The sequence below is a fragment of the Chlorocebus sabaeus genome, chromosome 11, assembly GCF_047675955.1.
Source record: "Chlorocebus sabaeus isolate Y175 chromosome 11, mChlSab1.0.hap1, whole genome shotgun sequence".
In the NCBI taxonomy this organism is placed as follows: Eukaryota; Metazoa; Chordata; class Mammalia; order Primates; family Cercopithecidae; genus Chlorocebus; species Chlorocebus sabaeus.
In genome coordinates, this window is record NC_132914.1 from 22,108,714 (window position 1) to 22,226,880 (window position 118,167).

At 36.3% G+C, this 118,167-nt stretch overlaps 2 protein-coding genes across 4 annotated transcripts in view; one reads left to right on the top strand and one right to left on the bottom strand.

Moving 5' to 3' along the window:
* Positions 1 to 1,519: 1,519 nt before the first annotated feature.
* On the bottom strand, positions 1,520 to 66,635 carry SLCO1A2 (solute carrier organic anion transporter family member 1A2). Of its 3 annotated transcripts, XM_007967863.3 has the most exons (15): positions 66,548 to 66,635; positions 66,309 to 66,430; positions 49,886 to 50,027; positions 45,660 to 45,792; positions 38,085 to 38,191; positions 35,587 to 35,733; positions 32,326 to 32,424; positions 31,537 to 31,758; positions 28,593 to 28,757; positions 26,821 to 27,016; positions 25,201 to 25,366; positions 23,409 to 23,581; positions 12,426 to 12,490; positions 11,765 to 11,882; positions 1,520 to 6,692 (listed from the first exon to the last, which is right to left on the bottom strand). In XM_007967863.3, exons 2-15 carry the CDS (start codon positions 66,366 to 66,368, stop codon positions 6,473 to 6,475), a joined length of 2,013 nt encoding a protein of 670 aa, XP_007966054.3. In that variant the 5' UTR covers positions 66,369 to 66,430; positions 66,548 to 66,635; the 3' UTR covers positions 1,520 to 6,472. The 3 variants fall into 3 exon arrangements, with proteins under 3 accessions (XP_007966054.3, XP_007966056.3, XP_072876635.1); XM_007967865.3 differs by lacking the exons at positions 66,309 to 66,430; positions 66,548 to 66,635 and adding an exon at positions 56,006 to 56,305; XM_073020534.1 differs by lacking the exons at positions 38,085 to 38,191; positions 45,660 to 45,792; positions 49,886 to 50,027; positions 66,309 to 66,430; positions 66,548 to 66,635 and adding an exon at positions 56,006 to 56,305.
* Positions 66,636 to 117,746: 51,111 nt separating this feature from the next.
* IAPP (islet amyloid polypeptide) overlaps positions 117,747 to 118,167 on the top strand; it is a 6,957-nt gene continuing 6,536 nt past the window's right edge. The window contains exon 1 of the mRNA XM_007967862.3: positions 117,747 to 117,948. The gene's annotated coding sequence lies outside the window, so the exon portion shown is untranslated. The remainder of the gene's footprint in view (positions 117,949 to 118,167) is intronic.

The following is a 118,167-nucleotide window of genomic DNA, read 5'->3' on the forward strand; positions in this document are numbered from 1 at the left end:
TGAACCTGCCTTTAAATCCCTCTAGTAAAATTTTCATTCCAGATGTTGTATTTTCAGCTTCAGAAATGTTTCTTTTCAAGTATTCTATTTCTTTGTTGATATTTCCATTTTGTTTGCACATCATTTTCTTGACTTTCTCCACATCTTTCCTTAGCATATTTAAAAGAGTTGTTTTAAAGTCTTTGTCTGGTTGATGTACCATCAGGTCTTTTCTAGGAACAACTCCTGTTGATTTATTTTCTTCCTTTGAATAAGCTATGCATTTCTGTTTCTTTATATGCCTTGTGCCTTTTTTGTTGGAAACTGGACATTTGAATCCAAAATATATTCTAACTATAAATCAATTATTTCCCTTCCTTAGGGTTTGCTATTGTTGTTTTTAATACCTATATGCTGCCTGTGTGCCAGGGATCAGCATAAAGTGTAAACTTGACATCTCTGGTCTTTTTTGAACCTGTGTCTTTTCCTGGCCATTTGTAGTCCCTTTCTAATTTTCTCCATGTATACAGTTGCTGTTGAATATCTTAGTATTTAATGTCTGGCTCCCAAAGGGGGGAAAATAAAAAAATGAAAGGAGGCAAAGTAGTGCTGGCTCTTTAAGCCTTCTGGAAATCACTCCAATTGATGAGGGAGGAGATTGCAACAATGAGGGGAGGTCCAAAAACAATGGCTGCCCATTTATGTGTTTGCATCTTTGTAGTTAGAAGCAGCAACCAACATTCTGAGAACAGCTACCTGAAATTTGAAGAACAGGATGATTTTGCCCACCCTGGCCCCCACACACTGCATGCAAGCTGCTCCTGGAACAAGTGCCCAGCTGCCTGCCATGGAACTGGCAGTGGGGGATGGGTAGTTGCTACTCTGCTAAGGGCTGAAGTTCACCAAAATTAACCTCAATTTATGTTTAAACCTTCCCCTGGAAGTTGTAAGCCTTCAATTAGCTCCAGAGTTTCAAAATAGTTACAGAAGTCATAATCTACCAATAAATTTGTTGTCTAACTAGGAAGACAGATTTCTGGTGCTCCCTACTCTGCTATCCTCCCAGAATCCTCTGGGACAAATTACTTTTACATAGAAAATTATTTTTGGAAGCTTCGTCTGAGTCTAAGTTACAATGAAAAAGAGAAACAAAAGCTTGCATTTTAAAAATCTTCAAAGTACTTTATACCTCGTTTTATTTTCTCCTCTCCTTTCTTTCTTCCTATATTCTCTCCCTCCTCCATTCTGTTCTTCCTTCAAAACTAATTTAGTGCTTTTCCAGTTTGGGGGCCTTTTACATTTGGTGAATTAACCATTTAATTCCTCCAATTCTTTCTTCTTGTCAACCTTTGACCATTTTCCTGTTAACTCTTTCATTGGAAGAAACTGGATGATGAGATTAATTGCTGACTGAGGTTAGGTATTATCATTGGATTCATGTTTCCCATGTTCTCTCCAGCCTTTCTCCCCTTTGCAGAAGGGGAGACAACTGAAATAAGTGGAAGTGGAGTATATTTTTGTGACCTCGAGGGAAGAGGAGAAAGGAAGGGACATGGAAGAGAGAAGATATGATTAAGCCAATGTAGACATTGTTAAGAAATTTATTTGCAATTTTTTTGTTCATTTGTTAAGTAACATCATTCCTTAAATATAAAAGCAATCTTACAGGAATATGCAATAGTGTCTCACACAGAAATGACTCCAAAGCTCTCCTTGAAAGGTTGCCCCTTCTGGATTTCATGACCTCTCTTAAGGGTAAGAAGACACCACCAAAGAAGCCTCTGACCACAGGATCATTTGATCATTACTAACTACAGGAATATTTACAACAGTAAGACTGTGAAGTTGTGGAGTCAAGAGGGGAAGGGGCAGAAATGTGCAGAGGTGTGGGGAATGGTGACAGTGGAGGCACTGCCCATCTTCCCATGACTCTCTGAAACAGGCACAATGCAGATTGGTTTAGGGGCAGGAAGGTGGGTCTGAGCAGGAGGACATGAGGAGGAGGGATGGCGGAATTTTATCTGGAGGCTTTCACACGGAGGGAAGTTTTGTGTGGTAGCTCTGGTGTATTAAAATAAAACATCAATTGTATGAGCATAATAGACATTCTAGTTCTTCACCAGCTGGGGATCTGTCACCTTATTTCCTAATGAACTCATGTGTTTTTCCACAGGTGGTTTTCACCTGCTACCATTACAGACTGGTCCAGACCTCCTTATCCTTTTGTTTCCCACAGCCTGTTTCAGTGCAAGTCCTCATTTCCATGAGAGTCTGGGAGAACAGCATGCATTCTGGACAGGGTTGGACACAGTGATGGGATGGAATGTGGTCTGACTGGGAAGTCAAGGGATGGATTCCAGGTTTGAGGATGGATTACAGCTGGACGCATTGATGGCTTAAGGCCAGAAAGTAGAAGGTGCTCTCTGTGTTTTGGTCACAGGCAATGCCTTCTAAAGGAGCCCTCTGCACAGGACTGTGTTAACAAATCATCTGCCCTTGATGCTCAAGTTTCTTCCTCCAACCTAGAAACTTTTGAACATTGGTGTAATTTCTCCATGTTGGGAAGGCTTAGGGGTCAGGAACTTGGCAAAGGACCCAGTTACTCATCCTCTTTTATGCCCTTTGGGATTCTACAGAAAAGCATTCTCTGCTCTCTTCTCCTGGCTAAGGGCTCAAGAGAATTTCCTCAAGGGGGCCTGAAATCTGCACTCTCCAGTTCCTTGGCAGGCAAACAACGGCTTACCCTACTGCCTGCTTACCTCTTTTTCCTTTTCCTCTTGGTAATACATTTGAGGGATCTAAGAATGCCAGAACAGGAATTCTCCGGGCCCAGTAAGTAAGAACCATTCTGTCAATTTCTGCATTTTTTGATGTAGAAATCATACCCTTTTAACATCTACAACCTCTTCCACCAGGAGCTTTCTCTGATAATGACCTTGGTTCAAGCAGCATGAGTGATTTTTAGATGGTGTATGTTCAGTCAATGTATGATTTATGCCAGGAGAAGTGGGATAGTACCCTTTTTGGAAGGGCTGCAAAGTCAAATTACTTACATTCTCAAAATGGGGATGCATGAGAGGACCCACAAAGCGGAGGTTCACCTATGAATCAGCCCGTAGCTGATCTAACAGCTCTGGTTACATAACATTCTGGTTACATAACATTTAAAGCTTTTGGTTACAAAACATTTTGAGCTTTTGTTTAATTACTTAGTCTTTGTTTTGTCTTCCTTATTGTTAGTAGAGACATAAGAGAATTTCCATGGAAAATTCCAACTCGGACTCTACTCAATGTTGAATTGATTTGTTATTCTTAATATATTTATTCAGCTGCAATCCCTAGTGTCCTTCCAGAGACTGATTAAAAGGCTCTTCTAATATACCAGAAAGACTAAGGGTCCTTACCACTTCATGTGCTGTTACTCAAATTTCTTAAAGTCATCTGAGGAGAAGTTAATGATTTAAGGAGGAGTAGTATTTTTTCAGTGTGGATAAATAATATTTATTTCATAATAATAAATGATTCTGATGGCACTATTTCCACCCACGGAAGTCATTCTGGTTCTGTCTTCATGTCTGTCTACACAATGATCGCCCTTCTGGGAGGAGGAAAATTCCCTTATGTAGAGCTCAACCCCAGCCCTTGAACCTTAAGAGTGTGTGTATTCTGAGGTGTTCAAGCATCTCCCCAATAATGTGGAGATGTAGCAGAAACCCATTTACCTGATATAATGATATCGGACTCCACAAAGCAACATTTCATTGCTTTGAAATAAAAAAATTAATTAAAATAAAACCATAGGTGGATTCACAAAGAAACTGTGTAAGCATTTGTAAATATAGTAATAAATATATTATAATTTTTGAATTACAAGTAATGTATTAAACCACTATTTCTAGTTTCATTAACTTTATACTACCCACAATATTAAGTAAGAAAATTGCTGACTCTCAACTTCTCACTACCTATTCTCTTGTTTCTCTTCTCCGTATCTGTCTGCTATGCCATTATTTCTACCCTCATGAGACAGTACAAGTGCTCAGAATAAGAACTAAACTCCCAGGCTTCACGTATACCAACAACAGAGGTCACGAGGGATCCCAAAGCACTCCAACACCCACTTTCTCTGACCTGCTTTCTCCCACTAAGAAGTGTCAAAGGAGAATCCTATGCTTTCAGAGTAAAATGCCATCTCCTCCATGAGGGGATAAAAGTGAGGCCAAGGTACTAAGTCCATAGCCACGTCTCTCTGGGCCTATGATGCTCCATTGAGGGTGTTCAAGTGGTGAATTGTCCACAAAGTAAGACAGCTTTCTCAGATCACCTCAAATCTATCAATAGGGATAATGAATGGGCCTCAGGAGCTTGAGTAAGTTTTGCTTATTCAGTTTTCTTCCATGACAAGAGGTCACCAGGGAGCCCAGTCACCACCTTGACTAATTTTGACACTCATAGTTTCACCAACACTGTCTGCCTTGAATCCATAAGAACTAACCTCATTATGTGCTCTGCTCCCATTTATGTCAGTCACATAAATAGCCAGAATTCCACGCTATCTCTCATTCCCCTTCTTCTAATTTCCATAAGTCTAACTTCCATATACCTCCTATTCGCTTTTTATCTCAGATTCCAGTTCAGAAATGAGTATTCTCTTCCTCATCGCACACTCAGCAAAATCTGATTCCCCCAAAACCTTCTCATGCAGTGGCTGTTTACTTTTTCTTACTGCTCTGTGAATACAGGTAAGTCTTTTCTCCTTGTTTTAGGTTCCCGGTCATTCTTCTCACTTCCTCATACCACAAAGGAAATGGCTCCAAATTTCATGTCATCAGATCTTAATACGATATCTCACTGCTGCAGTCATACCTACATCAAAGTTAAACTCCCCCTTTCCAATGATTTTAGTTCCTCTCTCTTGTTTCAAGGCCAGTCTCAGCTTGAACCTTGGTTATTTTTAATATGCCCTGAGTTGAAGTCTCAAACTTCATGAAACTGAAACTTTTCATCCTTCCCCTTAAACCTGTTCTATACAGCCTTTCTCTTCTCAGTTGCTTTCTTTTTTGGGAAATCATATTAACCTGTAAAACATCTGTACACAGTCCTTCAGTTAACTGACCTGCTTTCTGTCCAGCTGCCAACTCACACTCTGAACTGGCAACTCAGTTTCACGCTTCCATTCTAGGCTCCTTCTAGGTGTATTCTGTATTTCAGCTTCCTCCACTCTGTTGTATCCCTGCAGACACTCTCCGTTTATGGCACTCATAAATAACCATAATGTATGGACACCCACTTCTCCCACCCTTCCTCACTCCATTATCTTCATCCATTAGGGATTTATGTCATTCTTAAATATTGAGTGTCATTTCAACAGGAAGGAGAATAAGGAGTAGACAAATAGGTATTTGTCTGTTCATTCTACCCTCTTTTACCAGAAGCCTGTATTAATCAGTAAGTCCTCTTCTATATCTAAAATCCTTCAATTTTTAATTTTATCCATAATTTACAAAATAATAATATAAGTAGATTTAGCTTTTAATATGCACCTTAGCCTTTATTAAACTCTGTTTCATAACAGAAGCTATTGTCTAAGATTATTTTTGGAAAATCAGTGTTTGTGTTCTACCTTAGGACACAATGGGTGATATAAACATTGGTCGAAAGAGTCCTGAGTCTGAGAAAGTGGTTCTTTGACAATATCTGACATTACAAACAGACTTTAAGAGCTGGAGTTTTTATGATATTGTCCTTTCATCCTTTGATTCAGACACTTGCTTTTAAGAAAGACTTTAGTCACCAGATGTGAATTGCTGGAAAAAAAAAAATCCAACAATCTTTGCCTCATGATTTTTTAATAACCTGCTTAAGTTTGTCAGTACGCTGTACAAATTGATCAAACATATGAGTAACAAAGACGAGAAAAAATTGAAAGCAGGAAGGTATATTTATGACTAATCTATTATGTAGGAGTCATGCCTAGAATAAACAGAAGAGTTAAAGAACGATTCCTAAATAGAATAAGAAGATGTAGGCTTCTCTCACATGGAAGTGATAAACTTGAATAAAATACTTAAATCTTCACATAACAGAATGAGAATTTAGGCCTCTGAATAATTCCAATATCAAAGCACAAATTTAGTGGAATTAAATAGGTTTTCATAACAGAAAATTTTTAGAACTATTAGTAGAAGGAGATGTAGGAAGTAGACCCTTACTTTGATGAATTAAGAGAAATTGCTGTTTCAACATAAAAATAAAGCTGGCTCTAAGAATCTTCTTTAGGGGGCCATTATAGATAACCCTCCTAGGAAAACTCAAGTGTTATTGATATCTTAGAAATATCATTAGTGAACATTTTATTATTTTGAGTTAAGAATTTTTTTTTCAGGTTCTTAAAGACAAGAAAAAGTTATCTATAGTACCTCTGTTGATTTTTAAAATAATTAAGTTGTACAGCATGTTCTCCAATTCTGAAAAAAGTAATATAATAGGGCAATTACAATTTAGTTTTCAATTCATCATCATTCAAAACCGTGGGCTTTTGGTACATATCTTTGCACTCATTTTTCTTCCCTTTGACTTTTGTCTCTATAAGCTCGGTTCCTGAAGAGGCATTTTCACCAGGTAGCTGACATTTCCTCAGAAGTATTAGGATGATTAAGGCTGGAACAAAGCTTGATCCTCTTAATGCTGCTGGCAATCCAAGGTAGATGTATCTATTTTTTTCAAAGTTAAAACATATTAAATATTACATAGACAGTGTGGTTAGTGCAAACTACATTTGTATATCTTTATATTTTATTCTGATAAAAACAGCAGCTGATAGTTTTGCATGCTGATCTTATATAAGCAACTTTACTAAACTCTCTTATTAATTTCAGTATTTGTTAAAATGTTTACGTTGGCCGGGCTCGATGGCTCACGCCTGTAATCCCAGCACTTTGGGAGGCCGAGGCGGGTGGATCACGAGGTCAGGAGATCGACGTCATCTTGGCGAACACGCTGAAACCCCGTCTCTACTAAAAATACAAAAAATTAGCCGGGCGCGGTGGCAGGCGCCTGCAGCCGCAGCTACTCGGGAGGCTGAAGCAGGAGAATGGCTTGAACCCGGGAGGTGGAGCTTGTAGTGAGCCGAGATTGCGCAACTGCACTCCAGCCTGGGCGACAAGAGCCAGACTCCGTCTCAAAAACAAAAACAACAAAAAAAAGTTTTATGTATTTTTTTAAATTTCCCATTGAGAAAATCCAAATTTATTTTCATCTTTTCTAATGTTTTGTTATTGTTATAACTAACTTTTCATTGAATAGGATCTTCACCTCAAAATTAATACTGATAGTGATAGCAGTGAATAGTATTTAGTAAGAATGCTTCCAAAGAATCATCATGAATTATAATATATACTCTTGTGAGAGTTTCTTTAGATGACCTTGATCAGATTAAGGAAGTTATTTTCTATTATGAGCTTGCTCAAAGTTTTAATCATGAACGTGCAAAATATAACCAAATAACTTTTCTGCTTGTAGTCGGAAGAGTATCCAAGGTTTTCTACCTTTATTGTGTTAATTAGCATCTATTACACCAATAGATTTTCTGATGTCGACCTATCCTTGCATGCTTAAAATAAACTGTATTTGTAATTTTTACACATTATTAGATTCAATTTATCAATTTTTATGTAGAATTTTTGCATGTATAAGATTAGCCTACAAATTTTTTTCTTGTACTGAACTTATCCAGTGTGATTATTAAGATTGTACTAGCTTTGTGAAATGAATTACAAAATTTTCCCTTTTTCTGTTTCTGAGAATAATTGCATAATTTACGAATGAATCATCAGTTCATTGTAGGTTTTATCAGACTCTCCTGAAAAGCATCTGAACTTAGTGCCTTTGGGAGATGAGCATTTTTGAAGGATTTACATTTTTAAGTAACTATAAAAATATTCATGTTTCTATAGATTTATAATAAAATCTAGTAATATATAATTGTCTAGAAAAATATCTATTTAATGTTTCTAAATTGTTATATCTAAAATCCCTATGTAAGTATTAGAATATCTGTACTTATATTACCTTTTTCATCCTTAATGATGTTTTATTTGTGCCTCCTCTCTTTCTTTATTTGCCATTCCACAGTATTGTTATTAGTAATACCTTTGCAACTTTACAGAAACATAGCTCTTTACTTTCTGATACCCTCTATGGTATATAGTCTATTTATTAATTTCTGCTTCTCATTTTTATATTTCTACTTCTAAAATTTGCTTTTATTATGAAACATTACTAGGAGTCAGAAAAAAATGGACACCAGTGATTGGATTTAAGGCCTACTGCAATCCAGTATAACCTCATTTTAATTTAACTAATTCCACTCGTAAATGCTGTATTTGCAAATAAGTTCACATTGTGAAGTTCTGAGTGAACATCAAATTTTGGGGAACACTAAACCCTGTACAAGGTGTTTTGCCTCATTAATTGGATTAAAGCATTGAATCTGGATTTAGTCTCTTGACTTAGAAGTACCTTATTCTTCTTTTGGAAGCTGATACCAGAAACCACTGCCCATTTTGAGACATAGAGCCTGTGAATTCAGCTTTGTTTACTCCTTTATGTTTCTGTTTAATTTCTGAAAAATCAGATGTTTAGGATGATGTTTTCATTGTCTTTTAACCAAGATATGTCCCTTTTGAATTTTAAAAATATATTGTATCATTTATTCTTATTTGAGATAGAAAATATATCAATACGTAAATTATTGAGGCATTTATCAGGTTGTTCTACATCATTTGTATATATTTTATTGTTCTTTTTCTAAATTCTAAGTTCATCAATTTTCAGCCTTTTATATGTAATTTGCATTTACATGTATTTACATGTAATCTGTATTTACATGTATTTACATGTAATATGTATTTACATGTATTTACATGTAATATGTATTTACATGTATTTACATGTAATATGTATTTACATACATATTGTATTTTATACATATGTGTATATAAACATAAACATATATACCTATGTGTATATACATATGTGAATATATATTGCGTATGTATATTTATATATGTAATACATCTATATATGTAAATACACATTATTTATATACATATATAAATAAATATGTATATATGTACTTATATGTATGTATTAATATACATATTTATATACATATATTTGTACATATGCAAACATATACATATGTGTATATATATTTATACATTTAAAGCTCTAAAAATCCCTTTGATTACTGGTTGGTTTGGCTTCATCCCACAAGTTTTCTTATTCAGTGCTTTCATTGACATAGCGTTCTAATTATTTAATCATGTTTATTGTAATTTATTCTTTTAACCATGAGTAATTTAAGACTGCATTTTTTTACTACTTTTCAAACATTTGAGGTTTGGGCATCTTTTATTATAGGCTTTCATCTCCATTGCATTGTGAACAGAAAACAGGATTTATGTGGTATCAATACTTTTTTTTAACTTTTTAGTGGCATAGGTGCTGGTATTTGGGTTAACAATTATCCATGTATTCATGTAGATATAGATACAGATGTATTATAGATTCATATAGATTATATATATTCATTTACATTTATCTGTATATTCGATTACTCTTGTACAATTTGAAGCTGAAATATACTGTATCCTCACTCATTTTCATCTGTGTTTAATATTCATTTGTGGCACAAGTATATTGAAATTTTCCATTCTGTAGAATTCTTCTTATAATTTTATAAATTTTTGTTTTGCATATTTGAGGTTATGTTGATAGATTTACATAGGTTCATAATTTTTCTATATTTTTTCATGTTTTCCTTTTATTATTAAGTAATATCCCTGTTTAACCCTATTAATTTTTTCCCTTTAACTTATACTTTGTTTAAATCATTAATATAACTACAGAAGTTGATTTAGTATATGTCTGGTATCTTTTTAAAACCTTATCTTCAATCATTTTATATTTTTGATCTGTCTCTTATAAACAACATATAGTTCAAATTTTGAAAAGTCCAGTATAAAAATTGCTATCTTTTAACAAGCAAGTTTAACCAATTTGCAAAATCACTTAGGCTTGTTTTTTAACTTATTTGTGTGGGATTTTTTCCTTAAGAATTACTACTATTGCATTTTCTCCCCTTCTATTGGTTGAAATAAATCAAATTAATCATTTTTACCTTTTTTGCAAAATGTAAAGGTAATCAGAAGTTTGTTCTCAAGAATCGTAAAAGAGTCTGAGATTTTACTTCATTTGTAAGTTAACAGGCTAGCCTGCCACAGTTTCAAGGATGCTAACAGAAGATACAAGACTCATAGGTCAGGGACAAAGGACTTTTTTTCACTCGCAACACAGCAGTCAGCACAAACTTCATTTTCAGGTTGGTTTTCCTTACCCTCCACGTCCCAAAATGGTGAGACAGAGGGAGAACCAGGTAAACGGTGTACACACGGTGGATTTGGGCCGCAGTTAGAAAGTCCTGAATTTAGGAAACCCCAGTCTTTTAAATGGGCTTCAAAAAAATCTGCCCAAACTTTGCCCCAGAGGGAGACATTTTCTTATCATCATGAACAACAAACTACCTGCCCTCTGTCCTTGAGAGAGACACTATTTATATCTTCTAAGGTCATTTACTGTTCCAACATCCTTGAAAATATAGTCCAGAAAAAATGCTCTCAGTGCCCCTGCTAACAAGAAAAGCAGAAATGTAATGTAGGGGTCCATGGAGAATTGTCTACCAACAATATTTACCCTTATTTCCAGAATATCTTGGCTTCTGGTAGATTTTCTCATGGATACACCATTTCATTGACCAGTCTAATTGGTCTGACTAACAGAGAATGGAACCAAGTCTGTTTAATGTGTCTCAAGCACCATTTGATTCAGGATACTATCAACAAGAATCCAAGCAGCAGATGAGGCCAACCCTCAATACTGATCCTTGGAGTTCCTCAACTGTGGTAGAAATCTACTGCATACATAGCATGTAGCTGAGCTTCCCTCAACATCGCTCCTGGGGAGCTCTGGGGGAAACGGGAATGGATGCAGAGATGAATCTCCTGCTCTCTGCTCTCCCCATACTTCTTGATATATGTCCTTTTGCTGATCACGACAAATATATTAGAATGCTATAAACAATGGTAAATTGTTTTATACTGAATAAAGTAGCTTTATTATTGCCCCCATCAAGAGAAGTTAATTCAAATTTAAACAAGACTCAAATTTCCTAATGAAAAAGAAGATGAAAATAGAAAGAACAAAGAGTTTTATTCAAAATTAGACTTGTATTTACCAAGGAGAAGGCATTAGGAGACATGAAGAAGATTGTTTCAGCAACATTTAAAGAGGGAGAAAAGATATGATTTTGGAGACCAGAGATGTGGTGAGAGGAAGTGAGGCTTCAGACTCGTGACATGATGAAATCATGCAGGATAAAACAAAGAGCCTTTAGAGATCCATATAAATTGGATAGGCATCCATGGTATATATACAACCATTACCTTCAATATTGTGTTGACTCTAAGAATTTAACAAACAACACTTTGAAAGCCAAGGTTAGGGAAGCCATGTATGCTTATATTTACCAAGCACTTGAGAAATAATGGGAAAATACAATTCTAGTATGCAAATAAGGAATGGAGATATAACATCAGTATCTCTTCTGGAAATAAACACAAAAGTATTCTTTTCACTTGACAAAAAAAAAAGTTAGGTATGAATGGTGCTGTGTTATGCATAGTCTATGCTTATAAAACAATTTTAAACCCATTATTATCTTTACCTGAAGGTGGTGGAATTATATATCCTGCATGCCCCTGACTCACCACATTTCAAAGTTCCCCAGTGTAAACATGTGGAATCCATTAAAGCGCCAAAATATATAGGTGCAGGAATGCCAGCTGCAATTAACAGGGAAAGAAAGATCTATCAACAAGAATTAAGATACTTGATTTATTTGGAAATATTTTGATTTTCTTTATTTGTACTGCAAAGTTTATCAAAACATAAATCTAATGGTCTCAATTTTATTTTTAGAAATGAGTTACTCTTACTGTAAAGTTTCTAAATTATTAATAAGTAATCTTAAAAGTAAAAGATTATGCAGCATAATTATTAGTAGGGTAAAACATTCAATTAAAGATTCTGAACTTCATATATTTTCTTAAATGTTTTGGGCCTATTATATGTACATTTTATTTGGGCAGAGCATTTTCTTTCATTTTATTTTCAAATCTTCAAAGAATAGTGTAATTAAGGTCAGACAGGGCCTTTTCAAGTAAAAGAGGTGCTCTATCTCTTTGTGTGCTGCATTCTCATATTTATAATGTGCTTTTTACATACAGAAGGGACACTTGCTAGACTGTTTTTCTGAAATAATTATCTTGTTTATCTAGTATTTAATATTGTTCCGATAGGATGTGGAAAAAAATAACTATTTTTACCAAATACTCTTGTGCAAAATGTATGTAATCCCACACCAAGGGACTTCTCTTCAGATTTCATACACCTGAAAAGTAAATAAGTTTGTAAATAAAAGAAAAATAAAGATTTAAAACTATCATACTGTCTTGAAAAGGCCGGTTGTAAGCTAGTCACACATAAGGAACATTCAAAATTTTACTTTCATGCTCACTTATTGGTTATTCAGGCCTTTATTATCCAGCTGGTAGCCTACACAGGAGCCCATTTCTGGTTACTGACACTTCACCTATCACTTTTTCTTATTAATACCTATTTTATTAGTCGGGCGCGGTGGCTCATGCCTGTAATCCCCCAGCACTTTGGGAGGCCAAGGCAGACAGATCACCTGAGGTCAGGAGTTCGAGAGCAGCCTGATCAACATGGTGAAACCCTGTCTCTACTAAAAATATGAAAAATTAGCTGGGTATGGTGGTGGGTGCCTGTAATCCCAGCTACCTGGGAGGCTGAGACAGGAGAATCACTTGAATCTGGGAGGCAGAGGTTGCAATGAGGTGAAATTGTGTCACTGCACTCCAGCCTGGGTGACAGAGCTACACTCCATCTCAAAAAAAAAAGAAATTGTTTTTAATAACACGGAAACTAGATACACTAAAAATCTACAGTAAGAATAATAATAAATTTTATACAGTTCTTATTAAAATTAGAAAAGAACAAGAATACTCACTATCACAACTATAGTTAAATAAATCTTGGAGGTTTTAATTTATGCTACAAGAGAATTTTAGAAGTCTAAGATGTGTAAGGTTTGGAAGTGAAAAGACAAAACTTGTCATATTTGCACATTGAAAAACTTACATAGAAAACCTAACAAAATCAACAAATTATTAGAACAAATAAGAAGGATGCTGGATGGCATCTCTGGACCTTTCTGGGGACTAGGAAAACTCACAGCTCTGAAGGGAAAGACAAAAACATGACTGGATTACCACTGGCTGATTGTAGGGTTGGGCCTTGAACAAACATAGGTGGTAGCCAGGTAGAGGTAACAGTGGGTCTTGGGTGAGATTAGTGCTGTGCTGGATTCCAGTCTAACCCAGCACAGTCCCAATGGTGGTGGCCACAGGGGTGCTTGCGTCACCCTACGCCCAGTTCCAGGCAGCTTAGCACAGAGAGACTCCATTTGTTTGGGAGAAACTAAGGCAAAAGAACAAGAATCTCTGCCTGGTAATCCAGAGAATTCTTTTGGATCTTGTCCAAGACCTCCAAAGTGGTAACTCTATGAGTCTACATGAACCACAGCATTACTGGGCTTGGGGGCCCAAGTCCTTTTGAATACCTGGAAAGCCTGCTCAAGAAGGATGGCACAAACAAACCCAGACTATGAAGACTCTGATAAATGCCTAATTCATCAATGCCCAGATATCAACAAACATTGACAAGCATAAGGAACATACAGGGAAACATGACCTCACCAAAGGAACTAAACAAGGCAGCAGGGACCAATCCTGGAGAAAGAGAGATATGTGACCTTTCAGATTGATAATTCAAAATGGCTATTTTGAGGAAACTCAAAGAAATTCAAGATGATAGAGATAAAAAATTCAGAACACTATCAGATGAATTTTACAAAGAGGTTGACATAAAAAAAAAGAATCAAGCAGAAATTCAACAGTTAAAAAATTGCAATGACATACTAAAGAATGCCTCAGAATCTCTTAATAGCAGAATTTATCAAGCAAAAGAAAGATATAGTGAGCTCGAAAATAGGCTATTTGAAAATACACAGTAAGGGATACAAAAGAAAAAAAAAATAAAAAAGAGTGAAGTGCACCTTAATGATCCACAAAATAGTCTCTAAAGGGCAAATCTAATAGTTATTTGTCTTAAAGAAAAGGTAGAGAAAGAGATAGGAGTAGAAAGATTATTCAAAGGGATGACAGCAGAGAACTTCCCAAACCAAGAGAAATGTATTGATATCCAAGTGCAAGAAGGTTATAGAACACCAAGCAGATTTAACCCAAAGAAGATCACCTCAAGGAATTCAATAAATCCCCCAAGGTCATGTATAAATAATTCTCAAAGCAGCAAGAGAAAAGAAGTGACTAACATACAATGGAACTCCAATACAACTGGCAGCGGACTTTTCGGCAGAAACCTTACAGGCCAGGAGAGAGTGGCATGACATATTTAAAGTGCTGAAGGAAAAAACTTTTACCTTTATATCTGGTGAAAATATCCTCCAAACAAAAAGAAGAAATAAAGATTTTCCCAGACAAGCAAACGCTGAGGGAGTTCATCAATACCAGCCCATGCTATAAGAAATGCTAAAAGGAGTACTTCAATCAGAAAGGAAGGGATGTTGATGAGCGATGAGAATTCATCTGAAGGTACAAAGATCACTGGAAATAGTAAGTAAGCAGAAAAATGCAGAATATTATAACACTGTGACTGTGATGTATAAACTACTCTTAACTAGAAAGACTAAAAGATGAACTAACCAAAAATATTAACAACTTTTCAAGACATAGACAGTACAATAAAATAGAAATAAAAATAACAAAATGTTAAAAATCAGGGGGACAAAGTTAAAATGTAGAGGTTTTTTTTAGTTTTCTTTTTGCTTGTTAGTTTCTTTATGCAAGCAGTTTTAATGTATTATCACCTAAAAAAATGGGTTATAAGATAGTATTTGTAAGCCCCATGGTAACCTCAAATCAAAAAACATACAATGGATACACAAAAAATAAAAAAGCAAGAAATTAAAGCATACCACTAGAGATAATCACCTTCACTGAAAGGAAGAAAAAAAGGAAGAAGAGAAAACCAGAAAACAAATAACAAAATGGCAGCAGTAAGACCTTTCTTATGAATAAGAATATTTAATGTAAATAGACTAAACTCTCCAATAAAATGACATAAAGTAGCTGAATGGATTTTAAAAAATACCCAATAATCTGTTGTCTACTAGAAACACATGTCACTCGTAAAGACAGAGACACAGAAAATAAAGGGATGAAAAAGATATTCCATGCTGATAGAAACCAAAAAAGAGCAGGAGTAGCATACTTATATCAGACAAAATAGATTTTAAGACAAAAACTGTAAGAAGAGACAAAGAAGATCATTATATAAGGATAAAAAGATTAAGCGAGAGGACATAAAAGTTATAAATATGTATTCACCGAACATTGAAGCACCAGATATATAAAGCAAAAGAGAGAGAGAGAGCCTAATACAATAATAGCTGACGATTTCAACACCTCACTTTCAGCATTGGACAGAACTTCCAGACCCCCCCAAAAAATCAACAAAGAAACATTGGATTTAATCCAAATTATAGACCAAAGGAACCTAATAAATATTTACAGAACATTTTATCCAATGGCTACAGAACACAAATATGAATCCAGCACATGGATCATTCTCAAGGAGAGACCATATGTTAGCTCCCAAAACAAGTCTTACAACATCCAAAAAAACTGAAACAGTATCAAGTATCTTCTCTGACCACAAACTACAAATCAATAACAAGAGGAATTTTGAAAACTATACAAACACATGGAAATTGAGCAATATGCTCCTGAATGACCAGTGGGTCGATGAAAAGCTTAAGAAGAAAATTTAAAATTTTCTTAAAAAATAATGGAAACACAACATACCAAAACTCATGGGATACAGTGAAAGTGGCACTAAGAAGGAAGTTTATAACTATAAATGCCTACATCAAAAAAGAAGAAAAACTTTAAATAAACAACCCAATGGGCCAGGTGTGGTGGCTCACACCTGTAATCCCAGCACTTTGGGAGGATGAAGTCGGTGGATCACAAGGTCAGGTGATCAAGACCATCTTGGCCAACATGGTGAAACCCTGTCTCTAATAAAAATACAAAAATTATCTGGGCGTGGTGGTGTGAGCCTGTAGTCCCAGCTTCTCAGGAGGCTGAGGCAGAAGAATCGCTTAAACCTGGGAGGCGAAGGTTGCAGTGAGCCGAGATCGCACCACTGCACTCCAACCTAAGCGACAGACTGAGACTCCGTCTCAAAAAAAAAGAAAGAAAGAGAAAATAATAATAATAATGCATATTAAAGAATTAGAAAAGTAAGAGCAAACCAAACACAAAATTAATAGAAGAAAAGAAATAATAAAGATCAGAGTAGAAATAAATGAAATTGAAATGAAGAAAACAATACAAAAGATCAACAAAACAAAAAAATAGTTATTTGAAAAGAAAAACAAAATTGATGAACCCTTAGCCAAAATAACTAGGAGAAAAGAGAGAAGACTCAAATAAATAAAATCATATATGAAAAAGAAGACATTACAACTGATACCACAGAAATCCAAAGGATTTTAAGACATAATTGTTAAGCTATGTTAAACTAAAGGCTATTATGAACAACTGTATTCCAATAAATTGGAAAACCTAGAAGAAATGGATGAAATCCTAGACACATACAACTTACCAAGATTGAACTATGAAGAAATCCAAAACCTGAACAGATCAATAACAAGTAATGAGATTGAAGCTGTAATAAAAAGTCTCCAGCAAAGAAAAGACCCAATGGCTTCACTGCCTAATTCTACCAAACATTTAGAAAGGAAATAATACCAATATACGCAAACTATTCTGAAAAACAGAAGAGGAGAGAAGCCTTCCAAACTCATTCTATGAGGTCAGTCTTATCCTGATACCAAAACCGGAAAAAGACACGTAGGGAAAAAAAGAAAAGAAAACTAAAGGCTAATGTCCTTGATGAATACTGATGCAAAAATCCTCAACAAAATTCTATCAAACCAAATTCAACAACACATTAAGAAGATCATTCATCATGACCAAGTGGGATTTATCCCAGAAATCCAAGAATAGTTCAAACATATGCAAATCAATCTATAGGATACATCATACCAAAAGAACAAACAAATAAAACCATATGATCATTTCAACTAATGTGGAAAAAATATTTGATAAGATTCAGCATCGCTTTATGGTAAAAAAAAAAAAAAAAAAAAGAAAAACCTCTCTAAAAACTGGGTATAAAAGGAACACGCCTCAACGTAATAACGGCCATATATGAGAGACCTATAGTGAGTATCATACTGAATGGGGAAAAACTGAAAGCCCTTCGTCTGTGATCCGGGACATGAAAAGGATGCCCACCTTCACCATTGTTACTCAAGATACTACTAGAAGTCTGAGCTAGAGCAAGCAGACAACAAATGTAAATAAAGAGCATCCAAACTTGAAATTAAGAAGTCAAATTATCATTGTTCGTAGATGATATAATATTCTATTTTGAAAAGCCTAAAGACTCCACCAAAAAGCTACTTGAAATGACAAACAAATTCAGTGAAGTTGCAGGATACAAAATCAATATAAAAAAATCAGTAGTGTTTGTATATGCCAACAGCAAACAATCTAAAAAAAAAAAAGTAATTCTAGTTACAATAGCTACAAATGCAATAAAATAACCAGGAATTAGCTTAAAGAAGTGAAAGATCTCTACGATAGAAACTGTAAAACATTGGTGCAAGAAATTGAACAAGATACAAATAAATGAAAATATATGCTCATAAATTGAAAGAAACAATATTGCTAAAAACAAAGGAATCTGCAATCTACAGATTTGATGCAATTTCTGTCAAAAAACCAATGACATTCCCCACAGAAATAGAAAAGGTAATCCTAATGTGGAACCACGAAAGATCCAGGATAGCCAAAGCTACCCAAAGCAAAAAGAACAAAACTGGAGGAATCACATTACTTGACTTCAATTTATATCACAAACCTATAGTAACCAAAACAGCATGGTACTGGCATAAAAACAGACACATAGATGAATGGAGCAGAATAGAGAACTCTGAAAAAAAAAATCCATACATCTACAGTGAACTCATTTTTGACAAAGATGCCAAGGATGTACATTGGGGAAAAGACAGTCTCTTCAATAAAAGGTGTGGGGAAAATGGAATATCCATAAGCAGAAGAGTGAAACTAGATGCATATTTTTTGCCATATTCAAAAATCAATCAAAATGGATGAAAGACTTAAATCTAAGACCTCAAACTATCAAACTGCTACAAGAAAACATTCGGGAAACTCTCCAGGACATTGGACTGAACAAAGATTTCTTGAGTAACACACCACAGGCACAGATAACTAATGAAAAAAAAAAGGATAAATGGGATCACATCAAGTTTAAAAGCTTCTGCACAGCAAAGGAAGCAATCAATGAGATGAAGAGACAACCCACAGAATGAGAGAAATTATTTGCAAGCTACTCATCTGACAAGGAATTAATAACCAGAATATGTAAGGAGCTCAAACAACTCTATAGAAAAAAATCTAATAATCCAATTAACAAATGAGCAAAATTTGAGACATTTCTCAAAATAATAAATACAAATGGCAATTATATGAAAAGGTGATCATCAGAGGAATGCAAATCAAAACTACAATGAGATGTCATCTCACCCCAGTTAAAATGACTTGTATACAAAAACAGTCAATAACAAATACTGGTGAGGATGTGGAGTAAAGGGAACCCTCCTACACTGTTGGTGGGAATGTAAATTAGTACAACCACTGTGGAGAACAGTTTGGAGGTTCCTCAAAAAACTCAAAAGAGAGCTACCATATGATCCAGCAATCCCACTTCTATGTATTAATATATACTAAAAAGAAAGGAAGTCAATGTATCAAAGAGATATCTGCACTGCCATGTTTATTGCAGCACTATTCACAATAGTCAAGACTTGGAAGCAACCTAAGTGTCCAGCAATAGACGAATGGATAAAGAAAATGTGGTACATATACATGATGGAGTAATATTCAGCCATAAAAAAAGAATGAGACCCTTTCATTTGCAACAACATGAATGGAACTAGAGGTCATTACGTTAAATAAAGTAGGGCAGGCACCAAAGGACAAACTTTACATGTCCTCACTTACTTGTGGGAGCTAAAACTGAGAACAGGCTGGGCCCAGGAGCTCATGCCTCTAATCCCAGCACTTTGGGAGGCCAAGGCGGGTGGATCACCTGAGATCAGGAGTTCAAGACCAGCGTGGCCAACATAATAAAACACTATTTCTACTAAAAATACAAAAATTAGCATGTGTGGTGGTGCATGCCTGTAGTCCCAGCTACTCAGGAGGCTGAAGCTGGAGGATTGCTTGAGCCAGGGAGGTGGAGGCTGCAGTGAGCCAAGATTACGCCACTGTACTCCAGCCTGGACAACAGAGTGGGACTCCATCTGAGAAAAAAAAGAAAAAATGAAAACAATTGAACTCATGGAGATAGAGAACAGAAGGGTTGTTACCAGAGGCTGGAAAGGGTAGCCTGGCTGTGGTGGGGAAGTAGAGATAGTTAATAGGTACAAAAAAATGGAAAAAATGAATTAAACCTACTATTTGATAGTGTATAGAGTGACTATAGTGGAAAATAATTTAATTGTACATTTTAAAATAACTAAAAGAGTACAAATGAATTGCTTGTAACACAAAGTATAAATGCTTGAGGGAATGGATACCCCATTTACCCTAATGTGGTTATTACACACTGCATGCTTGTATCAGAATATCTCATGTAACCCATAAATATATACACCTACTATATACCCATAAAAATTAAAAATTAAAACACTATATTTATATATGATTATATAATTTTGTAATCTAGTTTTTACTTCTGATTTATTTTATGTTTAATTTTAATCATATGCTATGTAATTATAATCTAGATATAAAATTTATATTTGTATATGGGGAAATGATACACATATATACATATACACACAAAATATGTAAAAACACATTGATAATCACAAATTATAAGCAATACAAATATAAATTTAAATATATTTAAAATCAATACAATATAAATCAGTTTAAAATCACAAATACACATATTCATATCTATATATATTTGCAATCACAAATATTTACATGTGTATGATATATATGTATATTGCATGTTTGTGATGGTAATGGCACCATTCTCTCTGTGTGTGTGTGTGTGTGTGTGTGTGTGTGTGTGTATGGCGTCACAAGAAATATATTTGGTCTTTGTCCCTAGCTCCTGGCACATGGGTCCTTGGAGTTCTTGGAATTCCCTTGGAGCGTCCTTAGTGGTAGGAATGTATTTTGTCATTCTTAAGGAGATTGTTTTGATCACACCTGAGTCTATACTAATGAGACGACAGGGTGGGCTCCCAGACTGAGGCTGGGACTGGTCACCAGAAAGACCAAGTTATTAGAAGACTGGAATTCTCAACCCCACACTCAGACCTCCCGGAGGATGGAGTGGGATGTGTGCACTGAAGATCAAGCTCACTAAAAGCTCTTGAACTAGGAGATTTGATGAGCTTCTGAGCTGGCAAACACATCCATATGCCAGGAGAGTGGCACACCCCAACCCTACCCTGGTTTCCATTTGTGTCTTTTATAATAACCTTCATAATAAACCAATAAATGTAAGTCAAGTGTTCCTTCCCTGAGTTCCGTGAGCCATTCTAGAAAATGGAGGAGTCAACCCTAATGCATAGCTTGTCAGTCAGAAGCCCAGGGTAGAACACAAAACAAAACAAAACAAAACAAAACAAAAGCCCAGGGTGTCTGGATTTGTGATTGACATCTAGATTGGGGGCAGTCTCATAGGACTGAGCCTTTTAATTTGTGCAATCTGATGCAAAGTCTATGTAGATAGTGTCAGGATTGCATAGAACTGTAGAACACCCAGCTGGTGCTGCAGAATTGGACAGTGTAGGAAAAAAATCCACACATCTGGCTATCAGAAGTGTTCTGTATGAATAGAGAAACCATTTGTTTTTCTCTCTGTGTGTGTGTGTGTGTGTGTGCGCGCGCGCATGTATGTATGTATCTATGTGGCTATATGTACATATATGTGTGTGCATATATAGACATGTATATGTATACATATGTGTGTATATAATTTATATATTTATATATAGTATTTAAGAAAATCTAATGGCACATCACCTTTATGAAAAATTTTCAGAACTTTAAGGATACAAAGGAACATTTAAGCAAATGCGAGGATATTACATGTTCAAAAATATTTGATGTCAGATTTTTCTCCAAGTAATCTGTGGAATCTACACTAACTCAATTGAAATTCTTATGAAGATATAAAGACCCATAGACAGCTAAATCAGTTTGAGAATAAAAGAATAAAGGAAAAGTGAAGATGACAGGGGGGTGAGGAAAAGTTACCATATGAAATACTAACATTTGCAAGGCCAAAGTAATTAAATCAAGGTGACACTGGTATGAGAACAGGCAAATAAATCTGTGGAACAGAACAAGGATGAAAAATAGATTCATGTTATATAAAAACTTGAGATGGTGGCACCACAAATCAAAGGAAAAAAGGATGTATTATATAGGCTATGATTTTGGAAAAAACTTTATTATTCGGAGAAAAATAACACTGGATATCTATGTCCCTTAAACCACATATAAAAATAGATTTGAGATGGCTTAAAAAGCTATGCAGAAAGTAAAGCTGGAAAGCTAGGGGGAAATAAAATTTAAAAGAATATTTTTATAAGTGACAAATGTGGAAGCAATTTTAAAAATGTGACTTATCTTCCAAATACACAAACACTAAGGCAAGAAAATTGTTAGATTTTAGTACAACAAAATTTAGGATTTCATTTCATAAATGGCACTGTAAAAGTTAAAAGAAAGAAGACAGACTAAGTGAAGATAATTGTATAACATAAACAGTATTACATTAATACCTGTAATTTACATCATAATCATCAAAATCATCAAGGAAAACATAGGAAATAGGAAATATAATGAGTAAAATGGGTAAAATAAATTGAATAAGCATCATCTATCAGAAGCCTAAATAGCTAAAAAAGTTGTTTGAAGAGATGCTTAAGCTCAGTATATCAGGAAATCACATATTGACACGTCAGTGAGCTATCATTAGTATTTTACACCCATTGGATTAGTCAACATCACAAAGTGAGATAATTCTAACTCCCATGCAGTGATGATATAAAAATTACTCTAAATAGGACTGGTGAATTTATCTATGCATCTACCTTATGAACCAGAACAAGACTTAATACCATACCACCATTGGTGTGAATATAAAAACACATACACACAAAAAAATTTAATATTTTACAAAGGAAATGCATATTTAATGACATTAATCTGTCATATTTAAGTGAGCAACTATGGTGACTGGAAATAGGGAATTGAATAGAAGTAAATAAATAAATGAAGTAAAATAAGAGAGAATCCTTGCTCTGGCCTGTGATGATAATGTGTTATGACGTGAGCATTGTGATTAACTTAACTCTACTTTTGATCTCCAAAACAAGAAGAAGAAAGAAAAAATACAAACTATGTTCAGGATTGTTTACTAGGCATGGAGAGTGGTGTAGGTGAAAGAAGATTTATTTAATATACCTAAATTTGAAAACTAGCTCTGCAGTTTCCTAGTTTTAGAAAGTCCTTCAGCACTGATGTCTCACAGTAGCCTTGTGAGAGAGCTGAGTATTTATTATTATGCCCATTATTATTAAAGAAAAATGGAGCTCAGAAAGATCCAGTGGCCTTGGTGAGATGGGGGCTTCTCAGAGCTTTGCGCTGCTGTCCTACTGTAGGTTGAACCTTAGGAAATGGCTGCTAGGCAGTCACTCTTTACCTATCAAAATGGCCATTTTCTGTGGCCTACCCTAAGATGTAAACGTGTCTCTTTTGTCACAAAATGAGAGGTCCACTCATTTAACTCTAAGAAATAAGGAAGAAAAATAGGGAGGAATAGGAGTGAAATGCCAGGAGATGAATATATGCATTGCTAACTTCAAAATTTTGTGAAATTCAAAAATGCTTAATACAAAACCCTTAATAAATGGTACGTTAGAGCACTGAGTTCTTAGATACTGAGTCCCGAGTGACTTTCTTAGAACAAGCTACCTTAATAAATGACCCAAAAAAATTTAAATAAGGAAAATAATTTTGTACCTCAAGAGAACCATATATCCAGGTATGGCAGCCAAAGAATAAATGAAACTGCTCATTGCTGATAAGATTAGGAAGTACTGGAGCATCATGGAACAGTCAGGTCCTTTGTCACACAGCCCAAGAACTGCAGATGAATTTCCTGATGTTTGAATACAGCTGCAATTTTGGAACACCTGTCAAAAAATAACATATTATACTAACTAAGAAAGAAATATCTTAAACACACATTTTAAACATTTTCTACACAGCCAGTTGGATCAAGATGGAGACTCCTTGTTCCTTTACTCCATCTCCATTATGATGTCTCTCAAGATTACAGCATATAACAAAACTGGAAGGGTGATTTCAGAAAAATGGTATATTTTCCTAAATATTGTAATAACTAATAAGCTACCCTAAAGACACACTTTTTAATTATTTTATTTATTTATTTATTTATTTGAAACAGAGACTCATGCTGTCGCCTAGGCTAGAGTGCAGTGGTATGAACTTGGCTCACTGCAACCTCTGCCTCCCAGGTTCAAGTGATTCTCCTGCCCCAGGCTCCAGGGTAGCTGGGACTACAGGTGCCCACCACTACACCCAGCTAAATTTTGTATTTTTAGCAGAGATGGATTTCATCATGTTGGCCGACTGGTCTTGAACTCCTGACCTCAGATGATCCACCCGTCTCTGCCTTCCAAAGTGCTGGGATTACAGGCGTGAGACACTGCGCCCAGCCAACACACTTTTTAAAATAGTGTTTTGATACAACACTACATTGGACAAACAAAATCTGTTTCAGAGTGCTCAGTTGAAATGTTTAGATGCTTACAAATAACCAAAGCTTTGCTTCTAAAGAAATAGTTTATTTCGGCAGGGCGCAATGGCTTACGCCTGTAATCCCACCACTTTGGGAGGCCAAGGCAGGCGAATCATGAGGTCAGGAGTTCGAGACCAGCCTGACCAACATGGTGAAACCCCGTCTCTACTAAAAATACAAAAATTACTCGGGTGTGGTGGCGTGTGGCTGTAATCCCAGCTACTCAAGAGGCTGAGGCAGGAGACTCGCTTGAACCCAGGAGGCGGAGGTTGCAGTGAGCCGAGATCGTGCCACTGCACTCCAGCCTGGGTGACAGAGTGAGACTCCGTCTCAAAAAAAGGAAAGGAGAGGAGAGGGAAGGGGAGGGGAGGGGAGGGGAGGGTTTATTTCAAAAACAGAATTGTCAACTTTTTTTGAATTGTTACATGTTTCCAGGTCTTAATAAGAATCAAAATTTATAGTTTACTTGGATCACCAACCAACATTATATTAGTATTAGTATTGTTGTTATATTAGATCTTGATATGTTAGAGGCAAGAGAACATTCCTAATTCTAAATTCTTAAAGAACTGTCAGAATGTGAAAAACACAGAAAGCACACCCATACATATACACAGAAAAAAAAAAATATATATATATATATATATGTATAGCAAAGCAATTAGCTGGACAATTGAGATCAAAACCACCAACTTTATTTCAATGATAAAATTTTTTTTAGTCCAGAGTATTTACAACCCAAATTATTTGAGTAATAATGTAAACTTCTCGGAAATTTCAGATCACTGTTCAGATGCTATGAAGGTTTTACATAAGATCTGGGAAATAAAAGGTAATCAAGTGACTGTCATAGAGTTATTTTTCCACATACAAAGAAACTAATTTGGTTTTGAGGAAACACTAATTTTACTTTTATTAAGTGTAGGCCCAGTTCATAGTTGGAAAGTAAAAATGCAACTCAAAAAAGTTCTGTCAAATAGGATGTCTTACCATGTTTATTCCCATTCCAATGGATGTCTCACAACCAGCAAGACAAGCTGACAGATATGACAAGCCATTGTTTCCACACACAGGATCCCATATTTTAGATGGACAGTTGCAATCCACATTGCAATTAGCAAAGACGTTATTTCCCATATATAAATCTTGTGGAATTCTGAAGTGATTTAAAATAATGCCATAGATATTAAAAGATGATTCAATCCTTTTTTTCTTCTTTTCATCTCAATTCCCAATTAGATTTCCTCTTCTCCCATGAATAGAAAGAGAAATCTTCCAATCATCAATGTGTGACCTGTTTACTATAGCTTTGGTATAAAAGAGACCTGTTTTGATGACCACATAGCCACGCTTTCAATGATTTATCTCAGAAGAATATACAGGTAATAAACAAGCATTGAGTGCCTACCTTGTGGGAGTCACGTTTTCACATACTATTAGATCTCAAAAATGAGGATGAACTAATCTCTGTGATGCATCCATTAGGTAGCAAATAGCAAGAAAGGACTAGCATGAAGACAAAAATCTGCAAGTTCCACTTGTAATATAGATAATACGTTTAGCTCCAGAAACATAGGTATTTGAATTAAAGAAATACAAGTGACCAGTGCTTGTAATACGATTGAAAGAGCACTTGCGTGGCAGTTTAGAGACTGAATTCAGACTAGATCACAGTGCAACTTTCGACACATTATGTCTGGGAATCAGCATCATTGGAGATGGAGACAATCTTTAAAATTTATTCCAATTTTAAAATCCATTTCTGTATTGATGTGGTTGAAGAGATTTGAAATGAACTCCCTTTATCATTAAATCTCTCTGAATCTGTAAGTGGAGGTAATAATGTTTATCTTAAATAAAGTTTATGAGTCTCAAATCAAATACCATATATAAAATTATATTATTATTTTACATTTGAAATTGTTTCAATCTAATAAACCTTGATAATTTTGAAAAAACATTTTAGGATGTTCTTTATTTCATTTTAATTGATAGCTTGATTATCAAAATGTGCCCTATAGGTGAATTCTTTTAGTGTACATCACTATGGAAAACCTTTCAATAAAACCCAGATAACCTTCAAAATACAAAATATGAAAGTATTCAATATTTTAGATATAGCAATACAAATGAAATATATGAATTATGTATTAATTAATTTACCATGTATTATGATTCAGTTATGCCAAACTTAAGCCCATTGTATAAACATATAAAGGCTATTTTGACTGTATAGTCTACTCTTAGTTTTACTCAGTTATGGGAGTATAAGACATATGGATAACATATTTTAATACAAACAAACTGTAGGTAGTTTCTTTCATAGGATAATGTCTACTCGGATATCACAAAGACAATCATGCACACACACCCACATGCACATGCAATCATAAATTCACTCACCCTGTGATATGTTCCCAATCTCGTTAATAAGCCTAGAGCTTGGATAGATTGGCTTTTGACTGACAGACGGAGAAAAGATACAGGAAGAGCATGGATTACTACCATTAACTCCAACAAGCAAACGATCTGATCATGCATTGCCGTTGTAAAAAATATAATAATAACCATTTGTTGAAAGATTCTGACATTCATTAGAAAACAACATACCCTTCATAAGAGGTATTTATTCCAACAACTGAAGAATTTTCACAAGTCACAAGAAAAGATAAAAAATGGAGAAGATACTCAAGTAAGGATAACCAGCATCCTATGTGGGCAGCTTGTTTGACAGTAATCTTGAACTTCTTCATAATTAAACCACCAATTATGTATCCAATACATATTGGAGGTAAGTTATAAATACCTATAAATGCAAATAAAATATTATTTACAAAATGACTTACCAAAGGAATAAATATGTTACCACTTTTATGTAATATGTCTTATATAAGAAACTATTTAGGTCCAACTCATAGTGAAGAAGAATGATTTAATTTTATCCCCACTTAGTTACACATGACCCACAGGGAGATTTTGAAATACCCCATAAATGGGGAAGTATATTTTGGGAGACTCTTGTTGTTATATTATCATTTGTTTAACTCTTTGCAGTAGCTTGTGAATTTCTTATAGGCAGAGATCATGACAAAAATCTCTCTTCTTCGGATCCAGGTAGATGTGGCAAGTCAAAATTGGCCAGTAATTTATTCATTTATTACCTTCTATTCTGTGTAATGAGAACATATATATACAATTTTTCAGTTACTTATGCCCACTTTGGTTGTGAAGAATTAGACTCCTCTCAAGGTGCTTTTCTTTTCTTTTATTAGAGACAGAATCTTACTCTATTGCCCAGACTGGAGTGCAGTGATATGATCATAGCTGACTGGAGCCTCAATCTCCTGGGCTTAAGGGCTGCTCCCACCTCAGCCTTCTAAGTAGCTGGGACTACAGGTACACGACACCACACTGACTAATTTAAAACCAAAAATTGCAGAGACAAAGCTTTGCTATGTCGTCCAGGCTGGTCTTGAACTCCTGGCCTCAAGTGATCTTCGCTCCTCAGCATCCCAAAGTGCTGGAATTAAAGGCATGAGCCACCACACCCAGTTCAGGGTACTTTAGAGAGTCACTTTGCTGAGCCTGTTGCTGTCAGGTGTATTTACATTTCATGTCTTGCTGCTACTGGCCAGCGCTCTTCCTCTCTCAACCCTTCCCAATAAGAGAAAAAAAAAAAGAATAGTAAAAGGAGAAGATAGCCCTAGGTTCCATCCATACAATGTGAACGTCTGTCTCCCTGAATCATATTATGGAGAGAACTTGTTAAAAATCCATTCCAGAGCCCCACGCCCTAGAGTCTGATTCAGTGTGTCTGAGGGGGAACCCCAGGTATTTGAAGCTTTCACAAGCACTTTAGGTAGTGTGGATACAAGTAGCTTGGGATATTGACTTTTCAAAACAGTGGAAAGATCCCAGGAAAAACCCAAGTTAGGCTAAAACCTCTGAGGTTAGTGTGGTTGCAGGAAAGGCCGAATGTGTGTGGCTGCAGAGACACCTAAAACCACTAGGGGGACCGAAAAATTAAATTAGGAGGACCACAGAATCCTTGAACTGGAACCAAGAGAGTAAAATTTGGTAGTAAAATGCAGAATCCTATCTCAAAATATGTAATTTTTGCACTCCCAATGATTTGCATTAATATTATGAATTCACATTCTGACTTCGGAGAGAAAATCAAGATATCTCTGACCTCTTCCCTTCCCTACCCTTTCTTGATTTTTTTTTTTTCTTTTTTTGGAGAGTAGAAGAAAGAAATCCACCAGAGACAAAAAATATGCTAAAAGACTTCAACTTAGGAGTTTGCTACACCCGCCATCACACTATTCACCATTTCGTGGGGGTAAAAATTGTGCTAGTAATGCAGAGAAAAACAAACATACCTATTAGAAAGATTGCATCTGAAGATGATTTTCCATATTGCTGTTCTATGTATTTAGGCATGAAGGAGATCATGTTAACGAATGCGTTGAACTGTATCACACTTATAAGTATGAAAAGCATATAAATTGGATTGCAGGAAAGACTTTTCATGAATGGTAGAAAATCTGAAATGAAAGAATGACAACAGTTTCAAATGAACTTGGCTTTGCATTTTGTGACTGGCTTTTCCTGAAACATCCACCTCCTCAACAAATTATGCTTTTTACTATTTTGTAATGTGTATGTGTTTGTTAATTCCTTTTTCCTCTTGAAAGCTGAAGTCATAGAAATGTTTTGGTGGCTTCCGGAAGTCAGTGATGTAGCTGACTGGGTAGGGATCAGAACACAATAGATTTGCCCTCAATAAGTCACTATTGAGTCTTAAAGATCAATAAGCAAAACTACAAAGTGACCAAAATATTGTCTACATCTACAGCATGTTATTTCTAATCTTTTGTTCTTCTATTAATATATTATTTTTTCTACAGCTCATTAGAATGAAAGATGCTTGTTCTGTTCTGTAATGTCTGGAGGAAAATCAAGTTGATAAAGAAGATTTCACATAAATATTTATTTTATCACTCCTTGAACATTTGAAATAAAGATATATGTGGGAATTAATGAGATATGAATGTTCTCAAGTATCCAGAATTTTTTTTTTTTGCTTCTTCAGAACAACAGTTTCAGTGGTTCTGTCAATGGTTCTCAACAAGATCTACCCAGAGATATTTTTTAAAATACCAACATCCAGGTCCCACCCTCAGCGATGCTGATTCATTTGGTACATTCTAAGGACTATGTAAATGATTTAATCAAAAATTATTCCTGTTAGAAAAAGCACAGAGCCAAATGTGTGGCCTGCCTCTAGTAATGTGTGGCCTGCCTCTAGTAATGTGTGGCCTGCCTCTAGTAATGTGTGGCCTGCCTCTTGTAAATGTTCTTGGTCACACTGCTGCCATTCAGGCTCAAGTTCTCACTTGTAATTTCCTTTCACTTTTCCTGTCCACATGTTCTCTGTCTTGACTTTCTTATTTTGCACAATCCTGGTTTGCTTAATAAACTGCTCACAATTCATTCTGGAATAAAATTTCAATAAATAAACAATTTAGAAGAGGAAGACACACAGATTAATGCAAACAGATGAGTTATAATTGTAAAATTTATATTTATGTATAGGGTACCTGACAGGAGAGAGAGTTATTGTCCGACTCTGAAGGTTTTTAAGTCACCCATGTTTGCTGACATCCCTGTCCTAATAGATGAGTTTCAGAAGCACAAGTTTGTTTTCTACGTCTTGCAACAAGCTAAGCTCTTTCCTGGTTTTGAAAATGGACCTGATCTTGCAGACCACAAGAGGTCTATCAGTCCATAACAATCCTTAGTCCCAGCTACTCGGGAGGCTGAGGCCGGAGAATGGCGTGAACCCAGGAGGCGGAGCTTGCAGTGAGCCGAGATCCGGCCACTGCACTCCAGCCTGGGCGAGACTCCGTCTCAAAAAAAAAAAAAAAAAAAAAATCCTTTAAGAAGAGTTTTTAATATCATCAGAATGATTCTGAGAATTTGCAAGATTCTGAGTTGGCTCCTAATGACCCAAGATGTATTAAATTATGCTCAATTGTGATTTAAGAGAATTTATAATTGTTAAGAAAATTTCCTTGCAAATTGACATTGTAACTTATGGGTGATGATAGAAACAGCAATGGCAACAATAAAAGTACTAACACTAGTATCAGTATTAATAATAATGTGTGCTAGAATGTCTTTTACCTTCACACCACAATAATTTATCCGCATTTGACAGAAAACTCAGCCCCTCCCCATCCATCAAATAAACATTTTAAAGTTCCAATACCCAGGCCACACATTCACACTAACTAAATCAGACCTTTTGGGAATACTACAGAACTTCCAGGCATCAATCAGTTTTAAAATTTCCTAGGTGATTCCAATGTGCAGCCAAGTTTGAGCATCAGTGCTCTTGAGTACTAAATACTGAGGCTTTTTTAGTTTAGTTTCCCACAGAAATGCTTTGAACTTTTATTGAGGCTCTGTACCAAAAAAAAAAATGTTACATGAAATTTACCCTTTCATTTGCTGGAAAACCACTTTGTGGCTCAAAATTACCTGTATCATACATCATATGATCATTTTTTATTTTTTTCTACAATTTCTTCCTTGGAGAACTGCTTCTTTTTATAAATTTTTATAAATAATTCTTTTCTTTTTTTATAATTTCTTTTTATAAATTATTTCTATTTCTTTTTATAAATTATTTATGATTATTCTTCCCTCTACCAAGTATAGAGAGGTGGGTCACTGATCATGTTTTTTATTTTTTTTTTCTTTCTGCTTTAACTTCCAGGAAGCTCATAATTAAACTAACACATTGTTACAAAACTATACTACCTATTAAGATTAGAGTATACACTTTCCTACTTTTGTTCTTAGTTTAAATTTGCTTGTTCATTTTGTTTCAATTCAACCTATGTTCTCTGAAAAATGGGTTTTTTGAGCAAATGAGACTATATATATATATATCTATATATATGAGACTATATACATATAGTCTCATTTGCTCAAAAAACCCATTTTACAGAGAACACAGATATAGATATAGATATAGATATAGATATAGATATAGATATCTGAGAGAGAGAGAGTGCCAAGACTGACATAAAAGTTTACATGAATGCTAATCTGAAATAATTCAACTTCCAAATTATATTATTTCTTTTCAAGTAGCACCATAGGCAGAAAAGGACTAGTTAGGAATTACTGACTGGTGACAGTTGATGACAAATTGTCTCAACACAGGATAGCATATCATGGTGTTAGACTAAAATACAGACATATCTATATGAAATAAAAGGTCAATTTCATAGTATTTAAAATATGCATATTTGCCTTTAGTGATTCCATATTTTTCTTTCTTGTCTTCTTCTCTTTGTTTGTCTTCATTTTCATTTTTAATGATGTCAGCATTATTCTCCAGTCCTTCCTTTGGAAGTGTTTTGGGCAAAAAGAAAAAAGGAATGGCAGTGAGCACATTAACTCCTGCACAAATCAGAAAGCCAAACCACCATGCGCCAACCCAACGAGTGTCAGTGGGAGTTATGGTCAGATCATCTGTAAAAAAATATACACACTTTTATTAGCTTAAGTCAGTATTTTCTGTATGAACTATAGAAAATTCTTAAAATTAGAATTATCAGGCCCTAACCAAGTATAAAATTGGCTTACAATTCAGACACTGATAAAATTTTTCTAATAATACGTGGTGTTATAATATTGTCTAGTAATAAATTAGGCTGGTTATCTGTCTATGGTGTAAGGGATTTAAAAGCAGGTATTAACTAAACAGCTACAAGTTCTATCTCATCATCAACAAATGATTGCCTAATTGAAATAAATTCAAACCTACATGCCTAAATTTTGTAAAACCAAGAAATACAGTTGAAGTGCAGTAGAAAGAGCATGTGATTCTGTGTCAGATTAGCATTTTATTTTGCTCTACTGTTTTCTGGTTTGGAATATTTGAAAAGTTATTTAAATTCCTCCACTAGAGTTTCTCACTTTTAAAGTGGAGATCATTTATCAAATTGAAGGTCAAGTAAGGCCATGATTACATGTGATAATATACCTGAGATGCTTTGTATACTCTAGACACTGTACAAATAGATTTTATTGAATTACCTGTGTTCACAGATCCAGTGTCAACATAAACATTTGCACAGAATGATGCCAACAAAAGTCCAATCAAAGGACCAATAATAGCTCCTGTTTCTATAAGCCCTAAAAATAAATAAAAGTATAAGGTTATAGTACAGTTATATGCCCACATAAAGAGTTCTAGGTCCATGAAAAGCCTGAAGATTAAATGTTTTTGCCTTGGATACTTTTGACTAGATGTACAATTTATATGAAAGTTAAGCTTGATGTACATATAAGTGACAGTTGTTTCTGCAAATGTTGAAAAGGAAGCCTCATAATTTAAAGCCACTTTCCCTGGCCTCCAAATTCTCTTTCATGTTGGGTCACAGGTAGAGATTTGCTGTAGCAGCACAGGCAGTCCCAGCTGGGATCATGCCATCGACTAGGTCATGATATAACCAAGGTCCTGTTAATTCATCCCCCAGGCATGTTTTGGGAGGAATTCTGAAGCAATACCATCTTATAATGGATCTCTCATGGCACATTCCTCAAAAAAGTTTCACTCTCAGATCTACAACTTGAAACTTCCTTCTGGCTATGTCCTCATTATTATTATATGATACACAACTCTTTGATTTTATCATGTTCTCCTTCCTTTTCTTCCACATTTTTATTTTCCATGTCCATCAGTCCTATCTGTCTTCATTTGAATTCTTATTGATTAAAATATCATCATCAGCTGTCTCATCACTTGTCTACAATTCAGAATCTATGCTGAACCCTCCCTGATCTCTGAAAATCCAGACACGAGCTTCTTCAACTTTCTTCCTGTTCACTTCAAAATTTGGCTTTGCCTATTATCTCTGCCTTCTCCATGGTTCTATAGAGAACCCACCCTACACACACCTAACTTCTTGGTTCCAACCCCTTCTATCTTCTCTAAGGTTTTGCTCTACCAAACACTCCCTCTCTTGTGCGTGTTCAATTTCCCCATAGCCAATGATTCTACAAAATCTCAAATCCACCCTTTCACTATACTCTCTGCCTCTACTTCTTCACCTCTCACTCACTTTACTCAAATCCTTTTACGTTCTCCCCCAAATACTCTCAGGTAGCCCCAGTGATCTCTTTGTCACTAATTTAGTGCCCTCTTTTGGTCTTCATCTTCCTAGCTTTCTAGGTTATTTGACATTGTTGGCCAATAATTTCTAGATTATTTTCACATTTCTTCCTAAGACTTTCATTAAACTAGACATGTATTGTTTCATTGTGTTCTTATGACTATTCCTTCTTTGATTTTCCTTTCTCCTATTCTATTTACTAAGTAGAAACCTTTCCCAGTATTTTATCCTAATATCTCTCAGTATATATACGGTCTTCCACAGCAACCTCATTTCTCCCTCTTGATTTCATTTATTACCTCTCTATAGATAATTCTTGAACTTTTTTTTTTTTTGAGATGGAGTTTCACCCTTGTTGCTCAGGCTGGAGTGCAGTGGCACGCTCTCAGCTCACTGCAACCTCCACCTCCCGGGTTCAAGTGATTCTCCTGTCTCAGTTTCCCGAGTAGCTGGGATTACAGGCACCCACCACACCTGGCTAATTTTTGTATTTTTAGTAGAGATGGGGTTTTATCATGTTGGACAGCTGGTCTCAAACTCCTGACTTCAGACGATCTGCCCGCCTTAGCCTCCTGAGTAACTGGGATTATAGGCACATGCCACCACACTCGGCTAATTTTTGTATTTTTAGTAGAGACGGGGTTTCATCATATTGATCAGGTGAGTCTTGAACTCCTGACCTCAGGTGATTTGTCCGTCTCGGCCTCCCAAAGTGCTGGGATTACAGGCATGAGTCAACACACCTGGTCGATTCTCCAACTTTTAACCTAGCTTTTGTGTTCTCTTCTAAACTCCAGAGCCATACGTGGAACTGTTTTCTTGGTATAGAGCTATTTGATTTATAGTTATTTGGTTATGGATACACACGTGAACACACACTATATATGTATATATGTATATATACACACACTATATATATAGTACTAATAATTATGTAGTTCTTTACTAACCTTATATGGACCATATCATCCTCATTTTCATATGTATTAGAGATCATCACAGCTATGTTTATATATAATACACCCTAGTATTTGTTGAATAAAGATATAGATATCATAGCAAGGTGTTTGTTAATTTATTGTTGGAGAGTATTTGCATTCTTTTAATATAAGTGTGTGAAGGAAGTTAAAAGGACTGAATAGAAAATCACTGGAAAAGATTATTGCAAAATTAGTGAGTTGCCAAAATGTGTCAAAAGTCACTTGGGTTAATGATTCCTCAATATTTTAATCCATCTTGATTATGTATAAATCATTTCCATCTTCTCTCACCCTCTTTGACTTTTCTAGTTTTTAACAGATATGCCTACAGACATTAATAGCAAAATGTCCCTATACTAAACGTTATGAGTTTATGACCAACTATTGATAGAATAACAAAACATATAAGCAAGTCATGCATAATAAATTAAGAATATTTCAGAGATTGGAAGGAAGCACAAGAAAGTGGGTCTTAAGTTGGCTATTGTGCCAGGTGACCTACATGGATTTTAAAATGATAATTTCAAGAAACATAAACAAAAAGATGAAGACGTATTTGTGAAAAATATCAAGAAGCCTGGAGAGATCATGATGAAGAGAAACTATATAGAAAACTAAGTAAGTGAATGTCATGCAGAGCCATGAGTAATAAGTGGAGAGATCAGATTTAATAAATGAGGAGCTTATATGTGTCATAAATATAGTAGAGAAGACATGATTAAAATAATGCTTGAGAAAAAATATATTGCAGGAATGTTTCTTAAAAACTGAGAAAAGAAAATACTGAAGAGAAAATAATTAATAAAGAGAACCTACAGACAAAGTAATGAGAACCTCAACAAAAACAGAGGTAGTGAAAATAGTGAGAAAGGTTTTGAATGCATGGAACATTTTAGAGAAAACATTGGTAAGTCTCTTAACACATTGGATATGGTGTGGTGCAAAGCAAATGAAAGGGTCACCTCCAGGAGCACTACATTTGTGGTATTTCCAATAGTAGAAAGTAGATTTATTAACAAAGTAGCTCATTGTCATTTAGCATATCTCATTTCCATTCAATAAACTTTTATGAAAGGCCAACTGTGCCAAGACACTCCACTCATCATTGTGGAAATCACTAAGACTACAAAAGTATAACTCATTTCTAACCTCAAGGAACTTATTGCCCTGAAAAGAAGCTAAGGTAGATTTTCAAAACTTACCAATATATAAAGGAGAATTTTCAGATTTGGCAAAATCTTCTATATAGGAAATACCCAAAGGCAGGATGGGAGTTTCGCCCATTCCACGTACAATATTGCCTACCAGGACGTACACCCACATTAATGATTTAACTTCCTTTGTACACTCTGCATTAAAAAAAAAAAAAGACATGACATTAGCACATTGACAATAAAGTGTCAGTAATATTAATTCTATGTTTTCTGTAGGCATTTTGCAGTTATATGACGATGGCCCCTTGTCAATGATTTATATTACTATTCCAGCAATGACTTCTTGGGGCACCGCTAGTGCATTTTCTGACAGTGGACTTGAGTATGGGCAAGTGTAAGTGATATGCTGGAACCAGTCCCTACTGAGTTGGGAGAGATGAATATACACACCTCCCGAGGTGTTCAGTGACACCTCATTGGTAGTTTCATAGCAGTGTTACACCACAGAAATTGGCAAACATTAAAAATCAAGGTTTTTTTATTCTCTACAGAGATTCAGTTTCTCAGCAACTCCCAAACTCATTCAGCTGCTATAAGTGCTTCCCCATTCCTATCCAACTTTGGGGAGACAAAAAACACAAAAATATCTTTCTCTAGAATTGGTACTATATTTATAAGATTTAAACAAAAGTTTGCTAAAGCGTGAATTCTCTACAGCTCTAATTATTTCATAGAAACTAAAAATATTTAACTGGGTATTCATCACAGGTTCTCTACAGAGCATGTTGTATACTGTAACAACCAAATAACTTTCAATACAGAAATCCACCCCAATCCGTGGAGACACAGCTACTTAGTACGGTAACCAAGACTAGACCAAAGGGAATAGAAAGTGAGAAAGATAGGGAGATCTCTGAAGAATTATGTCAATCTCTTTGCCATCTATGTTCTAGGCCGAAATAGCTGATAAGCTGGGAGGAAGCTCTGTGGAGTCCCGTTTTCAGGAAAGTGAAGGTCAATGCACTCTTCACCTCCTGTAAATTGGCCAGGTGAGACTGTGAGGTCCTGACCACAGCTGGGTCCAGGAATTTCTTGTGAGCGCTCTCTTTCTGTTATTTCCAGTCAGAAAATAATAGTCTCTGTTTCTGGGGATTCAGATTTTTTGTGTGATGCGCAAAGTGATTTGTGTCTACAGATCACAGGCAAACTCTAGGCCTAATCTAGGGCAAAACTGAAAGCATCAATCCACCTTCCTGGAGATGTGCCAGAATAGGAAGGTTTTGCTATATCTACAATGAAGCCGACTAGCACCTGGGTCAGTCTTTGGCAATAGCCAGCTCAGGAAGAGAACACAGACCACTGTTAATATCACTGTTTTCCTTTGTTTCCCCCAAGGGGGTTCTTTGGCTTCTTCTGAGACAGATATTTTTCAACTTTTTGAAACTGTTTTGGTTTCCTAATTCAATGATGGTCATGAAATTCCCACCCTTGTGGACTACCGCAACTTCCATGAACATGAATCCAGAATAAGAATGTCCCCATAAAAATGTTGAGTCATCAGAGTCATCTCCAGACCAAGTATAACCAGAAGATTATACAAGTCTCATAGCAGAAGGGACAGAAGGGGCAGAAGTCAATACATTGGTGCCTAGAGCTATCGGCAGCTGAAAGAAGTACTACTATTGTGTAGAATTTTAAAGCACTATCTCCAGTAGAGGAAAAAAAAAAAAAGCAGAAAGACAAGTTCCTAAGTCGATAGAAAGGAAATAGAGTAATTCAGAACTATAGTGTACTTGCCTGTTTCCCCTGCTATTAAAGATCAGTGATAGAATACAAATCTCTTGAACTTTCTGTCTCTAGTTCCTATTTACATAATCATATACACCAAATCATCAGCATAAATACGTCTTTCTAAGACATTTTCCTCTGTGGAATGAACTTGACAGTGATCCTTGGAAAGATGTCTTTGACTCTTTTTTTTTTTTTTTTTGGAGGAAAGTCTCACTCTGTTGCCCAGGCTGGAGTGCAATGGTGCAATCTTGGATCACTGCATCCTCCGCCTCCTGGGTTCAAGCGATTCTCCTGCCTCCAAGCAATTCTCCTGCCTCAGCCTCCTGAGTAGCTGGGATTACAGGTGCCCCCTGCCATGCCCGGCTAATTTTTGTATTTTTTAATAGAGTGAGGTTTCACCATGTTGGCCAGACTGGTCTCAAACTTCTGACCTCAGGTGATCCATCCATCTCAGTCTCCCAAAGTGCTGGGATTACTTTGGGAGTAAATGCACCCGGCCCTCTGACTGATTGTTAAGTAACCATGTTAATAAATCAACAAGGAACTCTTAATAAATACATTCAAATATAAGAAAAATAACATTCTTTATTATTAGCTATTCTTATTCCCCATTGTAACTCCTTTGGAAGTTCCTGGAGAGATAATATATCTTTGTTTAATTATCTAACTCAAGCAATATCTCATTCAGGCCCCTCAGCAGAAAGTGTCCAGTTATAAGTTCGCTGAACAAAAATCAATACAATGAGGTAGACAACCTGATGGATCCTGCGTTGGTCTTAAAATCTGGGTTCCATTTTCCATACACAAGAAACTGTTTGAGGACAAGTTGCCTGAAACTGAAACTGTAGATTCATATTCATATCTGCATAAACACAGGGAAAATATGTTTATTTTAAGGAAGTAATGAGGACAATGTGGGCAATGTACAGATTGTTACCTTCTGCTTCCCATACAACACAACATTCAAATCCAGCAAAAATGTCTTTTCATCGTTGGCATCCAAGTTATCACAAGTTAATATCATCAAAAAACTTGCCACTTTCTGTAAATGTACAATCTTTTTACACTTAGCTTTCAATAATCTGCCTGTGGATGATCTACCTTTAGATTATCAAATATAAACCTTCTTTGATTTTTAGGTTATCATTTCCTGGAAATAATTATTACAAGATAAGGAACACAAACTTTAAAAAATGTGAGATTTAATAATGTATAATTAAGAAGATAAATGCTTTGGAAGGAATAACACAGCAAAACAAGTCTTCAACTTGGCATTCTCTAAAGTTTGCTCAGAAGAAGCAAAACCTCCAGTTTCTGAGAAATCCTACAATAATTCCTCCATGCGTTTCATAAACCTCTAAGAAAAACAAAATATTTGTCCATCATAATGAGAGGCCTTAAGAGAATCTCAATCACCATGACACATAATGTAATGACTTTTTCTCTTCTCATAAGAACAAATGGATTAATAAACTATGACCATTTAATTTAAGCAAATTAGCACAAGATCCACATGCTTTTCCTCGGAAAGTAAATTACGTGGTGCAAGAATGGGAAAAAAAAAAAAAAGTATATTCAATGAAGTCTCTGTTAGAAATAATGCTGGATTGTTTTCTGTGTTTCTATCAGATAAGGTAGCCAGAAGAAAACTTGCCCTTCTGAGTTGCACAAAAGCTAGAGTGTTATGCTTGGATGCCACTGATAGTCTTAATTTCTGTGCTATAGGATATAATAAGAAGTCTCAAAATACCTTCCCCTTACAACAATTGTTCAGTGATGCCCAAAGAGTCTGACTGTGAACTATAGACAAAGGCTTTAATCCTATGAGACATGACAACCCCAAGGAAATAACACCTTTGGCAGGTGGTAGAAAGAAATGTAAATAGTAGCTGAATGTTACTTAACATTGTTTTGGATAGGCTAAGAAATAAAAGAAAAGGAAAGACTCTGCTTAGAAACTCTGATCCCTTCAAAAATACTTTAAAAGAGAAAATATATTTTGTTAATTTATCCACTAAAAATCCAATAACTCAAAGTCTATTCATTCCCAAAGCATCAGCAAAATGACAGTAAACAGATTTTCAAACAGAATAGAAAAAGGCATAATTCCACAAGGAAAAAAAAGTAGAGAATTTTACAATAAAAGAGAGCTCAACATGATTTTGAAAATGGAAAAGCAGGTAACTGAGTGGTCACTGAAATAGAAGATATGAGAAGTGCAACTGTAAGTGCCTGCAAGAAAACAATGCTGCAAAGCCCAGGAACATTCAGGCAAGATACTTAAATGCAAAAGTGAGTATGGTCCAAAACACAGAAGAGTGCAAACACTTTGGTTTAAAGTGTGTTTAAGAAACATTAAACTTCCAGAGACATTCCCTGCCACTCCAACTGAAAATGTCCATTGACTCGAGAGTCTGGAGAGGCACATTGAGCGTAGAAAGGCAATACAAAAAAATTGGGGGTATTAAGTTAAAAAAATCTACATATCTACATATTAAACAGTGAGATTCCCACTTGCATTTGGCTGGTAGCTAAGCTTCTACCCCCCAAGCAACAGACTGAAGAATCCCTGTCTAGGATAACACGTTATGTGCAATTCTGAGCCATCTGCAAAACAGCCAGTCCCTGCTCAATGACTACAAAGAAGTCCTCCTTTAACCAAGTCCTACACATGTATTCAGAACTTCCAGCTGGCTTCTTGTTGTTGTTATTCCTCCCCCTTAAGTGTGAATAGATAACAAAGAACCACCAGATATATGAAAGAAGTCTGTAACAGTAAAGACAGCTACAAACAAATTTTAAAAAAAAAACGGTACACTTGGAGGTGCCAGAGAACAAGAAGAAAAATGAACAAAATTTAGATGGGAAGAGAGAATGCATTCTTGAAAGAACAATAAGATGTTCCTTCAAAAGGAACATTCAAAGAACAAGATCCCTTGAAAATTAGAAATGTGGTAGCATAAGCTAGAAAGTCATTCAAAGGCATGGAAAATAAAGTTAAATCTCCCAGAAAGTAACAAGACAAGAGGACAAAAAATTAGGGATAAAAGATGAGAAAACATAAGATTAATACAGGATGTCCAATATTCAAGTAATAGAAGATCTAGAAAGAGAAAACAGTGTTATGAGAGAATGTAAAGGGGAGATATTATCAAAGAAATAACAAAAGTAACTTTTCCAAATGCCCAGATTGAAGGCTCCTGGCACAATGGAGGAGACAGATTTATACCAACACAATTATCATGAATTTTGGACTTCAAGCTTAAAAGAAAATTCCAATAGTTTCCACCAAAAGAAAGCTGATCAGAGAGATTAGAATGGCATAGGATTCTGAGTAATTCCTGTGTCAAGTGTTGATTACAAGTGTTAGATAGAGCTGGAAAACATTGGGAAAATATCTTCAAAATCCCTAGGGAAAATATTTCCAATCTAGAATTGTATCCTAGCCAAAGTAGCAATCAAATGTGGGAGTAAAATAGGAATATTTTCAGATGTACAAAGTCTTACATTTTATACTTCCCTTGTACACTTCCTTGGAAAGCTATTAGATTATTTTCTTCACAAAAACAAGTGAAGAGGAAAGAGGAAAGCAGGAGACAGGACATCCAGAAAATGAATAACTGAATGTATGAAACAGCAAAAAAGCAAAGTCTCAAGGATAATGATGAGGGAAAATTCCACGGAAACAGCAATGCAGCAGGTCTAGAGAATTCCAAGTTCAGATTGCAGATGGAGAATTGAAAGTGATATGTGAGGAATCTCCAAGACAAAAATCAAACTCTATGATATGAGATAAGAATATTGAGGAGACATTTGCCCTACCAGTGGAGAATTTGGTGATGAATCAGTGAACAATACAAAGAAAGCTAATCATATGATAAAATGAGGTAATTATTAAGTCTAGAGCAAATAAAAAGTCATATAAGTAAAGAATATGCGCATGGTTCAATAGTAAAAAAGATTTACATAATTATACAAATGTAAATAGTAAAAATGATTTTATGGTAGGAATTCAATACATATTGTGTAACACTAATGTATGGGCATACCTCAGAGACATTGCATGTTTGGTTCCAGATTGCCACAATAAAGTGAATACCACATGAATTTTTTAATTTTCTAATGCATATAAAAGTTATGTTTGCACTATATTGTAGCCTATTAAGTGTGCAACAGCATTGTGTCTGAAACACAATGTACACACATTAATTTAAAATGTTTTATTGCTAAAAGATGCTAACAATCATCTGAGCCTTCAGAAAGTCATAATCATTTTGCTGGTAGAGGCTTTAGCCTCCATGTTGATGGTTGCTGGCTGATCAGGCTACTGCAGGTTGTGGGGGGGCTGTGGAAATTTCTTAAAATAAGACAACGATGAAGTTTCCTGTGTCAATTGACCCTTTCACAAAAGTTTTTTCTGTAGCACACAATGCTGTTTTGTTGTTGTTGTTTGTTTGTGCGTTTTTGAGACGGAGTCTCGCTCTGTCGCCCAGGTTGGAGTGCAGTGGTGCAATCTCGGCTCACTACAAGCTCCGCCTCCTGGGTTCACCCCAGGTTCACACCATTCTCGTGCCTCAGCCTCCCGAGTAGCTGGGACTACAGGCACCCGCCACCACGCCCAGCTAATTTTTTTGTATTTTTAGTAGAGATGGGGTTTGACCGTGTTAGCCAGGATGTCCTGACCTCCTGACCTCGTGGTCCGCCCGCCTCGGCCTCCCAAAGTGCTGGGATTACAGGCGTGAGCCACTGCGCCCAGCAACACATAATGCTGTTTGATAGCATTTTACCCACAGTAGAACTTCTTCCAAAACTGGAGTCAATCCTTACAAGCCCTACCTACCAATCCTTACAAGCTTTATCACCTAACTTTGTGTAATCTTTTAAAACATTAGCTGTCATTTCAACAGTGTTCACAGCATCTTGATCAGTAGTAGATTCCATCACAGGAAACCACATTATTTGATTGGCCATAAACAAAAAAATCTTCATTTATTCAAGTTTTATTATGAGATTGAAGCAATTAAGTCACATCTTCAGGTTCCATTTTAAATTCTAGTTCTCTTGCTCTTTCCACCACATCTGCAGTGACTTTCTCCACTAAAGTCTTGTGACTTCCTTCACTAAAATCTTGAACCCCTCAGGGTTATCCAAGAGGCTTTGAGTCAACTTTGCAAAATTCCTGTTAATGTTGAGATTTTGCCCTCCTCTCCTGTTCCTATTGGAATGTGGAATAGTGAATTCTTTCGAGAAGGTTTTCAATTTATGTTACTTAGATCCATCAGAAGAATCACTATTTATAACAGCAATATGCTTCCAAACTGTGTGTATTAAATAGTAAGACTTCAAAGTCCAAATTACTCCTGATTCATGGGCCACAGAATGGATGTTGTGTTAGCAGGCATGAAGACAACATTCATCTCCATGTACATCTCCATCAGAGCTCCCAGAATGTCAATTAGCAGTAATATTTTGAAAAGACTTCTCCTCCCTATGTCTGAAAGTCCGAGGTGGCATCTTCTTTCAAAAGAAGGCTGTTTCCATTTTGTGAGGCCGAGGCAGGCAGATCACCTGAAGTCAGGAGTTTGGGACCAGCATGGCCAATGTGGTGAAATCCCGTCACTACAAAAAATACAAAAATTAGCCAGGTGTGGTGGTAGGCACCTGTAATCCCAGCTACTTGGGAGGCTGAGGCAGGAGAATCACTTGAACCCAGGAGGCAAAGGTTTCAGTGAGCTGAAATCATGCCACTGCATTCCAGCCTGAGCAACAGCATGAGGCGAAGAAGAAGAAGGAGAAGGAGGAGAAGGAGAAGGAGAAGGAGAGGGAGAAGGAGAAGGAGAGGAGGAGGAGGAGGAGGAGGAGGAGGAGAAGGAAGAAGGAGGCTGTTTCATCCACATTGCAAATCTGTTACTTAGTGTAGCCATGTTCATCAATTAACTTAGCTAGATCTTCTGGATAACTTGCTGTAGCTTCTCCATCAGCACTTGCTGCTTCACCTTGCACTTTTATGTTATGAAGACAGCTGAGATCTTTCCTTAAACCTCATGAACCCACCTCTGTTAGCTTAAAAATTTTCTTCTGCAGCTTCCTAATCTCTCTTAACTTTCTTAGAATAGAAGAGAGAGCCTTGCTCTTTTGGATTAAGGGAATATTGTGGCTGGCTTAATCTTCTGTTCAGACTATTCAAACTTTCTCCATCTCAGCAATAAGACTGTTTCACTTTCTAATCATGTGTGTCTTCCTTGAAATAGTACTTTTTCTTTGTTTTCACAGCTTGGTTAACTAGTTGGTGCAAGTGGCTTCACTTTGGGCCTCTCTTGGCTTTCAACTTGCCCTCCTCGCTGAGCTTAATCATTTCTAGCTTTTGATTTAAAGTGAGAGATGTGCAACTCTTCCTTTCACTTGAACACCTGGAGGCCACAATAGAGTTATTGTAATAATTGGCCTAATTTCAATATTTTTGTATCTAGGGGAATAAGCGGGCCCAAGGAGAGGGCAAAAAATGGGGCAATGGCTGGTCAGTGGAGCAGTCACAACACACGCAACATTTATTGATAACGTTCACCATCTCAAGACTGGCACAGTGGCTCACGCCTGTAATCCCAACATTTTGAGAGTCTGAGGCAGGCGGATTGCTTGAACCCGGGAGTTCAGGACCAGCCAGGGCAATATGGCAAAATCCTGTCTCTACCAAAAAAAAAAAGAAAATACAAAAATTAGCCAGGCATGGTGGCACGTGCCTGTAGTTTCAGCCACTCGAGAGGCTGAGGTGAGAGGATCACCTGAGCCTGTGGAGGTCGAAGCTACAGTGAGTGAGATCACATCACTACACCCCACCTTGGGTGACACCGTAGCTCTAAAAAAAAAATACATAAATAAATAAATCACCATCTTAAATGGGCATAAGTTAGTGGCACATCAAAACAATTACATTAGTAATATCAATGATCACTAGTCACAGATCACCATAACAGATACAATAATAATGAAAAAGTTTGAAATATTGCAAGAATTATCAAATGTGACCCAGACACCAAGTGAGCACATGCTATTGGAAAAATGATTCTAATCCTCAACATAGGGTTGCCATAAACCTTCAATTTGTGAAAAATGCAATATCTGCAAAGTGCAATAAAGTGAAATGCAATAAAGCAGAGTATGCCAGGATTCAAAACTAATAGAATAACATTTACTTAGAAATAAGGAGGCAAGGCTGGGCCAGGTGGCTCACGCCCATAATCTCTCATTTTGGGAGGCTGAGGTGGGCGGACTGCTTGAACCCAGGAATTCCAGACCAGCCTGGCCAATTTGGGGAAACCCCATCTTTACTAAAAATACAAAAATGAACTGAGTGTAGTGGCACACACCTATAATCCCAGCTACTCGGGAGGCTGAGGCAGGAGAATCACTTGAACCCGGGAGGCAGAGGTTGCAGTGAGCCGGGAGGTGGCACCACTGCACTCCAGCCTGGGCGACAGAGTGAGTGAGATTATCTCAACAAAAATAAAAACAGAGGCCGAGGAGGGCAGATCACGAGGTTAGGAGATCGAGACCTTCCTGGATAACACAGTGAAACCCCCATCTCTACTAAAAATACAAAAAATTAGCCAGGCATGGTGGCGCGTACGTGTAGTCCCAGCTACTCGGGAGGCTTGAGGCAGGAGAATTGCTTGAACCCTAGAGGCGGAGTTTGCAGTGACCCGAGAACGCGCCACTGCTCTCCAGCCTGGGTGACAGAGCGAGAGAGACTCTGTCTCAAAAAACTAAATAAATAATAAAAACAGAAAAACAGAAAAAAGGAAAAAAAGAAATTGGAAGCAAATAGAAGAAAGAGCTAAAAGTTGTAAGTGCTTGCCTCTGGAAAGCAGTAATAAGTGACAAGGGAGAACTTTTTGTCAATATAAGCCTTTTTGTATAGTTTCTATTTTTATGACTTTGTACATAGTTACTTTGGTAAAAATTAAAAGAAAAATCAACCTTCAGACTGGTCTGTCCCTTGGTGACCTGCAATTAAGCAGAACTTCATTATAATTAGAAGTATTTACATGGTCCTGAGAAGGGAATAATCCCAAGTTTTGGCCAGTCCTGAGAATCTTTTCACCAGACTCAACTCCACAAGAAAAGGTGTCAAATCCCTATTGTGTAAATTGACAAATTTAGTGAGGCAGCCAAAAGCACCAAATAGACAGATGGAACAGAATGTGCATCTTCCCCTTCCCATTACAGTGCTCTATGCTGTTGGAAAGCATTGCTCCTTGAGAGGATAGTGTGAGCTTCATTTCCCGCAAGTGAAATTTAACCACCCAAAATTATCAGACTGGAATACTTACTGGTTCATGAGGAAATGAGGTAGTGATTTTAAGAAACAGCCTAAGCCCATAACCACACATCCAATGCCAATCATTATAGGTCTATGCAGTTTGGTTCCAAAATAACTCACAAATATAATCAACAAAAGATTTCCTAGGAAAAATTGAGAATAATCATTTTTAAAAGTATGAACAAAGTCTTCATTAACCGCCTCACCCGATCATTTACATTCTAGCGTTTACTGCATAACAACTATCTTAAATACTGGGATTTGTGCTAGGGTTGTATTAAATAATAAACGAATATAACACAATCCCTGCCCCGAAGAAAGGTTCTGTTTTGCAATGAAGGCAGATACAGAAACAGATATCTCTGAAACACCAACATTTATAGAGGGGAGAAGAAGAGAAGCCAGTGAAAGGGACTAAAGAATGGTTATGGGAAATTTGAAAGGCTCTATTTGTGACTATCTAGACTTGGGAAATGAGGTGCAAAAGAAGGTGTCAGCCTGCATGTGACCTCTGGCCTCTCTCTCAGTGCCTACTCCATAGAACGTTATCATGTTTTGCTATGCCCAGAAAGAGAAGCAAAAGTCAAATTTAGATAACTGAGTGTTTTGTAACTCATTATTTTAAAATACCTTCATTTTGGTCAACATGACCAACACAAGGATCTTTTTTTTTTTTTTTCTACTTCTTTCCCTAGATCAGACAATGTAGTTAAGTAAAAATTAGTAGACCCCCCCCTTCTACTGGGTCTTCAGTGATTCTGGATTTGAGGAATAAAAATGGCAATGAAAAATGTATCCCTGTGTCTTAGGATAAAGAAACTAATGGGGGAAGGCCCATCTGATGGACAGATCCTTGAAGAGTGTGGAGTAAAGATTTGAAAAAAACAAATATATGAGTAAGTTTTTTGCCAACCATGCATTTTTTAATTCAGTAAATAATATTTACCTTGCTCCCACTATATATAAAGAATGCCTCTGCAATGACTCAAGATTATAAAAATTTCAAAAATTTTTTTCCTCAAGGAGTTAATAATCTTCTAAGTGGTGTATATTTTGAAAACTTTTCCTTCCATCTATATTTTTCTCTAGTCTGCCCTGTATGTAGAAGATACGTCCATTTGTACATCATTTTATATGGAGCGCGCCCCACCTCAATAACTGTATCAGCCACATTGACCTCTCTAGGTTTCTAAAATCTATCACCAAAGCCATAGGTATTGAAGGGAGTGTCTCCAGAGGCCACTGTTTGAAATTTGTATCTATTTTTTGAAAGGAGAAGAAAGGAAGAACATTCCTTCTTCATGTAAGAGTGAGTTCGTGTTTTAAACTGCCTTGCTCTGTCAGGAAATAATTGCAACAAGAAAGCAGGGGAAAAGGTAAGTAATTTTTTTCAAAGGTATGGAGAATGCTGCCTGTAAAACTGACTGGGGAAATGTAAGCTAAGTGATATGTTTATTGGCATTTATAAATTTCACACTATTTCTAATCTTCATCATTGTCCTCAAGCTATCTATCACCACCCACTAGTAGTAGAAATTGTTAATATTTTCTACGTTATCAAGAAATATGGGGCAATCGAACATGAAGGCATTTGAGTTTTCCACCTGAAGGCCTTACCACCTTCCTTCAGTTTGAGAGGTTGTGGTGCCCATCTTACCATCTGACACTAAACACATCACCAGGGCACTGCCATTTTCTTCAGCCACTTACTCTAGTAATTAAAATCTCTCATATATATTTTAAGCCTCTCTCTCAACTAGACTTTAGCCTACACATATTCTCCAGTTTCTCTCCAAACTTCCCAGAACATTCATCCATATTCATAGATTCCACTTTTCCCCCTCCCTAATCCCCTAACATCGCTCTACCTTCACTGCTCCCTAGCTTCTAAATTTGCTAGTGCCCTGGCAAAGACCATCAGTTATCTCCATATTATACAACCCAGGGAATCGTTCTTCATTCTTATCTAACTGGATACTTCTAATGCTTTTCACACTGCTAATGCTTTATTTTTTTCAAATTTCTACTCCTTTGTCTTTCATAATACTATTTTCTCCTGGTTTCCCCTCTTGTTTCTCTGACCATTCCTTCTCTTAATATTGTCATAGACTCCTTTTCTTCTACCTGTGCCTTAAATGTTGTGCAGCTCAGGATCTATTCTTTGTCCATTGTAATTATCACCCTATATCCTCTCCCTGAATAACTTCATAAATTCTCTCTCTAGTTTTAGCAAACGCCTACTTACTTACTAATCAATAGCTCCAGCCCAGATGGTTCCCCAGTGCTTCAGACTCATGTAACTGCAATGTGAACATTGTCACCAACGGTCAGCAATAGAAGCTACAGATATGTTCAGATGACAATATGGCCATTGCAAACAATTTAAAATATTGACCCAATAATTACTTTAAAATTAGTGACTTTTTAATTTAATGGGTTGATTAAAATATAAATATTACTATATAAAAATTTGTTTTAATATTTTGATAATTCTACTTCAATATAACTAGCTTCCTTTGCACCCATGTAGTTCTTTGTTGTGCAATTAAAATAATTATTCCAGGATCATACGGTGTTACAATGCTAAAAGAGTCCTTGGCACAGAAAGGTTAATAACCCCTTCCAACTCTCAGTGACACTCCCTCATCTAGAGGATTAAAAGGTAAATGCCACAGCAGGCACACAAAGCTCTCATTAACCCATTTCTCACCCCTGCCCATTTCTCCAGGCTCACATCCTAATCCTTTCCAATTTTATCTTGGCTAGTCAATGTTATCAAGCTGAATGTTGCTCCTCACATAGTGTATTACGCTGCGTCATTCTTAGGCTTCTTCTACTGGAATTTTCTTCACATTTGCTTAACCTCGTTTCTTCTCCTAGAAAACTTTTAGTCATCCTCTGAGAGTCTGTCTTCCCTAAATGAGTCTATGTTTCTTCTGTTCCTGTAAGACCTTGTATATATTTACGCTACCAAACTTACTTCATTCAATTAATGTTATCATTATCTGCATTTCTACCTTCCGTTAGATTATGAACTGAGTCAATTTGTGGGCTATACATGGAGTTAGTTCTAACTCACTGGGATCAGCACACAGGAGATACAGGGTAAGATCTAAGGGAGCTGAACACTAGTAGATAAGATCAAGAATCACATTTCAGTTTTGCTTCTCCTCAATCCTGATTTTTTAAATATGTTTATATTAAAGGCAATTATCACCTTGAAGAAAGTGGAAGCTATTATAAAACTAGAAAAGGGCGACACTCATATTTCTATAACTTTTTTCGTGGAAGAAATCCTTCTTTCCCTCATTCTCCCTCTCTGTGGTCACATATTCCCAGTCATCCACAAAAATCAGAATCTACGAGTAGACTTTATTCTTCCCTAGAGGCTGCCTCTGAAATAAATTCAGAGAGATATAAAAGCAATCTTTTCTTCTCTCTGTACTTGGAAAAAAAAAAACTGTTAACCTCCCAGACCAAATAGCAGAAAAATATTTGCATTTTCATTTGTAAGGCAATTTCCTTGGTCTCCAACAATATCTTCTACATCTTCTAGGTCTTCCACCTTTGTTTTTGTTGTTGTTGTTGTTTGTTTGTTTTGTTTTTGTCTGTCACCCAGACTGGGGTTCTATGGCAATCTCGGTTCACTGCAAGCTCTGCCTCCCAGGTTCACACCATTCTCCTGCCTCAGCCTCCCGAGCAGCTGGGACCACAGGTGCCCGCCACCATGTCCGGCTAATTTTTTGGTGTTTTTAGCAGAGACGGGGCTTCATCATGTTAGCCAGGATGGTCTTGATCTCCTGACCTCATGATTGCCCATCTCGGCCTCCCAAAGTGCTGGGATTACAGGCATGAGTCACCGTGCCTGGCGGTCTTCTACCTTTGTATCTTCTAAATACAAAGATGGAGCCCTTAGTTTCCTTTAGGGTTATCAAATGATAGATTTAAATATAAATACTGTAAATACTCTGCTACTCGTGCTACATAACTAAGAAACTATTAGAATAAAAAGAACAATGGTGGGATATGTGGCAATATTTAGGTGTTAATACTAGGTAATATTTAAATGAATTATTTCCAAGCATGTTCTGAGCTTAGCTAATCAATCAGTTTTAGAAAACATCCAACTCAGTCAGATTAAATGACCTAAAACAGCAAATAAGGAGAATAAAATTCAGACATGCTCCATAGATAAGACAAAATACAAAAAGAAGAAATGCAAAAATAATTCATTACCAATCTCAAAGCTTCCATTAATAAATCCAACTAGAGATGTTGGGATGTTGAATTGTCTCTCTATTTGTGTGAGCATGGAATTCATATAAGATCCAGATAGGGTTTTGGATACAAATGCACATGTTATTGCCAACAGAAACATCTAGGAAAAAAATATAAGATAACATAGAAAAATTTATTTTTAAATTGTATACTTGCCGTCTGTTGACAAAATGCCTTCCACCATAAGACTGATTGTCTCCAACTTAAGTAACCTTTGAATCTGCAAGAAACTGTAAAATGTAGTCTGTTCCCCTTGTCTGTCATACTGTGATTTATCTCTGAAAACTCAAAGTGAGACTAATTTTGTAGGCAGTTGCAGCCTCAATATTGTATAAGCATACTGGTACATGCATAGAAACAGTCATTCTAAGTAATACATAGCTGATGATTTAACCAGGTCTTCAGAACTACAATGATATCTAAAGTACAAAAGAACCCATATATATACTGTAATGAAAAGAAAGAATACAGAATTATACAAAGACATTATTTTGGTAGCAAATACACTTAAGTTCTCTCTGCAAAACAGTAGGGCCCCAAAAAAATGAGGGCCCCAGGGTCTCTCATCCTGGGAGACCATTTGACCTACTATCTAGCTAGATTACCTTGGCTTACCCCACTCTTTCCTATTCTTGCTTGCAATTCTTGGTCAGAAACATTCTGCATTCTCAGCAAGGAAGGAAATATCCAGAACAACCTGAGTTATGTCCTCATTCTTCCCATAGTAGGATGTTCTGCAACTCTTGAGCTCAGCAATCCCAGTTGTGTCTAAGGCATGTAAGCCCAAGACACAGTGTTTTCAGGGTTTCTCAGCTGCAGTGTAAATGGAGGACCACACAAAAATGAGACTCCATTTATTTTGGGAAGCTTTCCTGAACCTTGGAGAATCAGCTCACATGGACCCTTGGCTTCTGTTCATTCTTATTGCCTGCCTAATATGTATACTATAAATTTCCATATGTTTTATCAATCATACTTCCTATGAATTGGTATAGTTCCAGGAAACAGTGAGGTTGATGCAATCCATAACAACATCAGGGATGAGTTCACAGATAGAACCACTGTAATCACCAGGAGCTACTATGGTTTTACTAAAAATATGAATAGTTAATATTCTGATAGGTTTATTAAATTTAAGACAGGTTTTAAGACAGGAGCACTGTCTACTGGTAATATTATAGTTAGGTAGATTAATTACTACTTCAAAATGAACAAATTATAGATTTATGTCAACTTGAATGGTGGTCTTCAGTCACATGCCATAGGGATTTTTGCTTGGTCCTATTAAAGATATTTTCTGATGACATTTGCATCCTGGGAGACCATTTGACCTACTGTCTAGCTAGCATGCTCAAATTCTTAATATTCTCACACCTTCCACCTTCCACCTTCCACACCTCCAGTCTTAAGCCAATCACACAACTTATTTTCTATCTCACATATTCTTTTCAAGTTAACTCACAACCTTTTCTGTTTCTCAGTGTCCAACCCAGTCACATGCTCTTTCTTCATGACCAGTAAATGATATCAGCAACTTCACCTGCAAACTTACCTCTGTCCCTACCTTCTCTAATTTGCCTATGTCTTTAGAAAGATTGGTGTCCCTTTCCTGTACAATAAAATCCCTCCAATCTTGCTGTTGAATCCATTCTTCCCATTTCTGAGATTCTAATTCATCCATATTGCTCTTTTTTCTCACTTTTTATTTACTTATTTTTTAGTTTTTTGAGACAGTCTTACTCTGTCACCCTGGTTGGAGTGCAGTGGCATAATCTTGGCTGACTGCAACCTCCACCTCCCGGGTTCAAGCAATTTTCCCACCTCCCAAGTAGCTGGGGCTACAAGTGTGTGCCACCATGACCAGCTAGCTTTTGTTTTTTTAGTAGAGACAGGGTTTCACCATGTTGGCCAGGCTGATCTTGAACTCCTGACCTGAGGTGATCCACCCACCTCGGCCTCCCAAAGTACTGAAATTACAGGCAGGAGCCACTGCACCCAGCCTTTTCTCTCTATTTTCAACCTCACACTCTATTGCTTGATTGCTTCTTTCCCCACTAGCTTATTAAGATAGCCAAGATAATTCTTGTCTTTTGAGGAAGAAAAAAAAAAAGTTCACTCAGCCTTGATGGATACCACAAAGCTGTTTAGAAGAATAGTCTAGACTCATTGTCTGTACCATTTAACCTTCCATCCGCCCTATAGTCTGCTATAGCCTGGTATTTCTTGAAATTACCTCCATAAAAGGTCATAAACAACTTCCTTATTCCCATATATCCCAAATCCACAAACTATGTCTGATTATCAGCTTACTTCAAGACTCTCAGTCATTTGATACTGTTGATCTCTCTTTTCTTCCTGAAATTCCCTTCCCCATGCATACCTGTATCTCTGACTAACTGCTAGATTCTTTCTACTCAGTCTTCTCTTATTTGGTCAACACTTTCAGGCCTCTGTCTTGTATTCCCTACCCTTTTGCTATGCGTGATCTCTTTAGGATGTCTCATGCCCATCCATGCCTTTAACAACCACATATATGATGAAACCTCTCATATGTATGAACAGTTTAGCTCAGACAATTGAAATCCTATTTAGTCTCCTCTAGCCTTGTGTACCTCCAACCTCTCTTTCACATGCCACCTCCAATAATTTGGATCCTAATTTTTTTTTTGTTAAATGAATTAATAAAATACATAGTTAGCATGTGATTCTACTTCTTAAAACTTTTCAGTAATTCCCATAAACAAAAATCTCTGATTTTTAAGATAGTAAACAAAGTCTCATCTATATTTCAGTATCATCTCCTGTTGCTTGTCCTTAGACACAATGTTCCACTTCTGGCTGTGTTAATTAACCATGCCGTTTTATAGTTCAGTGCTTTTATATAATATTCCTCCAGTTATAATGCCTTTTTTCCCTTTGTTCATCTTGTAAATATGTAATTCATTTTCAAGAATCAGGTATTTTATTACTTCTATTGTGAAGCCTCTTTTGCCTCTGTGCTCCCCAGTTAAGCCCTAACCATTCATTCACTATTTATCTTCCCACCCTACTGTGTGCCTAACTCCATTACAACCTCTATTACAGTGCACTTCATTTATATAAGTTCCTCTTTATTTATATGTCTATAAGTTCCTCTCTCATTATTCTGTGAACAAGTCAGAGATAGGAGCCGTATATTATTTACCCTTGTGACTCTGGTGCTTATTAAGTGCCTGACAAATAGCAGGCACCCAATACAAGTTTACTGAATTAATGACAGAGTAAGTATCAAAAACATCTTGAAGAAATCAGAGCTGAGAGTAAAATGAAATTGAATAAGATTAAATATAGTGTTTTCATCCATCTGGGCTGCTACAACAAAATACCCTAAGCTGAGTGGGTTATAAACAACAGAAATTTAATTATCATAGTTCCAAAGACTGGAAAGTCCAAGAGCAAGGCACTAGCAAATTTGGATTGGCTGATGCCTGTGAACTCAAAAGTATCTGAGACAGTTTTCAATCAATTTAGAAAGTTTATTGGCCGGGCGCGGTGGCTCAAGCCTGTAATCCCAGCACTTTGGGAGGCCGAGACGGGCGGATCACGAGGTCAGGAGATCGAGACCATCCTGGCTAACACGGTGAAACCCCGTCTCTACTAAAAATACAAAAAAACTAGCCGGGCGAGGTGGCGGGCGCCTGTAGTCCCAGCTACTCCGGAGGCTGAGGCAGGAGAATGGCGTAAACCCGGGAGGCGGAGCTTGCAGTGAGCTGAGATCCGGCCACTGCAGTCCAGCCCGGGCTACAGAGCAAGACTCCGTCTCAAAAAAAAAAAAAAAAAAAAAAAAAGAAAGTTTATTTTGCCAAGGTTAAGGATGTGGCCATAACACAGCCTCAGGAGGTCCTGACAACATGTGCCCAAGATGGTCAGGGTATGGCCTGCTTTTATACATTTTAGGGAGACATAATATATCAGTCAGTACATGTAATATTTACATCAGTTCAATCTGGAAGGACAGGACAACTTGAAGCAGAGGGTTCCAGGTCACAGGTATTTTTAAAGTTTTAAAATGTGCTGATTGGCAATTGGTTGGAAGAGTTATTATCAATAGAAAGTAATATCTGGGTTATATTAAGGACTTTTGGGGACCAAGGTTCTATCATGCAGATAAAGCCTCTAGGTAGCAGGCTTCAGAAACAATAGATGTAAATGTTTCTTGTCAGACTTAAAGTCTGTGTCAATGTTAGTTCTGGCTGGTTTTTGCTGAACTCCAAAAGGGAGGAGTGTACAATGAAACGTGTCTGACCCACCCCCCTTCCCATCATGGCCTAAATTTGCTTTTCAGATTAATTTTGGAATGCCTTTGGCTGACAGGAAGGGTCCATTCAGATGGTTAGGGTTCTCAGAATTTTATTTTTGCTTTATATTCTCCCTCTTCCAGCTAAGATTTGCCAGAGGCAACAACACTATCTACCAAATTTTTATTTCGGCTCATACCATGGTCGGGGTGGCATGGCTGCCTGCTTGAGATCCATCCTGTCCCTCGGTGGGACCCCCTATGGCCAAGGGACTTAGAGTCAAAAGACTTATAGCAAATTAAATGTTCTAAGCCAGATAGGAATGGACATGGGTGAGCATTTATTACCCCTTAAATTTTTTCAGTAAAAAGCCAACAAACAAAAAGCCAAAGGCCAGGTTACAAAACTGACTTATCTTTAACTTCTATGCATCGAGCTACTATAATCTTGGTTTTAGTTATGGACTTACAGCAATTAACTACACAAAACATAAGCATTGTTCTGAAAGAAATTTTTTTAATATATACTGGCCAGGCACCGTGGCTCACATCTATATTCCCAGGATTTTGAGAGCAGCCTGGACAACACTGCAAAACCCTGTCTCTAAAAAAATACAAAAAGACAAAAAGCTAGCCAGGTATGGTGGTGCATGCCTGTAGTGCCAGCTACCTGGGAGGCTGAGGCGTGAGGATCACCTGAGTCCAGAAGGTCAAGGCTGCAGTAAGCCATGATGGCGCCACTACACTCCAGCTTGGGTGACAGAGTGAGACTCTGAGTGAGTCTCAAAAAAGAAATAAATACATGAAAATAAAATGTAAAAACACATATCTATCTGCACAACTCATAACTGGGAGTCTTACATCCAGAAGGCTTTGTCACAAGGTATCTTTATCCTCTCAATAGTTATTTTCTTTTAATTCTACAAAAAGCATGACATTCTTTATGATTGGGCTGGATGAAAAGATGCCACATAATAGCTCAGTAGGCAAAAAACTTTGTTTTACCAGTTGTTTAGGCATCTGTGTATCCATCGTTGATTTGGATGATCTGAACTAATTCACTTCCTCAAACCTAGCCCTTACAATCTCTCACACCCACCTCTTCCACAGCAGTCCTTAGGCCTAGATGGAGGGTGCTTGTATAGTCTTAACAGAAGGGCATTTACAGTGAAAAACAGATCGGGCTCAGTGGGATGCCAAACGAGAGAGATTTGCATCTCTAGTCTTGAGAATACCATGATTCCAATTTCCTTGGAAGTAAATCAAGGAGAGATAAATAACATTAATATTTTGACAATCAAAAGAATATGTGTGTGTCAGAATGGAAAACAGAAGCTATTTCATTATGGATTCAACTAAAAATATGAAGAAAAACTATAATCTGTATTCTTTAGAGGATTATTATAGCCAAGAAATCATTCATGAATCAATCTGCATTCAAAAACAAAGGTCGGGGCTGAAATCTAGTAACAAGTGATAAACTTCTCCTTTGAAAAAAATGTTCTCTCTCTCTAGCCCTCCTTTTCTATTAAAGACAAATTATAGTAAGACTGATTTGTGTGTAAAAATAAGTTTTAGGCTTATTATACTTGGCCTGACTATTTGCATAAAGTGCAGCAAGAAATTGACTGACCATATAGGCTCTTTTTAAGTTGGCTTTGCTGGAAATTTACCTGAAAATATGTTATTCTAGTCAAAGGCTTGGTAAAATAATCAGTGTCTCCAATTGTCCTGTTTTAAAACAAAAGACTCTTACTAAACTTATGCAAATAACTATATTGTGATAAAACCAGAATACTCACGGTTTCCAAATTTTGGAGAACTTGGAGAGAAAGGTAAATTTGTTCATAAAAACATACTTCACCCAATTGCTCTAAAGAATAAATAATTTAAAAGAAAAAGATTCCCTTGACTCTTTAACCAGAGCATCAGCCTTCCAAACAACATGTCCTTTGTTCACCTTGAATTGCCATTCACATGCTAAGCAGTTCTTGTCATATGAGAGCTGTTTATCAGGCACTGTAGAATCTAGCAGCTCCTCACAGTTAGAGTCAGCCCTAGGGGAAAAAGAATACTCTCTGCTCATAAGTATCTCCTCTTTGCATCCTCAGGTAGCAAGATCCTATGTAAACAATTTTTAAGTTATTATGGAACTCTTTGGGGCACCATTATTTCCATTAGCAAAGGAGTAGCTTCAGTTAACATTCCATAACAAGGCCATAAATGTCCCTCAACGGGAAATTCTCTAGTACAGTATTTGTCTTTGGGAAGTGCTCCCAGTCTTTTACCATAAGCCCTAATAAATGCTCCACACGGGGATATGAAGTGGAGAATTGTTCCCCTCTAGCCCTTCAGCTTCTACCATACATTCTGCAGGCTCAGGCAACCTTACTAGTTTCCATTTAGTGAGTCCAATTAACATTCTTCAAAGGGAACATTTACATGACTTCAGTTTCATAGTACTTGATAGGAGAAACATCCCTCAATCAGATACAATACCAATTTTCACAAGACATTTAGGTAAAGGAGTTAAAATTACCTGACACACAGGCTGTACAGACATCTCAAATTTCATAATCCTATCAACCTGTACATTTCTATGTTCTAGTTCAAGGAACTTTTCTTTTCTACCCCCAGACTATTTTACTTTTTCTGGTGAAAAGTGATTTGAGTTCCCAGCAGGATATTGAGCCAAGGGACTTGGGCTGTTTTTTTAATCTTCATCTTAATTTACCTCAGCATTACCCCAGGTAATGTCAGCTCTTTCATTATAACCTTTGCCTTTTGCTGTTTCTTCAATTTCCCCGATCTGGGGCAAATGCAGAAAACAGGTATGTGGCCTTTTAATGTTGGGGGACCAGTAGGGGTTCCCTTTGGTCCATCCAACCTTTGATAGTGTTGTACGACCCTTGTTTCAACCCCATCGATTTTCATTTTATTTATTTCATTTTTTATGAAACATCCAAATATTTTCATCACCCTCTGGGGTGAGTCCTCTGACTCCCTTTTGCCTTTCTCATTATTCTTTGTTAATTACCCCAATGTTTTATTAAGCATCTGTAAGACCCATGAGGACAGCAAATTTGATCAGGCTGTGATTCTGTGGTATTAATGTCACCTGGAGTGCCCTTGTAGCACTTAAGCTTTAAATTTACCATGTGATATGGTTTGGCTGTGTCCCCACCAAAATCTCATCTTGAATAGTAGCTCCCATAATCCCCACATGTTGTGAGAGGGACCCAGTGGGAAGTAATTGGATCACGGGGGTGGGTTTTCCCATGCTGTTCTGTGATAGTGAATAAGTCTCACAAGATCTGATGGTTTTATAAAGGGCAGTTCCCTGGCACATGCTCTCCTGCCACCATGTAAGACATGCCTTTGCTTCTCCTTCATCTCCCACCATGATGGTGAGGCTTCCCCAGGCATATGGAACTGTGAGTTCATTAAACCTCTTTTTCTTTATAAATTACCCAGTTTCAGGTATTTCTTCACAGCAGTATGAAATGGACTAATGCAGTAAATTGGTATAGAGAGTGGAGTGCTGCTGTAAATATACCCAAAAATGTGGAAGTGACTATGGAACTGGGTAATAGGCAGAGGTTGGAAGAGTATGGAGGGCTCAGAAGAAAATAGGAAAATGTAGGAAAGTCTGGAACTTCCTAGAGGCTTGAAGGGCTCAGAAGACAGGAAGATGTGGGAAAGTTTGAAACTTCCTAGAGACTTGTTGAATGGCTTTGACCAAAATGCTGATAATGATATGAACAATAAAGTGCAGGCTGAAGTGGTTGCAGATGGAGATGAGGAACTTATTGGGAACTGGAGCAAAGGTGATTCTTGCTATGCTTTAGTAAAAAGACTGGCAGCATTTTGCCCCTGCACTAGAGATCAGTGGAACTTTGAACTTAAGAGACATAATTTAAGGTATCTGGTGAAAGAAATTTCAAAATAAAGCTTTCAAGAAGTGACTTGGGTGCTCTTAAAATCATTCAGTTTTATTAATTCACAAAGATATGGTTTGAAGTTGGAACTTATGTTTAAAAGGGAAGCAAAGCATAAAAGGAAAATTTGAAGATTGATGATGTGATAAAAAAGGAAAAACCCATTTTCTGAGAAGAAATTCAAGCTGGCTGCAGAAACTTGCATAAGTAATGAGAAGCCAAATGTTAATCACCTAGACAGTGGGGAAAATGTCTCGAGGACATGTGGTAGGTCTTCACGGTAGCCCCTCCCATCACAGGCCCAGAGGCCTAGGAGGATAAAAAATGGTTTTCTTGTGCAGTCTTTGGACTTGGTGCTCTGGGTCCCAGGCATAGGACCCAGAAGGAGCCAATGTACACTCAGTCCATTGCTTCAGAGGGTGCAAGTCTCAAGCTTTGGTTTCCTGCAGGTGCATAAAAGTAAAGAATTGAGGTTTGGGAACCTCTGCCTAGATTTCAGAGGATGTATGGAAACACCTGGATGTCCAGGCAGAGGTGTGCTGCAGGGGTAGGACCCTCATGGAGAACCTCTGCTAGGACAGAATGGAAGGGAAATGTAGGGTTGAAGTCCCCACACAGAGTCTCCACTGGAGAACTGCCTGGTGGAGCTATGAGAAGAGGGCCATCATCCTCCAGATCCCAGAATGACAGATCCATCAACAGCTTGAACTGCGCACTTGGAAAAGCCACAGAACACTCAACACCAGCCTGTGAAAGCAGCCAGGAGAGGGGCACTGTACCCTGCAAAGTTCCAGGGATGGATCTTCCCAAGACCAAGGGAATCCACCTCTTGCATCAGTGTGACCTGGATGTGAGACATGCAGTCAAAGGAAATCATTTTGGAGTTTTAAGGTTTGACTGCCCACTGATTTCAAACTTGCATGGGGCGTCTATCTTCTTCTTTTTGGCCAATTTCTCACATTTGGAATGGGTGTATTTACTCAATGCCTGTGCCCCCATTGTATCTGGGAAGTAACTAACTTCCTTTTGATTCTACTGGCTCCTAAGCTAGGATGTTTGTGTTAATACTGAAATGAGTTAGGACTTTGGGGGACTGTTGGAAAGGCATGATTGGTTTTGAAATGTGAGGACATGAGATTTGGCAGTGGCCATGGGCAGAATTATATGGTTGGGCTGTGTCCTCACCAACATTTCATCTTTAATTGTAGCTCCCATAATCCCCATGTGTCAGGGGAGGAAACTGGTGGGAGGTAATTGAAACATGGAGGTGAGTTTTTCTGTGCTTTTCTCATGGTAGTGAATAAGTCTCACAAGATCTAATAGTTTTATAAAAGGCAGTTCCCCTGCACATGCTCTCTTGCCTGCCACCATGTAAGATATGCCTTTGCTCCTCCTTTGCCTTCCGTCATGATTGTGAGGCCTCCCCGGCCATGTGGAACTGTGAGTCCATTAAACCCCTTTTTCTTTATAAATTACCCAGTCTCAGGTATATCTTCCTTTGAAATAGATACAAAACAGTTTGAAAGATGGGGAAATCTATGGGAAAGAGAAGAGAAATGGGGACAGGACTCAGTCTTTTTTTTTTAATACCAGAGGACTCTGGCCTGAACCAGAAATGCAGTCACAAATGAGAATAACTTAAATTATCTGATAATTACAGTATTTACAACAGAAGGGGAGGGAGTCACCTAGTGCCCCTCTTCCAGGCTGGACAGACATCAATCCTACTGCTAGGCTGAATAGATGCCTACTCACTCTAGGTAGTTATGGATTCTCCTGGCATGAGCAGGTAGAGGTAGTGGGATTGCCTGTTTTATGCAGTGTCCTAACCTTGGCCCACCACCCTGCACTACAATGCCATGAGGTCTCTGGAGCTCTTTCTGACCTGGGGGTCCTCCCTCTTTCTGTGCTGAATTACCATTGGCCCTTGGAGTGTTCTATACAGTGCAACTGCACTTAGGGCAGGAGGGACTTCCCCCACCCAGTTTCCCCTGAACTAGTCCCAAGACCAAAAAAGAATTACTTCAGAGGCCAGTGCCACTCCAGGACAGTGAGAAAAGGGGAGGAGAGAGGTCACAGGACACTGACCTGGATACTAGTCATATTCAATGGGAGAATATCCCAGTTATACACTTTCACATGGCTTGCATATGAAGCATATCAACTGCATCATCTGGGGTGCTCCACTTGGCATTTTATAGGGATGGTTGGGAAGTCCCATATCCAGGGTAAACAGACCTTACAGTAGCAATTATCCAGTCAATTAGGCAGGTTGCTCTCTTAGGAATAACCTCCTACACGTTTGGATCACATATACTCATCAGCAATTTAATCGTGATTTGTGAATCCTGCATCAACCCAAACAAGCTCTTTCATTTTGTAGCCTTTAAAATAAAGGATTCTTTCCTTAAAGTAGTTAAGGTTTCTCAAGAACCTGATTATATCAATCTACAAAATGGAACAATTACTTTGCATTATACCCTCTGGTTTTAATAGTTACTTGGTTTTGCCCTTCCCACACATTGACTATCTTCTTGGTAACCACAGGTCTCAGAGGTGACTTTTGTTGCCCTGGTTTAATTTTTCTTTCTGTGGATATCTTGGAGGCTGGTGGCCTGAGCTGGGACAGACACACATCTGGGCCTGGTCCAGCCTTAAGGATCAACCCAGCATTCTTATACATTCATTTAGCTATTACAGATAACAATAACCAAGAGATTGAATATTTTTGCTTTTTTTTCTTATTAGTTTGCATCTCCTTATGCATTTAGAGAGCCAAATACCCAGGATCTTAATCCATCCCTAATTCTAATGAATTTTACCTTTTGTAATTGAATGTAGCTCAGCTGCAGCTCCCTACCATAGGTAACCACATAGCCAGACTGGAGTCAAGGTTTTTCATCATTCATCTTTTAATTTCTCTCTTTGTTCATTTAGTTTTATCTATATAATGTTTTTATCTTTAATTAAAATAACTCTTAGTCTCTAAATTAGAAAAAAAATTCTTTAGCAAAAGCTACATCATTGTATTTTTATAAATTTTACCAAAAACACCATTTACTGTCCTACTATTTTAACTCATAGTAACCCAGATTCCCAGTGAAAAAAATAGGGATTATTTAATTTAACATAACATGACTTTAAGATTTTAAATTACTGGAGGTAATTTTTAGGTTAAATTTACCAAATTAGTCTTACCCAAAACTACTAAGGTCATATGAATTAAAAGGCATCTTGGGTAGCTTCCTTCAGTCTGAAAAGCACTTACTTTTCTTTCAGCCAAGTGATTAGAGGTCTTTCATAAATACTGTTAGTGAAATATCACTAATACATGACACATATAAATATATAGCTATAACAGACATACAGACAAAAGCAGATCCAAAATATTTTTCATTTGCCTGTTTTCAAAAATTCTGTTTCTTAGTTTCAACTATTAACTTAAAAAGTTAGGCCAGAACACCATGGCTTGTGCCTATAATCCTAGCCTTTTGGGAGGCTAAGGCAGACAGATCATTTGAGTCTAGGTGTTCAAGACCAGCCTGGGCAACATGCGAAACTCCATCTCTATAAAAAAAATACCAAAAAATAAATAAATAAATAGGCTTGGCTTTGTGGTGCACACCTGTAGTTCCAGCTACTCAGAAGGCTGAGGGGAGGATTTCTTGAGACTGGGAGGTTGAGGGTACAATGAACTGAGACGGTGCCACTGCACTCCAGCCTGGGGGACAGAGTGAGGCCCTGCCTCAGAAAAAAACAAAAACAAAAATAAGAAGTTACAGGAGTCAAAAAAAGTTGAAGGAGAGAGTTACCATTCCAGGCCTTCTCAAAAGAGGAAAAACTGAAGCAGCAGGGCACAGGTTCTGAGATATCAATCTAAATAATTTTAAAAAGAAACAGATTACAGAATTCAAAAATTTTAAAGTTCCTGCATTATGATTTACTCAACATTTTTAATAAATAATGTTCTAACCAATTATTTAGTGTTGTATGAATGTATTTTTAATATCAAAGTTCAATTTTCAGAAAAACTATTTATTATAATTTATTTTAATTGTAGCCAACTAAATCACATAACATTTTAATAAATTCTTGTTTTACAACTTACACAGACCATTCACAACATTCTTGGACTTCCTAGTTTGACATAATATTTCTCTTTCTTAACAACGAGTCATTTTATTTTAGGACAAAAATTCATCATGCAAGATTCTTTCTCATATAAAATTACTTTTCTTTTAAGCTTTCTTACCAAAAATACTTCTTTATATCTATAACTTTCTTTGCATCTCTTATTTCCTGGTCCTTTTTACCTCATTTTATATATAATCCTTAAATAACCTCTGAATTAGACAAAAATTATTTACCTTTGAATAAGAACACTTTAGACCTTAAGAAGAATCTGCCCATGACTCTTGAAACTCCACAAAGAAACAAAGGGTGAGTGATGCCTTTGTTCTGAGTGCTTTAAGGTGTTCAAGTCATTTGATGCCTTCTCTAGATTTTTTTTGGTACCAGACAGTGAAGGGGGAAGGAGAAATAGAGTGGAAGAAAAGAAAATGATAGAACAACTGTCTTTTTAAGACAGAAAACTGCAACAGAAACCAAGTACATAATTTGTTTGTTTTCGTTTTTTCAGCTATGAGGAATTTTAGCAACTTCAGAGGCCTGGCTGCTCATACTTTGTAATTCTCATTTGAATTTGACCAAGTTGGGTAGAGTTGGTCAAATCTGATGGGAGAAACACCAGGACAACAAAAAACCCCAACAATACAATTACTGAGCACTCTAATGATAAGGAGAAATTAAGACTAGCTGGCTGTCAATTCTAATTTTTAGTAATTAAGGAGACTCTCTGAGACAAAAAAAAAAAAAAAATACAAGTCTGCTACTTATCTAGGAATGAGATCCTGGCTCAAGACTGCTGTTTACTATCTTAGAAGCAGAAAATAAAATTTAAAAAAAGCTCAAACTTGCCTTCCCTGTTGGAAATTAGCTGAAACGCCAGAAAGGAGTTGCCCATTCTCCATTGTCATGGGAGCAGGAAACTTGTCTTCTTTGTTGGACACAAGTAAAACTCAAAAAGAGGAGTTGTAGAGAGAAATAAACTTTAGATCTTGACCAAATTTAGGGAGATTTGGGATTCTCTGGAGTGGGTGGGGGTTCCCAGGCCTCAGCAAATTGTCCTATCAGTTTGAGCCATAAGGTTAGCTCAGGCTGGTACCAAGTACCCATAGGAGATTTATCAAAGGTCAGGGGCACCTCCACTCAGAATCCTCTCATGGTTGCTAATTTGTGAACCCAAAAGTATCTGAGACAGGTCTCAATCAATTTATAAAGTTTATTTTGCCAAAGTTAAGGCATGCCTACAGTACAGCCTCAGAGAGGTCCTAAAAACATGTGTCCAAGGTGGAGTACAGCTTGCTCTTATACATTTTAGGAAGACATAGTACATCAATCAATACACATAAGATTTACATTGGTTCAATTGTGAAGGGCAAGATAACTCAAAGCAGGAACTTGCAGGTCACAGTTTGATTTTAAAATATTCTGACTGGCAATTGGTTGGAAGAGTTATTATCAATAATAAAAAATAATTTATTGTTTATAATAAGGGCTTGTGGAGACCAAGGTTTTATCATGCAGATAAAGCCTGTAGGTAAGCAGGCTTCATAGAGAATAGATATAAATGTTTCTTATCAGACTTAAGGTCTGTGTTGATGTTAATGCTGGTTGGTTATTCCTGAATTCCAAAAGAGAGGAGGGTATAACGAGGCATGTCCAACACCTCTTTCCCATTACAGCCTAAACTTGTTTTTTAGGTTAACTCTTGAATGCTCTTGACCAAGAGGAGGTCCATTCAGTGCTGGCCGGAGTGGGGGGGGTGGGTTGAATTTTATTTTTGGCTTACAGGCCCCACATATTGATTCATAAACTGCCATCTTTCTCACTGTGTCTTTACATGGCAGAAAATGCAATGAATCTCTCTTAGTCCTCTATTATAAAGCCACTGAACCCATTCATGAAGGCTTTACCCTTGTGACTTAATCATCTCTCAAAGGTCCCACTTCCTACTACCATCACCTTAGAAGTTAGGATTTCTTTTTTTTTTTTTTTTTTTTTGAGACGGAGTCTCGCTCTGTCACCCAGGCTAGAGTGCGGTGGCCGGATCTCTGCTCACTGCAAGCTCCGCCTCCCAGGTTTACGCCATTCTCCTGCCTCTGCCTCCCGAGTAGCTGGGACTACAGGCGCCCGCCATCTCGCCCGGCTAGTTTTTTGTATTGTTTTAGTAGAGACGGGGTTTCACCGTGTTAGCCAGGATGGTCTCGATCTCCTGACCTCGTGATCCGCCCGTCTCGGCCTCCCAAAGTGCTGGGATTACAGGCTTGAGCCACCGCGCCCAGCCAGAAGTTAGGATTTCAACATGGGAATTTGTATGGGACACATTCAGACCACACAATACACCTAAGCCAAAATTTATCGATTATTTTTGGGAAACCTAAATAGAAATTTATGTGAAAAGAACCTGGAAATTTGAATAACAATCGTAATATGAATCAAAACTGTGATTGACTACAGCATAGTATGGCCATATCACTAGCTTTTTTTTATATTGAATACCATTTCTGTCTTCCCACTATAAACCTTCTCAGAGCATATTCTTGAGAGTAAACTATTTTCACATAGTTTTATAAATCAGATTTTATATTTAAAAGCAAGTCCTACTAAATCAAGTACAAATCAAATTTGGAAAAATAATTTATTCTACTTAACATGTTAAGAAAGGAAATTAGATGGATCATGACCCCATTGCTTTTTCCCTAAAACACATGGGTTGCCTACTTGTTTGGTTTTATTCACAGAGTGAAAGAAATCAGTGGCTATTCTGACCCACATCTAGTGCTAAATAATCTCTATATTTATAAAGCTACTACTAACTTTTAGCAATAATGCCCTTTCAACTTATTTCGACAACAAAGTTTAAAGCAAAGTTGTTGAAAATAGTCCTTTCGTGCTTCCTAATGAATTTGCTTAATGAGTATATTTCTAAGTTCAGAGAAACAGAGAAACTTAACTTGCTATTAAGCAATTGCCTCTCACTTTTACCTGATAAACTTGTGCTTACAGCATTTTGTCATAACATCCACATCAATTTCTAACCTTGCTAAACTCCAGAGCAATCAAAAATTAAAGACCTCTTGTTTATAAATAACACTTGACTTTTCTCCACAAATGCTGTTAGTGTTATTAGCTAATATTTATTGAAAGTTTACGATATTCCAGTCATTGTTTCAAACATAAAAGAATCCTGTAAAGTAGGAATGTTGTTATTACCCTTTTCAGATGAGAAAACTGAAGTACAAAGAGTTTTTCATAATTAACATAACATTTCAGGCAAGTCTATTTTTTTTTAGATTTATATCATAATTCTTCAATTTTGTATACATGTTTAAATTTCCCCAACACATATATAAATAGAAAACAAACTTCTGATAGGGAGGAAATGAGTGACAGTGTTTTAGTTTTGAAACCACTTGCAGGCACTAGCTATAGGATCAAGAAAAATGTCCAGATCCCTTGGTTTATAATAAATTCAAATTTTGTTTGAATATAAAATGACATTGAAGCTAGGAAACAGAATTTTCTCTGAAATAGATAAAAAACATCAGAACAGCTGACAAAATGGCCATTTTTCTTATAGGAAATTATTGTTATGTTGCCGAAGCTTAAAGAAAACATTTGTTTTGCTGGATAATTGCATACAAATCTTTGCATACAATTCAACAAAGCATTTCTGTGCAATGAGCCATTTTCCAAGAGTGACTCCCACACTTCTCTGGGTTAAAAATCCTGCAAGAGTGAGTATGGCCTTTGATCCACAAAAATAAATCCTGCCACAGTATGTGTGCCTGGAAATTTTTAGGATCCTGTCTTCCATTTAAGTCCCTCAAAGCCATTTAGGACTAATTTGCCTGAATCAATAATCCTGTTTAGACACACTCTCAGTTATAAAACCAACTTCTTTAAAGCAAGAAATCATCAATAGATCAGGCAGTATGGCATTAATATTAGATCACGTCATGCAGATAGGAGCAGTTTTACCAGGACTGTCATATTTTAAAAACTAGTGTACATGCACATATATCCACATACAAAAATTCCATACCTTCAACTTGGAAATACATCTTATTCTATGGGTTTCAATTCTTTTCTCAGTTTCTCCCATGTTGCTCTTCAGGGTGTTCCAAGCTATGTATGATTTAAATCTTGGTCAGTCTTACTTCTACCCTTTTAAGCAAACAAAAAAATATGTTAAATTAACTACAAAATTGTAAAGCATCACTCTTTTGAAGTAAGTTCTGAAAATGAACAACATAATTGAAATCCATTGTATTACAAAAATACCTGGAATACTTTTAATACAGATTAGAAAATCATGGTGTTAGAGAAGATTTAGTTGATTTTCTATTTCAAAAGGTACATCAAATAACTTCAGTTACTCTTCAGTGAGATTAAAGACATTAGAATTGTTTGTTATCATCTTGCAAAATAATGGTCACATGGTTAAAAGAAAGCTTTTCACTTCTTTAGCCAAAACAAATAGTACCAAAGGACTTACATGAAAATAGCTGCTTTTAATAACACACATACTTTGAGTTGTGTTTTTGCTAAAACCTGCCTCAGTAACCCTACCAAGGCTCAAAAATCTTTTTTTGGCCAGGCTCTCTTTTCAAGTTATTTGCATTCCAAGGCTTCCCTAGAGTCTCAGGAAGGGAAACACTTTCTGGGGCACTGCTGATACATGGAAACCTGGGGAGACATGGAATTTTAATCATGAAAATAGGCTAGTAAAAATAACAAACAATTCTATGTTCTGGAAAATAATCCCACAATTGCAAATTAAGATGTAAGATTTAGGAGATTAAACATATAAATGGATATCTATGTGTAGCTATATGTAATAGGTATAGATATATGTGGAAATATATGTACATAGGTATAATACACAGGCACACATTTTTATATATAAAACAAAAAGTTGACTTAAACTCAAATAAATCCTACTAATCCCATCAAAGATTTTGTTTGTTTTACATCGGGAAACTAAGGCAATATTTTGTATCAAAACCAAAGTGTTTCATTTTGGCAGTATTTATTCTAGTTTCTAGAATGATTTCTTAACAGTATCCCCAGCATTAATTAATTAAGTCCTTTAAACAATATCCATTTAACATGGGATCCTGAATGGCACTAATTTTTTAAAAAAACAACTGCTTTGCCTCTACAAACGTGCTGAATCCCAAACACATATTAAGGCAACAGTCACTGCACTATAATGTTTGAGTTTTGTTATTTTTACACATTGTCTCACAGATACAACAAATATTTATTGAACATCTACTCTGTGCCAGTCATGGTGCTACACACCAGCATTCAGCAATGAGCAAGACAGCCAAGTACGTGCCTATGGAGAATATAAACTAGTGAGAGAAGTATGTTTCTGTGGAAGATACTTGGACCCAGATTCCAAGGAACTTAAACTTTCATTGGGAAAGATAAAACTTTTAAATAAAACATGCTGGAATCGAACCAGACAGTGTAGAAGGAAATGCAATTTACTTGGTATGTAAGTGGTGAAAAAATTCGTAGATTATTGTTCTCAACTGCCCTCATTTCTTTCTTCTCGTGCATTTACAACCCAATCTCTTTCCCCTTTTTCCTTCTCTGTCTCCTAACCATTATCTTAGCCCAATATAGTCACCCTATCAAACACTAAGGGAGAGAACTTATTGTTCTTCCATGTCAAAACTGTCTTCATTCTTCTTTGTGGCTAAAAACATTACTATATTAAATGTCTATTTTTTCATATATAACCAGAGGGCATAAAAGCTGGAGGTAGCGCCACAGCGAATCACCACATAGGGGAATTCTATAGAGTTCCCACCATGAATTGTGACACTAAGTAACCATCTAGAGCAGTTTTTTTCACCATATCTGGAAGATTTGTTTCAAAATGTTTTGACGTATTGAAAAAAAGGGTTAAAAAACTATTAACTGAGGTAAGAGGTAATATTTAACGCTAAGCACTTCAAAAGAATTAAATGGGATTAAATGAACCCTAAACTTTCCCTAGTTTTCCAACCTATACAGTGAAAATATTTTATATTTTCAGATACATTTCAAACATTTTCATGGAGGAAAATAAATTAACAAAATCTATTCCATTTATTCAACAAAATCCATGAAATCCAACAGTTAATATCACAGTCACTGTTGTCCATCTTGGCCCCAAATCAGGAAATTGCGTGTGTTGTCTTTTCATCTTCTCGAGGTTGTGCTAGTGCCAGCCATGTGAACAGTCCTCTTTTGTTAGCACAGCGTTGTTTACACAGTGACTTCTGCTTCCAGGACCACACAGTGTCACCAACAAATCCCTGTCAATCATCACTTCTAATGAAAAAGACGTGCTGAAGTTTTATTAAGTGGAGAATTATTTTATTTCCCTAACTCCTTCTCAGCATTCACATGGGAACAGGTAATGCTTCAGTATGCTTTCTCACACAAATATTGGATTTCTTCCATGCCTGCTGGTCATAGTTCTGTGTTGTGTTGTTTTTTTTTGTTTGACTGGGATTTTTAAAAAACACACAAATAAGAGGAGCTCTACTCTCCTAAATTTTTAAGTGCACAGTACAGAATTGTTAACTATATACACATTGTTATATAGCACATCTCTGGAACTTTTCATCTTGCACGACTGTAATTCTATATCCATTGAACAGCAACTCTGGGGCTTTTGACACCTGTTGGTTTCCAGCCCCTAATGATGTGTCTCAATCACAAGATAATACAAAGTTTGATAAAACAATAATACGAAGTTTTATCAAACAAATCTTGTTTGGGAGTGTTAAGTAAATTGACATAGTTTGTGATTGTTAGAAATCAACTGGGAAAAAATGTATGTGTTTAATTTTACATTACTCTGTACTCTCAAATTAATGAAATAAAGGCCTTACTTTACAGAAAAGCTAGCAGTACATACATGAAGAAGACTTAGGAGATCATCCTTTTCCTGGGGAAAATAAAATTTGTTACACCAGCAAAAACCTTATTTCCAGGATCCTGAAATGGCTCCTAGCTCTGTGAGAAGAGAACAGCCTCTTGGGTGGTATCCAGCTGAAACAATTTCAACCAATACTAATCCAAGCAAGTATGTGCCAATGAATTACATGTAGAATCAACAATGGCTTTTTGTATTTTGTCGATCAAACCATTTTACTTAAATTCATTCATTTTCACCAGAAATTAAAGAATAAAATAATGAATTCTGCAATTCAGTTTTACAAATATAAGTATTATTTTATTTTCTAGATTCAGAGGAGGTACTAAGAATGCATTGCTTGGAAAAACTACGAGAGAAACTTAACTGAGCCATAAAATGTTACCCATACATGTGATTTCACCATGCAAAGCAAAGACTGGATCTCACAAAAACACAAGTAAACACTTTCATCAACAATCCATCAGTAAAAATATCTACCCTATGACTTTAGATAATGTGCTAACTCTAGATAATAGACCAAGAAACAGAAAATTAAAGTTGAAACCTGAATTCTGTGTTTAGGAGAATTGGTTGTAAATATCATCAGTGTCACACACCATACCAAGTAATTCTAGAGAATGAGTAGATAATCATGGAGATAACGAGCATTTTTCGCACTTGATAACAAGATGAACTCCTTTACCTAAGTCTAGTTCTGACTCCTCTATGTCCCCTAGGCCTCAGTCTTGGTGCCCAACCCTCTACTGCCCAATTGTAGTGAGAATCTTGCTAAGTCTGTTTAGAGAGAATCCCTCACTCTTGATATCTGATTGTCTTGATATTTGATCAAATTCCACATCCCCGGAATTCCCCAGGTGATATCTGATCATCCTGGCCTTCAGTCTGCAAAAGTCCTGTCACATTGGTTTAGCCACAATCCCTCCTCACTCCCGATGTTTCCTCGTAGTAATTTTCCATCCCCTCATCCCCCACCCTACTCCTTCGCTAAAAATCTCCATCTGTTCAAGCTACATTCGGAATTGAGCCCAGTACTTCACTGAGGTCTCTTTTCTCCTGTTGCAATAGTCCCTGAATAAAATCTTTTACCACTTTACTGTCCAGCTCTGATTTTAGTTTGACAGCAATATCAACTATTTCATTTCTTCAGATTATTATCCCAATTCTTATTTTCTTTTTTCCTGCATAGTCTAGGTAAGTACAAACATATGTATTTTCATTCAATATATGGCATACTGAGCTGCTCCTTTTTCTCATAGAGACAAGACTTTATCTGTTTATAAAGCTCAAAAAAATAACTGAAAATTCAATAAAATGCTTTGAGTTTTTTCCAACACATTTATTTATGTATTTTTTCACATAAATTGATGTAGGGAGGCAGCTACACATAGTCAAGATAGCAGACCTTGTAATCCACTTAGCCTAGGTTTAATCCCAGATTAATTGTGAGTTGTTTAAACTCTTTGAGCCTATTCCTCATCTCTAATATTGAAATATTTATGCCTACTTTGCAAGATTTTCATGAACATTGAGTTTTAAAATTTATATAAGACTCCTTGCAGGGCTGCTGAAATAAAATAGTCACTCTGTCAATGACAGTGATTACTACTCATTTATTCTACAAATATTTATTAAGGCTCTACTACATTCCAAGCACAGTAGTAGGTACTGGGGATACAAAGATGAATCAAATGTGCCTGCTCTCAAGTGACCTTATAAACAATTGGGAGAGATAGATAATTAAGTGATGATGATAGCTAGTTAGTGCCATAATGCAGACAATTTGAGCTAAGTAATAGAAAGAGGTGATTAATGAAAAGTATTCATTTGGGTATTCATTTGAACTATCACTTGAATGCAGCATAGTAGTTCAAATACTTGGGCTTTGAAATTAGTTACAACTTGTTTGAAAGCCTGTTTTTAAACTAGCTGTGTGCTTTTGTTCAAGTTACTTAATGTTTCTATAAAATGAAGACAGTATCTATCTTTGTCAAGGTCCTGATAGGAAAACAGAACTCACAATAGATAATTTAATAGAGGGATGTTATATGGAAAACATCTCTTCATTCTTACAATGATACAAGAAGAGCTAAAAAAAAAAAAAAAATGTGGGATTGTGGGCAACTCAGAGATTTACAACAGTGGAAAGTCACTCCTACTCCAAAGGCTATATCGGCAATGAGAAGGGCTGACGTGCAGAAAGCCATGACAGGCAGAAATACCTTGCTTTCCCCTTCTCCATAACCCTAATCTCACACCAGTACTTCCCACTGACATACATAAAAGGAAGTCAGGTGGCATTGGAGTAGAAAACTTAGTTGGCAGGAGTTATTCTCTTGGGATACAGAGAGGATCAGAGGATAGGAGAGAATGGGTGTGAGGCCAGACAAACAAATGACCAACACAACCATAATCATTGCAATAGAGTTAGATAAAAGATGTATAGTGTATAAACGTATCATATAAAACTAGCATGCCATCAACATTCAATGAAGGGTAGCTATTCATATTTAATAACATAATTTCAGTCCTCAATGCTCTTTTTATTCTTAGTAAGAAAAAAATTCAGGAGACTTACAATCTGCATAATTGGTCAGCTCCCCACTTTACATATGTAAGCATTGCAATTTCTGTGCCATATCAAATAAAACAAAATGTTATCATCAAATCAACTGATTTTTAACCAACCTGCATACATTCACTGTTGCATCATGTAAACACAGCCAAAGTCACCAAGTCTTCACATAGCAAAATAGATACAGTTTACTTATTTAGTTTATGTGTGTGGGGACAATGTCCAAGAAGGACTCACTTGATGATACATACACAGTATTTGTTACCATTAGCTGCTTTGTAAGAATGCTTCAGCAGTCAGATTACAAACAGTACATAATTTTTAAGGCACATAAAAATCAATAGTGAAATGTTTCCATGGTGGAAGGAGAAAAAGAGAAAAGGATAAGATTAATATTGTTTCTCATTTTTAGGATTTGCTTCTATGTAGATTTAGCTCCATTGGCACAGCACGCCTTTCCTTTCCATACCCCAGTCACTCATGTGGATAACACTGACATAATCCAGTGAAAACATGGAAAGTCCTTCTATCTGGAGGTTCACGATGAGGAAATCCACTTGCCATTGGATCCCCTAATAAGCCACATCTCCTAATAGGAGCTTGCCTCATGCTAAAATTGACACTTTGGACTTCGGGTGCCGTACTTGTGTGTCTTGTGTTTAAACTGATTTACAATTAAGATGGAGGAAGAAAGTCGGTATTTATTGAGTACTTTCAAAGACCCCAACATATAAGAAAAGGATGAAGAGGCAGATGTTCGTAAAGGGCTAGCATCAAATTGGAAAACCACAAGCTTTAATATAACATACAATGTGATGTTGCTTTTTGTAAAACTATATACAATTAGAGATAATAATAAAAATATAAACATTATATACTGCTTTCTATATTCCAAGCACTGTTCTAGGGGCATTTCAGATGTCAACCCATTTAATTCTCCTAAAATCTTATGACATAAGTACTATTCCCAACTTTAAAGATGTAAAAGTTAAAGCACAGAGAGGTCAAGTAACTTGTACAAAGTCACACACCTTATAAGTGACAGAGCCAGGATTCAAACCCAGGAAGTCTGGCCCTAGAGAATCTTAACTACTCTAAGCTACCTCTCCACAGGTGTGTGTCCGTGTGGATATGCCTATTGATGTATTCACTTAGATAAAACACTGGAGGACCTAAATCAGAATTTAAAAAGTGGTTATCTCTGGATAATCTATAGTTATCCAGAAAGGGGATAATCCTATGGTTGATTTTATTTTTCCTTTAGGAATTTCTATACTGGTTTCCACAAGGATCATTATAGTTTTCCCAATTAAAAAGTCATTTAAAAAAAAGAATCATTGGAATCGATTCTTTAAAAATGTAAAAAGAATACAGAACACCTTGATCCATGTTAATGCTGTGTTCTTGACTACTTCAGGGTTTGGTATTTTTTTCGTGTTTCTCTAATTGTTGTATTTTGTGTTCTCCAATAACCTTTGTCAGTCTCCAATTTTTCTGCCTTTTTTTATTACTTAGAGTGAAATTTAGAAAACTGGCCTGAGGCAGCCATAATGTTCCTGACTGTAGCCACGAAACATTAGTTAGAGCTAGGACGCATCCAGCGTTGATTCCCAGAACTTCTCAACTGGCTGCATGTGGTTTAAGGTTGGGATAGTATCGATTCAGATTTCTACTTCGGGACGAGTAAATAAAATGATGATTGAAATAATATAAAGGGAACAGTTTGGAGCTCTGTGTATGTATAAATGAGGCATGGGATGAGGTTTAATCGATGGGCATGTGCATATGACTCACCTCTCCTTCGGTTTGCCACTCAGCTGAATACCATTTGTCAGCATGGTGGTTTGGATCATTAGACAATTTTAAATGATCCTTATTTGTGGTCATATGCTGTTTTATTTATTCCTCTAATGAACCATGGCTAAAGGCAGGAAGCATAAAGAGCACTGATCTCAAAATATAACCTAATGAGGAGCATAAAATGATAATGTTATACATTTCCCTCAAGATTGCCTTCACCTGATCAGTAAATTTCATTCAGCTATTCAAAATATTTACCCAGTACCTCATGTTATTTTTCCGTTGTTTCAAGACCTATTTTTGAAAAAAGCGTAATAGGATGGAGAATTTTACATAAGCAGGCTTTTCATATTCAGAGAAATATGCTGATATAAAACCCACTCTTCTTTCTTCCATTTTAAAGGAAACTCCGACATTATTAAACAAGTGTATTGACATTTTACACTTTTAAAATATTTTAAGTATAAAAATTCCAAACATAAAAAATCAGTTTCCTCTTATTTTAACAAATTAAAACATATATTAAACTCCAATTTACAAGTATGACATAATGTCATCTATAAATTTATTTCTTAACAGGCCACACTTTTTCTCTCAACATTAATTTAACGTAAGGGGTATATGTTACAAATTAAATAGCATGATATATAAGACAAAGAATATTGTCTTCACTTTTAATATTACCAAATGTCATAAATAAGTAAATTTTATAATTATCTACAAGCATATTGATCTAAAATTAAACATTTTAGATAGAATCATCTATTTGTATGAAAAAAATTTTTCAGAATTAATATTTGTAACTAATGTCTTTAGTGATTACTGAATATATGGGATGAAAGAGGAGGAGGAAGTATCAAAGATGATTCCCAGGTTTCTAGCTTGGTAGTACCAGTACTTGAGATAAAAAACATAGGACAGAGAGCAGCTCTAGAGGGAAAAGTATGCTCAACTTCAACATGAATATACTCATGCTCATACTTACGCTCAGACATGACCTATGGGTCACATCCTGGTGGGTATGTCCTGTGGACAGTAGGACATGAGTCTGAAGCTCAGGCAAAAGGCTAGAGTTACACATTTTAGAATCTTCAGTTTAGCAGAGGACTGTGGTACCCAGATGTGGAAAGGGAGGGAGAGAGACTTACTTGATTGAACTGTTGCTTTGGGACTCTGTAGATACAATCTTTTCATTCCATTAGATTCATATTTTCTTAGGCCGCTGAGACACAGTTGCCCATTTTCTCTCATATGATCTTAGAACATTTTCAGAACTAAATATTCCCAGTCCTATGATCACTTCTTCTTGTGCTGAGAACTAATTACAAATGAGACTTAATATCTCTTCACATACAGCACTCATGGCAAGGTATTGTACACAGTAGGTGATCAATAAATGTTTGTCCTTATTGCTTACATTCATCTGGCTCTCCATAAACAAAATTGGCTCCTTTTTTCTTGCAGGACCTTCTTTTTTGCTTCTCGATGTACTTCTTACAGTTTTCTAAGACAACTTCAAGGTTAAATGCAAGTGGGCTGTTCTTAGTAGGTAGTTGTCTTCCATTCATCAAGACTGAATGTTTGCCTTATCACCACAAATTGCTTATTGCAGGATTTGTGAACATCTATTTCTTATCTTAGGAAATACCATAAGACTTATCCAGTTGAAGTCTCATGGAGTGAGTTAAGGTTGTAGCAACCCGGTGGAACAAATCCCTGATTCCAGGTGGTGATGGAGGTTATGCATCACATTTTACTTTATTTGAAAAATATGTGCAAAAGAGTCACTAAAAATAATAACACTATGCTTTGTTACAGTTGAGTGGCTTGGCAATTTTCTGCATAGGAGAATCATGGGATTTAAAAGATTTTGTAGCGGGATAAACGCCAGTTGCCCTTGGAATGGAAATAGAGTATCCTTCTTAAGAGCACTGATGTTCTGTGATTTCTTTGGTATAATGACCTTTATGAGATGCTGAAGTTCAAGGACTATAACATGTACTATATAGGACCCAGATAAAAGAACCAGATAATAGTGTCCATATGTGTTGGTCCTCTAAGCGCAGATATGTTTTCTGTCTGGGACTTTCACAGTCACATGGGGTAGTTGATTTCCATTCTGATGAAAAACTTGACCCTTTACACATAGCTGCACCTGTTTTATATATTCAAGTAACGAAGCTTTGTTATCATTCCACAGGAATAGGTGCTTGTCTTTGCAAGGATATTTACAGCATGACAGCTTCAATAAAATTTTAAAACACTGGGCCCAGATGTAGTTATTTCACTCTAGCATTCTACCTGGGAGTGGATACCAAGAGTATTCATTTGTACCTCCATTAGGAAACTTCATTTTGGCTTTTTACTGTCCTTTCTTCATGTTGAGATTTGTTGAATCATAGATACATGCAAGAAATTGGAAAACATCATCATTAGCAATTGAGCTCCAGGAAAATAATGTCCAAGTTGCTGGAACACCATTATCAAACAGAAAACTGGCTACCAAGGCACCACCATGGTTTTCAGAGAAGACAAATGTCTCCATTTTCAGCCACTTTATGACTGCCACAGTTTCAGGTTGTCTTGATACATTATTAAATTCAAAAGCATTCAGGAAAATTCTTTTCAGGCCATACTAGTTATAATTCTTCGCTTCCATTAGTGTAAAAATGTTCAGGCTTTTTTATAGCTGCAAATTCATCTGAGTTCACTAAAGTCATGATCTGTATCTCAGTACTATTAATTGGCTTTGTGATTTTAGGATCTTTCCCATCAGTGGTTATGAGATATTCAATCAGATGGAGCATCAGTTTCCATACAACAATCTCCTCTTAACGCTTATTTGCCCCAGTTTTGAACATTTGAGATCTGGAATCCCAATCTTGTTCCTTTGGAAATCCCAAAACAAGAACCCAAAAGTTTTTACCCTGAATGACCTCAATAGCACCAAGTCTGAAAATAAAAAACAACCAACCACTAGACCTGGAGAATACAAGCCGCTTAGAGGGTTTTAACCATCTCCTCTAACTAACATTGGCTATCTCTGGCCTATACCAGAGTAAATACACATAGAACAAACTGTTTACTTTTCACAATCTGATTGTCAAAGTAAGGGTAATTTAAACGAGGTTTTTTTTTTTTTTTTTTTCTGTCAAGATTGGGAAAACTACCTTTTTTTACCCTAAAGTTCTTTCTAAAAACATGTGTTCCAAAGAGTTGTGAAATACTCAGCGTCTTTCTCTTCACTACAAAGTAAATGAAATTTGGATTCGAGATACTTCGGTGTCTGTTCTGTGAAAGGGCAGTATATGCAAAGTGGCCCCAAATGCTGAAAGAGCCAGGAAACCAAAGAAGAAGGCAGACAAATCCAGTTTGTAGGCATAAGATGATTCATTAGAACTTACAGAGAGAAGCGCGTGGGTAGTCAATAGACAGGTACATCTGTACACTGCAACTCCCCACACTTAGGGCTTATATCTCGAGGAAAAAGTACATGTACTCAGAAGGAACGTGTAGGTGGTGGCTGCAGGCACCCAGTCTATTATGTATACAACAATATGAAGGGTTGTTTTGAAAGAAAGGCAAAACTTACAGTGAATACATGTTACTACATAAGGAGTTACGTTAGTCATCAACTAGACATTTGGAGGCATTCCTGAACATGGGGCTAAACAGATTAGCATTTAAAATAAAGTCCCTCTTGTCCCCACTGTATCTATATTCAGTAATTCACTCAGGGTTTGACACAAATCTTGGGACTCAAATGTTGGCTCTCAGGGTTTGACACACACGTGTGCCCAACTGGGTTTGCTTGGTGGATCAAGAAAAGTATTCCATTTTAGAAAGATTTACTAAGATCTACAAGATAAGAAAGCAGACAATAAGTTTGAGAAAGTATTAGGAGTTCAGAAGAAAGAAGGAAAAATGTGCTTTTTAATTTATAAAAATTTTCAAGAGATTAGGCATTAGTGTGAAAAATCATTGTAAATCAAATGAGACTGGCAAAGATTGACTTAGTCAACTTCTCATTTAGCAAATATGGAAACAGTCATTGTGTGGGGACAAGGTGACTGTATTTTAGATGCTAAACTGCCGTGTGACACCTAACTACCTTCAAGTCCAGGAATGACTCTGGGGTTTCTGGCCTAGGTATTACTTTTTATTTACAAATTTAGAAACACCTATTTACTGTAAGTTTTACCTTTCCTCCAAAACAACTCTTGCTGCTGCTGCATATATAAAATAGGCTATGACACCAGCAGAATTCTCTCAGCCACCTACATCTTCCTACTTTTTCCTCAAGATATAATCCCTGGGTCAGGGGGATTGCAGTGTGGAATCTACCTGTCATTCAACTGCCAAAGACCATGCTACTGTCTGAAAGTTCCCCAAATAAATCACCCTGTTCTGTTTCTGAGCGCCTTTTGCATTTTAGGAATTAAGCTCCAGGAAAATAATGTCCAAGTTGCTGGAACACCATTATCAAACAGAAAACTGGCTACCAAGGCACCACCATGGTTTTCAGAGAAGATAAATGTCTCCATTTTCAGCCACTTTATGACTGTTTTACATCTACCACCCTTTCACAGAGCACCTTGTGTACTATATACACAAAACACTTAATAACGTACTTACAAACACACACTGCTTTGACTAAAAACAAATAAGTACTGAAGTGCATGATTCTTAGCCAGAACACGTCTTCACTTTCTGCCTGTTTGCTTATCTTTCTACCTGTTCATAGTATATAACAGAAATGAACCTTGTTAAAGTACACCTTTCATAAAGAGTTCTATTAATTTTATCTGTTCCTTTGGGCACCAGTATTGTTTCTGGTAACTTTTATTGTAACCTGAAACATACAGAAAAGTTGCGAGTATTACATCGAATTTTCATATAGCTTTTATCAAGAGTCACCACTTGTTTGCATTTTGCATCATTTGTTTCTCATTCTCTTCCTCTCTTGATTGATTAGATAGGAAGGCAGATTATCGATTGACAGATAGATGATAGATAGATAGATAGATAGATAGATAGACAGATTTTTTTTCCTGAACCACTTAAATAATTTGGAGATATTATCCTCCTTCTCACCTAATGTGTCCATATGTATCTGTATGTATTTTCTAGAAGCAAGACACAATAATTTGAATAAAATCATCAAAATCTGAGAATTTAACATTGACTCGGTCTTCATATCTAATCCACTATCTGTATTCAAGTTTTGTCAACTGTCTTAATAATGTTCTTTGTAGCTTTTTTTTTTTTTTTTTTTTTTAATTTTGAGACGGAGTCTGGCTCTGTCACCCAGGCTGGAGTGCAGTGGCCGGATCTCTGCTCACCGCAAGCTCCGCCTCCCGGGTTTACCCCATTCTCCTGCCTCAGCCTCCGGAGTAGCTGGGACTACAGGCGCCTGCCACCTCGCCCGGCTAGTTTTTTGTACTTTTTAGTAGAGACGGGGTTTCACCGTGTTAGCCAGGATGGTCTCGATCTCCTGACCTCGTGATCCACCCGTCTCGGCCTCCCAAAGTGCTGGGATTACAGGCTTGAGCCACCGCGCCCGCCCTGTAGCTTTTTTTTTAATGACCCAGGATTCAGTCCAGCAGCACACGTTATATTTAGTTGTTTTATCTCCAGTTTTTTAAAATCAGAAACGGTTCTCAACATTTTTAATTATTGGCAGTTGGGGAAGTATTTTTGTCCTTTTTTAAAAAATTTCAGACTATAAGTTGAGCCAGACGCAGTGGCTCATGCCTGTAATCTCAGCACTTTGAGGGGCTGAGGCGGGTGGATTGCCTGAGCTCAGGAGTTCAAGACAAGCCTGGGCAACATGGCAAACCTATAAATATAATAATCTCTAATAAAATATAACATAAAACCTATAAATATAATCTCTAACAAAATATAAAATAAAAATATAAAATCTGTAATAAAAATACAAAACATTAGCCGGGCATGGTGGTGAGTGCTTGTAGTTCCAGCTACTCAGGAAGCTAAGGCACAAGAATCTCTTGAACCCAAGAGGCGGAGGTTGCAATGAACCGAGATCTCTCCACTGCACTCTAGCCTGGGTGACAGAGCAAGACTGTGTCTCCAATAAATAAATAAATATAAAAATAAAGACCATAAGTTAGTTGTTTTGTAAAATATTCCTAAATATAAGTTTTTCTGGTGTTTATTGATTGGGTTCTGGTTACACATTTTGGACAGAAATAATATTGAAATGACATTACGCCTTCCTCAAGTGCTTGAGACAGATGATGTCACTTTGTCAAATGTTGGTGATATTAGCTTTGATGACATGGTTAAAGTATATCATCCAGTTTTCTCAGTATACATACTATTTTCTCTTCAATAATTAGTAAGAAATAAGTGTGGAGATACTTAGAGACCACATAAACATTATTTTTCTTATCAAACTTTAATCCACTAGTTTTAACATCCATTGCATATTTTCTAACCCCATTATAACCCCATGTTATATTTATTATTTGGTATTCTAGTCTAAGAAAGAGTTTCCCTTTCTGTCTTGATATTTATTTATTTATTTCAGTGTGGACTCATGATTTTTTATTTTATTCAATGGGTTATAATCTGTTACTTTGATTGTTTATATTCATGTTCAGATTTTCGAGTGGAAGCTCCTTCAAGCTGGTTTCTATATACTGATATGTTCTTATTCAAGTAGAAGCCTCTTCAAACCGATTCCTATATTTTTAATATGCCCCCATAATTGTTTGAGTACTTCCATACTTTATCACTCCCAAAAATGTCCCAGGCTCACTTTTTACTTTCCCTAGAACAGCTCTCAAATCAACATTTTCTTCAAGAAATTCTAGTTCCTTGCAGTGAAGAACAATATTTAGAAGCTAAGATAAAGAGATAGAGATATCTATACACATGTACACCCAGAAATATATGTCTATATCACCAAATATAGATGGATAATATATAGATAAGTGTATCAATATTAAAACTGGATTTTAAACTGATATTTCCAATTCCAATTCAATACCACAGAGTACATTCTAGTCTTCTTTCTATACCTGTAACTCTCATCTCCTTCCATGAGAAACCTATTTTCCATTATTTCCAAGACATTTATTTTGAACCTAGAATATAGAGAAAGTACTTTTCAGAATTGCTAACCCTTATTACTTTGAAAAACAAACCTATTAACAGGAATTCAATATTTGTTTACAGCTCTGCAGGTGAAATTAACATACAGTGAAATTGCACTAAGCTTGAATACGGTTCATTTACTTTTGACAATTAAATACACCTGTGTAGTACACATCCCTATGAAAATGTACAGTATTTCCATTATGCCAAAAAGGCTCTTCATGGGCATCATGAAGTTATCTGGGGTCTTCTTAATGTGGGTTTTTAGTGGTAACAAGGAGTGCTTTAACTTATTTGCAATTTTAAAAACAACAAATTGAGAATGACTAAACACACTGTGTAATAATACAAAAATAAATTAACTGAGAAAAATCAGTCTTTCCTTGCTGTGGAATATGCTCACATTTCTTAAATTTTTTATTTCCATAGATTATTAGAGAGCAGGTGGTGTTCGGTTACATGAATAAGTTCTTTAGGGTGATTTGTGAGATTTTGGTGCAACCATCACCCAAGCAGTATACTCTGCACAAATTTGTAGTCTTTTATCTCTCACCTCCTTCCCACTCTCTCCCCCTGAGTCCCCAAAGTCCATTGTGTCATTCTTAAGCCTTTGCATAGCTTAGCTCCCACTTACGAGTGAGAGCATATATTTGGTTTTCCGTATCTAATTGACTTCACTTAGAATAACAGCCTCCAATCTCATCCAGGTCACTGTGAATGCCATTAATTCATTCCTTTTTATGGCTCAGTAGTATTCCATCATATATATATTCCCTTCAACATAGTACTGGAAGTCCCAGCCAGAGCAATTAGACAAGAGAAAGAAATAAAGGGCATCCAAATCAGTAAAGAGAATGTCACCATTGCTGTTTGCTGATGATATGATTGTTTACCTAGAAAACTCTAAAGACTTCTTCAGAAAGCTCCTAGAACTGATAAAAGAAATCAGTAAAGTTTCTGGAAACAAAATTAATGTACACAAATCAGTAACTCTTCTATGCAACAAGAGCAACAAAACTGAGAATCAAATCAAGAACTCAACCCCTTTTACAATAACTGCAAGAAAATGAAACACTTAGGAGTATCCCTAACCAAGGTGGTAAAAGACCTCTACAAGAAAAACTACAAAACACTGCTGAAAGAAATCATAGATGGGTAGAATTAATATTGTGAAAATGACCATACCGCCAAAAGCAATCTACAAATTCAACACAATTCTCTTCAAAATACCACCATCATTCTTCACAGAACTGGAAAAAACAATTCTGAAATTCATATGGAACCAAAAAAGAGTCTGCATAGCTGAAGCAAGAGTAAGCAAAAAAACCAAATCTATTCATCAGGGATTTGGTTCTGTAGTTTTCTTTTTTGGTTATGTCCTCTCCTGGTTTTGGTATTAGGGCAATGGTCGCTTCACAGAATGATTTAGAGAAGATTTCCTCTTTCGCTATACTGTGGAGTAGTGGCAGTAGGATTGGTACCAATTTTTTGAAAGTCTGGTAGAATTCCGCTGTGAATCCATCTGGTCCTGGACTTTTTTTGTTGGTAATTTTTTTATCACAATTTCAATCTTGTTTCTTGCTATTGGTCTGTTCAGGGTATCTAATTCTTCCTGATTTAAGCTAGGAGTTTTGGAATATATTCACAATTAATTATCAGCACTTTGTAATAGGGTTATGATTTCAATTATACAAAGGAGAATAAAATAATTAGAAATAGATAAAACCTTAGCCTGTGTAACTAAGGAAATATCTTTTCTCGGGTCCTATTTGAATTTTGTTTGTTGTGGATTGTATTAATCATCTTCCTCTGTAACTCATACTGATCTACACTAAAATATTTTTCCTCTTGAAAAAAATTTTCAGATTCTCATGTCAAGAAGATTTTGTTTTTCTCATAATGTATTTGACTTTCAAACACAACACAACACTACGTTATCTTTACATGTATTTGTCAATAAATTCATGCCCCTTAGTTCATTAATTCAATTAAAGCTAAACCTCCAGAAGAGCTTACCACCTTTCTAATTATTAGTCAGGGGTAACAAGCATCTGTATTTGCAATTCCCTTATGATTTACTCGAGTCTACCTGTTCTAAGCCCTCTTTGGGAGCTTCCTTCTATGTTCTCTGCTACATAGCAATAGAGAAGTCTTTATGGACCTTTTTGTTGTGGCTGCCACTTTATTTGTATTTTTCTATTTGCTTTTTTCTAGAAGTTACTTTAAAAATTGTATTCAAGCAAAAAAAACTTCCCACTATTTACCAGAAGCAGAGTCTAGTATAATTCCCCCTATCATTATTAAACATCTATCCTGGAGACAGCAGTTGACAGTTTTGCTGTTTAACTCTTTCTCGCTCATTAGTGAGATGGGCTACACACATTAAAATAAATATATGTTCATGTGCATATTATTTGTATTAGGAAGGGTATGTCAGCTATGTTAAAAAGTATAAAGTTTAAGAGCTATTTACGTTTTTGATCCACAAATAAAAGACCAAAGTTGACTGAATATCTGAAGAAAGTTTGAGGTAAAAGGAAATTAAGAGAATATACATGGAGTGACTATGACATTCTCATTGAGGAAGACAAGTTTTCCTGCAGAAAGCAAACTAGTACGGACATGCTGGAAGACTAAATAGATGAAAAAGTTAAAAATAGTCATCATAAATATTTAAATAGGAAGCTAAAGGGAAAGGAGTAAAGGAATTGGTGAATAGCATTGATTGCTACTCTGAGTCAGACTGCATAACATGTGTTTGTAAAGAAGTTCATCAACATCATTATGTAATTTATTCCAGAAACACTCAATAGAAAAGGGAAAGGAGGAAGACAAGTAGATGTATGTGTTTACCCAGAATTATGAATTAGCAATTTTGATTTAGTGATAGATTAAGGAAGTAAAGGAATCTGTGTACAAAGTCAGTAAATACACACTTGAAATTATAGACTATAAAGTCAAGTTTGAATAGAGAAGAAAAGGAAAAACAAAGAAAGTGATATTAAAACCACAGGGAGGGTCATATGGTGAGTAATACGATACAGGTGAAAGTTGATTAATTTAAAAGATTAGAGAATTAGACAAATAAAACATTATTGTTAAAGAAAAAAACATTCAGAAGGATTTCCTGTTGGGAGATAAGAGGTGGGGAGTAGTTTCTTGAGGTGACAAGGCCACAGAACAGCAACATATGTTAACTGTTGTTGTAAGGTAGATGTGAGTCACTGAACTGGAATAGTATTCAAAAGGCAATGCCAATATTTAAATAATTTATCAGAATGGTGTGAATTTTACCCAGATGAAGCAAAAAGATTTTTTAACTGTGTAGTGCTTAAAAATGTTGTATACATTTTATAGTTAATATTTGACAAGATTGTAGGCTTTTCTGAAATTTTAAAAAATTCCTTTGTCCAACATTTAAAAACTATCAGTACTTTTTTTCCCATCCTATGTTCCCTTTCCTGATGCACCCATTACAATAAAGAGTTCATCAAAATTTAATATTTGACAAGCGGTTAAGTGAATATGCTTCTAAAATATCTTTTAGAAGCTTAGAAAAGTGATAGTCCACACTAAGTGAAATAAAAATTCCAGAAATTCCATGGGAAATGGTAGGAGAAGGGATCAAAAAGCTCAAAAAAGTGCATGAGTAGATATATTACATAAAGTCCCAAACTCCACCATCCATCCATATTTCATAGGAAAGTTTACGGAATATTCCATTTTCCAGAGCAATTGGGAATTCACCAGTAAGCATTGTTGAGAAGCTCAGTAATGGCAGCCTTCTGTAGGCCAGGGATGACATTAAGAAATCCTTTTACAGAATAGGGATGTCTGATTCAACCAACTGGTATCTCTCAGTCTGTTTCATTGGCTACCCTAGAGCTGGGCACATGAACAAAATGATCATTGGAAACCATGGGGGTAATGCATGGGATCAATAGGATGAATCCTCTCAGCCAAGGCTGATACAGATACTGTCCCAGATAAAGCAGATATAGCTACTGTCCCAGATAACCATTCAATTTTCCAGGAACAGAAACCAACTATGAGTTCCCAAAATTGTACACTTAAGAAAATTAATCAGTCATTTGGTAGCAATTTCTTACATTGGACCCCTTCCACCCTGAAAGGGGAATTTGATACATCTGTACCAGAAGATACGGTCTGTGTGAAGAAATACCTTTTCTGCTCATAGAGTCTATCTGAACCATTATCTACGTGGAGTGTTTGGTCTACATATGCAGTGCTTGGTCTACCTTCAAAACACAGGATCCTGCAAAACTTAAATTGGACCAAGGAACCTATGTTATAGCTGAAGAAGATATGGACCCATTACCATATATATTAGTCTGTTCTCACACTGCTATAAAGAACTGCCTGAGATTTGTTAAGTTATAAAGCAAAGAGGTTTAATTGACTCACAGTTCTGTGTGGCTGGAGAGGCCTCAGAAAACGTATAATCATAGTGGAAGGGGAAACAAACACATCCTTCTTCACAAGGCAGCCAGAGAGAGAGGTGCAGAGTGAAGGGAGAAGAACCCCTGAACCTCTATTGTATCTAGGAAGTAACTAACTTGCTTTCAATTATACAGGCTCATAGGTGGGAGAGACTTGCTCTGTCTCAGATGATACTTTAGACTGTGGACTTTTGAGTTAGTGATGAAATGAGTTAACACTTTGGGGAACTGATACGAAGGCATGATTGGTTTTGAAATGCAAAGACATGAGATTTGGGAGTGACTAGGGGTGGAATGATGTGGTTTGGCTGTGTCCCCATCCAAATCTCATCTTAAATTGCAGCTCCCATAATTCCCACATGCCGTGGGAGGGACCTGATGGGAGATAATTGAGTCATGGAGGTGGTTTCCCCCATACTGTTCTCATGGGAGTGAATAAGTTTCAAGAGGTCTGAAATGTTATAAGGGATTTCGCCTTTTGCTTGGCTCTCTCATTTTCTCTCTTGCCTGCTGCCATGTAAGACGTGTCTGCCACCTTCCACCATAATTTTGAGGCCTCCCCAGACATGTAGAACTGTGAGTTCATTAAACCTCTTTTTCTTTATAAATTATCCAGTCTCAGGTATGTCTTTATCGGCAACATGAAAACAGACTAATACAATTTCTATGCTCATGTCTCTGCCAGTTGGGTGAAGAACAGCTGAACTAGGCTTAGCTCTTCTCAACCAGGGTAGATTCTAGACTTCTGTTTTTATTGGCGAGCTCTTGTTGAAGCCATAGGATTTTCCTGAATCATGCCCTTCCCATGAGAACTCATATACAAAAGGGTATGCTCAAATAAGTGATGCCTCTGGGCACCTTGGACTCAAACAGAAACACTCTCACTTCTTCCCAGATTCTACTGGCTAAAAATATTCTCATGGCTAAAGTCAACATCAAGAAAGTCTGCAAATATACTCAATCATAACGGGAAGTACTGAAAAGTTACATTACAAAGGGTCTGAGTATATGTTTTATTAAGTAAAGAGTTAAAAAAATTGAGAACAATATTGCAATCTCCCATAGTCTTCCCTCTTAATCACAATTACTCACTTTTTCTCACTCACAAAATACACTCGTGACCTATATTTCAGATCTACCTCAGGTCCATAAATAGGTCCTCTTGATCCAGAATCCTATGAATTAAAAAGACAGGTTATCTTCCCCCCACATACTTAACTCTGGAAGAGAAATAAGATAATCACATTATTGTTCCTATTCAAAAAGAGAGAAAATGTTATGTACATAGCAGTCCCCAGTCCACTGCAATTTTCAAAACTCACTGGGCAGATGTTCCTACTCTAGATCACAACTCTAGCTGTCTCTGAATACACTACTATCCCCCTCCAGTCAATTTTTTTCCAGAGCTACATTCTCTTTGTCTACATTACTACATTAAAGAATATGCCCTCTTTGACACCTGAGAGTCTTTATTAACCTACTTACTGTCTGTAGAAACTTGGGGACCCAACTTTTACATGTTTTACATCTCCTCAGATACTATTTCTTTAATCTAGTCTGGCAGCACATTTGGCAATACAGTGATCTCAAATAAACTTTGTTGGTTTTCTAGAAATTCAATTAGTCAATAACACACTCCCCAAGCTACATTCATAGTTTATTTTGAGATATGCTTCTATCTTTACAGATTTAAATGCAGACATTTGAGTATATTAGGCTTCGATGGTACTTTGATCTTAATAGCATTTCATCCCAATGAAAGATCTATTAGGCATGCTCTTCATCCTTTTAGGAGTCTTTATAAAGACCATGCCTTTGCTCTGAGTTTATCCCTAAAAGGCAGTCCATGAGTATGGTTTCCATCCTGAGGATATGCCTTAATGACTGCACCTTCATTGTGGTGAGAAACAATTTTATTTTCTAATCCCAGGTTTCTAGGTTCTCTACATTCCCTTTCAATCCTGCTTGCAAACGAACTATTTTCTAAGCATATCTCTATTTTGTAGCGCTTTTTAAAATTGTAGTTAGCAACAACCAGCTCACGCTATGAAATTTCTGCCTCAAGACGTCCTTGCCAATGCCACATGTTCATTAAGTCATGATTTTGGTTGTTTGTTTTCTAAGTCATTTCAGATGAGCTGTTTGACCAAATGTTTAACCACCACATAACATGGGTCATCACTTTTCACATTATGGTTTCTTGTCACACTATCCCAAAACCAGTGAGATAGAATTTCATGTTTTTGTTACCAAAAATAAGCCCATTTGCAGTACCCATTTCTATATTAATCAGGTTTGGGTGCAATAATGCTGCATAATAAACAACCTCAAAAATCTTAACAGCTTTAAAACAACAAGTATTTGCACAGCTCTGTTGTTTGACTTTGGGTCAGATACAGGCTGTGCTTAGCAGAGCCAGCCTAGATACTAGGCTTTTAGTAAGACTTAGTTCTACTCCCATATTCCACAGAGACACAGGCTACCTGATGCGTATTCTTCTCTTATGAGATCACAGGTGTACAGACAAAACAAGTAGAAACAGGCAATGCACCTTAATGCCTCATATTAGATCTTACAAAATACATTCTGACCACATCCTACAGGCCAAAGGATACCAAATGGCCTAGCCAATATCAGACTGGTCAGAGGCTTTACAAAGTCACATGGCCCTAATTGTGAAATCCATGTTTATTTCTGTACTCACTCTATGCTCCACCTACATGTATCTACCAGTTACTTTTTTCAGACTCACCCATTTACGTCTTATCACACTTTTCCCTTTTACTGGAACGTGTTTCTGCTTTCTCTGCTATCTAATACCACTTATTCTTCAAGGTCACAGCAAAAAGCATCATTCTTTGAAATATCTCCCATGCCTTCTTCATCTGCCTTCATCCAAATTTATATAATTTGTCATTTTCATTTTATCACAGTCTTTGCATTTTAAATATGTAAATACCTCTGAAGAGGTTATAATCTCTTATAAGGAAGATATGATACTTTACTTATTGTTGCCCTCCACCAAAGAGCTTTCCAACTTCCGTGCAATTTATTCAGTGAATGGGTTAAATCTGTATGAGATATTAATATCACAGCCAAAGGATGGCCAGTTGGTCTGGAGCAGCCAGATTCCCTAAACTGGTCACCTTCAGTTGAGAGCAGCCACTTTCATTTACCCTGGTATGAAATACAAATAGTTATTTTCTCTGTGTGTCACAGGAAAAGCTCCCAAGCACCTAGAAATGTGCTGCTGTGTTAGTAAATACTCAAAAATTTTTATTGAATAAATGGGAGGACAATAATATTATTTCTAAAATAAATTATTATTGTAAGCATTTGCTAAGCAAATATTCTAAGTTCAAAATATTCCTACAGGTGAGTGTCACATCTTTTCTTGGAGGTCAGGATGTAGAAGTCAAATAAGCTATTGCTAGACTTCTCAATTATTATGTTAATACATAGAAAAATTATAAAGAATGATAAGAAAAATTATATAAAAACAACATGTTTGAATAAACTGAAAGAAGGAAATATTAACTAAATGTTTTATTCTGGGATATACAAAAGTCCACCCAATATGAATATGTCAGATGGTAATAAACACAAGATTGCCTAAGAAAAATTGCCCAACACATTTCTTCAGGTCAAGAGAAAATTATATTTTCCTAGGGCTGATGAAAGCATGGCAAGTTGAGTTATGATATAAACTAATTTCTATGTGTCTATTTCATCTGCATCTGAATTTTAGGTAATCTGATTGACCTTCTGACAAAGTTGGAAATCAGAAAACATGATCAAAACGTAAAGAATTGGCTGTCTCCTTGCCTTAGTTCATCTTCATAACACTTACACAAACACAAATGAAATAGTTAAAAAATATCCGGTATATCCGTTTGGTTTAGAGACCTGCCACTGGGGGTGGAGGGCATTATGAGAGAACTTTATGAATTGTCATGTTTTATTAATCCTGTCAGTTCTCCCTGTTACTTAGTCCTTGAAAGGATTCAGTTTTTTTCATCTCCTTTGCCACCACTCTAGTCCAATGTACCATCTAGTCTCATGCAGTCTCAACATTATTGAGTAAGTGGAAATAGTTATTTCTCCTTTATTTGACTGCATACTTCTTCCCATCCTTCTTTTGTATATTATATTTGTTTAGTAGACATATATTATATACAGTCATGTGCCCATAATGGTAACAATGTTTTAGTCAATGATGGACTGCATACAGGATGATGGTCCCATGAGATTATGATGGAGCTGAAAAATTCCTATTGCCTAGTGACGCAGCTGTTGTAACATCTTAGCACAACTCATTACACATTGTTTGTGGTGATGCTGGTGTAAACAAACCTACTTCACTGCCAGTTGTATAAAAGCATAGTGCTTACAATTGTGTACAATACTTAATACTTGGCATTAATAAGCAACTATGTTACTGGCTTATGTAACATAGCTGGAATACTATACTTTTTTATTGTTACTTTAGAGTGTACTCCTTCTACTTTTTTTTTTTTTTTTTTTTTTTTTTTTTTTTTTTTTAAGTGCGGAGTTGGCCAGGCGCGGTGGCTCAAGCCTGTAATCCCAGCACTTTGGGAGGCCGAGACTGGCGGATCACGAGGTCAGGAGATCAAGACCATCCTGGCTAACACGGTGAAACCCCGTCTCTACTAAAAAAATACAAAAAAAAAACTAGCCGGGCGAGGTGGCGGGCGCCTGTAGTCCCAGCTACTCGGGAGGCTGAGGCAGGAGAATGGTGTAAACCCGGAAGGCGGAGCTTGCAGTGAGCTGAGATCCGGCCACTGCACTCCAGCCTGGGCCACAGAGCGAGACTCCATCTCAAAAAAAAATAATAATAAATAATAAAAATAAAGTGCGGAGTAACTGTAAAATATCCTCAGGAAGGTCCTTCGGAAGGTATTCCAGAAGAAGGCATTGTCATAGGAGGTGACAGCTCCTTGCGGGTTATTGCCCCTGAAGACTTTCTACTCCTTTCATGATGCAGGAATAGAAGACAGTGAAATTGATGGTACTGACCCCATGTAGGCCTAGGCCAATACGTATTTGTGTCTTAGTTTTTAACAAAATAGTTTAAAAAGTAAAACTAAAAATTTTAAAATAAAAAATATCTTAGAGTATAAGGATATAAAGAAATATTTTTTTGTACAGCTATATAATGTGTTTGTGTTTTAAGGTGTTATTACAAAAGAGTTTAAAAATTTAATTTAAAAGTTTAAGGAGTTAAAAGGTTACAGTAAGCTAAGGATCATTTATTATTAAAGAAAAAAAATTATAAATTTAGTGGTGCCTCAGTGTACAGTGTTTATAAAGTCTACAGTAGCTATAGTATTGTCCTGGGCCTTCACATTCACTCACCACTCACTCACTGACTCACCCAGAGCAACTTCCAGTCCTGCAAGCTTCATTCATGGTAAGTACCCTATACAGGTCTACCATTTTTTATCTTGTATACAGTATTTTTACTGTACTTTTTCTATCTTTAGATATGTTTACATACATAAATACCATTGTGTTCCAATTGCCTACAGTATTCAGTACGGTAATATGCTGTACAGGTTTGTAGCGTAGGAGCAATAGGCCATACCATATTAGCCCAGGTGTGTAGAAGGCTATACCATGTAGGTTTGCGTAAGTACACTATGATGTTCACACAACAACAAAATCACCTAATGACAAATTTCTCAGAATGTATCTCTATCATTCAGCAGCACATGACTGTACAGAACATACAAAGAATACTTTTCTAAATGCGTGGAGGATAGATAGACACCTTTGGAAGACATGATTTCTATCTATGTAAGCTGATTCTATTATCAATAAAATCTATAAAAATACGTACTTTAGAAGTTTGCTCTGAGAATCAAATGAGTTAATGTGTGCAGAGATCATAGTATTGTGCCAGACACATAGAAAGTGCTCAGTAAATACTACTTTTATTAATGGAGAAAAATATCACATTTGACATAGGAAATCAAAGAAGGTTTCAAGAATCAGACAGCACTCAGGCTGAACTTGAATGTAGAGATTAAACAAAGAGAAGAAACAAGGCATTCCAGACAGGAGAGTGAGACAGCAAAGGTCTAGCACAAAATAAGCAGACTTCCTTTAAACACAGCATTTTCCCCCCGAGCCTACAGGAGACAGAATTAAATCCTTAAGGTTAGCAATTGATCATGAAAGAGACATAATGCTTAATGACTTCTTCTCTTGGGCCTCTATTACTCTCCCTTATGTTTCTTTTTCTAACCTGGTATTTTCTCTGTGTGTAAAAGACAGGAATGGATTAGATGATTACATTATTTTCCAGATGGGGACATTGAGATCATAATCATGAAGAGATTAGACTAAGATCACATACTGGATATTTGCAGCAGCAAGCATCACCTGCCAATTCCCAAAGCAGATCTCTTGCCTGTGCTTTCAGTCTCTCCCCAGCTCTGTTCTCCAGAACCACCAACATACTCACACATGTGTGTACACACACATACATCTGCACACTCACACAAACATTTTATTTTCCATCATTTTACAGCTCAACAAATGACCATTCTAACGTGAAAACCTACAAGAAATGACTCATTTTTGTGTAGATTATCCCAAAGGAGTAAATGGTTTCAGGCCACATAGAAGAAGAGTGACCCTGTAGCCTACTGTTGGGGGTATGTTTTAGAGAAGGTGGAATGCGAAGGATTCCTTTATGCAAATCAATGGTGGCTAATGCTATTGTGTATGAAGGAGAAATCAGAGTTGATAAAAATCCAGTCTCCATCCCAAAATGAGGAATAAGTCAGGCATCATTGCTTACTTATAGAGAAAGCTGGATAAAAATTAAAATTTAAAAACTCTGAAATATTCATACCAGCAGTCTCTGCCTTAAGTTAGTAAATAGTCGTCAATCTTGCTTTTAACTTGGTGCTGCATAGAATTGGCATCAGTATCCAAAATAGTCAAAGTATTATCCCAAATTAGTAAAGCAATTTTTAAAGCAGCTCCCTTAATGATATGGTCACTTAGCATAGATAAGCCTGTGGTAAGATATGAGTTGAAGCCCTTTTAAGTTCATCTAATCTGAATTGCTTACAAATTAGCTATGTTACAGAAAGGGTTTTGATTAACAAAATTTAAACACACACGATGTGGTGCAGGTTGACTGCAGCTCAAAGATTGTTTTTTCTTGAGTTTTTCACAAAAGGTCATTAATGATGATTCATTAATCACTGTTTTTGTAATTAGATAGCATTTTACTTTCATTATACACCAGGCCATAATTCTGAAAGTACGGAAATATGCCTATCTTCAAATTCATCAAACAATGGCAAAAAGATTCTTGGTTAGACATAAGAATAACTAATAGATGTAATTTACTCATAGACTTTTTGTTTGAGATATCATTGGCCCTGCCAAGATACAGAAAATAAATTAAGCATCTCTTGGTGGTCTACTAACTCTTTCCTTTTTTCTCGGCCACAGTAAGTTGTTGCCTACCGGATGGGATTTTAAGTAAACTAACTCCAAAACATCACCTTCAAAAGGCTGCAGATACCTGCACTCCCCTGTAAAAAGGCTTTGAATAATTCCTGTTAAAAATACACCTTCATAACGCAGAGAGTTCCAGAGGGGTAGACCACGTAAGATCCTATAGGCAACAGAAGAATTCTGCTTTTATTCCAAAAGAGAACAAAAATCACTGTTTTCCTGCTTTTATTACAAAAGACAATGAAAATCACTGTCAAGTTTGAACAGAGGAGTGATATTTTCTGACACGCTTTTAAAACTCATCACTCTGACTGTTGTGCCAAGAACAGGATGATTATTATTTTTGAAGCCGGATGGTGGGTTCAGAGGCATTTACCACAGTCTTCTTTCTACTTTAGTGTATATTTGAAATTTGCCACAATAAAAAAAAAAATTAAAATTTAAAAAATACACCTTCTTATGTAAAAGAGGCTTAATAAATATTTGTAGAATGACTGTTATTGTATCAGTCACTATGAGATTACCTTATACATGGTAAGTTACTTGGTCAAAAGATACAGTTGATAGTTCCTAAAGTTGCATCATGTGCCTCTAATCAGGCTAAAACACCTAGATACAGTGTGAGAAACTCATATAATACACATGTGCACATACAGACCTTCCTGATGTATTCCTGTCACCTTAAGAGCATCATATTGTCCTTGTCATTTATTTTTTCTCTCCTTAAACTATATGAGAAATGACAGACTCAATCAAAGACTAACTATTATGCAAACATCTTTTTCAACCCCATTTTCTCTTCTTCCTTTATTTTAGCACCTCAGACATATCCCTTGAGTACCTCATTTTGCTACTTTTCAGCATGACATCAGCTAACCAAAGAATGTTCTGATTAAAGGATAACTAATCCTCATCCTCCTTTCCAGAAAAAAAAAAAAAAAAAGTATGTTTATAAAACACAGAAGACTCTCCCCTTGCTTACCTCATGCAAAAGTAAAATGTTAATAATGGACATTTGCATTGGAATGGAAATAGGGCAGAGCAGAACAAAATTTTGCAATACCTCTCAAATCACATCCATTAGATGGACACTTACTGTGTCTATCCTCAAGACCTGTTGTTATGCAGAAAGTATGAAGAATGCCTACTAATGGCTGAAGAAAGGCAAAGGAATCATATGGGTCCAACATATTCCTTTTGCCAGATAAATAGTGTCCTTTAAATATGATAAAATTACTGATGAGCAGTAAAAACTGGAACTTTCACAAATGAATTCATTAATCTTCAAAAATTAGATAAATCTTGTTTACTAAGTGAACATTTGCATGCAGCATTGATGTTAGAGGTACATTAAGCAACTTTATGAGCTATCAATTGTATCTATTAAAAAACTACATTTCCTGCCTTTCAGGAACTTCTAGAATGAGAGAATCATAAAATTTTAGTGTAGTAAGAAGCTGAGAGACAATATAATCCAAGCAATAGCCCTCTCCCCTTAATCTACCACACCATAAACCCATATGTTTCTGATACTCGGCTTCATGGAGGCCTAAGTTATATTCACCTGACTCACTTTCCATAGTGTTCCATGCCTTGGTTCTATTCTAGTTGCCAGAAAGCTAATCCAATTAATAAATTCATGACAATAGATTACCACTTCTTAATTTTGAATTTGATATGCCCCTCCCAGTTAGATATATATTTTAATAGGGGCCTTTTGTTAGTTTTTTTTAATTAAGGGGACTGGCTCACATGTTAGAAATTTTAGCATACTCGAAGCCTAAGAGGCAAATATATGTAGTCTGGGAGACCTTTTAAGACTCTTCATAAATGCTGTGAATTTCTTATCTGAATGAATGTAGCAGAAAACTATATGCATAAGACAGAGCCAAGAGAAAGGAAACATGCAAATTAAAGGTCTGCTCTACGCAATGTTAACAATGCATTTGATTCATCAAGTTACATACAAATGAGATTTAAAAAAAGAAAAGGTAACAGTTTGGGGTTTTAGATTTAGAATGGGTTTTTTTTCTTTACATTGAATTCAAATGTTAGTAAATCCTAGCCCAATTTCTTAAATAACTAATTGCAATACTGCTTCTACTTCTTCTTGATAAAATCACTGTTAATAATAAAGGTTCTTTCTCCAAAATCTCCTATTCCATATTTATATAAATCCTAGGAGAGAGTTTATTCATATAAACTCCATAGGAAAGAGTGGGTAAATGTTACTTTTCATTATATAAAAATACTAAAAGCCATAATAACACAATAAAAGAAGCAGGTTAATTTTTAATTTTCAAGCGTTGGAAGGCTTTGTTTTGATTTTGATCTCTTTTCGTTTCCTACTTGGTTTTGCTAAGTAAAATTGCAGAATTTTTTTATGCTTCTGACATTTATGGTGCAAATTCAGTTCATTCTTCACGTAAATCTCAGAAAATAAGGGCTAAATACATGTGAAAGTAGCATGTTCAGATGGAATCCGCTTCCTCCTTGCAGTAGACAATAAATCGTTATAAATCTGCGACTCAATTCTTATGATGTAAGCATAGTAGTCTTGAACTAAGAATGGTCCAGACTATTCTAAAATGTTAGAACCAGAGAAAGAGTGATGGGTTCATTGGCATGCAGGGCCACAACTTTTTTTTTTCCTTTGGGCAAAGACAATAACTCTGCTCATTCATTTTAGATAAATAACAAATCCCCAAAAAATCAAATCATTATCAGTTGTAGGAATAGATTTATAGTATCTTGTTGAAAATTATAATTGATTTTAAGTAAGTTTTTATTACATCATCATAGAAGCCAAGTTGGCAAGGCTGAATGAAAGCTATGAAACTAAAGTGTATTTTTTCCATTTTAAGTCTTGAAAAACAATCACAAATTATGCTTTCTTAAGTAAATAAATTAATAACAGAATTAAACCCAAGGTCAGTTACAACATCAATTCACCAAGTGACAAACTTGCCACATTCGCCAAATTTGCAAATTTACTAAAATTTGGCATAAGAAATATTATTTTTAAATATACACATTTTCATTAAATGTATTTTTTAAATAATGTTCAGTTTGCCAAAAGTTGGATCCTAGGCTTATTACTTTTTTGTGAATATTTTTAACAAATACATAGACTATATAACGTGGATATATCTTAATAGAGTTGAGTGTAAATATGTTAATAAAGAGCACATTCCAGTAAAGCAGTTCTACAAACATAATCAAGAAGAATAAATTAATGAATATATTCTTAATGTGAAAAATATACTCATAAACACTACAATTAGGAAGAATGCATTTATAAACAATATATTCATGCTGAATATGTTCTTCAGTAGATTATTAAATATATTTTTAAAAATCATATCCATTTAATATAGTAAATAACATATGTTTAAGAGAAACCATATACAAAATCACTCAATATGATCAAGCAGATTAATCCGTAAAACAATATTCTTGGTAAACCAGTAAATTTACTTAATTCACTATTCCAGAGGTGGCTTTCAGTGTTTTGATCTTTGAAGAATTCACCCACCACTGTAGAACTGTCAGTGAGAGAGCTGTGCTGAAGCACAAACATGGATATATTTTTACTGAGCACAGGATACAGATCCATGATGGATTCTTGTGTTCAGAAAAATGTCCAGTGGTAGTGTGTACGGTTCAAATCAAGCCATAATTGTGAACTATGTGACTTTATTTTTAGAAGATATGATCACAAAAAGAAAACATGTGGAACAATGACTAGGAAAATGACTTTCACCCTTGCTTCATCAAAAGCCACTGGCATAGCCACCTTCCCAGCAATGGTAAGTACTTAGTTACAGATTCCCAAGTGATTTTCCTTTGATTGGAGTTTAACACGTTGTGTGACCCAACCTCCAACATCATCAAATACTACATATCTTGAATTTGCAGACTTAACTGAGACTGTCTGCTCTACTCCCCCACAAAAGTAACATTCACACTTCCCATGTACTTCATTTGGAAACAAGATGGATTACAAGCCATACATATACCACTGGTGCCATTAATAGTAGGCTCATTTGTATTTAACAGTAATTTCCCATGAAAATCCACCTACACAAAGAAGAACATTTCCTTAACTCCTTGTGGAAAGCTCTTAGCAACATGACTGAGTCTATGTTCGGAATTGTTTCAAACATCCAAAAAAAAAAAAAAAAAAGCTACTATTGATAGCCCATCTGTCAAGACTGCATTGTTTTGTAAGATGAAGTATGTTTTAACATACAGAGGAGACATTCTTTTGATAAACTGAATCAAAAAGAAACTTACTGTTTAAAGTAAAACAACTTTAAAGAAAACTTGCTGAGAAAAATTAGAAAAAAAAATTTAATTTCTACTTCCTTCCATACCCCAAAGGAAATTCCAAAAAAGTTCTGGACAAAAAATGTTGTAACTATTTATAGGCTGTGATGGAAGCTTATTTATAAGCCTTTCTAAACACAAAACCAGAGGCAGAATACCTATATCAAAAAGTTAAAATTTAGAGAAACAACAACAAAGAAAATAAAATAAATTCTATTAATAATAAATTAAGAATCTGGGGGTCAGGCGCGGTGGCTCATGCCTGTAATCCCAGCACTTTGGGAGGCCAAGGGGGGCATGGATCACCTGAGGTCAGGAGTTCGATACCATCCTGGCCAACATGGTGAAACCCCCTCTCTACTAAAAATACAAAAATTAGCCGGGCATGGTGGCACGCATCTGTAATCCCAGTTACTCAAGCGGCTGAGACAGGAGAATTGCTTGAATCTGGGAAGTGGAGGTTGCAGTGAGCCAAGATCATGTCACTGCACTCCAGCCTGGGTGAAAGAGCAATACTCCGTCTCAAAAAAAAAAAAAAAAAAAAAAGACAAGAAAGAAAGAAAAAAAGAAACTAGGGAAAACGGAATCATATAGAACAAATTTAAGAGCATCATATAAACAGCACTTATATATCAAAAAGTAAAAGATACCACCAATTGAAATATGGACAAAAAATAGAAACAGATGTACAAAGAATAAATGGCAAACCAATTAATGTATTTTAAAATAATAAACTTCAAAGAACTTTTTTTTTTTTTTTTTTTTTTTTTTTTTTGAGACGGAGTCTCCCTCTGTCGCCCAGGATGGAGTGCAGTGGCCGGATCTCCTCTCACTGCAAGCTCCGCCTCCCGGGTTCACGCCATTCTCCTGCCTTAGCCTCCTGAGTAGCTGGGACTACAGGCGCCCGCCACCTCGCCCGGCTAGTTTTTTGTATTTTTTAGTAGAGATGGGGTTTCACCGTGTTAGCTGGGATGGTCTCGATCTCCTGACCTCGTGATCCACCCGTCTCGGCCTCCCAAAGTGCTGGGATTACAGGCTTGAGCCACCGCGCCCGGCCAAGAACTTTTAATAGAAATGCCTGTAATTGCCATCTTTAATTCTTCAACTCATTACTCAACACCTGCGGCTTCCAGCCAAACCACTGTGCTATGCTTTCTGCATCAGGAAGTCCAATGAACTTTAGTGTTGCTAAATTCAACATCCACCTTTTAGTCTTTCTTTTTTTCCATCTCCTAGCAATAGTGGACAATGAGGACCATTCCCTTTTTTAAAAAATTTTTGTGAGTACATAGTAGGTGTATATGTTTATGGGGTACATAAGAAGGGGTACAGGCACGTAATCTAAAATAAGCATATCATGAAGAATGGAGTATCCATCCCCTCAAGCATTTAACCCTTGCGTTGCAAACCATCCAGTTACACTCGTTATTTTTAAATGTATGGTTAAGTCATTTTTGACTATAGTCACCCTGTTCTACTATCAAATAGTGAGTCTTATTCATTCTGTCTATTTTTGTAACTATTAACCATCCTCACCTCTCCCTCACAGCCCCTCACTACATTTCCAGCCTCTAGTAACCATCATTCTACTATCTATGTCCATGAGTTCTACTGTTTTGATTTTTAGATATCACAAATAAGTGGGAGAATATGTGATGTCTGTCATTCTGTGACTGGCTTATTTCACTTAACATAATGATCTTCAGTTCCATTCATGTTGTTGCAAATGACTGGATCTCATTCTTTTTTTACTCACTTTTAAAAAAAGTCTTCTCTTCCCTTGGCTTCTATGACACCACATTCTGTGTCATCCTCACTCTCATTTTACATTGCACTTTGAGCCATTTATCAACCACAAGGAATCAAAGCCAGAAATCATCTTTATCATTTAAATTTAATATCTATTCAGTTCAGCCACTTGTTATTAATAGTCATACTATCTTCCATGGAGCACAGTGGATTTTTAGGGCAGTGCAGCTACTCCAAATAATGTAACAGTGCACACATGTCATTATACATTTGTCCAAACCCACAGACTATACAACACCAAAATGAACAACTTATGTAAACTAAGGCCTTTGGGTGGTAATGATGGGTCAGTGTGGGTTCACCAGTTATAATAAATGTACTACTCTGGTAGAGGATGTTAATGGAGGAGTATATACAGTTGTGGGGGTAGGAGGCATATGGGGAATCTGTGTACCTCCAGTCTATTTGACGTAAACCTAAAATTCCTTTAAAAATTAAGATATATTTTTAAAAAGGGGAGGAGAGAGGATCTGTTCCTTTCCAGATGGTGAGGCAATAATATTTGTATTACAAGAGTCACCTCTGGCCTTGTTTTCAGCCATGTAGAGGAAGTCAGTCTGAGATCATTAGTTTGAGATATAACGAGAGGATAGAAAAAAGAAGAATAAGAGAAGAGAACAGGAAAGTTGGGGAGGGGTAAAGATAGAGAGACTATTAAGAGCATTGGATTCCTTGGTTTCTATTCTGCTGAGAGGCCCAGATGAAACTTCTACTTTTCATGTTTGGGTTATAAGAATCAACAAATTCTCCATTTTGCTTCAGTGGCTTGAGTTAAATTTCTGTCACTTGCAATCAAAGAGTTCTTAATAATACACGCTGCAAGTCATTGTGGTCGACACTGTTGCCTTCCATCTGGGCTCCCCACATGTATCCTTGCTTTCTTGTACTCAATTCTCAAACTTCAATCAGAATTATTTTCTTAAAAATGAAACATCTAACCTTCAAAATAAAGTCCTCAATCTTAACATACCTTCCAAGGCCTTATGGTATCTGACACCTAACTACCTCTCGGGGCTCATTTTGACTCATTCTGTTATACTCCATGCACTAACCAAACTATTTTCTTCAGTTTCTCCAGCATCGGCCAGTCAGGAAAGATTTTACTTCTGTGGCTCCCTGCATTGCCTTCCTTTACCACCTTGGCTAACTTCGATTCACCTGTAAGTGCCACTTTAGGAGGCCTAATCAAACACCCTGAACCTAGAACATAACCTTCAGTGCTCTTCATCATCACACCTTTAATTGCTACTTGTTTGAAGTTGTTAGACTTTAAGTTCCATCAAAGTAGAAACTTGATCTGCCTTGCTCACCTCTGAATCACTTCCCCTTCCCAATATTCAATGACTGGAAGAGAGGAGATGCACAGTAGTATTTGCTGAATTGAAAATAAATTTTGAAATACAAATTAGTTGCCATTTTCCAATTATCAAATTGTCAAAGGGTTCTTTCTTATGATAGGTAACATTGGTAGAGATATTTCACTTGTTGATGATGAAAGTATAAATATTTCAGTGGCAATTAAGTAGTAAGTATAAAATCTTAAAAAATGTATAAAATCTTAAAACTATAAAGTCTTAAGTTTATAGTCTTAAGACTATAAAAAATTGACAAGAGATTGTACAAAGGAATATTCACCACAGTTTAACAGCTTTGTTTTAGTAGAATACAAAAAAAGGGAGAAGAAAACCTAAATGTCCGATATTATGGAATTGTTTATTTTATATATATACAATAAGAATAAAATATGGTTATTTAAAGTTACAAGGTAAAACATTATTAATATGGAAAAGTATTCATAGCATGTTCTTTCAAAAAAGGCACACTACAAAAATGATCTGAATGGCACATTAAATTGACATACAAATAAATATAAATTAAAAATAAATGTTTCAGGTCAGGCACAGTGGCTCATGCCTGTAATCCCAGCACTTTGGGAGGCCAACGCTGGCGGATCACAAGGTCAGGAGATCGAGACCATCCTGGCCAACATGGTGAAACTCCGTCTCTACTAAAATACAAAAAAAATTAGCCAGGCATGGTGGCGGGTGCCTGTAGTCCCTGCTACTCAGAAGGCGGAGGCAGGGGAATCGCTTGAACCCAAGAAGTGGAGGTTGTAGTGAGCCGAGATGGTGCCACTGCACTCCAGCCTGGCAACAGAGCAAGACTCTGTCTCCAAAAAAAAAAAAAAAAAAAAAAAAAAAAAATCATGTTTCAATATCTCTGGGAAGTGAAATTAGATTGATTTTTATTTTAATAGTTTTCTGACATATATTTCCGGGATTTTTTAAATAAGCATATACTGGGTAACTTAAAATCTCTTGTTACTCAGTGTTATAAATGAGGAAATAAGATTCAGATATATTAATTTGCTCACAGCAACAACACAGACTGTATTCCAACCCAGTTTGTCAGTCTCGAAAGCCCTGGCTCTTAACCATCACACTATAATAACACGGCGCCTAAGTGTGTACAAGGCACTATGGGAGGCACTGAGTAAATAAGAAGTTAGCAGCTTGGAAGCCAATAGATAAGAAATATAGACAAATCCGTGACATGGCAAAACGTGTTTTGTAACCTGGGAGGTACAAGCATGGAGGTCACAAAGTTCAATGCTTGCTTGGAATAAAAAACAAGTCAGTTGTCCTGTTTTATTAGTGCAATTTCTCCAAGTGTGGTCTACAGTCCTCCTGGAACATATTCCTAAACAGACCTGCTAAAGAAAATCTCCGCGCAGCTCAGGAAACTTCAAATTACCTCCAGGAGCATCATCCATTTGGTGCCTTGCATTTTTTTTGGATGCCTTACAATACTCATAAATACAACTAGTAAAATTGTAGGCCGGGAGCAGTGGCTCATGCCTGTAATCCTGACATTTTGGGATGCCAAGGCGGGTGCATCACCTGAGGTCAGGAGTTCAAGACCAGCCTGGCCAGCATGGTGAAACCCCCTCTCTACTAAAAAGCACAAAAAATTAGCTGGGCATGGTGGTGTGTGCCTCACATCCCAGTGACTCAGGAGGCTGAGGCAGGAGAATCGCTTGAACCCAGGAGGCGGAGGTTGCAGTGAGCTGAGATCATGCCATTGCACTCCAGCCTGAGCAACAAGAGCAACACTTTGTCTCAAAAATAAAAAATAAAAATAAAAGTTTAGGAATAGACCATTATTGAAGGGAATATACAAAGTGTTCCAAGACCAGGCTTTGTTTCCAAATATCTGAGGTCAGATAAACACTACGCAACCTCACCAACATCCCCTAATCCTTTGGGTCCCAGTTTAGACTGACTCGAAATTGCCCTTAGGAGGAATTTTCTTGAATTTCAAAGAAGGTTTAGCAGTGTGTGGCATAAACAAAATCTCGGGATAAAATCTGAAGGAGAGACTGAGAGGAATTCAAGATGCCTCCAGGGTCTCACACTCTCATGGAAAATATCAAACCCTCTATTGCTTCAGCCTCATACTCACTCAGAAGGCCTTCTATTTTATTTCATAGGTTGAAAGGTTAGAATTGGATGTCACCAAGCATTTCACTACAGAGCAACATGCCCTAAACTGAACTGATCTGGGGAAATGCGAAGAGAGGAAAAACTAGGACAGGTGGATGGCAGCAATTAGACAAAATTCTATGAGGTTTGAGCCATTAAAAGCCCTATAGGGCTTTAGTCTTATAACTCCAATTTCGTAGTGTCTGTAAAATCTCAATTAATCTCATTCTATTTTTGCAGAACTGGTTTATTACCATAGTTCCTCCCTTCACCTGATTTCAATAAGATCATCTGATTGAGGGAATCCCCTAATTGAACATTTTATTTGAATCTTCTAGTAACAGTGCTACTACAGCTATGTGTGGTTGTGTCTGAAAATACCAGCCGTCAATCAAGAGTCCGTCAAGGCTGCCCAACTCTTTATTAATTAATACCTGTCATCTGTTGTTTATAGACAAAACTTGGTTGCTCTGGGCCTCTGAAACTCAAAATATTTGTTCAGAATACACAAGTTTTGGCTCTTCCATCCACAGCGAAAAGCATACTGCGAGAAATAGCTTCAATCCATTTAGGCTGAAACATTAAACTAAAAATGTTTTTTCCTGGTTGCTTTACATGTTTGTTCAGTTCATTGCTTGGTTGATTGTTCTTGTGGGAACTGGGGGAAGTACCCGAGGTGTATGCAAAAATATCTCAGTAAGCTTGGCCAGTTTGTCTGGCTCAATTTACATTTAAAGTGAAACCACCGATCTTCAAAGAAACTTTTGGCACAAGTTATTAAACTTTGGAACAATGGTTATAAAATAGTTAGATTTCAGCTTTAATTATATGCTACCTCTCTGAGCAGTGCTACAACAAAATAACAGAATATTCCCCCTTAAATAATCATAAGGTCCGTTTAAACATTCAAATTCTAATCGTTCCTTTGACTATACACATTACTGCTTAAAACCCCATTATAATTTTATCCAAACACAGTATTCATTATCAAGAATTTATAACTAAGAGAAATAAATAGTTGGAAACAGTTAATTTTATCATATCTACTTAAGTTGGAAGTTACTTAGCAGGAGATCAAATTGCAATACAATTCAAACATAAACAACAGAAAATAATAGTATTTTTCAAATGTTCCTAAATATGGAGCAAAAGAAAATATATAAAAACAGAGTTTCAAAGAGCTAAAGATCTTCTGAACCAACACGAACAGTAATATGGATGCTTAATCCTGAGGCTTCTACTATCTGGAAGGTTCATAGCCTCTTTATTTTTTGGATGATGTTCAGGAAAAAAAAAAAAACGAAAAGGCAAGGCTCAGTGGCCTTGATAGGAGATAGCAGATTGCTCTGATGCACCTGATTATATCCCGTTTGTTTTCCCTTTTCATTTAGCTCATATGTGAAAATCTCCTGTGGACAACTTGGTTTTTTCCCGGGAGCTTGGTCCAATTCCTGCTTCCAGTGCCATCAGCATGGAAGGGACCAGGGAGCAGGGCCAACCAGTTGCAGATCTGTGTGGACACTGCTTCGGGTGATGAAAGGGACATTGCTGACAAGTCAGTAGAGAGTAGAAGGCCAGCCTAATGGCTATTCTCAAGCGGTCATTCACAGCTATTTGCCAGTGAAAATTGAGACTGAAATTTCTCTAATTTACCTTCCCTAGAACTTCAATCTTTTTTACAATATGTAATTTTTTAACTTCTTTATAACTCTCACCGTGTGGCAGCTTTGGTGTGTGACACATGGAGGTGCGATTCTCCTTCTTGCCACTTTCGAACACGAATTTGAAAAAGTTACTTGGCCGGGCGCGGTGGCTCAAGCCTGTAATCCCAGCACTTTGGGAGGCCGAGGCAGGCGGATCATGAGGTCAGGAGATCAAGACCATCCTGGCTAACACAGTGAAACCCCTTCTCTACTAAAAATACAAAAAATTAGCCGGGCGTGGTGGTGGGCGCCTGTAGTCCCAGCTACTCGGGAGGCTGAGGCAGGAGAATGGCGTGAACCCGGGAGGCGGAGCTTGCAGTGAGCCGAGATTGCGCCACTACACTCCAGCCTCGGCCACAGAGCGAGACTCCGTCTCAAAAATAAAAGAAAAAGTTACTTAACCTTTCTAAACACTCAAATGCTCACTGTAAAAGGTAACATTAGGATTGTTTGAAGATTATGGGAGATATTGCATAAGAATGTTCTAACACAATTCATGACATAAAACATATTCTGAATAAACTGATATTTCCAAAGTCCACTTCCCTCCTCCTTAAAACACTAATGTCTCTATCACACTCATGATCCCATTGCCTCTAAGTTCTCTGGGGACATTGTGCCAACAATTATATTTTTCCTCTCCTTTCCTGGTGGCTACTGAAAAATCAACAAGCATTCACTGAACATGTGTTTAGCAAGTGCCAGGTATTTTTTACATGTTACCTTAACCTACCCCTAAGCTCTCCTGAAGGTATTGGTATCTCTCCTTTCTGCTATGATGAAACTTTTTAAATTAGGTGACAATAAGAGAATCCAGATAAAGATGGTTATCAGAGGAAATGTGACTATCTAGATACTGCATTCAATATTTAGATTGTGTGTGCATGTGAGCATTTTCCAGAAAAAAAAAATCAATTTTTTTCCATCGTAATCTCAAAAGATCCCTGACTCTCAACATAATACATTACATTGAATCTACATTAGTAGTTGTTCAGGACTGTCCTGCTATTCCATTATATCTGTTTCTGTCCTTACCTCAAAGCAGTCTAACTATGGTCGTAGGTAAACTTTTGCTTTTAAATTCAAATTTCTGTTTTTCAGCCTTCATCCTGTGTTATCTTCATCATGGAACACTCATAACAACCTTTCTTTCTTTGAATTTTTTCTTCATTTGATTGCTGACACTACTGATATCTCCCAAGAAGTCATCTTTGAGCACTTCCATGTCTTTCTTTGACTCCTACTTCTCAGTATGACTCATGAATTCTGGTGTTTCCTGAGATACTCTTTGTCTTAATTTACTGTTGTTGTACATGCACTCCTTGGATTATATACTGTATGGGCAAAGCTTTCTGCATCTCCAGGTCAGACCTATCCTAATATCTACATCTATATTTCTAGGTGACTAAAAAGTAAATTGCACAAATGTCCAAAAATGCACTTTAAATCACTACTATCAAAACTAAAAACCAACTTAACACAAAGATACTCCTTTTCTTTATCATATGATCCATGTATATTATTTTATTATAATGTCCTGTGTTGGCAATTTTAAGAAGACCAGAGCCACTAAAACATTTCTAGAGGAGTATGGATTGTTACAACCTTTATAGAGTAGAATTTGTCTATATAGCTCAGAAGTCTTTAAAATGTGCATACGCATCTCTATTTCCTGAAGTATGACTTTATCCTGAAGAGTCCTCCCACTAAAAGACAACTAGAACTTAGATAAGTTAAGACAAACATATTTTTATGGCTAAGCTCACAAAAAGGAAAATAAAAACTCGAAGTGTGAGGGGGTAGGCAATGAGCTGAAATCCAAGCAGACAGCCATGAGTAATCAATAAGTGAGAGGAAGTTGTTCCGGGAGCAAATACTGAGACAAGGTCTAAGAGCTGGGAGACCTGAACTTTGAGTCTGTCTCAAGGTTAGGGAGCTGATGTGAGTCTCCTATATATACCCTTAATCCCCCATGGAGCTGAAGTGATCCTAGATGTTAGGAAAATCTGTATAGTGGTACATGCAACCAAATCTTTTCTCAGGGAATATTTCCAACATAAACACTTAGGATTCTTACAGATTAAGTTCAAAAACAGATGATCTTATAAACAAAAACCAAACTACTATAACTGAGAGTTCTCAGAAACAAAATACAGATTAAGTTTAAGAGAAAAGTTGTATGCTGAAATTATCAGATACACAGTATAAACTAATGATATATAAAACCGTTAAAAGATTTTAAAATGGATTATTTTTAATTAACCAAAAAAGACTACTTAAAATGGCCAAGAAGTATTTAGTACTAAACTAACTTAATCTTTGATATTAAAATAGTATTGAATGAGTAACAGCATATCAGATACAGATGAAAGGGATGATTTGCGAACTGGAAAATAAATTACACAAGATTATCACAAAAGGCATAAAATAAAGACCCTGTATAGTGATACAGAAAAAAATTCAAGAATCAGACTCAATTTGAATCACAGCTCTATAAGCAACTAGCTCTGACTTTCAGTATGTTATTACCCTCTCTGTACCTCAGTTTCACCATATATTTTTAAATGATGATTTATGTAAGAATTAAATTTAAAATATTTATATATAATTCTTGAATAAAGTCTGGTAATATTAAGCACTATAGAATAATTTTCATTATTCATATGACAGAACTAAGCCCCAACATACCTATTATATTAAGAAATATGCAGGCTTGGCCGGGCGCGGTGGCTCACGCCTGTAATCCCAACACTTTGGGAGGCCGAGGCAGGCGGATCACAAGGTCAGGAGATCCAGACCATCCTGGCTAACAAGGTGAAACCCCGTCTCTACTAAAGGCGGGCGCCTGAAGTCCCAGCTACTTGGGAGGCTGAGGTAGGAGAATGGCGTGACGCCGGGAGGCGGAGCTTACAGTGAGCCGAGATCGCGCCACTGCACTCCAGCCTGGGCGACAGAGCGAGGCTCCATCTCAAAAAAGAAAAAAATAAAAAGAAATATGCAGGCTTAATTTACCTACTAAAAGAAAGAGCTTTTCAGATTAACTCCCAAAACAAATCTCAATTTTATGCTGTGTATGAGAAAGACACACTAAATACAAATTTATACATAAAGATAACAATAAAAGAACGGGCACAGTGGGATACAAAAGAAAATAAAGCAGAGAGAAAAAGGAAGGAGAGAGGTAAGAAAAAAATGAGTCATGATCATAATATTTGAAAAGGTAAAATTCAGAGCTTTTGAAAAAACATTAAATGTGACATAGAAAAGTACTTTAAATATACTAAAGGGAACAATTCACAGTAAAGATATAAGTGTTATACATTTCTATGCACCTAATGAAACTTCATGAAGCAGAAAACACAGGAGATGCAAAGACAAACTGGCAGAAACATTTAAATAATAGTAGCTTAATTCTCTTGCAGTCCAAGATCTAGTAAGGTGAAAAGTACAAACAAGGATTTGTGAGACTTAAGTAACATTTTTAATAAAGTAGATTGTATGGAGATCTATACAGCAGCAAGAACTTTTGTATCTTAAACAGAAAATATTCCTTTTCCAGCGCTCATAGAACCTATACTGAAATAGATTGTATTTTAGATTACAGATATAAATTTAATAAAGTCCCAAATAGCAATAACACAGAAAACATTGAACACAAACAATAAAAGAAATAATTTCACTGAGAAAGATTTACGAACAAAATCTATTGAGTTAAAGAAAGAATAAAAACAAACAAAAATTATAGAATGTCCGGAAAACCTTTATGGGTTAAATTGTGTCCCCCGCAAAATGCATCTGTTGAAGTCCAAATAGTGCCTCAGAATGAAACCACATTTGTAAACAGAGTTATTTTTGAAGTAATTAAGATGAAGTCATACTGAGATACTTTGGGCCCCTAGTATAATATAACTGGTAGACATATAAAAAGGGGAAATTTGGTCACAGAGACACACACACAAGGATAATCCCTCATGGAAATAAAGACAAAGATCAGGTGATGCTTCTTCTACAAGCCAAGAAACACCAACGATTGCCAGGAAACTACCAGAAGCTAGGAAGAGGCATGGAACAGCCCTCAGAAAGAACCAACCCTGCTGACACCTACTCTTAGACTTCTTGCCTCCAGAACTGTGAAACAGTAAATTTCTGTTGTTTAAGCCACATGGTGTTGTAGCACTTTTTGTCCCAACAGGTTGGAAATGTCATTGTTATTTTCCCATTTGTTGACCAAATCTCCAATTAGACTATATATAAGAATTTAGTGTCCAATAGATGCTCTAAGTATTATTGAATGAATAATTCAAGCATTATGGGAGGGTTAAATTATTCTTAAGTTTTCTTCTAACTCAGCGATTGTTTTTCATTTGTTTCTGTGTTTATTTTTTGTTTTCATTTGGAAGAATCATCAAGCCTTTCTAAAGCTCCTAATCTGTATGTCTGAAATAACAAGATTTCAGGAGTCCTTAAGAAATGCATTTTCTTTTAAAATATTAAAACAGTATTAGAAAACACATGTTCTTGCTTAAGAAAATTTCTTGAGAAATTTTAAAAATACAAACATGCAAACCATTAAATACTGAATTATCCACAAAACCACACAAAGAAAATGAAGCTCTAAGTGAGAGCGCACTGCTCACTCTTACTCAGACTTCAGTGGGTGGGTAGCGTGAGGTGGGGCAGGATGGAGTGAGTTGGTCTCCTGCCTCTTTTCAAAACTTTACTTACATGTTTTGAATCAGATAAAAAGATAGGAAGAGAGTGTTGGAATAGGTATTTTCCATTTAATAAACTTAAAAATGTCCGTGATACATTTTAAAGAATGGTAGAAATGAATAATTTTTTAAAAGACAATTCTAGATTGTTCTCCAGCAAAGTGAATCTGTGATACAAAGAGATGAAAGTAACGCTGGAAAAAATCATTAAGCTTGCTAATTTGCAGCTTTTTGCATAGAATATCATGTTATTCAAGCATTCATAGTGGAATGAAATAGAAAAAGTATTGTTTGATACCAAACAGCACAGATTTAAAAACACATTTTTTCCTCTCCAAAAAATGTTTAGAACAAAGATACAACTTTTAAACTATGTGGCAATCCACTAACAAGATGATTTTAAAACTATGTGACAACATTAAAAATGCATAGAGAAATGTCAGCCATGACCTAATATTAACACAAAAACTATTATGATATTTTTGTTTTCTTTTATTGTATGCAAATATTGTGTATAGTTCTATCATCATACATAGATAATTTTGTACCTTATATTTTATCAGTAGTCAATACTTTTCAATATTTAGTCTCTTTTTAATTTGTTATAATTAAAAATTAACTTTGAAACATGAAAAGTCTACAAACAATAAATGAACAATATTGGAAAAATTAAAAGCAAAATAAAAAGCAATTTGTTGGAGATACTTTTAAAATATAAAGATGCAAACCATTAAACACTGAATTCTAATACATAAGTCTAAATACCTACCAAAGCCACAAACAGATTCCTGAAGGAATTAACATGTAATGTTACACTTCATTTAACTATGGCAATATTAAAATGAAAGCAAAGAAATAAAAAGAACGCATGGACAAAAAGAATGAGCGAGGAAACAATAACAGGCTGAAAATATTCACATATATTTGGAAGATGGCAAAAGACTGAGGAGAGATAATGACTTCTCTTCAGAATCCTACCCTTAGCTAAGAAGGCAATCTTAACAAGAAGCAAGCTGCTACTCCACTGTGCCTGCAAGTCTAGGGATTTTTAGACCCCAGAAAACTCAGAAGCAAGGCCATGAAGACTAAAAGCTAGAAGATTTTTATATACTTTAAGACTATGGACTTTAAGAGAGACCCTCCCCACATACTTCCTTCCAAGTATCCAGGTAACGACCTTCTCTAATCCCAACAAGAGTTTAATCTCTGGATAAATTAAACTTGATAGACTCTAGGTCTGTGGAAACCAATCACCATAAAGGGAAGAAGAAAAACACTAGATTAAAAACAGGGAAAATCAACTAAATTGTAAACCCTCTTCCTCAACTTGACTATTCGCTCCTTGTGGAAAACATTAGTGAATTTAAAAAAAGAAAAAAAAACACAAACCTGAAATTCCCTGGCTAGAAGAACCACAAATACTGATATTTGGGAGTCTCCCAGATAAATGATCTTGTTCCTACCCAATAACCATACAATGAAATCCACCATTTGGCAAGCCATGTCCATGCATATAACACCCAAGCAATGTTGTAGCGTCTCACTAATAAAAATTAATGACTTCTTACTCTCCCCTACACACTTAAACAACAGAGAAGAAGAAACATGTGTCAATACAAAGACTTGTACATTAATATTTGTAGCAGCTTTATTTGTAATAGCCTCAAACTAGAAACAACCCGAAGTCCATTAACAAAATGGCTAAACATGTTGTAATATATTCACACAATGAAACACTACTCCACAATCTAAAATACACACATGGATACAGAATGCAGATAAATTTCAAAATCATTATGCTGAATGAAAAAAAAAGTCAGGCAAAAAGGAATACATGCTATACTATCTCATTTGTACAGAATTCTAGAAAATGCAAACAAATCCATAGGAACAAAAAACACAGTAGCAGTTACCTGATGAGGGGTTTGGTGAGTGGAAGGAAATGAGGAAGTATAACAAGAGATAAACTAAAAAAGGTTACAAGACAACATTTTAGGAGGATGGAAATGTCTGTTACATTGATTGTGGTGATGTTTCAGGGGTGTGTGCATTGACCAAAAGCAGTCAAATTATACATTTTAAATATATGCAGTTTATTGCGTTATGATAATCCCTAAATGAAGGTGTAAAATGACACCAATATAAAAATAAATAAATGGGCCAATAAGGATCATCAGATATTTAAAGAAAACTCCAATAAGAAATATAAACATCAAAAGAGTTTTTTTAAAAAAGGAATCTGAAGGAAATGAAGACCGCAACAGAAAGAGAATTTTAAAAAGAAACCAGAAAAGAGAAAGCTGTAAATAGTAACCTCAGAGATGAGGATGGATATTACATCAGTGAAACAAAAGCAGGCTGCTATAAAAGAAGATTCAGAAAGGAAGATCTCTTAAAAATTAAAAATATGATTGTAAAAGTTAGTTTTTGTATGGAAAAGTTGGTAGATTAGGAACTTTAAGAAGTTAAAAAATTAAAGAGATCAAAAAATAGTGAAAATACGTATAAATAAATACAAGAATAATAAATTCAATTCTAAAAAGCCTTTTGGGAAGGAAAGCAGAGAAAATGGAGAGGAGACAAATATCAAGAAAAAATTCAAAAGTACTTTTTAGAACTAAAGAACACAAATTTACTTATTAAAAGGTACACTGAGTTTCCAGCTCAGTCAATTAAAAAAGATCCACACCAAAGCATATCATCATGAATTTAAACGTATCAGGAATACAGAAAAGATCCTAAGGACTTCTACAGAGAGGTTTTAAGCAATGAAATACAAAAAATCAAAAACTGCTTTTCTTTGTAGCCACATTAGTGATTAGAATACAATGAAATAATGCCTTTATAATTCTGATTAAAAATAATGTGTTTAGAACTATGCTCAGAAACAAAAGGTCTCAGTCTTTCATGTGTCCATTCTCAGGAAGCTACTGCAGTATATGTTCCATCAAAATAAGAATGTAAATCAAGAAAACAAGAACAGTATATTTAAAATGGAAGAATGGTGGGAGTATTTCTCAGTACAAAAACAAACAGATAAAAACAACTGGGCGGCAACCCCAATCAGTTTGGAGAAAAGGAGGAGGTCAGAGGCCATACGAGAGAGACTTCCATGAGAATGGGCAGTGAGAGGGAAAGTTGGAAATAAGAAAGAAATATTATCATATGAAGGGTGGTCATATCATATTTTATCATTCTGTGAGACAATTTGCAAGTCTAAAACTGAACAATCGAAAAAGAGGCAAATGTTAATTAGAAGAAAAACAAAAGGTATATCAGAAAGGAAAATACTCATAGCATATTACTCGGTTCAATAGTAGTCAGCATTTAGGCTGTCATAAAATCATGCCATTCATCAGAAATTAATAAAGCTATCAAAGTACTGAGACAGTGTCAGCAAGACATAGAAGGCAACTGGAAGGGATTCCTATTGATCCAACATGGGATAATTTTAATACGAAAAAGATAAAGGAAATCAAAATACATATCTAGTAAAGTATATTTCAAAAAATGAAAAAGAAAAATCATATATCTTGCCTTTCATTTAAAACTACCTCAAGGTAATCAAATAGTTAACAAGAGATGTTCTCTTTTATTGAAGAATTTCAACTAATAAATGACAAAGGAATGACAGAATTAGACTAGCACCATCTTTCAACCCCTAATAAAAAGTATTTCAGGCAATTATCATCAAAGATTGCTAAAAACCAGTAAGTGAAAGCCTGATAGAGAACTCAGAATGAACAACTTGCCTGCTGTCTGAACTCACTGATCATTCTTAGCCTCATAAAAGATATTATATGCCCCTTGTTATAATGCAATAGGAAATAAACAACATCACGTGAGACATATCTTACCAAAATAGTGGAAGCTGAATCATATCAAGCCTCTAGATCAAACTACAAGTATAGAGGAAATGCAAATGAGAAAGGAACATGTTAAATGATACCACACATATGCCATCAGCAAAATCCAGGATGTGGGAAATTCTACACAACAAATGCCCCCATTTTTTAAATATCAACAATAAGAAGAATAAAGGACAGACAATTATAAATTAAAGAGTCACAAAGAGCAACCAAATGCAATCTTCTTTAGATCCTGAATCCAACAAACCAGTTAAATTTTTATTTGTAAACAACTGGAAAATGTGAATGCTGAATGAATTATTTATTTATATTAAGGAATTCCTGTAAATTGTATGTGTAGATGGGATAATGGTTTTATAGCTCTGTTCTATAAAATGTCCTTATCTTTTATAACACTAAAAAATGTACAGCTAAAATTATGTGATCTCTAGGATTTGTTTTAAATAATACAGTGGGAGGTGGGAGGAAAGTAGGTAGGAATATAGAGTGAGCAAGATAGATCATTTGTTGATAATTGTTCTAATTTTATATACATTTGAAAGTTCCCACAAGAAACACTTTAAAATGTAAGTAGAAAAAAGATGTACATCTAATATTGATATAATTCAAAAAATCTAGTAAACTATTTTAGGATGGTGGTAGAGAAGAAAAGTGAGGAGAGCTGAATTTTCATCCTCTAATATGGGGTATCAACATATAAAATGTAAATTTAATAAATCAAGAGAGACCAGAGAAGTAAATATTTTTGAAATGTAGAAACAGCTAAAATAGTTAAAATTGAATGCCTGTGGAGAGCAAAATTTATGGGTGGGCAGATCAAGGCAAGGGACTGCTGTGATTATTATTAGTCTTCTAATACCATTTGAACACATACAAATTTGATAAAACATAAAAATTATTTTTTAAATGATAGATAAAGCATCTTTTACTTCTAAAATTTGATAGGAAGAAGCCCATTAATACATATTATGAATTATATCCTAACCTGACATTCATGTTTATCGTCAATCTCTTCTCATTTGTTCCCTTTCTTTACGTCATTGTCAAAGCATGTTATGATTATGAATATGACTTGGAGTCATTTACTTCTCTAACTCCTCAGCAACCACCCTGGTCTAATGCCTCATCATCTCACTGACATTGTCTGCTAATAGATTTCCTGTTTTTACCCTTGCCACCCTCTAAGTCATTCCACAAATATCCTGGGACAGGCAGATGAGAATTTGTCTTTCACTCTGCCCTTGAGTACCTCTTTCACCTTAAGCGAGTCGTTTATATTCTTTGAATCTCAGTTTCACTATCTATAAATTAGAGCAGATGATAATCACCGTAGAGGTGTGAAGATGAAGTGAGGTATCACATATTATTCCACATCCAGACTGATGTTTTAAAGATGCAAAGCAGAACATTTTATACCCCTGCTTAGACTTCTTCAGGAGCTTGAAATTGTCATCTGAATAAATCCAAGATCCTTAACACAACCTTCAGAGCCCTACACCTACAGGTTCCTGCTTGGGTCTCCAGCATCATGCTGCTTTTGCCTTCATTCACTAGAACTGGCATATACTTTTTCTGCTCTTGAATACTTCCCCATCACTCTTCCGTTAGCTCTTAGGCTTTGCAATTCAGCATAAATGTCACTATTTTTTTTTCTAACTCTGCCATATTTTTTTTTCTCCCCGCAGTGCTTACTATTTGTAATTGCACATTTACTGTTCACTTGCTTACTCTGTTTCTTTTACATACTATAAGCTGCGTGAGAACAGGAATGTGTTTCTTTGACTGTCACATTTCTTGTACCTAGAATAACTCCTACCACAGAGTAGATCCTCAGTAAATACTTACTGAATCCATAAATAAATGGAATGTATTACGGGACAGTTTTTCTCAACTGTAGTGTGCACGCAATCACTAAGGAAAGATCATTTTTGTTTCGGTTTTTTTGTTTGTTTGTTTGTTTGTTTTGAGACGGAGTCTTACTCTTTCGCCCAGGCTGGAGTGCAGTGGCGCGATCCTTGGCTTACTGCAAGCTCTGCCTCCTGGGTTCAAGCGATTCTCCTGCCTCAGCCTCCTGAGTAGCTGGCACTACAGGCACCTGCCAGAACACACAGCTAATTTTTTTTTTATATATATATTTTTAGTAGAGATGGGGTTTCACCGTGTTAGCCAGGATGGTCTCGATCTCCTGACCTCGTGATCCGCCCGCCTCAGCCTCCCAAAGTGCTGGGATTACAGGCGTGAGCCACTGCGCCCGGCGGAAAGATCATTTTTGAAATGCAGATTCTGGTAGAGTGGATCCAAGGTGCGGCCTGGGATTCTGCATTTCTAATAAGCTCCCAGGTGATGCAAAAGCTGCCAGCACCTTATTCACACTTTGTCTTAGCAAGGCTAGAGGAGATATACCAAGATAAGTGACAGTGATGCTTGTCCTTTAGAAAGGAGCTTATGCCCTTGTAAAGATAATCTAAATATCCACATGCCACCTTCACTTTCATTAGTGCTGTAGGGAGCATGTAAACTCTGAAGCTATTTGAGATTGGGATACATGTTGATTTTACTAAACATTATACGAGACCAGCATAAGGTCACATCTGGCTATAACAAAATCATTCAAGGTGTTATAACAAGATATACAACTTAGAGAAAGCAATTAGCAATTTAGAATATGAAAATATAGATCCTTTTTAACAAAGAAAGAAATATCCTGAAACAGACGGATGGTAATTTGTCTTTCACTCTGCCCCTGAGTAGCTCTGTAACCTTATGCAAGTTGCTTATATTCTTTGAATCTCAGTTTCATTATTTACAAATTAGGGCAAATGATAACCACCGTAGAGGTGCAAAGATGAAGTGAGATATTACATATCAATTATATGACTGTGCCTGACATATGGTAGTCCTTATAAAATACCGGGTCTTCCTGTTCTTTCCTTAGATAGAACATTTTGTTTATGTACCCTCTCTTAGCGTGAGAGGATCCATTTTGAATGTTATGTTTGGCACCCTTAACATCTTAGAAAAAAAAGGTTATGAAAGTAGAATAAATAACAACGTAGGTAATAGGCAAGTATTTTTGTCTAAATGAACACTAGACCATGAGTCAGAAAGCTAGGCTTTGGTCCAGGATGCAGCATTAACTAGATGTTTGATGTTGAACCTTTTTTAGTGTCACTGGCCCTCCTATGCTTTCTACATCACTGTATTTAACACAGGACAGGTGAGCCCCAAAGTGGGGCTTAGCCCTCAAGGGTTCTTGGCTTTGTTCATGAAAGAATTCAGGGGCAAGTTAGAGGTAGAAGAAAACAGCTTTGTTGACGAGGCAATGTTACGGTTCTGGCATTTATGACTCTGTGATAATATAATATATAATATACAATAATGATAATATAAGCCCTTCAGGGCAGGGCTACCCCATATGCAGAGAGTAGCAGCTTAGGGCGGTTTTGCAGTCATATTTGCACCCACTTTTAACTGCATGCAGATTAAGGGGTGGTTTAGGCAGAAATTTCAAGGGAAGTGGTAGTAACTTTGGGGTCATCCAGTCATTACGGTGGAAAGAAGCAGTAACTCCTGGGTGTTACTACAGCAACGATAAACTGACATGGCACACTAGGGGGCGTGCTTTCCATTGGCCCTGTTTTAGCTAGTTCTCAATTTGGTCTGGTGATCAAGCCCTGCCTCTGAAGTCTAGTCCTTCCTCCTACCTCATATTCACCTTATTAAGTACACTATCTTCTTACGGAAATGCATTATCATTCCAAATCTTTTGATTTTATTTTGTTTTTTTTCTTTTGAAATATCAGTAAATTTCACAGAAAATATTAAAATTGTAGAATCATTGAATAATGAGAACACGGATTCTAAACAAGTTTGTTTCTTTCCTCCTGAAATCTCTACCAAACACCTTCAAACTATGTTACTACACTTTCAATAAGTGTATGAAATCAATGAACTAATGTTTCTAGTTTGAAAACTTTAATTTTTTTAAGATTACACAGGCATGCACATTTTCACTGACAATTGAAATTTATTTGCTTTACATGACATTAAGTTGTTATATTAATAACTAAGATAACAAATATAATTTAGAAATACAAAAAAAGAGGCCGGGTGCAGTGGCTCACGCCTGTAATCCCAGCACTTTGGGAGGCCGAAGCGGGTAGATCACCTGAGGTCGGGAGTTCGAGACCAGCCTGACCAACATGGAGAAACCCCGTCTCCACTAAAAATACAAAATTATCCGCGCGTGGTGGAGCATGCCTGTAATTCCAGCTACTCTGTAGGCTGAGGCAGGAGAATCACTTGAACCCGGGAGACAGAGGTTATGGTGAGCCGTGATCGTACCTTTGCATTCCAGCCTGGGCAACAAAGAGGGAAACTCTGTCTCAAAAAAAAAAAAAGAAAGAGAGAAAGAAATACAAAAAAAGAAAAAAAAAAAAAAAGAGCAATTTGGAGAAAGATTTAAAAACCAAGTCATTTTAAAAGACAAACTACAAAGTACTGAGTCAAGCCATTCATAATGTTCTCGTGAAGCTATAGGGAAACAAATCTGTTCTTTCAAAATAATTGCAAATTTCTGTGTAAGAATGAATGGAAAAAGTCATCCAAAAACTACTTGACTACATGTACTTATGGATCTCTATGTAAGTGCCAACAAATGAATTTTTTTATTCATTTGGTTATGTAGCAGTTGTTCATTCTAATCTTGTTTTGTTCCGTCATATCTCTGGTACCTAGAATAATCCCTACCACGGAGTAGGTCTTCCATTACTCTTATGCTTTTAAATCTCCCCTCACCTCATTGTAAATGACTTTTGATTTCTCTTTTATGCCCTTTTTATACACCTTTCCCTAATATCTCCATTTATTTCTGAAGCTTCATAGGATTCAGCCATTGAGGTCACTTGGGTTTAGATATACCAAAAGTCTGTGATTTCTTTATTTGCATATATGCACATTTGTTGTTATCCTTACCACCTTCTATCAGTTCCTTACCATAAGATACATTTCAATTTCTTGAAAATTCACTTGTGTCTTACAAAGATGGCAAATTCAAACTTTGGCTGTGTATGACACACCATTAACTGCACAAGGACACTCTGTATTTGCTACGTTAATATTTACTGATGAGTTAATGTAATAACGACCCATCTGCTTCTGCTGTCTGTGAGGTACTTTCTATCTATAGGGATGGAAATTAATGACAAGGCTCTCTGAGCTGCCTGATGTCAGAGCTGAGAAAGGTGTGAGGGGTATATAAGAGCTGGATTACTAGTTAGCAAATGAGGGGGTAAATATTCCAGTGGATACAAGCTTGGGCTCTTTTCTTGAAGCTTTCTTTCTGTCAAAGGCATTTGCTGATATTGCTGACGTTGAAACATTAAAAGGTAAAGAATTTCCTATTTCTGGGAAAGTTTTATTTATTTAGAAAAATGTACACTTGGTGTTAAATTCATGGTTTATTTCAAAGAAGGCTAAAGGGAGAACATATTACAATATAAATGTTCAGATTGTTTAGATAAGGAAATTGGGAAAGTAAAAATCTCAAAATTACTTGAAAAGTAGACAGTATTAGGGACTAAATCAATAAAAATGTTGATCCTTGT

Excerpts from the sequence above, each read along its gene's own strand:
- SLCO1A2 (XM_007967863.3), bottom strand. The coding sequence starts at position 66,368 with ATGGGAGAAACTGAGAAAAGAATTGAAACCCATAGAATAAGATGTATT. Across the intron at positions 23,582-25,200 it reads TTGGAATGGGAATAAACATG|GTGTTCCAAAATTGCAGCTG; the intron begins GTAAGACATCCT and ends ATTTTTTGACAG. Across the intron at positions 12,491-23,408 it reads GGATATATGGTTCTCTTGAG|GTGTATGAAATCTGAAGAGA; the intron begins GTACAAAATTAT and ends TTTACTTTTCAG.